The sequence below is a fragment of the Lepidochelys kempii genome, chromosome 1 (assembly GCF_965140285.1).
Source record: "Lepidochelys kempii isolate rLepKem1 chromosome 1, rLepKem1.hap1, whole genome shotgun sequence".
Classification (NCBI taxonomy): domain Eukaryota; kingdom Metazoa; phylum Chordata; order Testudines; family Cheloniidae; genus Lepidochelys; species Lepidochelys kempii.
This window is the reverse complement of record NC_136380.1, coordinates 46,005,341-46,125,157: the sequence shown is the minus strand read 5'-3', so window position 1 is coordinate 46,125,157 and position 119,817 is coordinate 46,005,341. Positions and strand designations below refer to the sequence as shown.

Below are 119,817 nucleotides of genomic sequence, written 5' to 3'. Positions count from 1 at the left end.
GTGTTAGTCTGTATTCACAAAAAGAAAAGGAGTATTTGTGGTACCTTAGAGACTAACCAATTTATTTGAACATAAGCTTTCATGAACTACAGCTCACTACATCGGATGCATAAAGTGGAAAATACAGTGAGGAGATTTATATACACACAGACAAGGGTTATTTACCCTCATCCCCACTAGTGGTTGCAACTGTGGCTTCGCTTTGCGCGTAACCCAGCACACAGGAGCAACCTGTGAACGGAAAAAAGCTAATTTTTGTTTCCAGTGCGGCCTCTAGCTAGCCACAGTTGGTAACGTAGAATGGGGTGCCTGCAAAGCGGAAAAAAATCCCTCCTTTTTATGTATCCAGCGCTCATCCTCCTACTGCTTCGCCCTGGTCTCCTCCGGGCTCCTCCCTCCCTCATTTCATCTCAAATCTAATATCGCCCATTCCCTAAATCCAGTTATTGCCAGACCCGCCTCAAACCCCCTTCCCACCACTCCCCCACTCGCTTCCCCGGCACCCCACCGCCTACCCCCGGGCTCCACACCCACCTGCCCTTTCCCTGTTAACCTCTCCCCGCTGCTGCCCCAGCCCGCCCCGCGGGGCGCGTGTGCGGCTGGAATCAGGCGAGCGGCGGGGACACCCCAGCGCCGGGCCGGTGTCGCCTCCTCAGCCGGGTCCCGCCCTGGCCCCGCTCCCATTGGCTGCGGAGCTTCCTCCGGCCCCGGGCTGGCGGCTGAGTGGCTGAGCCGCGCCGTCACTCGGGCCGCGGCGCTGCCCGGAGGAGGAGGCGGCCCGCCCAGGTGAGGCGTGCGGCGAAGTCCTTGCCCGGAGTTGGGCGCTTGTCTCTTGCCAGGACCTCGGCGGTGACAGCGGGAGGCGGAGCCGGCCCCCGGCCGCGGGATGAGCAGGACCCGGGCGCCGCGTTGAGTTGGGGCCGGAGAGGAGGAGGAGGAGGTGACGGCGTAAGCCGGTCGGGGTAAGTTCGCTGCTAGGCTGCGCGCTCTTAGTGCCGCAGCGCCGCCATGCCCTGTGCCCCGCCGCTGGGCTGCCAGTGGGCTCGGGGGCTGGCTGGTGCCTCCTGGGCTCTGTATCAGAGCTGGTGGTGACATCTCCACCCCCCTGGGCTTCTGTCAACTGGCTGCTACTTTAGCCTAATATCAGACCAGGGTAGTAAAAACCTGCGCTCAGGACCACAGATAGTGATTGTGCTTGAAATCTGAAGGCAGGGAAATAATCTCTCTCCTTTCCCCAGTTCTGTTTCTTGTGTGTGTGTGAGGGAGGCAGGTCCTCTCCTCTCTCACGGGGACAGGGTCTGTTCTGGGGGAGGATGTGTGGGTGGGTTGATGATGATGATGACTACTCACTTCTCTTCCTGGGCACGAGTCTCTCAGCCTCCACTCAGTGGCAGATGGGGGTAGGGTGTTGATAATGATATCTCCTCCTCCATCTCCCCTTGTGCTGTCTCTCTGTCTCTGGAAGACCATTATTCTTTATGTATGTTGTGGTGGCAGTGCCCTAAGGTTCTAGTCAGGTTTAGGGCCCCATTGTGCAGGGCACTCTGCAAACACATAAAATGGCACAGTACCTGCCTCAAAGGAGCTTACTGCTTTTAGGGTCCTAATCCTGAAAGTTGATCTGCTTGGGTGGACTCCTACCCCCACATAGTGCCCCATTGAGGTCACTGAGGCTTTGCTTGGGGTACAGGGGTCAGCCTGTACCCCAAGGTTTGTTCGGGGCCTAAAACACATGCAGCGAGTATGGTCAGGATAGAAGTAATGAGAACATGTATTTATATAGGATAATAATATGCATACCTCAGAAGTTCTGGATTAGTTCAAAGTTTTGTTTTATATTTGTGTAAATAAAAGTATTCGCAATCTCCACTGGTTCTCAACCTGGTCAAAGATTGGGTGGGGAGAGATACTGATTTTTCCTCCTACTCCCCATAGTTCTCTCTGAGTCCCTTCTCCATGTTAGAGATTTGTGAAGTGGGTGAGTCAGCCTCTTACTGGGAGACAAGCTGGGTGAGAAAATATCGTTTATTGCACCAACTTATGTTAGTGAGAGAGACAAGCTTCAAGCTTACACAGAGCTCTTCTTCGGGTCTTGGAAACGTACTCAGAGTGTCAAAGCTAAGTACGAGGTGAAACCGATTGTTTAGCATAAGTAGTTAACATGTATTTTGAGGCAGATTTACTGTTTCTTGAGGATATGTTGGTGGTAATTACCTCTATGCTCCTTCAAATTCTAACATACTGCATTTCCTATCACTGTAACTGGGAGATTGTGAATTCCCCCCCCCCCCCCCCATGTTTCATACCTTTCAGACAGAAGATTTGGATAAATCCTGCATTGCAAGCAGAGGCTGCCTAAATATGTCTGTTGACCGTCAGCTTGACTTTGTCTGTATATATATTCAAATTTTTATTTGAATATAAATAAGTTGTCATTACCTTTTGGGGGAAAATACAAAACAAAAACAACAAAACCCACACATCCTGAGGATAGAAAAAAGCAAAGGCAAAGTCATCGTTGCAAAAATGTAATGAGAGAAGAGGGTTTACCTTGCCCCCTGTGGCTGGCTGTTGCCATTTCTCATCTCTGTAGAGAAGAAATGGGGTTTATTCCTGGTGCCTGTGGTATTAAACACAATGAAGGAGAAAAAATGGGTATTTTCTGGATGGAACTGCACACTAGGTGTCTTCCAAGAACTACACAATTCTCTACCCAAACCTGAACTGTCATTATGTGCTAAAGACTGTACTTAATCCTAAATTGCATGTGCGCCAAAACTGATGTGTTTATGCTTTAGCTTATGTACAGAGGATTGACCATAGATGCATTTATTCTGTCAGATATTGAAATACATCTATTTTACTTTGATATTATTTTATGAAAGAGCACTAAAGTCTGAAAAGCAGTTGAATTACTGAGTGTGTTGGAGGAAGAAAGAACCGCTGTAAACAAGCCCCTATTACAGGAACTGGATTACGGTTGTGTGTTTTACAACCGTGCCAAAGAAAACCATAGACATATGTAAACTTTCCCAGAAGCATGTAGAACAGGCAGCCATTTCAGAACTTAAATGTAGACGTCTACTTTGTAAATAACAAATGCTTTTTCCTTTTTTGAGCTCTACTTTTTTTCTATCAGAAAAATAATGTAAAAGCTAGAGTGGTCTTCTGCTAAACAACTGAATTTTTCCAACGAATGCTTTAGAAATTATTCTTTATTTTGAAAAAAATATTAGTATTCAGTCAGCTAAGTGAATAACCAATTGTTTTAGATGTGGCACTGGCAAATATGACTGTCCCTTACCATATTGTTAATGAATACTATTTGATTGTTTACATCTGTAGAAATCCACTATTAAGCACTTCTGAGCTTAATTTAATTCCTTTTTTTAATTACATTATATTGTGGGTTTATTTTTTGATCTTCATACAAAATTAAAATATTTGTTACGGATTAGTTCTGGCGTACGTTTGATGATAGTCTCTGAAAATAAATTCAAAATCGTAAGTGCATTTGACCTATTCTTAAAAAGAGAAACTATTCTGAGCTAGACTCTTCATTTAATGAAATAAACAATTTGAATGGCTGATATTTATTCTCGTTCCCATTTCTTTTGGTTTGCTAATTTTTATCCTAAGTATACAAGCAGATAGCAGATCAAGGAGGCTTAGGAAGAAACATCAGATGGCTTGAAATAGTGTCCAGCTCCATATCCACTTTGAAAATAAAGATGTAGTGCCTTATGCTGCTGTGACTTTATTAAAACAAATTTCCTCAGAATGGAAACAAGGTACATAATCTAAATACAAATTGTAGAACATTAGCATGACTTAACAGAGCACTGTTAGCGTTGCTTCTGTAATTAAGCTTCTTGGAGTAGGAATCTTATCTTCCTTTGTGGTTGGTGCTACATAAAATAATACAGTGTTTTGGTGATGGAAAGTTAGACCAGGCTGAGAAGCAAATGCAAAGAGAACCACTTTGTTAGTCTAAAGTGAACTGAAATGATATATTTTAAAAAAATAACAATAACTGTTTCCTTTACTAAATCACTAAAATACATGGATAAATGTAACAATTAAAGTTTATTTTAAACTAAAATATTCTGTACTGTTTTCCTAATCTGGCTGCATCTTCATCCTGTATTAGCATTTAGTAACATCATCAACTCAGGCAGGGTGGAGAACCCTGAACTCAGGGCAAGTAAGTAAAGGAAAAATGATTTTCAAATATTGGGTTTTAAATATTTTTGCTTCTTGTGATGGAATATACGAATGGATTCTATTCTAGCAACTTTAAAAAAAAAAAAAAACCTAGTTCACTTTAAACAAAGCTATAAACCATGGATCCGGTTCTGGAAGAGAAGTGGGCACCATGTTTTTGTTCTTGTCGATTACAAGAAATATCGGCCATGGTACTGCAAGCTGCTCTGGCACCAAGGGTCTGCTCTCCCAGGAGTCTTGCTAACTCCAAGGTATTGGCGTAAGGGTCCCACCTGCACAGGGCAGTCTAAGAATCAGGGCTGTGGTGCATGTAGTGTGTCAAACCACCACGACGAAATATATCTGTGCACATATCTATGTACTTACTTGCTGACAACAAGCAAGTTTGTTAGCTTCTGGTGTAAAGTAGCCCCACCATCCCATAGAAATGTAATCTACTTCAAAAGATAAGTTAAAGTAGTTTCAAGCCCCTAAGTCTCCCTGCTCACTCATATGTTTTATAATCTCAGTTTTGTACTTTTTAAAATAAATCTTCATGTAGTTGAAATAGACAGTGCAGAGGAAAGAGTGAAATTGACAAAATTTTATGTATAATCATAACAAGAAAATGGAACAAAATAGATTTTCTTATTTTAGTCTTGCACTTATAATGATAATAGGAGGTAAAACATTTTCAGACCAATGCATTTTTTCAATTGAGAGTATCACTTTAAAATTAAAAGTGAAACGTATAAAGAGAGAGTGTTTATTAGTTATTGGATTAATCTAAATTGATTTCAGAAATCAGTAAGATGTAGTGTGTTTACTAAGTATTAAATGTTGTAACTAAAAAGAAAACTGCAGTAATTTAAAAGCAAAATGTTCTTTGTCGGAGCTGTAGAAGACAACAGAGGACATGAAATCTCAGTCAGTCGTTGATCTTCCGTATTTAAAAACTCTGTATTGACTTTTATTTGCAATGACAATTGGTTAATATCAAATCACTGACTTGCATGCTTCTTAATTGTCTTATAGTAGACCTATAGAGTTACTTGTTCAGAAAGTGTATGGCCTTCTAAAGATGAAAATTAAATCCTTTCAACTGTCATTATTTAATTATGTAATTGTTGGGTCATGGTGTCTATAGTGCAATAAAAAATAATGTTGTAATGCATGCTTTTTGTGGCCCCAATTCTGCAAACACTTATTCATGGGCTTAATTTTAAACATGAGTATTTTCATTGGAGCTAATGGGTCTACTTTTGTGTTTGACGTTAAACCTGTGCATAAGTGTTTGCAGGATCCAGGCTTAACAGGAATAAATTTGGTGGAATAAACCTAACCATCCATGCTTAATACCAAAGCACTTCATATTTTGCATGAAACCTGTAGTTTGTGTGGGTGTGTGTCAAATCCAATGGGCATGCCAGCTCCAAGATACTTTTCCAGCTCATAGCTCTGTTAGCGGTACTGTTGTCTTATTGATGACAATATGATTGCATATGTCATGACATCATATTTGCAGCATATTTTACAAAAATGTAAACGTGTCATAGTTTTTAATTGTTAAAAGAGTTTTTTGATTGTATGATTTTTATGTTGTGAACCATTATATTGCTTTAGATTTGCATTTGTGTCAATGAATATTAATTCCATAAACTGGTAGGTGTTCATTTCATGTGCCCTTTTTAGTATTTTGGATAGGGAAAAGAAAGAGATGAAATCGTGAGCTTCAAGGAAGTACATATTAATCTGGTTAAGATCATGTTTGTTCAGTACAGCAAGAATGTAAGAAAGCATGTGTTTTGAAGATCTAAGCATTTTTCTTGTTTCTAAATGTCAATGCACTCGTAATCAAGTTCTAAATATACTTTTGTAGGATAGTTTATGGATTATACTGTAAAAAGTTATGGCTGTATGTGTATAATTATGGCAGTCTTTCAGAGGAAGGGCATTTAGCTTGTGAGATTTCAAAAATTAACATAATACTTTGCATTTCTGCAACATCTTCCACCGAAAAAACTTAGCAAATTTTTCCACAATTTAATGAATGAAGCCTCACAACAGCCCTGTTAAGTAGTTTCATTCTCACTTTTTATAAAAATGTAAATAAGTTGTGAAACTGCTCTGTATCTACTGTAGCTTCTTAAAAATTGTCTGAATTTTGTTTGTACTACCATTTGGCATAGTGAAATAGGTCAAAGCAGATAATAAAGTAAAATAAAATAAATGCAATGAAGCCAGAAATGATACTGCTATTCTTATATATGGTCATTTGGATCTCTGGAGGCCCTACATTTTCTGAAATATAAACTTCATATTTCTTTCCATTACCCTAAATAACAAAAACAAATCAGATGTTTGACTTGAATGTCAGTTGAATCTGCCTATGTATGCATTTTATGGTCCCAATACTGTAAAATACTTAGGATACTTTATTAGTATGTACAGTAGGGAACCCTTCAACCAGAGGTGACACGTAACTGTGGATGGGGGTGGGGTGGGGGGAGTCACAATTGAAAGGTTCTGTGGGGGCATGTGACCACTTTGTATGTTGCCTCTGTCTCCATCCCCTGAAACTTGATATGTATGTACATAACATATAGTAGCAACTACCTCCTCCTTCTCAGTCCTGTGGCTGCCCAGCCCCTTACAGAGCTTGCAGGTATCCCTGCCTGAACTATACTCAATCAATTTAGCAAGTGTTCAAAATAAGACTAACAAAAGGAGCAACACAGTTGGGATGCACATTCCCCCATGAATCATCAGGGTGGGTGGCACCAGGGTGGGATTGTGCTTGGGGCTGGATCGTCTCAGTTAACAAGAAGTTGGAGAATTATCAGTCACTTTTTGTTGGAAGGGGGAATATGGGACTCCCAAATTGCCTTCTCCTTGATACGCATGTTGGAGGCTGCTGGAGTTTAAACGCACCCCCCTGCTGCTGGGATGGCATGGAAGCAGCAGGGTCTGCCCTTTTTTCCCCACTCTTCCCACCTCCCCCCCCCCCAGCCTGCTCCCCTCGCTCACTCCCAAGGCTCTTGGGCTGGATGGGGCTCCACCTGAGCTGCCTGGTGCTGAGCACCATGTTGCTGCTCCTCTTCCCAATCTGGAAGATGCCACTTTGACTCACCTCAGTGAGCGGTCTGCAAAGCAGACTGTGAGAAGTGCTGGGACTCCAGCAGCAGGGAAGGAGAAGCAGCCTCAGGTAGTGGGGGTTGCTCAGTCTTCAGCCAATCGCCCTGCTGCTTTCTCCCTCCCCACTCTGCACGGACACAGGCATGTGACCCCCCCCCCATGTTCCATCTGCCTTCAACCATCTTTCCCCCCCTTCACTTAAAAAGAAGAATGAAAGCCTATTAGAACTCCAGGTTTGAAATCACTCTGATAGATCTTTCATTGAAATGATACTTTTTTGTCCCTAGGTCACCATCCCAAATTTACCTGGCAAATGTTTTCTTCAAGATGCAGTTTAAAAATAAAAGTTTCTAATTCACAGAACAGAAATTGTGACAATAACTAAGTCACGGTATCCTGTTTAGACAGGAAGTTGTCTAGGATGGAAATGCTTTAGGAAATAGGCTAATGTAAGTGAGAGGATATCCAGCTTCCTGTTTGCACATTTGAATTTTGTTGTCCAGTGGATGAAGATAGACAATTAACTGTTTCCTTCCCCAATTCCTTTAGTGAAGTGAGGGTAAATTTCATTGCAGAGGTTTGGGAACATTTACTTAACTAATGGTAGTTAGAGTAGACAAATACTTATGTAAGAACTATTGGCTGTGGTGCAAAAATCATGGTGACTGCGGAGGCGCATATTCATTACATAATTAGATACCATCTTCTAAAGGTCTAAAATCTTAGGTACAAACAGTGATAGATACCCAGAAAAGAAAAAGACATTAAGGAAATGTGATGCGTAAGATGTACCTATACCTACCAATATATGTATTGGATTAAAACACAACTGAAAAGAGGTGTGTGCAGGAAGCAAGGAATCAAAAAATAGCAGTTGCAAAAAGGCAAGGGTTAGGTTTCAATTTTTCCTGTCTGGAGTGGTGTAGTTAAGTCAAATCTTCTTCTTCATGTAGCTGTTGGGGGAAATGATTGGAGTTCCCCACAGTTGTGCATCAAAGCACAGAGAGAAATATTTCCTTGAGAGCATATAAGTGATATTGAAATATCTTATAGTTTTACTAACTCTTCTAGTGATAGCCGTGAGAATATGAAACTGTAGTGCATTATCTTCCAAGAGCTTGCACAGGTCCAATGGAAATTATGTCAGGAAGTCTGTGTTTTGCATCTCTTTTTACTGCTTGATCAGAAGATGATGCTGGAATAAGAACAGTTGCTATCAGTGACTGCAATAAGGTTCAAGTCAGTATTCCTTATCTCTTCCATTTTTGCAACCTCTTTTGGTATTGCTCTGGTTGCTTCTGTACTAACATATGTAGAACACACTACTTCCTCTTGAATGCAGGATACACAACCCCAGAGCCCTTTGTTATGAACTGTATCCCCTTTAAAACTTGTGGCAGATGACTACTGCAGTCAAAAGACTCCAAATTCTATCTTTTGTGGTTTTCTTTGCTGTTTAAAAATGAATGTGAACACTAAATTATTAGGTGGTATTGAGGTGCATATGTAGCCACAGAGCTTTCCTAAGCAACAGAGGTAGATGTAAATACAGGCAAAACTATAGTTACTTTGAAAGGTGGAATGCATGGAGAATTTTTTTGATATGGAAGTGAAATATTGGTATCTAACATCTGTAGGTATATTTTGTTCTGGTCACGCTTTAGCTGCCATCCCAAAGTAATTGACATTTTCTTGTCCCAAAGTAAGTTCTCACTTGTTATGTCTACACTGCAATTAGATACCCGTGGCTGGCCTATGCCAGGTGACTTGGGCTAAGGGGCTTGGGCTAAGGGGCTGTTTGACTACAGTATAGACATTTGGGCTTAGACTGCAGCCCGAGCTCTGGGACTCTCCCACCTTGCAGGGTCCCAGAGCTTGGGCTCCAGCCCAATCCCGAACGGTTATACTGCAGTTAAATAGCCCCTTAGCCCGAGTCCCTTAGCTGTAGTCAGCTGACATGAGCCAACTGTGGGTTTTTAATTACAGTGTAGACATACCCACTGTTTTTCAGTCAAGCTTATTCATAGATACTAAGGTCAGAAGGGACCATTATGATCATCTAGTCTGACCTCCTGCACAACACAGGCCACAGAATCTCACCCACCCACTCCTGCGAAAAACCTCTCACCTATGTCTGAGCAATTGAAGTCCTCAAATCATGGTTTAAAGACTTCAAGGAGCAGAGAATCCTCCAGCAAGTGACCTGTGCCCCATGCTACAGAGGAAGGTGAAAAACCCCCAGGGCCTCTTCCAATCTGCCCTGGAGGAAAATTCCTTCCCGACCCCAAATATGGCTGTTCAGGTATGTTTTTGAATCCAGTGCAGGTGCTTCTTGCCACTTGTTTCACTTGGTGTGCAGAACAACACTTTAAAAAGCCCTTTTGTATTTTGATTTTTTTCTCCAAATAGCATACCAGGTAGTGACTTTCTCAGCCAAGAAATAGATTCTTAAAGGTGACTTCTCTGTAGTGGTAGGTTATACAGTAAATCAGATTTCAAGGAGGACATACGGGCTGTGGGTAATTGTACATGACTCATGGATAGTCAGGTTTGGCAAAACTAACTTTTTAAAAATAATTTCAACAGATAATATCAATGTTTACTTTAAAACATTTTCTTAATTTTTTATCAATTTAAATTGTCACAGTTGCGGGAAATTATGGTAGGTCAGTCAACAACTAATCACAGTAGACATTGAGTTTCAAAAAGCTAAGGCTTTATAACTTAAAATATTATGTCAACATCACATGTCAAAATATATAAAGTAAATATCCTTAAATTAAACTAAGTTCTCTAGCAGCATTCTTCTTACTTTGCCTATTACTGATGGAAATATTTTTCTGTTGGTATGTGTGTGGATGGCTAAATCAATGTTTACTGACATATACCAAAAAAAAGAATGAATCCTTCTAAACCTATGGATAATGCACTGAGAATCTACAGTATATCACTCACATAAGTAGGGACCATGTTAGGTTGTTCCTACTCAGAGAAAAATCAAAGTAACAGCTATTGAAATATGAGAACTTGTGCGGCTAGTTCTTTATGTTCATTTTGGATTTAATGCATATTTATCTACTCCCCTCTCTTCCCTGTATTTTCTTGGTATGTCTCCACAGCAATGAAAAGCCCGCATGTGGCCCATGCCAGCCGACTTGGGCTCGCAGGGCTTGGGCTGCGGGGCTCTTTCATTGCTGTGTAGACTTCTGGGCTCAGGCTAAAGCTGGAGCTCTGGGACCCAAACTGAGAAGTCTACACAGCAATGAAACAGCCCAGCGAGCCCGAGTTGACTGGCATGGGCCAGCTGCAGGTTTTTCTTTGCTGTGTAGACATACTCTCTATGACAGAATATTCCCCTGTGTTCACACCAACACATTATTGTAATAATCTTTGTATGAAGTATATCTTCTAAGTTACGTCAAAACTTATAATTTGCTGTTCAATAATACCATGGCAAAATGCACATAGCAGCATTATATGTGAAGTTATAAACATAAACTGAAATCCTGACTAAAAGTATGTTTTCTAGATAAGTCTGGGGAGTGGCCAAACCAGTCCCTCAGAGACAAAGGGTAAGATGATGTTTCAGCCAGATGTAAACAAGGCTGATGGACCATTACCTGCTAAATGGCCGTTCTTTGGCAGGAAAGGGGGCAGGGGAAAAAAATCTACATCTTAGCACAGAAATGGCATGGCATTTCCTTCCTTCCTTCCTTTCACACAGACAACCTGTCACCTTGCTCCCAGCTGGAAATGTTTTTCAAGAGAGGGACTGAAACTATAAAAAGCAGGGGCAAACACCTCAAGGCAAGGTGAACACCTCCACCCTTCCCTCCCCTCCATCACATTCACTGCACCTGAAGAGACAAAGGAAGTAGCCATTGGACTCTGGGGGAGGAGTCCTGACCTAAAGAGTTTGTTCAGTAAGACTGCTGAAAGCATGTGATGAAAAAACTTTGCTTTGAATCTAATATAGTTTGTTAGGCACCAGTAAGCATTTTATCTTTATTTTTCTTGTTGCCATTTCTGACTTTTATGCCTCATTACTTGTATTCACTTAATTTTTTTCTCTTTGTAGTTAATACATTTGTTTTATTGTATTATCTAATCTATTGTGTTCAAGTTGAAGTGTCTGGGTAACTTTATTTGTAGTAACAAGTTGTGTGTATATTATTCCTTTAAAGGAGTGACGGACATAATATATTTGCACTATCCAGGTGAGGGCTGGGCAATACAGTACATACGTTTCGGGGGTGGAGGGTGGAATCTGGGACTAGGAGTGTGTTGGGGTCACCCTGTGTTAATCTTTAAGGCTGATAGGAGCCAAGGTGTGGCTGTCTGGCTGCAACATCCACAGACATAGATGGGAGTGACTTATGTGCTGGATACTGTTTGTGAGCAGTCCTGGTTGGAAGCTACTACAGCAAGGCATTGTAAAGGACACCCCAGGTTACAGGGCAGGGGCGACACAGTTACTGATTAGTATGGATTATACCCTGGTATATCACACCTGGTATTTCCCATCATACTCATTTTTTTTCTGTTGCAAGACACTTTTTCTCCTCAAGTTACTGAGACTTTACTTATGACTAAAGCGATTGCATGTTAAATCTATATTTTTGTAACTATTGACCCTCAACTGCTCTACATATGGTTCTTTTGTATAGTGGAAAACACTTTATATAAATAAAACAATTTGAAATCGCACCTGGAGCTGCAGCTAGCCAGAGATGTCAAGAGTAACAAGAAGGGTTTCTTCAGGTATGTTGGCAACAAGAAGAAAGCCAAGGAATGTGTGGGCCCCTTACTGAATGAGGGAGGCAACCTAGTGACAGAGGATGTGGAAAAAGCTAATGTACTCAATGCTTTTTTTGCCTCTGTTTTCACTAACAAGGTCAGCTCCCAGACTGCTGCGCTGGGCATCACAAAATGCGGAAGAGATGGCCAGCCCTCTGTGGAGATAGAGGCGGTTAGGGACTATTTAGAAAAGCTGGACGTGCACAAGTCCATGGGGCCGGACGAGTTGCATCCGAGAGTGCTGAAGGAATTGGCGGCTGTGATTGCAGAGCCACTGGCCATTATCTTTGAAAACTCGTGGCGAACCGGGGAAGTCCCGGATGACTGGAAAAAGGCTAATGTAGTGCCAATCTTTAAAAAAGGGAAGAAGGAAGATCCTGGGAACTACAGGCCAGTCAGCCTCACCTCAGTCCCTGGAAAAATCATGGAGCAGGTCCTCAAAGAATCAATCCTGAAGCACTTGCATGAGAGGAAAGTGATCAGGAACAGCCAGCATGGATTCACCAAGGGAAGGTCATGCCTGACTAATCTAATCGCCTTTTATGATGAGATTACTGGTTCTGTGGATGAAGGGAAAGCAGTGTATGTATTGTTTCTTGACTTTAGCAAAGCTTTTGACACGGTCTCCCATAGTATTCTTGTCAGCAAGTTAAGGAAGTATGGGCTGGATGAATGCACTATAAGGTGGGTAGAAAGCTGGCTAAATTGTCGGGCTCAACGGGTAGTGATCAATGGCTCCATGTCTAGTTGGCAGCCGGTATCAAGTGGAGTGCCCCAAGGGTCGGTCCTGGGGCCGGTTTTATTCAATATCTTCATAAATGATCTGGAGGATGGTGTGGATTGCACTCTCAGCAAATTTGCGGATGATACTAAACTGGGAGGAGTGGTAGATACGCTGGAGGGGAGGGATAGGATACAGAAGGACCTAGACCAATTGGAAGATTGGGCCAAAAGGAATCTGATGAGGTTCAATAAGGATAAGTGCAGGGTCCTGCACTTAGGACGGAAGAACCCAATGCACAGCTACAGACTAGGGACCGAATGGCTAGGCAGCAGTTCTGCAGAAAAGGACCTAGGGGTGACAGTGGACGAGAAGCTGGATATGAGTCAGCAGTGTGCCCTTGTTGCCAAGAAGGCCAATGGCATTTTGGGATGTATAAGTAGGGGCATAGCGAGCAGATCGAGGGACGTGATCGTTCCCCTCTATTCGACATTGGTGAGGCCTCATCTGGAGTACTGTGTCCAGTTTTGGGCCCCACACTTCAAGAAGGATGTGGATAAATTGGAGAGAGTCCAGCGAAGGGCAACAAAAATGATTAGGGGACTGGAACACATGAGTTATGAGGAGAGGCTGAGGGAGCTGGGATTGTTTAGCCTGCAGAAGAGAAGAATGAGGGGGGATTTGATAGCTGCTTTCAACTACCTGAAAGGGGGTTCCAAAGAGGATGGCTCTAGACTGTTCTCAATGGTAGCAGATGACAGAACGAGGAGTAATGGTCTCAAGTTGCAGTGGGGGAGGTTTAGATTGGATATTAGGAAAAACTTTTTCACTAAGAGGGTGGTGAAACACTGGAATGCGTTACCTAGGGAGGTGGTAGAATCTCCTTCCTTAGAGGTTTTTAAGGTCAGGCTTGACAAAGCCCTGGCTGGGATGATTTAACTGGGAATTGGTCCTGCTTTGAGCAGGGGGTTGGACTAGATGACCTTCTGGGGTCCCTTCCAACCCTGATATTCTATGATTCTATGAATAAACTCAAGAACTGAACTTCTTTGTTTTAGCATCACTAATACAAAGATAAAAGTATCATTTACTAATTTATTTAGTCTGGCAAAACTAATTGCAGCAGAAGCACCTGTTATTTGCACATTGTCTCAGTATGTGCAACTCTTACACATCAGATGCAATAGAATATTCAAGTTTATGTTCTGCTTCTAAATGGAAATGAACATAGGGTGAATTAAATTTTTGCCGCATGTACTGCATTAAGTCCATCTTAGTCCCCGTGAACACTCGTAGATACAGTACTGCCTAAATCGTATTGTGATTCTACAGTTTTTTCACTTTGAAATACATTTTGGCTCATAACTGGTGAGTTATCAGGTCTGGTTCTTCTACTTGGTATTGGAGTGGGGGTTGGGGGAAGCTTTCCACTGAAGTAAAACAGGCGATACAATAGCTGTGAAAGGGAGAATCAGCAGCATAGCTTGTCTATGTATTTGACCTAGGCTGTCTTGCCATGTAAGCAGAAAAAGAGAATCTATGGGAAAATGATCACTGAAACAGATAGTGGTGCAAAAATCTTGGATTACGAGAGGGTGAAATGAAGCTGTGCACTGTAGTTTCTTCTGCATCAAGCTATATGTGCCATAAAAGCATAACTCTGACAAAGAGTGGAACTATCTGAAAAGTGTCAAGGCCAATAATATTTGTTGCAAAGTGCCATACTATCCTGAAGCAGATATTTGATGAGAAACTTTCAGGTGAAGTCTGACATCCATCAGTTTTTAGTTGTTACAAAACCTTTAGAATAAATGCAGGTTTTTTCACTGTTATAAGTCTTGTAAATTAGTCCCAGATTTATTATTGGTAGGATGTTTCAAAATATTGCTTGATGTTGTCATGGCATCCACCATGAGCTCTTTAATGTCCTGAAATTAAAAAAGAATCCTACAAAAAGTGGAAACATGGACAGATTGCTAAGGATGTGTATAAGTATGTGGGGACAAAATGAAAAAGGCTAAGGCACAAAATGAGTTACAACTAGCAAGGGACATAAAAAGCAAGAAGAAGAGGTTCATTAAATACATTAGGAGCAAGAAAAAGACGAAGGAAAGTATAGGTCCTCTACTGAGTAGGGAAGGAGAGCTAATAATGGACACCATCAAGAAGGTTGAGGTGTTGCTTCAGTCTTCACAAAAAAGCTAACTGAGATCAGATACTTAACACAACACAATATTAACAAGGGGGAAGGAATACAAGGCAAAATAGGGAAAGATTAGGCTAAAGAATATTTAGATAAGTTAGATATATTCAAGTCAGCAGGGCCTGATGGAATTCACCATAGGATACTTAATGAACAAGTTGAAGAAATCTTGGAACTGTTCGCAGTTATCTCTGAGAACTCCATGGGTATGTCTACACTGCCGTTAGCAACATGTGTCTGGCCATGATGGCTGACTCAGGCTTGTGGGGTTTGGGCTGCAGGGCTGTTTAATTATGGTGTAAACAGTCGAGCTTGAGCTCTGGGACCTTCCCAACTTGCAGCACTGGTCTTGGGACCTAGGACAGCTGGACTGCTTGGTTCCACATCCCAAAAGGGGTACCAGCATTTGATTCTGTACCCAGGAGTGTGCCTGAAAGGCCAAACTTAAAGATAATGAATCTGAGTCATGTCCAGAACATCAACCTGGTGACTATCCACAAACTCAGCCAGGGTTGTAACAACCTCTCTGCTTTCAGCTGTGAATTACCCAGAATATGGGATTCTGATGCACTACTTAGTCTTCTGGACAGAAGCAGAGTTTGGTGTTATGCAGGGACTATATAATCAGCATGGTTCAGACAAGGTGTAGGAAACAAAATGAAACTGCAAAGTGTGTGGAGGAAGCTGAGGTCACCATACAAGAGGAATCTGACTTCTGGCTCTTACAGATAAGCCAGACCAATCCAAATGTGCCAAAACATGCCTGATAGATGCCATGCTGACAGGAGTGCGTGTCTTCCAAAAACAGATACAGTTCTGAATTCAATTGTCCTGTTTTTCTGTTGAATTGTTTTGTTTTTGTCATTTTGCTGCAATGCTCTGTGACACAACTTCCTTCACAAACAGAATTTCGGTGAACATTTGAATCATGACTTCTAATTGCCAAAGAGTAGGAAGGAAGGAACTCAGGATTGTTTTATCAGCCAAGTTTCAATCTCTTTCCTATTCTGGGCTCAATTTAGGACCTTTTTTGTTTGGGGTCAGTTATATTGACTCACTAATGGAAAGCTTCTCTGAATTATTTTTTAAGTTCGTGTGTGGTTCTAGTTCATTTTTTTTATTAGATCAAGTCAAATTTCCACATTCTTTAATTCATTAAGAATTTGTCATTTCTAATTTTAAGATTTTTATATCTAGTTAACTTTATTATACAAATTTTACAGAAAGCTGGTACAAAATACTTTTGATAAACTTCACTGCTCATTAACTTATTGCTTTTGCCTGCACTTGTTTATCTTCAGGAATACCTTTTAATCTTCTAGTGCTACCACTAACTTTTCATAGTAATAAGTTTGATTGATGTATTGCCTAAACTATGAAAGCTGTGTGATCCATATCTCCATCAAAGAGATTGTTTGTTTGTTCAAGATACTCAGTTACTGTGTTTATACTCCTCAGTTGCCATAGCATTTGTTACATAAAATATAGTTGACTAGAATACTCCATATGGTTTCTGTGTATTTGTTTGCATCAAAAAAATGTAGAAAACACTAAATAGATTTGAAAATTAATATAATTCAATTAATATGTGTATATTACCCTGACTGAATCCATAATATTTTCATTGTATTAATCTTTTTCAGTTTTCATAACTTCAGAAATACAGAATGACAGACTATAAAGTGCAATTATTCAAACACCTTGCAAACACGTATGTAGACTTCTCTTTTGTTAAAGGAGAGTTTAATATTTCAGGGTAACTTTTTGCTGAATTCTTTTAGAATTCAGATGTTAAGCTGTAACCCTTTTAAGGAACAAACAGTAGTTTGCAAGGTTGCATTAATAGGGGATGGATGTTTGCCTTTCAAGTTTCCTATTCAAAAGTTAGTCAACTTTCCAATATTTGAAATAAAACTGATGTAGCCCCTTTAAATAAAGGGGCAACACTTTATTTCTGCAGATCTTAAAAACTCCAGAAGTTTCTGGTTTAAGTGTGGTTTTTGAAATCCGAGAATGGAAAAAATGGCTCTGCTTTAACAAATGGATTGGAAGAGGATTAGTATCTAACATATATTAATTATGGTTTCTTTGTTAGAGCAAAATATTTTAAACCAAGCTTTTGACTTTAAAAACTTCCTTCTTTTCCCCCCAAATGTTTTCTTTAGCATGAATGATGTATTGTGGAACAACTGTAGCTGTTAATACCATTATCTGTACATTACCATTGATTTAGCAGTTTATTAAATCTTTTATAAATAAATCCTACTCTTCTGGGTGCACATTGTCAGCCTCTGTTGCATGCTATGGGAAATGCCCCAACCTGACCAGAGTGTCATGATACAAGTTGACATAAGTTGTCATAGTAAACGTCAACTTAACTATTGTCTTCACACCTGTGGAGTAACATTATGTTCCATGCAGTGGTGTTGTAGCTATGTTGATCCCAGGATATTAGAGAGCCAAGGCAAGTGAGGTAATATCTTTTATTGAACCATTTTTTCTTGGTGAAAGAGATAAGCTTTCGAGCTTACACAGAGCTCTTCTTCAGATCTGGGAAAGGTACTCAGAGTGTCACAGCTAAAGACAAGGTAGAACAGATTGTTTAGCACAAGGAGTTAACACATGTTGTAAGAGACCACTCAAGGTGAAGTGGACACTTAACACCTCTGCGGTCATAGGACAGGGAAGAATTTGTGGGTTATAGATTTTTGTAGTAAGCCATCCATCCATCCAGTGTCTTTGAGTCCATGATTTTTAGTGTCTAACAAAGTTATGAGTTGAAGTTTCCAGGCTCGTTTTTTGAAGGCATTGTGCAGGTTTCCTTTGAGGATGAGGAGTGTGAGTTCAGATGTGGAATGATCGTTTTGTGAAAAGCGTTCACCCACAGGTTTTTGTCTTGAATGAAGGAAAAATAGTTCAGGAGCATAGTGATTTGTCTGGTTTCATCCACGTAGTTGTTGTTTGGGCAGTTAGTGCAGTGGATAAGGTAGACTACATGTTGTGATAGGCATGTGTAGGACTCATGGACCTTGAAAGGTGTGTTGTGGGAAGAGTTGATAAGATTGAAAAAAACCTGTAGACTTCTCTCCACTGCTACAGTGTTGTTCTGATAGGGTCTGGTGCCACTTTGAGTTGGTGTGGCCTGGTTTGTGAGGAGCTTGCTTCTGATGATGAGCTTGGAGAAGTTGGGGTGTTGTTTGAAGGTTCAGAAAAGAATTCTTTCAGGGTATGGTCCCTATCAAGTATGGGTTGTAATTGTTTAAAGATACCCCATATGGCTTCCAGTGTGGAGTGGTATATCACAACTAGGGGTGTGCAGTAGGAGGGTTTTTTCTTTTTTCCATATTGAATCAGATTTTCTCAGGTTATTTGGGTGGCCTGTTTCATGATGCGATCTACTTCTCCGGTGGAATGTCCTTATTTGATGAATGTCCTTATATGATGAAGGCAGTTTTAAGCGCATTAAGGTGTATATCCTGGACTTTCTCCTTGGAGTAGATTCTGTGGTGTCTAAGTGCCAGGCTGTAGGTAACAGATTTTATTGCTGGGGTGATTACTGGATCTGTGAAGGTAAGTGTGGTGATTCGGCAGTTTCTTGTATATAGTTGTCTGTAGTTTTCCATTATTGAAGCTGATCATGGTCCAGGAAGTTGATGCTGGTATGGGTGTATTCCAGAGAGAGTTTGCTGGATGCGTGGTGGTTGTTGAAGTTGTGGTGGAAACCTGAGGGAGTTTAGGTCATCTGTCCATGTAACTCAGATGTATCATTGGTTCCGTGTTGCATTTGTCCAGAAATTCTTCCTTGAGGTAACCCAAGAAGAGGCATTTTAGGGAGCCATCATAGTGCTCATCACTATTCCCATGGTTTGGACAAAATGTGTTTGTTGTTGAATGTAAAGTTGTTACGGGTGAGGATGTAATGGATGAATTTGGCGATGTGTTTGGGAAGGATATCTGTGTGTTGTCTTTTGTCTTGTAGATCTCTGAGGCAGGCAGCAATGCCACATTAGAAGGGATGTTGGTGTATGGGGAGATGACATCGAGGGTGGCAAAGATGGTGCTCTGAAGGAGGTGATTAACATTGTGGAGTTTCTGGAGGAAGTCAGTTGTGTCCTGGAGGAAGCTGGTACCTTGTGTGATGAGTATTTGGGGATGGTTGCTATGATTCCCAATATTCCTTGAATAAGAGTGCCATGGCCAGCTTTGATGAGTGTGCCTGGGCTCCCTTGTTTGTGTATCTTGGGAAGCATGTAAAATGTCCCTGGGGCAGGTTGGTGGGGGATGAGGTTGTAGAGTTTCTTCTGGAGTTGTCTGGGAAAGAATTTGATGATATCCTTAAATTGCTGGGTAAATTGTGTTGTGGGGTGGGGTCTTCTTTGAATTCTTTACAGTATATGGTGTCGGAGAAGTGTCGGTTGGCCTTGTTTGACATAGGCATCATAGTTGAAGATCAAGATAGCACTCCCTTTGTCTGTTGGTTTGATCGCTATCTGATGCTTGGATTTCAGGGACTGTATAGCTGTTTTCTTGGCAGTAGAGAGATTGTGGTGGATGTGATGTTTGTTAAGGATTTCACAGTCAATTTTTTTTCCCTGAAGCAGTCATTGTAATGATCAAGTGTGTGGTTTTGTCCGCTGTGGGATGTCCAGTCAGATGATTCTTTTTTCTTATGACTGTTAGTGGGGACGTGGTAGTTGTAGCTGGTGTCATCTTTGTTGTGAAAGAATTCTATGAGGAGTCTGCGAAAGAATTCGTCTAGTTCTCCAAATGTTAATATGGTGTCAGGTTCTATGACAGGGCAGAAGTTCAGTTCCTTGGAAAGTACAGATAATTCAGCTCCAGTTAGGGATAGCCTTGATAAGTTGATGCTGTTGAGATATCATGTAGTATCCATGTAGTGGCTCTGGTATCATGGTTTCTTTTAGAAGTGGTGTTCTGTGGGTTGTGGAGATGTAGTTGGTTCCATTTTTTGTTTTTGTTGGATGGCTGTCATCAGGGTTTTTTTTATAGTTGTTTTGGATTGCTTATATGATCTCCAGGTACGTTTCCGGATTTTTTTTTTCCTTCCAGTATGTGGAAATATGCGACAATTTCTTGTTGAAGGTGGTTCCTTCTACAATCTGTGAGGTACAGGAGATGATTCCTCAGTTTTTCTGATGTCCTTCTGCAGAGCTGTTCAGCATAAATAAATTATGCATCTCTGACATACTGCGGTCACAAGGGCTAAGGTGCACCGACTATGGGCACTTCTATGTACCCACAACTGAAATGCAGACATGGCTGGGGAGGAATGCAGCAGCTCACAAAGAGTTCAGAATAGGAAATGGCAAAGAATACCATAGCCTGTTGAAACTTCAGGGAAGAATTTAAGTTGGCAGAATGTAATCAACTTAATAAGAATTTAGAATACTGGGGTTGACATCTGGACTCCTGCAATAAGTACCAGGAGAATTAATGACGACTGATGATCAAAATCTTGCTGTTAACTGAATGTTTTTTACCTTATGTCCAGCTATAACAATCCCCCTCCCATGAGGTCCGTTCAGCAAGGTTTGAACTCCAAACTTGCAGTACTGCTTGAGGATTAGATGGCAGCAGAAGGAAGCTTTTATCCCACGGGGAGAAATGGGCTACTGGGCCTATGTGTTGGGACCGGGGGGGTAGGAGTGGTTGGGGGAAGTCAAGCCCAGCCTGACTTTGACTCCATTACAGCTGCTTTGGCAGGTCCTAGGTGTTCCCAGTACAGTGGGGGGAATTGGAGGGGGTGGAGCGTGCTGTGCTGTGGCAGTTTTGTGTGCCTGACCGTAGAATGTTCATTCTCAGTTATTTTGGCACATTGCCCAAATTCTCCTGAGTAGCACAAATGGGAGAAGAGAAATAGCAATTTTTAATAATTTTTGTTTCCACAATCCTGAATGGAATTTCAGGGGATAGTGCAAACAATGGAAGGGTTTAAAACTTTACAGAAAATGGTTGCAAGGATCTTTTATAATGGGAAATGTCTGGCAAGCTAAATATCGCAGTCACTACCAGCTTTCGCAATGTTTTTATTTAAAAAAAAAAAGTCCTTATCCCAGTGTTCTACAGCATACATATAAATTTAAATACAAAATGTAATATAACAAAGATAAGCAAATTAGACATCTCTTCTGATGACAAGCTGAAGTAACGATATCCTGTTTTTCTGGCAAAAGCCTGAGTAAACAGATGGGTTTGATGCTGTGCCTGAAGGTTAATGTACTTAATTTCCAAGCAAGTGGGGGAAGTGTAGTCCAGAGTTGAAGGCCCTCTACTGAAAACACTGCCAATAGCCACAAAAAACACAATGTGGGGCTTTCTAGCTCCAGCTCAGGTATTGCAGGGGTGCTGGAGAAGAGGGATTGTGTCAAGTAGCAAGGTCCTAAACCATGTAAGGCTTTAAAAGTCAATGTTAATACCTTGCATTGGACCCAGAAGCATATAGGAAGCCATTGCAGACTGTATGAGCCCTTGTGATGGTGGTTTATTTATTATTTGTATTACATTAACGCTTAAAGGCCCTAGGATGGGGGTCCCATTCTGCTTTGCACTGCCTCAAAAAGCTTACAGTCAAATGTACTCCTTATTAAGTGGCTGAGCTGGCACATTCTGCACCAGATGCAGCTTCTTAATGGCCTTCAAGGGTATGGCTGTATGGTGATTTCTATAGTAAGAAATGTTAATATTTTTAGCATTAATGCTGAAAAGACCTATATAGGAACAGAAACAGACAGCGATATTCTTGATTTTTCCAGGCTGTTAATATTATATTCTCATCTGTCCTCAGGCATCCCGGCTATTTTGTTTCCTCTCTAGTGGCATGAACCAGGATGTCATAATATCCAAAATCAAATGTACCAGAAAATGTAATAAATTAGAGTCAATTTAGCAGAGTAATTGAAGAATAAACAGAATTTTAAACATTAGATTGCGTTATGAATTGATTACTATGCACAAAACATGCCATCGGAATGCAGCTTCATGTGAATTTACTATTGATGGCAACATTTCTTAGGTTGCTTGTGATGATAATGAAAACGAAGTGATCTGAACTTTTAGTTCATGCCACTATGTGATTTTGTAACAGGGAACAGCAGCCAAACTGCAAATTAATTTTGAGAAGGAAAGATATCTTTTTTTAAGAAATGTAGTCATGCAGAGTGGTAATACTAAAATTTAATAAAGCATAAACATGAATACAAGTGGGGGGAAAGATTCCAAATATATAGGTTTTTTTCACTAATAAGCGGTTTTTTTATATAATTCATTTTGAACACACATCAGTGCAGGGGATTCTTTGTAGCTCTGAAAAATAAAATTTAACTCAAGAAAATTTGGCACGAGTGACTGTTAAGATGTTGTAAAATGCATTTTTAACTGTACTTCCCTTTCAACAGCACAGTCGACATTTTGCTGACATCCATTCACCAATTCTTGTGTGAATGATTTATTCATGTGCCTATGGATTATTATATCTGCTGCCTTTTACATCATTTAAAATATAGGGTCCAGTCTTCCTAAGTAAAGTGGCTAGTAAAGCTCCAACTGATTTCACTGACAGCACAACTGGACCCATAGCGCCGGGAGCCACCTGGGGAAAATAGGTTGCTTCCTTATTTTGGCAAGAGACATTTTTCAGCAGTCATTACCTGGTGGCCTACGGTTTCTCAGTGTCTGTAGTATGGACTACATCTTAATAGAAAGCTTATGCTCCAATACGTCTGTTAGTCTATAAGGTGCCACAGGACTCTTTGTATCAATTTTTAGTTTATTTTAATGCAGGCAAGCAACTAGATACAAGGAGAGTCATCACCAGTAATTTCACAATGTTGTAATGTACAGGTCCTGACCCAAAAAGAAGTTGTGGGGTAGGGGGTTGCAAGGTTATTGTAGGGGGGTTGTGATACTGCTACCCTTTCTTCTGTGTTGCTGCTGATGGCGGCGGTACCTTCAGAGCTGGGTGGCCAAAGAGCAATGGCTGCTGACCAGGAGCCCAGCTCTGAAGGCAAAGCCACCGCCAGCAGCAGCAGCAGCACAGAAGTAAGGATGGCAAGGTATGGTATTGCCACCCTTACTTCTGCGCTGCTGCCTTCAGAGCTGGGCCCTCGGTCAGCAGCCACCCCTCTCCAGCCACCCAGCTCTGAAGACAGTGCAGATGTAAGGGTGGCAATACTGCGACCCCCTAAAATAACTTTGTGACTCCCCTGCAACTCCCTTTTGGGTCAGGATCTCCAATTTGAGAAACACTGGTCTCCCCCATGAAATCTGTATAGCATAAGGTAAAAGAACTTAAAAGATGAGATTTCACAGAGGGAGACCAGATTTCACAGTCTCTTTTTGATGATTTTTTTGTGGCTGTGAATTTGGTAGGGCCCTAATCATGCTAATCTAATCTGACCTCCTGTACATTGCAAGTCACAGAACCTCACCCATCCATTCCTGAACTAGACCCATAACTTCTGGCTGAGTTACTGAAGTCCTCAAATCTTGATTTAAAGACTTCCAAGTTAAAGAGACTCCACAATTTACTGTAGTTCAAACCAGCAGCTGACCCATGCCCCACGCTGCAGAGGAAGGTAAAACCACCCCAGGGTCTCAGCCAATCAGATCTTGGGGGAAATTCCTTCCCAACCCCAATATGGTGACCAGTTAGACCAAAAGTGGGCAAACTACGGCCCGCAGGCCACATCCGGCCCACGGGACCCTCCTGCCCAGCCCCTGAGCTCCTGGCCCATGAGGCTAGCCCCTGGCCCCACCCACACAGCCTCAGCTCACTGTGTCTCCAGCACAATGCTCTGGGCAGTGGAGCTGTGAGCTCCTGGGACAGCGCAGTTGCAGAGCCCGGCCTGACCAGGCAGGCAGCGCGGTAAGGGGGCAGGACCAGGGGCGGGGGGGGGGGAGTTGGATAGAAGGAAAGGGAGTTCGGGCGTGGTGGTCAGGGGGTGGGGGAGTCAGGGGGCAGGGAATGGGGGCATTGAATGGGGGCAGGGGTCCCGGGGGGCAGTCAGGAAGGAGAGGGGGTTGGATGGGACGGCGAGGGGCAGTCAGGGAGAAGGGATGGTTGGATGGGGCAGGGGTTGGGGGGGGTGGAAGTCAGGGGTGGGGGTTCTGGGGGCGGTCAGGGGACAGGAGTCCCGGGGGTGGGGGGGAGGACGGGGGGACGAGGACGGGGGGGGCGAGGAGCAGGAGGGGGAGGAAATAAGGGGCGGGGTCTGGGCCATGCCTGGCTGTTTGGGGAGGCACAGCTTCCCCTAGCAGGCCCTCAATACAATTTCTGAAACCTGATGCAGCCCTCGGGCCAAAAAGTTTGCCCCGCCCCCAAGTTAGACCCTGGATGTGTGGGTGAGACCCACCAGCTAGACACCTGAGAAGGAGTTCCCTGTAGTAACTCAGAGCCCTCCCAATCTCGTGCCCCATCTCTGGCCATTAGAAGTATTCACTAAAAGCTTTCTGGAGTTGATTTAGTAAAGAATTTCTGTGGATTATAACTGGATACACATAGGCATCAAATGGACTCCACACAGGTGTAAGAGGTCTGCCCTTCCAGATTCTTTTCCATCATCAGAATCTAAATTCCATAGCAAAATAGGCAATGTGGGAATTAGCTTCAGTAAAACACATGGAAGGACTGCTTCCATGTGTTTTAACTTCACCGATTTTACTTCATTGAGGTTCTGTGCAGGCATAGCAGTCCATCCACATGGAGCACAATGGGAGGATCAGGGCCCTAGCTAGGGTGTGGTCTTTGTTTTTTTAAGTTTTTTGCTCTTCAGGTCCTCAATCCTGTAAACAATTAGGCACATACTTGACTTTACTATTCTGATTTTTAAAGTCCCATTGATTTTAAAGACATAACATTAACTGATTTTAATGGGACTACTCCTTGTAGTAAAACTAAGCATACTCCTAGGTGTTTGAAGGATTAAGGCCCAGGTTTTATCGGACTGGGTGTCGCAGGCAAAAGTACCATCCTGGACAAAAATAAGGTAAAGGAATATTTTAAATGAAGGGGTTTAAAATACTATAATACAGTATAATTAAATACAAATTTATTTAAAAAAAAGCCAGTTTTTAAAAGATTAATCAGAAACATAAATAAAAAACGATTTAGTCTAATTTTGAAGTAATTGTTAAACTAGATATTTTGGACTTTAATTTACTTATTTAGTAGAATTTCAGATTTCACATAGAGATTTTTTTCAACTAAGAAGCTGAATATTTAAAGTGTTCATCTATGTAAAAAAATACAAGTCAGTATTTTTACAAGTACTCCTCCTGAAGGTCGAAACAACAGACTGGACTTCTACATAGAGTGCTTCCACCGACGTGCACGGGCTGAAATTGTGGAAAAGCAGCATCACTTGCCCCATAACCTCAGCCATGCAGAACACAATGCCATCCACAGCCTCAGAAACAACTCTGACATCACAATCAAAAGGCTGACAAAGGAGGTGCTGTCATCCTCATGAATAGGTTGGAATATGAACAAGAGGCTGCTAGGCAGCTCTCCAACACCACTTTCTACAAGCCATTACCTTCTGATCCCACTGAGGGTTACCAAAAGAAACTACAGCATTTGCTCAAGAAACTCCCTGAAAAAGCACAAGAACAAATCCGCACAGACACACCCCTGGAACCCCGACCTGAGGCATTCTATCTGCTACCCAAGATCCATAAACCTGGAAATCCTGGACGCCCCATCATCTCAGGCATTGGCACCCTGACAGCAGGATTGTCTGGCTATGTAGACTCCCTCCTCAGGCCCTACGCTACGAGCACTCCCAGCTATCTTCGAGACACCACTGACTTCCTGAGGAAACTACAGTCCATCGGTGATCTTCCTGAAAACACCATCCTAGCCACTATGGATGTAGAAGCCCTCTACACCAGAATTCCACACAAAGATGGACTACAAGCCGTCAGGAACAGTATCCCCGATAATGTCACAGCAAACCTGATGGCTGAACTTTGTGACTTTGTCCTCACAAGTCCATAACTATTTCACATTTGAGGACAATGTATACCTTCAAATCAGCGGCACTGCTATGGGTACCCACATGGCCACACAGTATTCCAACATTTTTATGGCTGACTTAGAACAACGCTTCCTCAGCTCTCGTCCCCTAATGCCCCTACTTTACTTGTGCTACATTGATGACATCTTCATCATCTGGACCCATGGAAAAGAAGCCCTTGAGGAATTCCACCATGATTTCAAAAGTTTCCATCCCACCATCAACCTCAGCCTGGATCAGTCCACACAAGAGATCCACTTCCTGGACACTACGGTGCTAATAAGCGATGGTCACATAAACACCACCCTATACCGGAAACCTACTGACCGCTATTCCTACCTACATGCCTCCAGCTTTCACCCAGACCACACCACACGATCCATCGTCTACAGCCAAGCTCTACGATACAACCGCATTTGCTCCAATCCCTCAGACAGAGACAAACACCTACAAGATCTCTATCAAGCATTCTTACAACTACAATACTCACCTGCTGAAGTGAAGAAACAAATTGACAGAGCCAGAAGAGTACCCAGAAGTCACCTACTACAGGACAGGCCCAACAAAGATAATAACAGAACGCCACTAGCCATCACCTTCAGCCCCCAACTAAAACCTCTCCAACTCATCATCAAGGATCTACAACCTATCCTGAAGGATGACCCATCGCTCTCACAAATCTTGGGAGACAGGCCAGTCCTTGCCTACAGACAGCCCCCCAACCTGAAGCAAATACTCACCAGCAACCACGCACCACACAACAGAACCACTAACCCAGGAACCTATCCTTGCAACAAAGCCCGTTGCCAACTGTGTTCACATATCTATTCAGGGGACACCATCATAGGGCCTAATCACATCAGCCACACTATCAGAGGCTTGTTCACCTGCACATCTACCAATGTGATATATGCCATCATGTGCCAGCAATGCCCCTCTGCCATGTACATTGGCCAAACTGGACAGTCTCTACGTAAAAGAATAAATGGACACAAATCAGATGCCAAGAATTATAACATTCATAAACCAGTCAGAGAACACTTCAATCTCTCTGGTCACTTGATTTCAGACCTAAAGGTTGCAATATTAGAACAAAAAGACTTCAAAAACAGACTCCAATGAGAGACTGCTGAATTGGAATTAATTTGCAAACTGGATACAATTAATTTAGGCTTGAATAGAGACTGGGAGTGGATGTGTCATTACACAAAGTAAAACTATTTCCCTATGTTTATTTCCCCCAACCCCCACTGCTCCTCGGATGTTCCTGTTAACTGCTGGAAATGGCCCACCTTGATTATCACTACAAAAGGTTTTCTCGCCCCCCCCCCCCCCGCTGGTAATAGCTCGTCGTAAGTGATCACTCTCCTTACAGTGTGTATGATAACACCCACTTTTTCATGTTCTGTGTGTATATAAATCTCCTCACTGTATTTTCCACTGAACGCATCCAATGAAGTGAGCTGTAGCTCACGAAAGCTTATGCTCAAATAAATTGGTTAGTCTCTAAGGTGCCACTAGTACTCCTTTTCTTTTTGAGAATATAGACTAACACGGCTGCTACTCTGAGACAAGTCAGTCTTTGTTCATGCCTATTGTGGGAACAACAAAAGCTGACATTCAAAATAAGTATGTAAATGGTCCCTGTTATACTAGCAATCAGTATTGCTACAGAGGGTCCTTTAAGACTGTGGAGGGGAGTCTATCATATTCCGGGGCGGGGAGAGGGTGGGAGGTTCTGCAAACACAGATTTAGGAAACAACAATAGAGAGAGGAAGTGGGTGGTCCTGGAATTGCATTTTGTGATTTGAAGAAGATGTACGCAGCTAACTCTGTGGAAGCCTCACATCTGGAACCTTGAAGTGTTGGCAGGGCAATCCTCTTCTTTCTCTGGCCAGTGAGAGAGAATCCTCGGAAATGTAGCCCCAGAATTGCTGTGATTTTTTCTGGCCTTCCTATTGGGTCATGCTGGGGAAGGATATAGGAGTTAAACCACCTCCTTCCCACAGAACTGTGACTGAAGCTGCTGATATTCTTTGTACCGGACACAGTCAGAACTCTACTTGGTTAGAGTACCCCACAAACTTCTGATCTCTAGAGAGACTGAAAACTCAGCAGGAACCTTTTGGAAGAAGAAACTCTGGGGGCATTTTGTTTGTGTTTGGACTTGATTACAAGACTGTTGTTTGTTTGGGACTTTGCAACAAGACCTCTGAGGAGAGTCTTAGTTCTCTAGAAAATGCCCATCCCTAAGAAGAATTGTATTGCTTGTTTTTAAAATAGCTTGATAGACGTAACGTCTGGGTGACATTCCCTTGCAGTCTATTTAACATCCATACATAAACAAAATGGAAATGTTTCAACCAAACTATACTCCTCCATCAGGGTTTGCAGTGGCTGGATGTATCCTGGACGATGAAGTGTTAAGGTCATTTTCAGAAACTATCCCATGAGTGCAGGTATATAAGTACAGATGGACAATGTGATGTTCACAGGGAATCTATCGTGTGTACTACAAGAAGTGCTGAGAGCGTTGTTAGGACAGCATGATATCTCTGGTCAACCCTATTCATAGGTGTGGCAAATTCAAATTTTTTTGTAATTTTTGATGATATTGATTATTTTTAAGCATTTTTTCCTTATTTTTTTCTATTTAAATTTTCACAACTGTGGGAAATTGAGGGGGCAGGAACAGGACCAGACAATAATTATTTAATGACATTAGAAACTGAGATTCAAGAAGTTAAAGCTTTATAAGCATTAAAACACAAAATTGTCAACATTGCACCTCAAAACATACAAAATAAATATCCTTAAATCAAACTCTTAAGTTTTCAAGCAGCATTTTTCTTACTTTGGCTATCTATAAATTTTGATTATTGGTAGAAATATTTTTTTTAATCAGTGTGTGTGGATATGGTGAATGCAACATTTACGGACATACACAACTAAAAATTAAATCCTTCCAAGCAGGGTTGCCAACTTTCTAATGGCACAAAACCGAACACCCTGGCCCTGCCCCTTCCACAAGGCCCTGCCCCCTGCTCACTACATTCCCCCTCCCTCCCTCACTTTTACTGGGGTGGGGCAGGGGCTTGGGGTACCAGAGGGGGTGAGGGTTCCGACTGGGGGTGTCAGATCTGGGGTAGGAGGGGTGGGGCCAAGGAATTTGGCATGCGGGAGGGGTGTGGGTTGAGGCAGGGGGTTGGGGTGCAGGGGGGTGTGAGGGCTCTGGACTGGGGGACGGGCTCTGGGCTGAGACGAGGGATGAGGGGTTTGTGGTGCAGGAGGGGGCTCCAGGTTTGGGGGGGCTCAGAGCTGCAGCAGGGGCTTGGGGTGCAGGAGGGGGTACAGGCTCTGGGCTTGGGGTGCAGACTCTGGGGTGGAGCCGGGAATGAGGGCTTTGGGGTGCAGGAGGCGGTCTCCGGCTGGGGGGTCTCAGGACTGGGGCACTGGGTTGGGGCACGGGTTTGGGGCTTACCTTGTGTGGCTCCCAGTCAGCAGCACAGCAGGGCTGAGGCAGGCTGCCTGCCTGTCCTGACACCGCGTTATGCGTGCCCTGGAAGTGGCCAATAGGTCCAACACTAGTAGGCGGGGGGGCAGGAGGCTTTGCGCCCGTGGCCCCCACGCCTAGGAGCCGGACCTGCTGGCTGCTTTCGGAGTGCAGTGCTGTGCCAGGACAGGTGGGGACTAGCCTGCCTTAGTGCCGCAGCACTGCTGAGCGGACGTTTAATGGCCTGGTCGGTGGTGCTGACTGGAGCCACTGGGGTCTCTTTTTGACCGGGTGTTCCGGTCGAAAACCGGATACCTGGTCACCCGGTCACCCTACCTACCTATTGATCTGAATATTTTATTAGATTTGCTAATGATAGCATCAAAAGGTGCATGAGAGAGAGAATATAAGTGCCGTGTGATTAGTTTTGTGACAGTGCAGCCAGTGTGGTTGAAAAATCTTATTTTATGTGGTAACAAATGGCTGTTTGGTACATGGTTCAGTCTTTCTGTCAGTAAGCTCAGACAGAAGGTATGTCAGAGATTACATTACCTATATTATTTAAATTGTTTTGAAGCAACCACTTTCTGTTTGTATTTAGCAGCTGGGAAGGTGACTGTTGTTTTGTCATCCTCATAAAGTAAGGTTGAATACCTTTGGAATTTGCCTAGACGTTTGTTTGGGAGAAACCCAAGTTCATGAAAATCTCTGAAGAGTATAGACAGGATATTGACTGTTTGCCAGAAGGTAACAAATATTAATTTGAACTGGTGTGCAGAAGAATTACTTCACATATTTAAGCTGGCAATGATACTTGTTTCTGTACAGTGGAATTCACATTAAATTGCTGAAGCTATTGAAGTGTGGAAGAAGCTTGAAAAACGTTTTTGATCAGTCTTTAATATAGTCTAATTTTCTACTCACAACAGAATTTTGATTGTTCATAAACAAGCCTCAGAGTTTTACTGCTCTGCATCTTGAGGATTTTAGTAATATTAAATTTGTGGAGAATTATTTAAAATTGAGTAAATATTGCCTAGTTTTTCCATTTTGATAACTGACATTATTTTCTTCTCTTAAAAACAAAATTATAAGAAACTAATTGAGTTCATGTGCCATGAGGATAATTTGATTTTCAAACAAAATTCACTTGTTACACTGGAAAGATGAAGAATGTCATGTACATATGAAAGATAGCTGGCATTAACTGAATAGACAGTGTGGTACATGATCACTCTATGTTCATTATTGCTGTTTGGCAGGTTGCTTAAAGGAATAACAGGAGGTTACATAAAAGTAGAAGATGGAGGAAATGGAAGAGACAGGGAGAGACCAAGGCTAAAAGACCAAAGTGGACAAGTACTGGAGTGATGTAGTTTATATAGCCTTGGTAGATGATATTCATAGACTGAGATGCCTTGTAGAAACACCCAGCAGAAAAGGAATTCACCCAGGCCATTTTTCTAGTGAGGCTAGAAAATGATCAGTGTTTGAGACCTCCTGTGTCCATTCACTTAAGCAGAGTTTCTTGGAGTTCCCAATGGATAAATAATGGGGACAAGTCACGAACACAGAACAATCTGAATAATTTGGTGAGCTGCATGCAGTTAAACAGCATGTGTTTTAATATGGACAAATGCAAGGGTGTACATTTAGGAACAAGGAATGTAGGCCATAGTTACAGGATGTATCCTGGAAATCAGGGACTCTGAAAGTACTTAGGGGTCATTATAAGTAGTCAACTGAACATGAGCTTCCAGTGCAGTTCTGTGGCAAAAAGGTCTAACACACTCCTTGGATATAGAAGCAGGGGAATATTGAAGAGGAGTAGAGAGATGGTATTACTTCTGTATATGACATCGATGAGACAACTACTGGAATGCAGTGTCCAGTTCTGGTGTTAATGCTTTAAAAAGATGTTGGGGAAAGCTAGAGGAGGTTCAGAAAAGAGCTACAAAAATGATTTGTGGTCTGGAAAACCTGTTTTACAATTACAGACTTAAAGAGTTATTTCTTCCTTTTTCCAGAGAGACAGTTAAGATCTGACTTGATCAGTCAGTAAGTACCTACACAGGGAGAAGATATCTGATACCAAACTTACTTAAACTAGTAGACAAAGGCATAAGATCCAGTGGCTGGAAGTTTAAGATCGAATTGGAAACAAGATCCAACTTTTAAAAGTCTGGGTAATTTTACCACTGGAAGAGGTTACCAGAGCAAGTAGTACATTCAGCATCTCTTTATCTACATAGTCTTTAAATTCAGTGCCTTTCTGAAAGCGGTTTAGCCACAAATTATTGGGCTCAGTAGTATTCCCTTACATTCTTACAAGAATAATTTCCTCTACTTACAGGAATTACTTTTGGTTTGTGTTATGTAGAAGTTCAGTTAGTGGTCTCATCTCGCCTTAAAATGTATGGATCTGTGCAATCCTCCATTAGGCATTCGTAGCCAATGCATTTTAAACTCTTGTAAATGTTGCAAGAAATGGGCAAATAAACCATAACATTTCACAATGGGGGAAAAATTCACAATTTTAAAAAATGATTACCTTTCTTTTTGTCTTAGAAGGTTTATTGCAATGCAGTTAATACAGCTGGGTAAGTGCAGGACTCTGGATAACGGCCCACAACACAGTGAGTTAATATGAAAGAAAAGGACACAAGGACTGAGATTTTGTTAACTTTTGGTATCAGTAAACATAAATAGCAGATGCCTGTAAGTATAGATTTCACTATTAGATCAGGAATTGTTACATATAAAACATAACATGCTAATTAATTATTTTAAGTAGAGACCTAGTTTAGTAGAGACACTGCTGGAAACAGTAGTTAATGTTACCATTTGTATTTGGAAATGGCTGACCTACAGTGGATGGGCAGAGAGCTAATTATATGTAAAAATGTTTATATCATCCCAGGGTGGCTGATAGAAGAGGACAGGTGGGACCAGAGATCCCTAGGCATTCCTTTAGAAAGTGGCAGTAGATGTCCTGGCATAGCAATGGGGGGAGGGATAGCTCAGTGATTTGAGCATTGGCCTGCTAAACCCAGGGTTGTGAGTTCAATCCTTGAGGGGGCCATTTAGGGATCTGGGGAAAAAATTGGGGATTGGTCCTGCTTTGAGCAGAGGGTTGGACTAGATGACCTCCTGAGATCCCTTCCAACCCTGATAGTCTATGATTCTATGTGACTACAGTGACAAGCCACAGAGGCTTATCTTGGTATCTATGTGTCTGTAAGGAAATGCTTTTAGTCTAGTCAACAACATTTCAGTGGAGACTGTTGCGCCTGAAGTTCCCATTCAGTTTTAAATTATGCATGCCCCATAGCACGTATAAATGAATGTTTTGTATGAGGCTGTTAGAGAGGGAGATGGATGGCTTATAAATTGAGATGTTATTCTGTTTCGTGTTCGGCCAAATTGAGTTTGATAGCTGAGAGTAGGAGCACAAAGTTATTTGAGTTTTGTGAATGCAAGAAGGAATATCAATGGAAGAACCACAGTTTTTACCACAGAAAAATCCAAAGGTAGAAAAAGGAGGGATTGCCTTGATTGTATTTTGCTTTGTTTTCTTAGCTTGCTAAAGGCTGATTCTTTTCAGCTTTCATAAAGATTGCAGAAGTTGAAAGGAAGCTTTTCCCATATAAAGAAAAAGGTTGAGGAATTGTAAAATGAGTTAAATATTTCCATTTAAGATCCTACAAAGTGGCTTATATGGGATGTGTATGGTGCTCTGGAAAGGGGAAGTAGTAAAAAACAGCTACGTTCTTCCATACATTAGTGCTCCCTGTTCTGGATCCATCTTTCTTTTCTCTCCTTCTCTTTAAACCCTCTAGTGTGGCGGGATAGCCTACAGAAATTATTGCAGTGCTAGGTCACGGAGTCACCCCTGTGTACACCCCTATCGAAGGGCAGAAAAGAGTAGAAGAAAGAAAGCCCTAGCTGTCTACCTCCTCCCTTCATTTATAGCAGAGGGAGCTTTCCTGTTTCACCCTTGATACCTCAAGGGAGCTTCCACTCCCAGTTGGTTTGGAGAAGGTAAGCTCTTTGGGGAAGAGACCATGTGTGTATATATATAAGATGCACCATTGTATGTAAGACCGTCATCACTAATTGAAGGACAAAGTCTCCTTAACACCTTCCATGTCCCTTCTATTATCTTGTGGGAGTGCAGGGATGACACTCTCAGCCCAACAAGCCCTTGTATTTAACTTTGACGGCTCCAGAGCTCAGCCAGGGAGATATTGTATCTGGACCGTGTAGGTCGTTTTTACTAGCCAGGAAGGAACCAGCACCCTTGGTTATGACACACCCTCCAATGTCATTCCTATGAGCCTTTGTCAAGCTGGAAGGAAAAAGTGGAACCACTTTTGTGTTACTTTAATCATTACATGACAGCTGTTGAGAGGGAAGTACCCCCTCAGCATAGAGACCAGACTATGCTCCTGAGTGTCCCCAAAAGTCCGTAGAAGCAACCCCAAGAGGCTGAATTTGAGCCCTTTAGAACCAGAGCATATTTTCTACTGTTTGGCATTTGTTAATAAAGTGAACTAAAGAATCAGAAATAAGCATGTATCTTTAAAGGAGATAGTAAATGTCATCTTTAGAAGCCTATTGCATTTATTATACATTTTTTCTATGTACAGCACAGTGTTTATTATAATTGTGACATATTAAACTGGAAAAGAGGGAATATTGAAGTTCAAAAATGAAATATTCAGCATTATAAAAATAGTGGCTGATGTAGTAGGAGGTAATAGTTTGTAGTTAATAGCTGTGCTAATATGCAATATATCTAGTGTTAAAAATACAAAACAGACTTCTGTGAGAGAGACTGAAGCAACAAAAGCAGAGTAATTTTCAGGTGTAAGGCTGGCTTTCCATGCTGAATTCTTCCATTGTGACTAGATGTTATAACACAAATGATACTTAAGATCAAACTGTCCTGAGATATTTTCATCACCTACGCAAAGTTGTGGGAGAATTTTAATATCACTTTTGTGATTAATCTCCTGTTTTAATAATAGGGTTTGTTTTTTTTAAATAAAAAAGGGTGCAGAGAAGGAAAACAGACATTAAATGTTCTTGGACCATTATTTTGTCAGGCCAGGTATAATTGGGTCCTTGATGGACTGGATGGCCTAGTGGTTAATGCACACCCAGCCTTCGGAGCTGTGGTAAGGGAGCCTGGGCCTGCCCCCTCTAAAGGGTTGTGACCATAGGAGTATCAGCAGTGTTTGGCCTCCAAAGGGGCTCTCTGAGCTATCCTCCCTGGTCACTTCCTACTGCCGCTTTCCTCCTTCAGCTTCTGGTCCCGGATAAGGGAAAAAAAGAAAATTAAAAAGAAACCAAACCGTGAGCCCTAACTGGGCTCAGCATACAGTCCTGCTTCTTCAGGAAGGCTTCTCCGGCCCCTTTGTCAGGAGCCTTCACACTATCCTCAGACTCCCTTTCTGTGCTAGGTTGCTCCATTTTCAACCCTGTCTCCAGTTGCAGCATGTTCTGCAGGGGGGAGGGGCTACCTGGGCCCTGCAGCGGGGTGGGACTACCAGGGCCCAGTACTGTCCTTTAACCCTTTCCAGCCCAGTGTGGAGTTTGTATACTCCATCACACTAGGCTTTACGTAATATTGTTAATACAGTGGCTCAGAAATATGCTGTCCATGATTTACAGCTAATATGCATGAGGTATTATGGCACTGTTCTTGCTATCTGTGATACATACATGCTCTTGATGTGTCTTTAAAATGCTGCATATTACATATCATGATGCTATTTCATTACATGTTCATGAGAACTTGTAGGCCAAGTTTCTGCTTGAAGCTAATTTTAGCATCTGATTTATTTTTTGAAAAAAGACATATTAAATACAGATCCTTTAACCATTGGCAGGTGCCACTCTAGTTTAGTGGAACTCTAGCTATTGAGGCTGGACTAGCATCATACAGCGTTATGAGATCAGATGTGTTTACTTGCTTTAAATAAATCAAAGCCTGTGTTACACTCCAGTAGTTACAGAGGGGGCTGGTCCTATTTTAATTACCCACTGGTGTATTCACTTATACCAGCATGCTGACAACCTTTTCCCTTGAAGTTCACTGTCGTCATGTGATATCCTCTTTCTCCATTGGGAACAACAATGTATGTTCTTCTTTTCCTTCATATTGTGCAGGTATGTTTATACTTCTGTCAAAATTCTGAAATGAAAGGGTAAAAATATGTGACTAAAAAAGATTAAGGAAGGGTACTGGCATGCTTTATGTTCACAGGTTTTGCAATACATCCTCTCTGCTGTCTGCCTCTCTGTCTGCAGAGGATTTGTAAGAAATCCTACCTGGGTGTTTCCTATGTTCTGTTCTGCATTTTTGAAGAAATTGTGCTTCAGAGGTTGGACTTACAATTAGATAATCTATGTTAGAACCAGTGATGTGCCTGACAAACAAGAATTACAGGAAATATTTTCAAATGCTGCATGTTTCAAATGCACAAAATATTCAGACAAGATGTAACATCTACACAAATCTGATCTGTCTCAAATTAGCTGTTTTATGCCCTTTTATTTCATTTTGAAAAAATATGTACTTTTGAAGATGCCTTCCTAAATTATTAGGTTCTGCATGTTGTTGTATTTTACAGGATAATCTTGCTGGACAGTTTGGTCAGTAATCTGAATTTAGATTCTAAGAACAGGAGACCGTTTTGGTAATTTTCACAAGATATATTTTTAAGATCAGAGAATTCTAGCCACTCTGGTTTGAAAAATCCAAGTTTCTTTAAAAAAACTGTGTGTGTGTGTGTGTGTATATATATATATATAATATAATTTAGGAAGCCAAAAAGAGATTTCTAGCACCTTGTAGTAAGAAAAGAGTGGGGGACACAGGGAGGGAAGGACGGTAATATGCAATAGGAAACTATGCTTATAATAAGCCATAAGTGAAGGTTAACATACATTCTGGCCCAAAATAAAAAGTCAACTTTCTCCTTTGTCAAGGCTACTTGTTTTATTTATAGATCCATGTGATTTGTATTAGGACTTGGGTAGGGAATTAAGTCTTTAAACATAAGATCGCTTTGGTCTCCTAGGATACATACAGTAATAGCTATATAGTTATCCATAAGGTTTCACGGTAGCCAGCATAGAAATATTGTTAAACTTTAATTTAGTAATTTGAGCTACTTTATGAAGAAAGGTTTTGATTTCATTTGTTTTCTGTCCATTGCAAAATAAATACAAAAATTTGATGTGAAGAATCACCTCCTAAAAACTTCACTCAAAATGATGCACTACTAAATTAAAAAGAAAAGTAAATCAAGACATTTTGAAACAAAGCTGCATTCCTCTATTATTTAGTTTTCTTTTTTTCTAATTCTGTTCATCTTACAGAACTTCCTGCTAGTAAAAATTACCCAATCAATATCTCCTAGCTTTGTATTTTGAAGCAATCATATTTGATATTTTCAAATGGAGATCCTTGCAGAAGATAATACTGTTATTCCTTTTGATGCAAGCAGCCAAAATTTGGAGTTTTATCACAAAACTTTTGTGGGTTATTTCTGTTAAGCAGAGAACTTGATGATGGAGTCAGGTATTTCTTTGATGCAATCCTGTTTTATTTACAAATAAAACAAAGTACTGTTTTCCTGGACAAAGTGGAAATCAAACTGCATACAGTTTCTTTGCTCCCAGTTCCAAACTTCTGTCCAGATAGCACTCTTCTCCAAAGCTCTCTTAGCTTTTTCTCAGGGACATGCTGCAAGTGCTCCTCTGAGGCTTCCTTATTGCCTTCTCTGTCTCATTCTGAGGTAAAAAGAAAAGGAGTACTTGTGGCACCCTAGAGACTAACCAATTTATTTGAGTATAAGCTTTCGTGAGCTACAGCTCACTTCATCGGCTGCTACTCTGAAACCTGTCATTCTGAGGTGTTTCTGGTGCTTCTGTGTCACACACACCTGTGATCCAATCAATCCCTTGCCCCTGCGTTTATCAGACCTGTGGGAAACCCCTTGGCCCCTGCAACTGCCCAGGCTTGCGTTCAGTCTAGTCCTTGTTCAATGGTTTTCCATTGTTTTAACTATCACTAAACTAAGGAGCATTTTGACATGGAAGAAACTACAGAAAAATAAAATGGCCAAGAGTGTGTCTGGGAGCTTTACAATTAGCATCATTTGTTTATTAAACTTAATGTGATGCAACAATAATCGTATTAATAATTCATGTGGAACAATACTTTATAGTGAAATCATCACATTTATGGTCTCCAAAAGATAGCCCAAGTGAAATGTATTTGAGCCATCATGTTAATTCTCTATCCTGTTGCCTTTTCCATACAAAACTCCCATTTGAAGTCCAGGAGTCCCAACACAGAAAAACTATGAGATCAGGCCTTGAACTGTAACAATCTCACAGATCATATCATACTCAAATTAAGAATGAAAAAAATACTGACTCTATTAATTAGTCTACATGAGAAAGTTGCACTTGTTTAACTTAGATCATTTTTAAAAAAAGCTTTAGTGAAACCAATGCAAAATCGTGTATAGACAATTATATTTTAATAATGCTTTATTTCCTTTTATCTTAAGTCAGAAAGGAATTGACTTAAGCTAAACTGAGATGAAATTCTTCAAAACAAGTGTCTACACAGGATTTTGCAGTGGTTTAAAATCACGCCCTTTAGTTAAACTGGTCTGTGTAGACAGCCCGCAAGTCTGTGTGTTTCCGATGTCCTCAGTTTTGAAGCTCCCAAATGGAAGTGGCTTGGCTAGAAGGGGCTTTTTAGTACAGTACGCTATTCTTCTGTTGTAGAGTGTTTCTAGTCTGTAGACAAGACCCAAGATCATTCAACTAAAGTCCTTTTCAGAATCCCTGGATTTTTTTTCCTAACCACAGGTGGAATAAGTTCTGTTCACGCTGCCTTAGCTGAATAGTCATTAGAGAGAGGGCTGGTTCTCTGACCCTTTTTTTTTAATTAAATGTCTTCTAATATACTACAAGTGAGAGTAAGGTATTCTACCACAAAGTGTTCTTAGTTATGTTACTGATTAAATGAAATTGTGTATTCTTGATGGACAAAGGTGGGTTTTACATCTCTAGTTCTTAGATGGTTAATTTTAAAGTGCAATGTTAATTTTTGGTTTCCAGAGCTACTAAAATTCAGGGTTTTTTGTTTTTTACTTTTAAAAGTGTGGCAATCCTTTAAGAACATTTTCCAAAAGGTTAGTGTTATTTCTGCTGAACCTTAACTCTGGGTTAACAAAGTTCGACCTGCAAATTAATTATCATAAAGCTGATGACTGACAGCCTATGAGACTGAAGTTCTCTGTCTCTTCACAGAACAGGAACAGTTTGGGCAGCAGCAATGCAGATTTCCTCATACTGCCTGCCAACATGCCTTAAATCTGACCAGGAAGAGGCCACCTAGAAGGGTGAGAATTGAAAGTAGTTAATTTTCCATAATCAGTTACTATGTGGCTTTTTTTTTTTTTTTTTTTTTGCTAGCGAGGCTGTCATTTGTGGGTGAATTGTGTGGAAAGACTCCACTTGTCCTTTGGGGACTGGAGTGAGACTCATGTCACACAAGGTACTGAGTTTCTGTGAGATGGTGGCAGCCCTGAGTCACTACCAGATCTGGATTTTTGAAAAAGTAATCTACCGCTGAAAAGCTCCATTCCCATTTCTAATCTGCACTGCATTCACACTGAGATCTTGATAGACATGCAAAATATTACTTTGTGTAGGTATCTTATTTGTTACAAAAAGATTTTGGAACATTTAGCTTGGGATGGGGAGAAAATTCTATAGACTTTAGAAAGAAGTATGAGTTAGAATTTTATCTTTATGCCAACCTACCCTGTCAAGAAAAGTTTGAATTTCCAACCCTGTGTGTCTTACGTGCACATAGGCAGGTTATTTCCAATGATAGAATGTAATTTCTTAAAGAACTGCTTTCAGAAGTATTGCATCCTGTAGTACCATGCTTCAAGACCATAATCATGAGTACCCAAAGTAGGTCTGGAAGTTGTGACATAGCCCTTAGGAACTGGGCAAATAGCATAGGGGGAGTATAGTCCAAAGTATCCTTGTTAGAATCTGCAGTGCCAAATTTAAGAATGCCTAGAAGACTATAGGAGGAAGGAGGAAAGGGCTGACTGCTTCCCCATATTATTGACTGTCTTCACGCATTCTCTCTCTGTCATTGGAGCATTGACCAAGAATTTCAAATATGCATGCATGAAGTTAGGCTTTTTAAATAAGTGGCCTGATTTTTCAAGTGCTGAGGAGCCAGCAGTTCCCAGTGAAGTAAAAGGGAGCTGCAGGGACCTTGGCACTTCTGAAAATCCAGCAGTTTATTTAGGATCTTAAACATGGTTTCAGGCTCCTAACCGTAGGCATCCATTTTTTAACATCTTGGCTTCTGTCTTTTTTGGCTGACATTCAATGTAAATGTTATCATAGCATGATACATCCCTCATTTGCTAACTCTGCAGCTGTAATCCAAATTAGAGCCCCTTGATTTTTCCCAGTTAGATTTTTTTTCCATATTTAGTTGTGGGATGAAGTACTTGTCCATATCTGTTGCGTGCATGAACCAGGGTGGGTGAGGTAATATTTTTTTATTGGACCAACTTCTGCTGGTGAAAGAGACAGGCTTTTGAGCTACACAGAGCTCTTCTTCAGGTTTGGAGAAGAACTCTATGTAGCTGAAAAGCTTGTCTCTCTCACCAACAGAAGTTGGTCCAATAACAGATATTACCTCATCCACCTGGACTCTCTAATATCCTAAGAACCGACACGGCTACAACAACACCACTTTTATGAACCAGTAATTAGGTGAAATTATTTTAGTGTTTTGCATTAGTACTTATTACTCATTTTTGTAATTCACTTTTTTCTCTGGTTTTCCTAAAACTTGTTATGGCTTTTGTACATCTGTATGAAATGAAGTCTGACTACTATTTAATTACAAAGTAGTAATTTTCACTTTCATGCTCATGTTCTATTGTGTCTTTAAGTTTTAACCACAAAAAAAGAGCTAGACTTCCAAGAAAAGTGAACAGAGATGTTGCTGGCATGTAGGACTGATTATTCTTTCCTTCTGTGTCCAGTGTTTTGAAAATTGGGCTTTCCTTCCATGTGATCAAGTGGAAACAAGTTATTTAACATCTGGCTCCAGACTGCCATGCAAGTTTAAGAGTAAACCTAGAATGTGTATCAGAATCTGTTCTGTTAAGTTGCTGTATTATGGTAACACTGTACATCTTTGCTCACAGTTACACTTGAACCCTCTACTGCAGTGGTTTTCAAACTGCAGGTCGTGACCCAGTACAAGGTCACGGATTGGAAGGGATTGGGTCACGGCAGCTCTGATCCGCACGGCTGACTGGGCCGTTAAAAGTCCCATCTGCGGTGCTGCCCAGCTAAGGCAGGCTAGTTCCTACCTGTTCTGACACCATGCTGTGCCCCGGAAGCAGCCAGCAGCAGGTCCAGCTACTAGGCGGGAGGGGCCCCATGGGGCTCCATGCACTGCCCCCACCCCAAGCACCGGCTCTGCACTCCCATTGGCTGGGAACCAGCCAATGGGAGCTGGGGGGCTCAGGGCCTGTGGGCGAGAGCTGCGCAGAGCCACTTGCGTGCCTCCACCTAGGAGCTGGACCTGCTGCTGGCCACTTCTGGGGTACAGTGCGGTCACGGTGCCAGGACACGCAGGAAGCCTGCCTTAGCTGCGCCGCTGCCTGGGAGTTGCCTGAGGTAAGCCCACACCCCAACCCCACGCCCCAATCCCCTGCCCCAGCCCTGACCCCCCCCCCAAACCCGGAGCCCCCTCCTGCACTCCAAACCCCTCATCCCTGGCCCCAGCCCAGAGCCCCCCTCCATACCCTGAACCACTCATTGCCAGCCCCACCCCAGAGCCTGCTCCCCCAGCCCAGAGCCCCCCTCCCACACCCTGAACCACTCATTGCCAGCCCCACCCCGCAGCCCTCACCCCTTCATCCCCAGCTCCGTTGGGTCATAGGCATTAACAATTTTCTTCAACTGGGTCACAAGAAAAAAAGTTTGAAAACCACTGCTCTACTGTATTTCAATAACCTCTTGCTGAAATACAGAAATACTTTGTTCCCAAGAACACTCTTGTAGGATACAAGGGATGTACTGTACTGGACAAACTTCCCAGTCCAGTGTATGTACTGTTTAACTTACTACATACCATGGAGAGAACCTTGCTGTTCTGTGGATCCTGATGACCCCAGGATTACTATTTATTTTAATTGCAACCGGCCAAGATGGTGACTGGAATAGGATTTTAAGGGTGTAGAACTAAAAAGCTTTAAGACATAGAATGGATATGGAAATGGATTTAAGAAAAACAGTTTTATCCAACAAATGCTCCTTAAAAGTCTCTCTAATTCCACGGCCATGAAATGTGCTTACAAAGACTGGAGTAAGAAAGTGTATTATGCCCAGTTTTTGACTGATACAAATGCAATGTTATCTTAATTTGTATATTCTTTGTCTCTTTTGGATATATCCACACAGAGATTTAATTTCTGTGTGAATTCTATTCTTAAAATCCTGGATGGGGTAGGGGTGTTTGTGTGTAAATATATATATATATATATATATATATATATATATATATATATATATATATATATATATATATGTAAAGAGCTGTTTATCTTTCTAAACACAACATTTAATTAAAAGAAAGTTTTATGGGTGTCTCATAATATTCACTAAATGTAGCAAGTTGTGGGGAAGGGATAACTCAGTGGTTTGAGCATTGTCCTGCTAAACCCAGGAGTTGTGAGTTCAATCCTTGAGGGGGCCATTTGGGAGCTGGGGCAAAAATTGGGGATTGGTCCTGCTTTGAGCAGGGGGTTGGACTAGATGACCTCCTGAGGTCCCTTCCAACCCTGGTATTCTATGATTCTAAGTTACTACTGAGTAGATTGGATAGATTTATATCAGATATGTGTTAGACCTTAGTTCCTCCTGTGATGCTGACACATTGGGCAGTCCAGTTCCTTCACTGATTACAGTCGCTTGTTAATTGTAGTAGTTCTTCCCAGGTGATGCCACCGCATTCAATATTCTCTGTCACTGTTTTCTGCCAGTTCTTCCTTGGCCTTGCTCATTTTCTCTGTTCTTTCTCGGGTACCCAGTTCAATGCTTACTTAGCATGTCTCCCATCTTCCATACAGTGTACATGTCCCAACCATCTGAGCCTTCTTTCACAAGTTGCAAGTTATTACTGTATAGATTTGTATCACATAAGTATCTGTTTATTTTAAGTGTTGTATTTTTGTCCTTAGAATTTCTTTTGCATGCAATAAAGATTTTTACTTAAAACTAGGTGGTATAAGAATGTCCAGTTACTCATAACCAGGGCATCCAGTGTTTTCCATGGCATTCTGGATTTAAATTTTGCAGAAAGGTCTGTAGTTTCTGTAGCATACCAACTGCTAAAACCTGTGACATTCTGAAACTTCTGTGGTGCTTTGAAGTGAATGGAAAATCATTCAGAAGAACTAAAAACCAAGGAAAACCAGAGGCTGCATTGTGAATTCCTCATGAGTGGACCCCAGCTCTTGTGCAGAGCCCTGTTGACTTTAGTGAGGCTCTGTGCAGGAGACATCCATCCGGTGCAGGTTTGGGACCTAAAGTGGGGCCAGTCCTGCTCCCATTGAAACCAATGACAAACCTTGCATTGACTTTAGAGGTGCTGGGTTGGGCCATTGTCAGGGGATGTCTTGATACAGATTTCTAATTTATTTTTCCTCTCTTGTCTGTTCATGCACTATTTTACTATATGAACTTGGTTATATTACAGCAACACCCATTTGGTATGTCTTCACTGCAGTTAACTCGCTTGATCTGCACCTGGGTCTGAGCACTTCAGTTGATCTAACTCAGGTGTGACCAACCACCATCTAGAGGTTTGTCTTTATTGCAGTGTTAACTCAGATGTTACCCCAACTTAAATCCCATCCACACATTAAAACCTCATAACTTCAGTGTGTTGGTAGTTTTTAACTTGAGTTGACTGATCCACCAGGGCATGTAGCACAACTCATTAGCTCTAATACAATCACACTGTGCTGCAGACTAGATGGAATAACTCTGCAGTTAATACAGTCATTCTGTGCAACTCAAATGCTAATTTTCAGCTCTTACTTGACGTAGGCTAATTAGAGTATAGATAAGTCTGCCATGAAAACATAAGAAGGTAAATTTATTTTTTAAGAGCTGCCTCCATCCTGGTAATATTTACCGTGCCCTGGGAATAAGTAAATAGTCTCCAGATCTCTGGAGAAGCATTCCTTTGTTATGACTGTAGGCCAGTTTAAGTGCTTGCTAGTGATGGCCTTTAGCCAGTTGATGCAAGTGACTGAAGCTTCAAGTCCCCCAGGATGCCTTTTGTTCCCTTTCTATAACCCCTCACACTTCTCCCTCATAGCATAAAGTGCCTTACGCTTTGCGGTTGGAAGTATTTCCTGCACTTCTCTGAGAATGTTTGGTAACCTATGATATATTGATTCCCCCTGCCTGTTGACGGAGAGCTATGGCCTTCCTTTTCCCTGCCAAGGGCTGAGCCATTTGTAAAAACTATCTCCTTGCTTTATCTCAAGAGTCCATCCTTCACACCAAGAAGAGTGGGCAGAACCAAGAGTTCCCACCTGTCCGGTTTAGATCTCCTTAGAAATTCTCCATTTTAGATAAGTGTTCTTTTACATTTGATCATATATTTTACCCAGTTTCCTTATCCTTTTACTGAGCCAAAGAGCTTGTTACTGAGCATAATCTGCCTCACAAAATAATTTCAACTCCCACTGCCATCCAGACTTTGACTGACTGGCAGAGAAGGGGAAGCCAAAAAGGAGGTAGGTGTCTGTCATGGAAGGTGGTGTAAGTTTGTCTGAAGGGTCAGGTTTCCTGTTTCTGCCTACAGACACCCTAAAAACTCTTACTCTGGAATCTACTTCCACTGGGGGAACTTGCAGGTAGCAATTGATTCTTTCTTTCCCCCCCACCCTCCCTTTATTTTCTGCCTGTTTTGGGTTCACCTCTTGTGGCTGCTGAGACCTTGACCCTCTCTCCAGGGTAGCTCCAAGATAGTTATCTCCTTGGGGATGTCTTCATTTAGACCCTTAGGATACTGATGTGATGGGGGCTTGCTCTCCAATTAAGACACCTCTCAAGCAAGATGAAAAGGGAATATAGCCACACTTCACTTTTTATTTCTTTCACCTGCCTCTGACTTTTAAAAATCTATATAATTTAATCAAATCATGTCTTTTGTATGTTACATTCTGGGTAGCCAGGAGCCCATTATGTTTAATGTAGTTAAAGTTGTTCTGCTTTTCTGTGGAAGCTGTCATTTGGGAACAGGATACATGGGAATGGGCTTTATAGAAGGTTTAGCTTCTTGATTGATGGCTTTCTGCTGTTTTAATCTCTCCAAACAGAAAGGGCAACCCAAATGTGAAAAGCTGTTAGATAGATTGTCTTGTAGAAAATAAATGCATGGATAAGCAACATTTTCACTCTCTGCCTCCCTCTGCAATTCAGTCAATCAGTAGGAAAGAAGCGGTCTGGCTAATTATCCCCTTGCTGTTAATTTCTTGACTGCAGGCATACTAATTTTTTTTTCTCAGACATAAAATCCTACCGCTTACAGTGATGTTAATCAAAGGTTGTGTTGGTGCTTTTCTATACTTTGGAGAAAAGCCATGTTTAGCTGAATTACTTAAGCTTGGGGAAATTGTTTTTTCAACTAAGAGAGCAATCAGGTTATTTAAATTTTGCAGTCTTGTACCAAAAAAAAAAAAAAAAAGCTTTGTTTTTAAAACAAACAATTTTTGGTCTCAGACTTGGTGAACGTATAATCCTGAATCATTTTTTTTCCTTATTAGATGAAATTGAGTCTGTTATTTCAAAAGTAATGTACTTTACTCTTCTTCCTGATAGAACACAGCACAGTGCTGAAGAGAGGGGAAAAAATCACCTACTAGTTTCATCTGTCTGAAGTATAATGGTGACACATCCATAGGTCCCTCTGGTATACACTCTGTGTTTATGGCAAGTTTGTGTGTTATTTTCATGGTATAATAGAAGCCATGGGTAAGGTCTGTAAAGTTCTGCATATTTATTTTGGCATTATGGCATATGATTATTATGGCCACAGAATAGCCAGCTTGGCTTTTGATATCCTGACTATTACACTGTAATGTGGGTTTTGAACCTGGGAGTCATAAGCAAGGGTTCACAACCATTTCCCTTTCTTCCTGGTTAATGGGAGGGAGCTCCCATAATTTTTTTGTGTTGTAGCATGGGGTCTCAATACAGGTATGAAAAAGATAGAAACCCATTGCTCCTTGAATGTTTACGGTCTTAGTTTGAACTCTTACATCCTTGTTTTGATGTGATTTTTTTTAATGTAAAGAATTTTTAAACTCTTGTGGATCCTGAATATATGTCCAACTATGACTACTGGTATGTAGAACATCTCTTGGGGTTCTGTACTTCTCTCTAGTTCTTTATGCATTTTCAGAATATTCTGCCATTATTTAAAGGCTTTGAGATAATATTTCACTGTTATGCAGATGACACCAAAATATATTTGTATTTTATGTCTGATTCTGGTATGCAGGTTTGCTTTGCTTTTTAAGTTGATCTACTGAAATTCAATATTTGACAGCAACAGATGGTCATTGTCTTTAATATAGTTCAGGTCATTCTGCTGTTAATTTGGTCCAAAGCACTAGTGTAAAGTACCTTGGGCCTGCTTTTCTAGAAAACTTTGATATTTTAGACTGAACTTTTACTCTATACAACTACAATATTTTGTTTTGAGTTTTCAATAACAGAGCCTGGATAGAGCATTTGTTTTCTATAAATGGCGTAAAAACTTGTTCATGCTTTAAGTACAAATGTGCTGACTGTTTTTTATTTATAAAGTACTGTATGTTGGCCTTCTTCTTGTTTCTGTACGTATTTTCTCCAGTGTGTCCAGAATGCAGCTATTAGGTTTCTTGTGTGAGTCAAATTTGCTTCTCATATTACCCCTGTGCCAGAATCCCTATATTATGTCCTTGCTCGGCAATGAGTTAGTTTTAAATTTCTAAGAAGTCCTGCATGTGTTAGAACAATTTTGTCTGAGTTTCTTGCTCCCTGCCTCAGTCAGGAGTGGGTGAAGTAGGTTCTGAAAGGGAGGAGAGAGAACACATAATTTTGGTGATTGTCACTAAGTGGGGTTTGGTGTTTTTGCATCAAATAGACAAAGTGTTAAAAAAAATAACTTGGTGTTCCCTGCTTTCACACCATTGTTTATTCTACTGTACATCTTGGTTTCTCTTTTCCTCCAACTTTTTGAGGGTCTCTTGCTCGGTCTAAATTTTCCACATCTAATAAATATATAAATATATGTGTGTGTGTGTGTGTCTTAAATTAAAGATTTATCTTCTTTGATCTCTCCTTTTCTTTGAGTCGGAGACTTATCTGATGTAGTCTCTGTATGTGTTATAAGGAGCTTGGCGTTTCATTGAAGAGTCCTATGAGGTACCAGTCCTCATCTCTCCTGTTTCCATTCAGATTTGTTTGACTAGAGTAAGTCTACTGCAAGCTCCTGAGCCAAAAATGAGTGTTCCCACTAAATGGGTTGTGGAAGGTGGCCACTTGATGATTTTTGCACACTTTGAACAAATACTTCTGGCTAAATATTTGGTCTTTTGTAGTTGCTGCCCGGTTTAATAGGGTTCCTTTCTGGCACCTTCCAAGCTACTTTCATGTAGAGCAGGAGGGGCAAACTTTTTGGCCTGAGGGCAGCATCTGGGTATGGAAATTGTATGGTGGGCCATGAATGCTCATGAAATTGGGGGTTGGGGTGTGGCAGGGGGGTTGAGGTGGGGGGGGTGAGGGCTCCGGCTGGAGGTACAGGCTCTGGTATGGGGCCAGGGATGAAGGGTTTGGGGTGCAGGAGGTAGCTGCGGGCTGGAGATGGAACAGAGGGGTTCAGAGTATGGGAGTGGTCTCCAGGCTGTGAGTCAGGGTATTGGGGTGTGGGAGGGGGTACAAGCTCTGGGCTGGGGGTGCAGGTTCCAGGGTAGAGCCAGAAATGAGGGGTTCAGGGTATGGAAGGGGTTCCAGACTGGGGCAGGGGGTGAGTCATGGGAGGAGGTTGGGGTGCAGACTCTAGGTAGCACTTACCTAAAGCAGCTCCTGGAAGCAGCAGCACGTCCCCCTTCTGGCTCTTACGCAGAGGCGCAGTGCCAGCCAGGCCGCTCTGCACAGTGTCCCATCCACAGGCACCACCCCTGCAGCTCCCATTGGCCACAGTTCCTGGCCAATGGGAGCTGCAGGGCCTGCGGACGGGGCAGCGCGCAGAGCCGCGTGGCTGCCCCTGTGTGTAGGAGCTGGAGGGGGACGTGTCGCTGCTTCCAGAAGCCACATGGAGCCACAGCACGCGCGGAGTGGGGCAAGCCCCAGACCCCACTCCCTGGCTAGAGCCCAGAGCAGGGCAAGCCCCTGACCCTGCTCCCCGGCGGGAGCTCGAAGGTCGGATTAAAAGGTCTGACAGGCTGGATGCAGCCCGCGGGCCATAGTTTGCCCACCCCTGATTTAGAGTGTACCTGCTTCTCCTTCCCGTGCATCTTTTCCTTTAGTTGATAGGATCACTACTTGGATCCTATCAGTCTAGACAAGTGGATCACAGAATGTAAAGTTACAATGATATTGCATTGATCCAATTATTCCAGAGTCTTAGCTTTTTATAAGAAAACATACAGCAGGTGTCCTTGCAAGAGACCTCTGTTTAAAGGAGCTGCTGTAATTAAAGCCTGTAGCTCTTTGTTACTATGGAAACGTAGCACACCACAAATATGAAATGCAAGTTTCCGTAGTGTTGACTCTTCCATAATCTGCATTCACCAGATTTAGGTGATCCTTCATTTGTTACCCAGTAAAACTGCCTTCCTGCTGAAGTAGCTAAAAGTACTTTTCCTAGAGATGTGACTTATTTAAAAACCTTAAAACTGAATTCCTGAAGCATAAAAACAAAAGCATTGTCTGCAGTATGTTCCTGAAATTTTCTGAAGTCGATGCACTGTCCAAATGCAGTCTACTATGAGCACAGATTTAATTGTAAAGTATAATTATTATATGGGCATTGTTTTTATGGAAAGTAGATACTTAGAGTAGGTGGAAAAGACAATGTAAATCGATGACAGTAGTTTGAGCCCAGCATTGTTTGGTTCTGGTATAATTCTGGCCATATACAAAACTTACCATTGGGATGTAATTTTATTTGCTTGAATACAAAAGGCCTGCTTATTCTTGTGAACTTAATATTTTAATTTTCCTGGATACGATAGGGCTGAACGTCAGTCTGAAAATGTGCATGTTGGATAAAAAGACCTTTAACAGAAATCTGCCAGGGCTTTGGTCAGCACTTCTGCCTCTCCAGCAAAGTTATTGATTTTTGACTTACCAGACACCTTCCTGTGGCATCATAGCATTTTAATAGTTTATATCCTACAAAAAATTTGACAATGGTTAAGCTGCTGGTGTGCTGAGACCACAACCTATCATGCTGACCAATATTGTCCCATTGTTTCCTTATACTGCCCAGTCACTTTATCTGTATCCATTTGTTGTATATTTTCTTATACTTACTCTTTGGGGGCAGGGACTGTCTTTTTCTTCTGTGATTGTACTGCACCTAGCACAATGGGGTCCTGGGCCATGACTGGGGCTCCTATGCTCCATACAAATAATAATAATTAGTAATAATAAATACCCAAAGTTAGAATTGGGATAAACTTTTAGTATTTTCAGAGTAAAATCTTACAGGATTACTTTAAAATTACTTTTAAAATCTGTTTTCCTGCATATGAATATAATGAAGCCCCAGATATCTGAATCATTAATACAGCCCTTATAAAGCCATCAGAGTATTGTTTCTAGTTCTGCTTCATTTACATGGGTATTTTTACTGTATATTTTCAATAATTAAAACAGAAGCTGTACCTGCTGAGTCGGCTGACAGGCAATGTAGGCAGTGGGAATTGACATGGAGCACTGCTCTTATTCTATAGCACCTATCAAGGTTCCTTCCCCACTCTGAACTCTAGGGTACAGATGTGGGGGCCTCCATGAAAACCTCCTAAGCTTACTTTTACCAGCTTAGGTTAAAACTTCCCCAAGGTACAAACTATTTTACCTTTTGCCCTTGGACTTTCGCTGCCACCACCAAACGTCTGACCAGGTTTATTATTGGGAAAAAGTCGTTTGGAAACGTCTTTCCCCCAAAAATCCTCACCAAAACCTTGCACCCCCCTTCCTGGCAAAGGTTTGATAAAAATCCTCACCAATTTGCATAGGTGACCACAGACCCAAACCCTGGGATCTTAAGAACAATGAAAAAAGCATTCAGTTTCTTACAAGAAGAATTTTAATAGAAGAAAAAGTAAAAAGAATCACCTCTGTAAAATCAGGATGGTAAATACCTTACAGGGTAATTAGATTCAAAACATAGAGAATCCCTCTAGGCAAAACCTTAAGTTACAAAAAGACACAAAGACAGGAATATCCATTCCATTCAGCACAGCTTATTTTCTCAGCCATTTAAAGAAACCCTAATCTAACGCATATCTAGCTAGATTACTTACTAAATTCTAAGACTCCATTCCTGTTCTGTCCCCGGCAAAAGCATCACACAGACAGACCCAGAAGCTTTGTTTCTCCCCCGCTCCAGCTTTGAAAGTATCTTGTCTCCTCATTGGTCATTTTGGTCAGGTGCCAGCGAGATTATCCTAGCTTCTTAACCCTTTCTTTACAGGTGAAAGGGCTTTTCCTCTGGACAGGAGGGATTTTAAAGGTGTTTACCCTTCCCTTTATATTTATGACAGCACCAGATGTTTGTCATGAAAAATATGATGAGATTAAATATGGAAGCGTTTCTGCCATCTCTAATTATCTAGTCATACTATTGCCTACTTGAAACAGCTATCAGAGTCACCAAATTAGTTACTGTATTTACTGGTAAGCATGATATTGGACTGAACATTGCACTGGGAACTAGGTGTGACAGATAATGCAATCCCATGCAATATACGTGTGGACCATATTGTCTTTAGTTTATAAATGATTTGTGTGTCACTGTGGGCCAGGTATTGTATGCAACTCTGGGCGGAGGACTACTGCAGCTTCTCTAGAAATCAAAAACAATGGCAGATGATTAAGATGAATAATTCAGGATTGTAAATATCTCCAGAGAGGTACCACACACTCAGGAGGCTCACATATACTGGTTCAAACTGGGTTTTCCAGAGACGAACAAAGAGAAAGGAGTTTTGATATCAAAAGGCTGTGTTTAAACTGACTCAGGGCCTTCTGTCCAAGGGGGGCCCCAACCCTTGCAGAAGGATTGGAAGGACTTTGGCCTACTGTAGCCCTATAAGACTAATGGTGACCTCTGGTAAGCTTTTAGTGTGCTTTGATTTTTTTTTAAATGTTTTCTCTGTAATGCTTTTACCATAAGAATAAAGGCGTTTGCCTAGAAAGAGCTGTGCAGTAACTTGTAACTGCTGGCAGTACACTGTTCACAGCCCTTGGAGATAAAGCAAAGGACAGGTGCTGGTGTAACACCGACGGACCCCGGTTGTCGGTGAGCAGGATCGAACCTGGGACGCCTGGAGCTAAATGCATGAGCCTCTACTGCATGAGATAAAAGCTATACTTCTGTTAGCTAAGGCTGTAGAGCAGACTCATTAATATCTCTCTAATTGGTCTCAGTGCCCCTAGATGGGACAGAGCACCACACGCAGGAGGTGTGTGGGTGACATTGGTCTTTAGGCAGACCAGCTTGCTGGTGGTATCACAGTGTAAGGCAGGGACCTTTGCAGCCTGTAAAGCCCCCAGTCAAAAGGGAGTGGGACAAGAGTGCCTGCCCAGAGACAGATGATGGCTGGAGACCTGATTGGGCACTCCGGGAGTGGACTCACTGAGTAGGGGGATACAGGTGTGGTTACCCTGAAACTATGACACCAGGAATTTCTAATTTTTAATCTTGGCTCTGCTGTAGTTTGGGGCAAGTGATTAAACCTCTCCCTGTTTCGTCATCTACACAATACAGGGGTGGTGCATACCTTTTGGGTGGTATGAAGGTTATTTTATATTTGTATGAAGGTTTGAAAATGTAAAATCATATGTAATTATGGAGAATAAATATAATAACAGCTACCTCGTGCTCAGCTAGCATGGTGATGGGTGCAGTACAAGAACCAGAACAGAAGAGGATTCAGAAATCTTTAAAGACTCTTATAACATATATTGTCCTTAGTCAACATATCCTGTGACCCAACATGTTGATGAATGAGGCGTTGTGATTTGTTCATGTAGTTATTATTTCATCTAGCTATCTCTTGGGCTGTGTTAGAGCAGCTATGCATCACCCTGCCAGAATAGATTTCCTCTATCTGGTTGCATTAGGATGCCCTATATTTAGGCACTGCTGGTTGAGTAAAGCCTCCATAGTAACTCCTACACCTTCCCTACCCAGAGCTGCTGGGGAAAGAGGGCATCTCTATGCCTCAGAAAGTAGAGTAGCACCTTAGGGCTGTTGGTAGCCAGCCCAATTTAGAGAAGCCCTGAGGCTGGGGGAACAGGCCAGCATAGAACAGCCCTGGAACAAGGGGGAACAGAGCTGGTTATTTTTTTACTATCAGTTTGGTTTCATAGCTTTCAATTGGATATCGTTTGATTGGTTTTATATACATGATATTTAATGAGCAAATGTCCATACCAAAATAAATTGTTATATCAGTTAGTTATATAGCAATGAAAGCTGGATCGTTTCAGTCTTGGAGAGAAGCTGATGCCATGCAGGGAGGCCACTGAGTACAGCAAAGGAGTAATGGTGGCAGTCATTGAGAGGGTACTCATTGGTCTTTCCTTTTGTTGAAAGAAAAGGTGCAGAGTAGCACATGTAACTGGAAAAACTCTGGGATGTGAAACTTTTAAGAGGAACTGAGAATGTAAAACAGTTAGTTTTAAAAATTTTTGTATTTTGGGATCAGGGAAAAATCTGTTGTACAGTTTTAAAAATGATAAATAATTATTAAGAACTAATCCTCCAATTTCTTAATGTGAAATTTTGAACCGGGCTAGTTTAAATTCTTCCAGGCATTCATTCAGAAATACATAGTCGTCTTTAAATTGTGAAATAATAGAGTCTGTTCTTTGTCATGCATGAAGGGGACAGTACACTAATGTGAGGGAGGGCACAGCTGTTGTTTGTACTATTAATGTTTTATAGTATTGTTCCAGAAAAAAAGGTGAAAATCATGGCATTTGAATCTAGTTCCCCCCCAGAAAAACCCGAAACAGACAACATTTCAAGCCACTTCAGGAATTTGAGATGATTGACTGAGAATTGTAGTTATATCAGTAAATCAGAACCAAAAGACCCATAAATAAGACCAATTTTAGACAAAAAAGAACTTGCTAAATATTTTTTGCACGGTTGGATATCCAGTCACAGGCAGTTGCCTAAGGGACAAGGCATTTTATTATAGCAACAAGGGTACCACCTGCGCTATTCTGCTGTCTCACAAAAATCCCAGGAGACTTATTTTCTGGTGAATTATATGTGTTGAAAGACAAAGTCAGAACACTTTTCCTTTTTTTTCCCCCCTACAGCTTTTTTTCCACTTGTTTGCAGTTTTCTTTAGCTAATACTATAATTCTAGGAGACATTTCAGCAGTTGTACATAGTCATGCTGGCTACAGGATACTGAATAATGGCTTTCACTAGCCATGGAGGGAATGGATCCTTTCAAGACTGGGAAACGGTCTGTCTGGGTCTGTCACACTACGTTTTCTAGAACATTTATTTTTTTACTGATTTTATGTGTAGAGAGCAGTCCTTAGGAAAGTCCCACACCTTCTATATTATTTTAATGACCAGTGTGGACGTAAAGTTAAGGGAATTAGATTCTGTATAGAGAGAGGCCCTAGACACAAGGTTCCTTGTCAAATTTTTTGTCAGATTTCTTGCGTAATATATTGAAGGCTGGTTTCCATGTCATCTAGTTCTGCATTCACTGTCACTAGTAACAAAAAACTGTTATCCTATTCCCTCATGAAATCCTTTGCCAAAGGTGCACATTATCTACTACAAGATAGGGCAATGAGGAGCATCAATTTCCACAGCAGTATAGAATCCTGGATTACAAATTGCTATTGAATCCTTTTTGCATCAAAGAATATCATAATCCTTGCAAAATGTGCCCTAAGTCTTGTGTTCCGCTGTGTGAGGTTAGAATGTGCAGTCTAGCAAAAAGGAAAAAAAAGTTTTTGCAATGCAGGAAAATCTTGAAGGACTAACAGCTGTTTAGAGAAATAAAAAGCCTAAAATACATTAGATTTGTTTTATAAATAAAAATGTTTATAGTCACAAAGCTACTTGGAGGCAGAAGTAATTATTATTTATTTTTTTTGTAAAGGGAGAGAAAATTGGAATAAGAATTGGTGAGGAGCCCAATCAGTATTTGTATGAACTTTAGGTCTACTGTAGAACTGAAACTTCTGTGATAGGGTGACTAGGCTGTGTAGTTCCCTGGCCATGTATATCTCATTATTTATTAATAAAGTTAACATGCTTAAGGTTTGGAAAATAAATCTCATAATAAGCAAGGACTAAATATTGACTTTGACTGACATTTGAGTATCCTAGTTAGGTGTAAATTCTTTCTATGTGAGTGTGCTATGTTTAACTTCATTAGATGTAAAAGCAAACATATTGATTGTGTGGTGTCAATAGTTATGCACAATTTATGATCAGTTTACACCATACCTTTTTCCCGGCCTTTTACTACATTTTGAATCAAATGTATAATATTGGGTAGAATTAGTTACCCTCAATGTGCAGTAATCCACTAATTAAGAACGTATAGGCACAATGTGGCATGTGAACAGTATTTTGTTAATGGGATGCCACAGACTGAGCAGCTATTGAGGTTGCTGAAGAAATTCCTTTCTTCATGTTTTAGAGTATACATTTGATTAATTGGCCTCATAACCTCAGTTCACAGTGGAATATATTTGTGTTAGTTAGTAAAACTAATTGTTTTGTTTTAATCTAAAATAATATAATATAGTATCCTTGCTGTTAACCCACAATCCTCTTGGAGGCAAAAGCTACACAATAATTGGAATTGTATTACATTACAGCTGTTACGTAGCAATAAAATGTTTCTATTGTAATACAAAATTAGTGTTATGGGTTTGTTTCATTGTAACCCTTTTATGATGGATTTCTGGAAAGAAAAATAAAATTTATATCCATTAATCTAATTGGGGCATTTTTAATAAATATTTTGATAAACTGGAACAATTTAAACTGTTCTAAACAGTATTTTCATATTGCTCATTTGTAGCACAGCGTGAATAACTTTAATTTTCTTGTATGTTGCAGAAAAATGAACTTTCATTAACGAGCATAAGAATAAGTCACCTTACTGTAAAAAATCAAGACTACACAACAAGTCTAACTGATGAAGAAACAAAACCTGCACCATATGTTGTACAATGGGTACTACAAATGATGAGATGGTTTCAGTAGAGCAGACTTCCTCCTTGAACCCTCTGTGTTTTGAATGTGGCCAGCAACATTGGACAAGGGAGAATCATTTGTACAACTATCAGAATGAAGTGGATGATGACTTGGTCTGCCATATTTGCCTTCAGCCTTTGTTGCAGCCGTTAGACACCCCTTGTGGACACACATTCTGCTACAAGTGCCTAAGGAACTTTTTGCAGGAGAAGGATTTCTGTCCATTGGATCGAAAAAGGCTCCATTTTAAACTCTGCAAAAAATCCAGTATTCTCGTTCATAAACTGTTAGATAAATTGTTTGTTTTGTGTCCCTTTTCTTCAGTATGTCAGGAGGTAATGCAACGATGTGAGCTGGAAGCACATCTCAAAAACAGGTGAGCAATGGAGGGGATTGTCTAGTACAGCTTTTTGTATTGTTAGGATAGTTTTAGTAGCAGTCTAAATTGTGTGGATTTTATACAGTAAAATTTTGTCAAATATTCAGTATAGAAGATGTTTATTGAGAAATCTGTTCCTGGAACAGGTCAGTCACTCATTGCTTAACTGTGTTTGGTTTTGTTTAATTTTATTTTATTTTTTTTTTGTGGGGTAGCAGACGCACTTATAAGGTGTTTGATTTTTTTTTTTTGCAAGTTTCATCCTGTGAGTTTTGGAGCACCGTCAGCTCCCAATGAATGGGAATAAGACACTTAGCACTTTGCAGGATTGGGTCCCATATGAGCAGACAGGGTGGATTGTGCTATATAACTTGGGAGGTGTAAATTCTGGAGTATCTTCCTTGTTTTTGCTCTGTGGTCTGTCTCCAGACCTGAAAGGAACTGAGCTGCAGTGCACTGTGCTATGATGTGGTTATAGGGCAGGGGTGCGCAAACTTTTTAGCCCGAGGGCCACCTTGGCATTACAAACTGTATGGAGGGCCGGTAGGGAAGGCTGTGCCTCCCCAAACAGCCTGACACCCGCCTCCTATTCGCCCTCTCCCACTTCCTGCCCCCCTCAGAACCGCCGACACATCCAACAGTCCTTGTCCCCTGACCGCCCCCTCCCGGGACCCCTGCCCCTAATCGCCCACTGGGACTCCACCACCTATCCAACCCCACTTGCTCCCTCTCCCTTGACTGCCCTGATCCCTATCCACACCCACGCCCCTGACTGCCCCATGGGACCTCACTCCCTATCCAACCCCCCCTGCTCCCTGTCCCCTGACTGCCCCGCCCCCAAACCTCCGCCCCATCCAACCTGCCTCCGGGACCCCCTGCCCCGTATCCAACCCCCCCCCCACCCCACCCCCTTACCATGCTGCTCAGAGCTGCAGGAGCTCACAGCTCCGCCACCCACACTGCCCAGGAGGAGCAGCGGGACAGAGCGCTGATGGTATGGCGTGCTGAGGCTGCGGGGGAGGGGGACAGCGGAGGGGGGGCTAGGGGCTAGCCTCCCAGCCGGGAGCTCAAGGGCTGGGCAGGATGGTCCCGTGGGCCGTAGTTTGCCCACCTCTGTTATAGGGTGAGGAGTAGAAATGGCTGCTATAGAGCAACTGACAGGGATTATTTCTGAGGGCTTGGTGGCTCATAAAGGATGGCGGTGTAAACCTTAAAACTCCACCAGACTGCCTGAATATATACTGTACTTGCTACCCTGGTGAAGTGATGGCCTCTGAGATTTCTTTGTAAGATATTACTCAAAGGTTTAGGGCCTTCTGCTACACAAATTAAAATAAACCTGGTAATTTTATATTTCTTTTCCCTCTTACTCCCCAATATCTTGAAATATTGAAAGGAGAGCAAGATAAAGGGAAAAAGAAATACAAACAACCAAATTAGAGGTTTCAGAGTAGCAGCCATGTTAGTCTGTATTCACAAAAAGAAAAGGAGTACTTGTGGCACCTTAGAGACTAACCAATTTATTTGAGCATAAGCTTTCGTGAGCTACAGCTCACTTCATCGCATGCATTCAGTGGAAAATACAGTGACTCACTGTATTTTCCACTGAATGCATGCGATGAAGTGAGCTGTAGCTCACGAAAGCTTATGCTCAAATAAATTGGTTAGTCTCTAAGGTGCCACAAGTACTCCTTGTCTTTTAACCAAATTAGAGAAGATGAAGTTATGTAACTTGGCCCCCCCAATGTCTGCTATATGCACAATTGAGGAAAGTACTATCTAGTAGTACAGTTGTGTTGTGTTGTCTAGGCAGTATTTCACTCTTAAATGTAAACTGTCATTTTTTTGTAATAAGAATGTTAACATTCTTTGTTTCATTGAGCGGCATTTCATTGCTTTTGTTTTCTAAACAATATTTCAGGATATTTTCAGTAAATATTTAGAGGGTTTTATTATTACTCTTATTTCATGAACTGAAATGGGGCCAAGCTGAGTCAAATTTGCATCATCGACAAAAATGTGAGCATCCCATCACATTTGGTGTGAGGAACTGAAGTATGACAGTGATAGCGAGTTAGTGTGTTGAAAAGCATTGTGAATATGTAGCCCCTAATAAGTGTCACATTTTAAAGGATTTGGTGGTCTTAAAATTAAAATAGGAGAGGAATATGGTCAAGCATTAAATGAAAAGAGGGAGGTGATGGATAAAAGTGAAATATGGAATCCATAGAATCATAGAATATCAGGGTTGGAAGGGACCTCAGGAGGTCATCTGATGCCAGAAATTTTTTTCCACCCGTAGATGTTATTTCATTCAAGCCTCTTTACACGTGCATTGCGTTTTACATTTTAAACAATGTATTACATACACTATTGAAGGCGGAGGTTTCCATAAAGTTCTATCTCTGCCTTTCTCTGGAAAAAGGTCCAATCCCCTCCCCCAGTGAAATAACTATTTTTAATTTGCATTCAGCTTTCTGTCAGCAACTTTCACTGTTTTTCTTCATTCAGGACAGGATCACATCTAACCTACATGATGGTGAAAAAAAATCTGATTTGGCTAACCGTATAACCCTAATATATTAAATCATTTTTTTAAAAAAACAGAGATGCATCCCGAACATTACATTCAAATGATATTTCACTACTGTTGCCCCCTTCCTAGCCCTCTTCCATTATTTGCCATTTCTTTCTCAATTGAGTCAAATTTAGATTGTAAGCTCCTCATGGCAGGGACTTGTCACTTTGGTGTAAAATACAATGCATACACACTTCAGCACTTTATAAAATCATTGTGTGTCTAATGCACAAGTCATATAATGAGGTCTAATTTAAACTGAATCATTATTTATTCCCATCAATCAGTCTGTAACAACATTTCAGTTGCTGTGCACCATGTATATGGAATTCCCTTTCTGTTGACTTGTGCTACTGATAACCTTCATGCATTTTATATATGTGGTAAAGTTGTTTTTCAATATAGCTTATTTGTAAACATTGGAATACCTTTATGTAAAGTACCTCTGCTGGCATAAAAGGTGCAATAAATGCATAGCTTGAATTAGATTTGATATGGATTGGTGAATCCAATAAAATACTACTACTGATTATTACATGTTAGATAAATGTACAATTCAGTACTGTTGTAATCTTTGTCTTAGATATTACAAACCAGCTTCAGCGAGCACTCGGATGAACATGCCTGCTTTTCTAAGAAATGAAATATGCTAGTCTCACTGTTAAAAACATTCAGACTCAGAACTAAAATTTCCAGTGAAATAATAATTGGCTTAATTTAAGCAGAAAGGCTGCAAGAAATTTTATAATATCCACCAGTCAACTCCAGAGTGTGTGGTAAATGCAGACCACTCTATCAGGGAAATTAGAAGCAGGAGGCACAAATTTGATGATTTCATGGGCAATAATCACCCCCAAGTTTTCAGTGCTTAATTAGAATCTCCTTGATTTATCAGTTTTTCAGGTTCATCAAATTTGCTTGGGAACCACAGACCCTTAGAGTCAGCCCTTGTAAGGGTCTCTTGTACTTTATTTCCTTAGCATGTGGTATTTTGAAAGCTTGTTAATGTTTAATAACTAACAATGGTGTTGGTATCTACTTTATCAAAGATCATTTACTTGACACAGGTCCAAGAAAACCTTAGTGAACTTCTGCAATATTTGATTTAAATTCAACTTACTGAGTCTTCAGATCTAATCAAATTCCATTTTAGAAAGGTACAGTTTTTGTCCAGCACAATGCAGTTTTGGTTCACATGAAGATTTAGGCCCCGTCTTAGTGGTTTTTTATTATTATTTTTATTTAAGCTGAGCCACAATTTGCCATCCAGTATTAAAAAGTATAGCCACTTCAGAAGGTACCACAACACTCCTCCATATCCCCCATTACTGAACATTTAGTGCTTCCTTTAAAAGGAATTTTTTGTGGAAAGTTAAATTTAAACCTTCTATAAAAGCCTCTTTTGAGTTGCTCAGTGGTTGGAAACCAGCATATTTAATGTGTAGATTCATACATGACTATAGCAAGATTTACAGAAAAAAGCATTACAATAAATGCAAAACCTACTATTCAAAAGTAAGGAAAAACCAAAGGATTGGAGTTCGAACGTTCCTTGCTTAACACCTATTCTCACCTAGGTTACAAGCTGTGTTCCCATCAACAAGATGCCCTGGTGAAAGCCTAGCTCGTTGCCACACTCAGTTGCTGGGAAGGAGGAAAGTGCTGGGATTCCTACCAGGATGCTGTCCCTGGCCCCTGTTTTGGGTGCTCATCTTTCATATCTGTCTTTAGATACTAAGTGTCTGATGCATATGAAGCTTTTCTAGCCTTCCAAAACTTCTCCAATTGCTGGAAGGGTGAAGGAGCTTTCTGTGGTTTTTCCCACTCTTCACCCTTCTGGCTACTGAGAGAAGGGGTCCTCATCACTGCTCTTACCCCTCCTCCAGCTTCTGAATTTGCACAAGAAAGGGTGGAGGGAAAAGAGATCTCCACAATGGAACCCCTCCTCATGGAGGTTTTTTAGGTCCTCCCCCACACTCCCAAAGCGAATAGATAGCACCAATGCATGGGTTTACTGCTGACCTGCTGCTCCTAGTCCTGGTAGGCCATGATACATTAGCTCTGACACATATGGCGCCCTGATCTAAGGAAAATCTATTTTACATCATTTTGGAGATTTTTAAAAACGCTAATACCACCTCTTCTATTATTCATAAGTAAGATGACCTGATTTTACAGATAGAATAACATGAAAAATAGTGCCAGTAAAATGCATTTTACATTCTGAAGTTCTGATCATGTAGCTTGTTGTGTGAAGATCGATCTCTGTGCCCTCACAGAGACCCACTGACTTCAGCAGGGCTCTGCCTGAGGACAGCGAGCTACCCATATACAACAAATTTCAAGATTGGGGCCCAAAAATAGCTTTTCTCCAAAATATTTGAAATAAACAAAATAGGTCAAGGTGTTTGGTATGGTCTGGAATTTGTATTGGCCACTTGTTTGGAATGGGTGGCTTCAATATTTGAATAATGCACACATACTGTGCATGATAAACCCCTTTATCTAGATAATAAGATTCCAGGAATGTCACTCTGAAGCCTAAAGTGTCTGTGCTAGTGAGAAATGATGGAAGTAGCTACAAGTATGGTTAAGAACTCTTTTTGTTCAGAATATCACCAGTAGAATCATCACTAGGGTTCATGGTCTATTGCCTTCCAATGTTTAAGTTTTCAGCCATTTGACTTTACTAATCACACTATGAAGTGTGCAGCTGCAGTATTATCATGACATGTATCTATGCCATGCCTAGAGTCCTAGACCATTGTAAGATCAGGTAACTCAACCAATCATTGCTTTCTACTCTATAGCTAATTTGCTTGCCACATTTGCATTGGTTGTATGAGGGAGACTGCACAGATGGGAGGTTATTTGGCCTTGGTGCTATACCCAACTGCCACCTGCACAAATCCACACAACTCTCCTAGCACAGAACACACAAATCAACATAATCACCCAAACAGAGCACGCAATAACCCCAAACATTACCCTTTAGCCTAAAGTGTCTGTTGAGTCAGTGTGAAGTGAGGGGGAAAGCTATAAACATAGCTGAGAATTCGTTTTATTTGGACTATCACTAGGTTCAATTGTCATTGTGATCTGTAATCTGTTACCATCCAATTTTTAAGTTCTCAGCCATTTTTGGTATTTTACACACACAACTTTATGAATTACACCTGTGCAATAGCACAGACTTTCAGCTATTTGTATAGTAATCAGAATCTATATACTGCTATAGGATAGATAGATATTCTAGGTCTATAGTCAAGGTCAAGGACTAGCTTGCACAAGAAAGGGTGGAGGGAAGAGAGATCTCTGCAACTCAACCCCTCCTCTGATCTGAAGGATTATTTGGGTCCTCCCACCCAATGTTGACTGGCATTTCATCATCCATTCTAGCTCATTCATGAGGCTCTTCTTACAAGCATTTGTTATCTGTAAATTGGATTAATTATGTTTTAATAGGTTAGTCACATAGAATACTGCATGAAAAGTACACTGGGATCACTGGACATACTTATCATGTTATCAAAATTTCCTCATTTTAACTTCAGTTTATAAAGTTCCTATTTAGGAAAATAATACCAAAAACTTATTTTTTGTGAAGACTTTAGTCATCTGCCAAATACATATGAGAAATACACCCTGTGGAAGAATTGACACCAGGTTGTAAAGCTGGTTGTAGTTTTGACAGAGACAGGACTCTTCAAAAATATTTCTAAAAAAAAGTCTTCTCTAACAGTATCAAAATAAAATTCTAGATTACCCAGCATCCATATCCCCTAAACTGTGATGTCTATAGATCTCATGAGCTAGATTGATAGTTAGAACAGATCAATATTTTAATGAGACTTATAGGGATCCTTCTACAGGCAGTAATCTTCGTGCTTCAGTAAGTGGAACTCGATTCCTTTGGTGTAGATACTGAACCCCAGTGTGGTGCTAGGGGGAACTGTGCTGCTGGAAATTTTTCAGTATTACCAACTCAAGCATTTAAAACTACGAGTCAGATCCTGAAATATCATATTGACTTAAAAATCATGAAATTTTAAATAATAAATTTGTTTTGTCTTCTGGTGTTTGAGCCTTTTGGGACTCACATTTTCAATCTTTGCTCTGCAGCCATGAGGGCTAGAAACGTATTCTTAAAAAAACAAAACTGAGATTCTCATGACTCCAAGAGCTGGGGCTTTAAGAAAAACACTTCAAATCATGAGTCTCATGATCAAATCATGAGTCTCATGATCAAATCATGAGTCTCATGATCAAATCATGAGCGTTGGCAACACTCCATCTTACGGATGAGACAGAAGACCCAGGTCCAGACCTGATCACCAATGTACATGAAAGGCATTATGTAAATGTAAGACCATTATATAAATGAAAGATCACCATAACATTGTATAGTCCCTTTGAGCTTACAGTTGTCGCCGCATATAAATAACATATAGGAAACTCACAAACAAAAAACACTAAGTAGATGGGGAACAGCTTAACTAGGGGCTCATTAAAGCAGTTATGAAGAGGAGGTAGTGGAATTCTGAGGGAAGGACCAAGTGGGGGGAAAAGGAAAAATGTGTATTTCCAACCCATCCATAGGTCAGGAAGCAAGAGGAGCTGGGAAAATAAAAGGCTTTATACTAATTAAAAGGAAACTTTGTAAATTAAGGACTGTGCATTTTTTATTTTCCTGCCTGAAATTATCTGTTGGTTGCTGTCTTTTTAACCATAATGAAGAAAGCCCTGGTTCTGGCTCCCTGTATACTAGCCTGGGGTAGAGAAATGCTCTGTTCAGAAAACTTATGAATGCACAGGTGAGAGCAGGATGTAGAGTTTTTTTCTTCCCTTACCACCCCCACTTTATTTGTTATTTTTGGCTACAGCCTTGGCCATGCTCATATAGAGCTGACTCAGAAGCAGGCTTTAAATTGTTAAGCAATACAAATTGATATGCTATCTATTCGAGGCATGGATTGGTGTGATGGGAGGGGAAGTGTGTGTGACATTGCACTCTATATAATTCTATAAAATATGCTAATGAGTGTGACTATAATGTAACTGGAATATGCTTCATGCAAAAGGTCTCTTGTAAGGTATCATTACAAAGATTATAATCTACTGAGTGTGGTCACCCTATTTGTATAAATGTATCATTCTTGTATCTGAAACTGGAAATATGAAATATAACTCTAAGGTCCTATTGTAGTTATGCAAAATGTGGGCCATTAATGGTGGTTTGGAATCTTAATGGCTCCCATTAACCAGGACAATTAACTGTAAATGGCTCTGTTTTACTTGTAAGTCTTCCTCTATACATGTGGCCTGGCAAGTGGGTAATGAAGTCTTACAGTAACATGTGATCATGTCACCTGAACTGAAATCCATCTTTAACCTGGTGCTTTTCCATTGAGAAGGAGGGGTGGGAACCCAGAGGGACAAAGGATTCCTGCCTTATGCAAAAGATATATAAGTGGGTGGAACAGAACAAAGGGGGTGGCAATCATGAGAAATCCCCTAGCTACCACCTGAGCTGGAAAACGGGCTGTACCAGGGGAAAGGATTATGCCCAGACTAGGAAGGCTTCCAGTCTGAAAGAAACTTATTGAAACATCTCTGAGGGTGAGATTTTATCTGTATTCAGTTTTATTACTGTACTAGACTTGGACTTGTGTGTTTTATTTTATTTTGCTTGATAATTCACTTTGTTCTGTCTGTTACTACTTGGAACCACTTAAATCCTACTTTCTGTATTTAATAAAATCACTTTTTATTTATTAATTAACCCAGAGAATGTATTTATACCTGGGGGGCAAACAGCTGTGCATATCTCTCTATCAGTGTTATAGAGGGCAAACAATTTATGAGTTTATCCTGTACAAGCTTTATGCCGGGAAGAATGGATTTATTTGGGGTTTGGACCCCACTGGGAGTTGGGCATCTGAGTGTTAAAGACAGAAACACTTCTTAAGCTGCTTTCAGTTAAGTCTGCAGCTTTGGGGCATACGGTTCAGACCCTGGGTCTGTGTTAGAGCAGACTGGCCTGTCTGGCTCAACAAGACAGGGTGCTGGAGTCCCAAGCTGGCAGGGAAAGCAGGGGCAGAAGTGGTCTTGGCACATGAGTTGACAGCCCCAAGGGGGTTTCTGTGATCCAACCCATCACAGTGCAGAGGGAAGTTGAATAGGGGGCATACAAGGGGGCAGGGCTTGGACTCAGAGTAAGGGATTGGGTATCATGGAACTGTGATACCTGTTCTTGGAAATGAGGAAGGGGGCATTCTATGGACAGCAAACGAAAGGATGCCTGGAAGGGGAGCAAGAGACTGGTAGGACGTAGACTGGAAGGCATGCTGGTGACTGGGGAACATGGAAGCAGTGGGTGCTGTGGACTTGGAGAGCCATGGAAGTGGGTTACATGAAATTTGGGACAGGAATGTTCAAGCGTTTTGTGCTGTGTAATATGACCACTTTTGATATATATTTGAAAGTAACATGACAGTCCATCTCTAGGTGTCCTGGAGCTTCCCATCGAAGGGTTGTACTGGAGAAAAGGAAGTCTAGCAAACTGCAGACGGAAGCTGAGAATGAAAATGGGCCAAGTGTGATAGATCACCCAGGCACATTATCTCCAGATACAGACCATGCTGGGCCGGGACCTGTGCCAGTGGATCAGAACTTTACACCAACTACTCTTCCTGCGTGGACAGATGAGCCTGGCCTTGACAACCCTGCCTTTGAAGAGAGCACAGTAGCAGACGGTATGTCATGTTTGTCTTTTAATTCTCTGTTTGATCTGTCTAAATCAAACTTAGAAACTTAAAGTGACATAATTGTAAGTTTATCTCCTGCAAACAAATAACAAACCCTACATCTCCAACTGCTGTGCTTGTCGTATAGTGATTCTTATTGGAAAGTTAAACTCCCCAAAAAGTTCTCTACTTAAAAATGTAGCACTTGAATGAAAACACAATTAGTTGGGAAAGATCTATCTGTTGTGTTTACTGCAATAGTATCATACTGGTATAACACAAAGCTATCCAGTAGTGTAGAGCATGTCAATGTCTGCGTTCTGTTAATGGTCTGATAGCTACATTGAGGCAATGTGTTTTCTATAGAATTGCTGAAGCTGGTTTCTAAGATGAGATTTTTTTTCCCCTGGATCAACAGGCTTCCCACCTATGGAATACTGTCCTGTTCGAACGAAAAGGCAACTGAGTAACTCCTGCATCCATCTGCATCGAACTAACAGTAACACCTCTAGCATCTGCGATATTAGAGAGGAAACACTGAGCCTTACCACAGAGGAAGGTGGTCTTTCCCCTTCCTTTTCCTGTTTGTAGGCTGTGTACTCACCATTCATTAGCATCCTCCTCTTCTATTGTAGCTGTCTGTGTTTGTGTTTGGAGGGGTGCTTGCTTCTTGCCTTGACCTTGTAAATCAGTGACAGCTGTTGCTGTCGTGCGGAACTGGTTAAGGAAGGAGTGACAAATATGTAATTCTAACTTCTTAGATTTGGACTCACAATGTTATGTTTCTTTTCTATTATTATCTTTTATAAACGGAACTTTAGATAAACTGAAACATTTGAAAGAGCTAATTGAAAAAGAAAATGTATGAAAAAGAAGATAATTATTTTTAAATAATAATAATGGGGGGGGGGATAGCTCAGTGGTTTGAGCATTGGTCTGCTAAACCCAGGGTTGTGAGTTCAATCCTTGAGGGGGCCATTTAGGGATCTGGGGAAAAAATTGGGGATTGGTCCTGCTTTGAGCAGGGGGTTGGACTAGATGACCTCCTGAGGTCCCTTCCAACCCTGATATTCTATGATTCTATGATTAAAGGTTAGGTCCCAAAGGGTTCAGAATATCCTCTTTTTAAAGTAATACCTATCTTTTTCTCTTAGTGCATGGATACTGATCACTTACTCTAGGTCTTTATCTTTTTGTTAACCAAGGTATTTCAGCAAACAGTGGAGCCAATCCAATTTGTTTTATTTGCATTATACCATTGTCGTCTGGTGTGCTTATATTGTCCTCCAATAATTTTCAATGTTGAAAATGTACTGGGTTATAAAATATATTAACCTTTCTTTATTTGTTTCTTTAAACTTGTCAGCAACCCACCAGCCACCTACCTTGCCCGAAGGAGAAATCACTACAATTGAAATTCACCGGTCCAATCCTTATATTGAGTTAGGAATTAGCATAGTGGGTGGCAATGAAACTCCTTTGATCAACATTGTTATTCAAGAGGTTTATCGAGATGGGATCATTGCCAGAGATGGAAGACTCCTTGCTGGAGACCAAATACTTCAAGTATGGAATCTAATTAAATTGTCTATCTAGTTGCATGCATTCAGTCATTGATGTACAGTATGTTATGAGATGGTGGTAGTTCTCTTGCCAATCTGTGTTGTGTAAATGTTAGCTTTGCAATATTAGTTTAAAAACAAATTATTATTCAGACTGAGCAGAGTCTGTTATTCCACTACTGATACCAATGATTTACATAGTTCATGGGGCTTGGCTTCCTATAATTATTTCTGTTCAATAGCTTTTAAAACGGATAAGAAAGGCTGAGTGTATTATTTTCTATTTTTAATGGTCTGAGGCTCTCCTCCTCCTCTTTTGAGGTATAGGCACCCCCTCCGAAGAAAGCAAAGGTTATTTTTGGTTAGGAAGTTTAATTTAATTTGCCTTTTGCAATTTCATTTGTGAGTTACTGGATTGATTTTTGCCCTGTTTGTTATGCTAACTAGGCTGCAATGTTCCCTTCCAGCTGCAGCTGCCCTGCCATTCTTTATTACTTGAAATCAACAATTATGTTTAAAAACAAAAATTTTGTGGTGAAGTCCTTCACTCATGTGATTTGAAATGTTCTGTTATGAATATTAGGGTTATATTTCGTATTTAAAATTAACAGATAAAATAACTTTGGTTATTATTTTTATAATTATATAATAAATCTAGAAGAATGAGGAAATAGCAGAAGAAAGTATTAAAAGCTTTGGTTCTGTTTTATTTCAAATGAGTTCTTTAATTTTATTTTCAGGTATTTTAAGTATTACTGTCCTTAGGATCCGACATACCATAGTAAATGCCCCCTCCTCGCCAAATCTGGACAATTCCACCTCATTGTAGATTGTCCATATGCTGGATTTTTTTTTTGTATTTTATACACACACACACACACACACACACAAAATCCAGCAGGTAGACATGGTTGGGAAATTTTAGTATCCTTTAAATAAAATTAGTATGGACTTCAGAAAATAAAACCTTCCTTTCCTGACGTTAGAGAAACCAGCCCTTTTACTATCACAGAGTATTATGACAGAGGTTGGCAAAAAGTAACCCAAGATATGTTCAAAACCAGGCAGTTGCAGGTGTTGTTTGGATGCTATATCCAGTCACTAACCCCAGCAGCCAATGAGAGCCTTTCAGTAATCAAGGGTTGCATCGTGAGCTGCCAGAATGATGAGCCTGTTGAAGCTGTAGAAATTCTTGTTGAGCAGCTGGCAGTTATGGTTCCAAAAGCTATAAGTATTTGTAAAGTGCCTCTAGATGGGAAAAAATTGGAACTGCAGTGTAAAAACCCTATAGACTTGATAACACTGAGGCTCTGCAAACTCTGTAAGCAAGTTCAATAGAATCTCCTTGCCATTGTAAGAAGGGCGTGTAGAAGCAGGGTGTGGAGAGGTGCAGATGACACAAACCAAACTCTATGGAAGACCTAAGGGCTTCCTTGCTCAGAGTTGGCCTGTGTTGATGCTAAGATGGCTCATGAAATTTACTAGGCATGGCCTTTGCAGACCAAAACTAGGTATTGTGTTGCATGCAGTTATATGTTCATGCTTCAGTTGTGGACATCTGAAGATCTCTTCAGAGAGTGTTATCTGAGAAATTTAGACAAGCTTAATATGACTGTAAGATGAACTTTAGCTCTTCTTGCCCACCCAAATGGAGAAGTATTTTTTTTTTCAGGTAACCTTTAATACTTGACTGAGGGCACAAGGTTTAATACTATTATATAAAATTATAAAGTATATTTCATATCAACAGGGTTTTAAAAAAATCTGATTAATTCATTGTTTGCCTAACATTATAAATATCTATCTTAATATTATTTAATGTATGTAATTTTATGTAAACATTAAGAAAGTCAAACAATTTAAATTGCACAATTAAAAAATAGTCTAGATTAATCACAGTTTTAATCACATTGTTAAACAATAATAGAATACCATTTATTTAACATTTGGATGTTTTCTACATTTTTAAATATATTGATTTCAATTACAACACAGAATACAAAGTGTGCAGTGCTTGCTTTATATTTATTTTTTTTACAAATATTTGCACTGTAAAAAAGATAAAATAAATAGTATTCTTCAATTCACTTCATACAAGTACTGTAGTGCAATCTCTTTATTGAGAATGTGCAACTTAAAAGTGTAGAATTATTATTATTTTTTTACACAACTGCACTCAAAAATAAAATAATTCAAAACTTTAGAGCCTACCAGTCCACTCTTGTTCAGCCAATTACTAAAACAAACAAGTTTGTTTACATTTATGGCAGATAATGCTGCTCGCTTCTTATTTACAATGCTACCTGAAAATGAGAACAGGTGTTCGCAAGGCTCTGTTATAGCCAGCGTATTGTGTACCAAATATACTACACATTCGTGTGTCCCTTTATGCTTCGACCACCATTGCAGAGGACATGATTCCATGCTGATGACGGGTTCTGCTAAGTAACAAACCAAAGCAGTGCAGACTGATGCAGGTTCATTTTCATCATCTGAGTCAGATGCCACCAATAGAAGGTTAATTTTCGTTTTTAGTGGTTCGGGTTCTGTAGTTTCCGCATCGGAGTGTTGCTCTTTTAAGACTTCTGACAGCGTGTTCCACACCTCGTCCCTCTCAGATTACAGTGTTGCATAGTGGTGTTATGGACTTTTTGATGCACTATTATGTTACGAATCACATGATGTTATAACACACAGTTGAGGGAGGTCTTTATTTTGGCAGAGAAGGGTAAAGAGAAATATGTCTTTGTTCAGGGACATCTTACTTTGAGCTACTATAGTGTTATCTGCTAAACGCTAAAAAGAAGGTATTTGGCACTTTTTCCACATACTTTTTCCACTGTGTTTCACTTAGAAGGTCTGTGTGGAAGAAATAGATGTTTTGCTTTCACACCCAGCTTGCTTTAATATGTTTTAGAATTAACACAGTAGTGTGTAAGAAGTAGACTGTTGATTCCTTCTAAAACAAGGACGACTAGGGCTTAAAAATATTACTCAGTGGATGAAAAACATCATTGTTTGTGGTTGGTTTGTTTGTTTTTAAATTGAACTTGTATTTCATTTCAGGTTTCTCTTTCATGGCACATTTTTGGAAGAGACCAGAAAAAATACACTTCCTTTAACATATTTCCCATATAAACTCTACTTTCGTAGGCCTATATGACATTGGAGGTCATTTCACTTACGTCAAGAAATGTCATCTATCAACCAAAAGAAGTTAGTTACCAATTGTAATACAGATTAATAACTGAAACATCTTAGATATTTATCAAAAGAGATCCTGGAATAAAATCTCTCTCAGAGATTCCATTATAAATTCCTGTTTTCAGGGATTTGATACCAGGTTATATTTGTCCATTTCTCTCATGAAACTTACAGATTGAAATGACTAAGGTAAATAATAATATGCCCATTATGGACTATTTTGTACCAGCACTCATTTACTAAAATGATACATTTATTAAGGGTGTTTTTTCTCAAAACTTTTTCCTTCATTTTCTTCTTTGTACCTAAGTGTTGGAACACATGTACTGATAATATGGTAAAATCACCGAATGTTTGTAGACCCTTACAACATCATCCTTAACTCATCCCATTGTGCCTTGAAGTTTCAACCTTAACTATGAATTTCCCTTACTTCTTGTGGATTTGGCTCAGATACTTAATGTTTAAATTCATTGTTACAGGCAGATGTTTTTGATTTTTTTTCTACTGTTTTTTCCCTATCAAATCTCATTGCAGATGTATTTATTGTTTTAGGGACTGCAGGAAATGACTGTACTGAATTGAAACATTTCTGCCACAAAGAGAAATACTCTATATTCCTACAGTCGTAGAATCGTAGGACTGGAAGGGACCTTGAGAGGTCATCTAGTCTTAAAAATCTCTAATGATGGAGATTCCACAACCTCCCTAGGCAATTTATTCCAGTGCTTAACTACATTGACAGTTACAACGTTTCTCCTAATGCCCAACCTACACCACCCTTGCTGCAATTTAAGGCCATTGCTTCTTGTCCGAAACTCTAAGGATAACAAGAACTATTTATCTCCCCTTTCCTTGTAAAAACCTGTTATATATTTGAAAACTGTTACCATGTCCCCTTTGAGTCTTCTCTTCTCCAGACTAAACAAATCCAGTTTTTTCCATCTCCCCTCACAGGTCATATTTTATAGAACTTTAATCTTCTTTTTTTTTGTACTCTTCTCTGGACTCTCTCCAGCTTGTCCACATCTTTCCTGAAATGTGGTGCACAGTACTGGACCCAGTAGTTCAGTGTGCAACTGTTTGTTCCTGTCTAAGTGGAGTATTTTGCTTTTGTCCTTATTGAATTTCATCCTGTTTACTTCAGACCATTTCTCCAGTTTGTCCAGATAATTTTGAATTTTAATCCTATCCTCTAAAGCACTTGCAACCCCTCCCAGCTTAGTATCGCCTGCAAACTTTATAAGTGTATTCTCCATGCCATTATCTACATCCATTGATGAAGATATTGAACAGAACTGGACCCAGAACCAATCCCTGAGGGACCCCACTTGACATGCCCTTCCAGCTTGACTGTGAACCACTGATAACTTCTCTCTGGGAACGGTTTTCCAACCAGTTATGTACCCTCATTATAGTAGCTCCATCTTGGTTGTATTTCCCTAGTTTATGAGAAGATCATATGAGACAGTATCAAAAGCCTAACTGAAGTCAAGATACACTACTGCTTCCCCCATATCCACAGGGCTTGTTACCCTATCAAAGAAAGCTATTAGGTTGGTCTGACAGGATTTGTTCTTGACAAATCCATGCTGACTGTTATTTATCACCTTATTATCTTTTAGGTGTTTGCAAATTGATTGCTTTGATTATTTGCTCCATTATCTTTCCGGGTACTGAAGTTAAGTTGATTGGTCTGTAACTCCCTGGGTTGTCCTTATTTTCCTTTTTATGGTTTGGCACTATATTTGCCCTTTTCCAGTCCTCTGGAATCTCTCCTGTCTTCCATGACTTTTTGAAGAGAATCATTAATGGCTCAGATATCTCAGCTATTGTATTAGTGCATATCAGAGTAGTGAGTCAACAGGTCTGGCAGTTTATATACTGTAGGGTTTGGTTTGGTTTTTATATTAACAATACAGGCTGTAAGGGCAAAACCTGAGCCCATTTATATCAACAGGAGTTTGCTATTAACTTAAATGGGAACAGGGTTTCACCCTAACACTTCTGCATTTTAACTGTTGATTTTTTTTGAAGATATTGCACTTTTTACCTTGTGATTAATCATAATCAGAAAGAAACCTTTTCACAGAAGTATATTGGTTTTGATGAAACTTCAGTCAGGAGAGGTTTCTTAGGTCCAGGTCAAAATTCCTGGTCAAAACCCAGAGACACAAAGAATAGCTAGTAGCCCAGTGGGTAGGGTACTCACGTGGGCTGTGGGGAAGCCAGTTTCAAGTCCCTGCTCTGCCTGACTTAGTTCAGGAACTTAAACCTAAGTCACTTACATCCCAGGTAAGTGCCCTTCCCACTAGGATAGTCTGTTTTGTCCCTGTTTTTGTTTGTTTGTTTGTTTTGTTTTTGTGAAAAGCTTCAAGAAGTCCCATCCCAACGTACAATGGGAAGCATTTCTGAAATCTCAAATTTTTACAGGACTGGAAAAATGTTTCCTTCCCAGCTCTAGCTTACAGTTTACGGGCCTGAAAGTATTTATACCAGCTGCCCAAAGTTTCTGTACCACTGATGGGTGTTGAATTACAGAATTTTAAAGTGAAGGTGTCATCTGATTTAACCTTTATAGTTCCAAAATTTTTGCTGCGTAAAACTTAAGGCCAAGGGTTTCAAAACTTTAATTTGTAAAGTTAAGCACTCATTTCTGGAAATCTTGGCATTAGCTTCAGAGCTCTTTAAGAACATGTTAGTGAATATTTGTACCTCCTCAATGTTTCCCTCTTCCAGAGACGTCTGCGTCTCATGTTGTTGCTAGCGTAAACAGCTTGTTTCCACATTCAAGAAGAGCTACAATGGTCCAATTATATTGAAAAAATGTTGACTTTATGCTTTTTTCCCCCTAAATCTAATATTTTCCTCCACTTAATTGTGCTGTGGTCATTCTGAATGTGGAAACAGGGAGCTGCTCAAGATGGCAGCAGTAGCATGAAACTCCAAGGTGCTCTCATTTTCCTAGGAGAGGAAGAAAATTAATAACTTTGGTAATACACAACACAAAAGTCAATTTATTCAGACTTTCCATCTCTCTTCCCCTCCCATTCCTACTATTTTAGCAGCCAATATTCTAGAATTCTTAAGAGTTAAAAATTAATGTTTTCAAAGCATTAGCTGAAATTCCAAGCTTTCAGACCACTTCCAGCATTGAATCTAGCTCTAATAGTTCTCAGATAGAAGTCAGTAAAATCAGATCAGATTTGAGGTGGAGTTAATTAAAAAAAAGTATGATAATAGGAATGATAGACATAATTCTAATATTCTGCATCTTGCACACTTTTGAATTATTTGATTGTAGCTCAGATGTTGGTATTTCAGCCCAGCAGTGCTAATTTCTTTATGTTTGTTATGGTACAGGAGGTGCATGACTTAATATAGTTTTGAACTTGCATCCAAGATGGCATCTGTCTCTGCTTCCTTATGTAATTATGTGGTATCTCATTTACATTTTTGTTCCTGAGCTCTAGGCCTGCAAGATGAACTGTGAAATGAACATCCTATAATTCAGATACTATCCTTTAGGGAAACATATAAGTGTAATATAAAGTATGCTGAAATACATGGAAAAAAAATAAATATTTTCTTCACACTCTAAACATGAATTAGAATTGTACAGTAGTCAAAAACAGTTTATTCTACAACATATTGTACTATAGGCCAATTTTATAGATTTATCAGTGTTCTGATAATCTGACTGGCTGAATATCTAAGCACTTATCCCAATTGGAGATGATCTACTGTTGAAATATTTGGTACTTTTCTGATACAAAACACCTGCTTTTACTGCAATCCCATTCACAGAAACACTACTTTTTGTAAAATATGTAAGATTATAAACCAATCCTTAAAATTCCTTTCTTTAAAAAGAACATGTGTAAAATTCTTTAAAGCTACTCATATTTAAAGTGACAATAATGTGTTTGGCCCTATAAAGGCATGAGTAGAACAAACAGCCCCTGCCTTGAGGAGCATACATAGTGAAAGACCCAGGATGATCAGTCACAAATGCACTGGGAGACAGAGAGGATGGCAGTAATTTAGAATGTGGTGGAAGTTAGTGTTAATTGCAGTAATGATGGCATAATGTTGATGTGGGTTAGCTTTGCAGGCTCAGCTTAGGAAGTGTTTATTTAGGAGAGAATTGAATAAAGAGAGGAAGGAGCAGAGAGGGGTAAGTAGATAATTCCAGGTATAGGCTATTAGAGGTTTGTAACAGGGTCTCTGAACTTGGCAAGGATTTTGATACATCTTGAAACAACTAAACAGTTATGAATATTGTTTTACTTCTTGTTTTCCAGGTCAATAACTTTGACATCAGTAACGTGTCCCATAACCATGCTCGAGCTGTTCTTTCCCAGCCCTGCATGGTGCTGCATCTCACGGTGCTCCGAGAGAGACGATTTGGAAGCCGGACACACAACCATGCTGACAGCACTTCCCTGCGAGAAGATGGTTTTCAGGTGATGCTGCATAAACGAGATTCTAGTGAACAGCTTGGCATTAAATTAGTGCGCAGAACAGATGAGCCAGGAGTTTTTATCCTCGACCTTTTGGAAGGGGGATTGGCTGCTCAAGATGGCAGACTCTGCAGCAATGACCGGGTACTCGCAATCAATGGACATGACCTGAAACATGGGACACCGGAACTTGCTGCTCAGATTATCCAGGTAAACTCTAATGGGGTACTTTATTCAGTCTGAAATTTAAAATGTATTATATGTCAAGACACTTATTGTATGTATCGCCAAATTTCACCCAAAAATGGCATTATACAGTACTGAACAACTTGTGTATTGCCCCTAAACTGTGTAGTGTTTTTGGCCGATGTTACTCATTACTAGTAGCTGAAAGTCTGTGCTGTCGCTCAGGTCATTTTATAAAATTGTGTGCTTTTAAAAACAAACAAACAAAACAGTTGAGAACTTAAAAATTGGATGGAAACAGACTGTGAATCCCAGTGATGATTGAACCTAGTGATATTCCAAACAAAAAGAGTTCCCAGCCACGATTTTAGCTAATTTCATTTCCTTCCCGCTGACTCAACACACTTTCTAGGCTTCAGAGTGATGTTTGGGATTATTGTATGAGGGTGGTGTGACCGATTCCCCCCAGGGTGCCACTTGGAACTGGGGTACCACTGGACCGGCCTGACCCACCAGCCTGTGCTCCCTTTCACACTGTGGTGCTGTGATAAATTGCTAAACTCTCCACGCTTGCTCTTTCCGCAGCCTACACACAGGTAGGGACACACCCAGCTGCAGCTTCACCCACATGCTGAGATCAGCTCTGCATGGGAAGGCTCAGCTAAGGCACCTTCCAGTTGCTAAGACACACAACCCCCTCTGGAGTGTAAATCCAAAATTATACCGTCTTGCGCTGCACAGGGAACTGTACAGCGTAAGCTCCTAAAAGTCACCCCTCCCTCAATGTGGAGAGAGAGATGGAACAACTTTCTGCCCCAAGTTATAATTTTTACACACTGGTTTTAGACAAAACAAAATCAAGTTTATTAATTACAAGGATTTTAAGTGATAGCAAACAGATCAAAGCAGATTATCTAGTAAATAAACAAAACCTCAGGCTGATCTTAACATACTAGCTAGGTAGGATATGAATTAGCAAATTCTCACCCTGAGTGATAAAGAGGCTGGCAGATTCTTAAGGCACAAGGTGCCTTGGCTTTCCCAGGTTTTCATACACAGGCTAAAAATCCCTCTAGCCTGGGACCATCACTTCCCACAGTTCAGTCCTTGCCCCTCAGGTGTTTTCAGGTGTGTTGTTGCAGGGAGAGTAAAGTCCCACCATGATATCACTGTTCCCCTTTTATAGCTAATTCCCACTTGCTGGAAAGCTCTTTTGCTGTGACCTGGGTCAAACAGTTCCCATTGTGTGGTGCTATCTCTGAGAGGTTTCTATTGTACACAGTTCCTGGAGTAATCCTTGTGCTTGTGTGCATTTCTTGAATAAGCCATTAACATTGTTTGGCTTTTTTACTGTTGTACCTGAAAGGCTGCTTGTGGGTGTTTTTCAACCTCGCATGTTTAAGTAACGCATACGTAGCCAAACTTCGTAATTTCACATATGACGGTAGCACATACAATCCAATGAGATATTAATGTCTAGCAGATCAAGACTTTTAGAATTATACCTCACAAGGCATGCTTTGTACAAAACATATCCTAATTACATGACAATGGTGAATATTGGGGTGCCAGGGTGTCACAGGTGGTTGCGTTGATTTGTGTGTGGGTTGTGTTGTGCTGGGAGAGTTGTGTGGGTGGCAAATGAGGGGTGGGTACTGCATTGAGTGGCTTTGGATATTGTGTGGTGGTGGTGATTTGTATGCTGGTTGTGCAGGGGGGTGGTTGTGTTGATTTGTGGGAGGGTTATGCTTGGAGATTTGTGTTAGTTTGTGCAGGTGGCAGTTGGCTGTGTGACAGCTGGGCCAAGTAGCTGTGCAGTCTCCCTCATACAGCCAATGAAATTGTTGCATGCAAATTACCCGGGGAATAATGATGGTGACTGGTTGTGTTACCTCTGTTGTTGCAATGGTCTGGGACTCTTGGCATGGCATAGCTACGTGCCTTACTGGTGTAATTTGTGAAGTCAAAATGGCTGAGAACTTAAAAATTGGATGGTAACAGACTGCAAAATCCAGTGAAGATGCAACCTGCTGATATTCTGTACAAAAGAAGCTCCAGCCATGCCTGTAGCTGATTCTATCACTTCACCCTGACTTTACAACCATTTTAGGCTTCAGAGTAACACAGAGCAACATTCCAGGAATCTTATAATATAGTTTTATAGAGTTGTCACATTCTGGGGTGAAATCCAGACTAGTAAGAGGTTGTGTCACTGCCTGCCCTGTAACCCTGGGTGCCTCACAATGCTTTACTATTGTAGTTCCCAAACTGAGCCACTCACAAACAGGCAAACAGCATGCAGGCCACACCCTGAGTGTCTGTGTTTAACTACAGCTCTGACCCCAGCTGCCTGTCAGCAACACTCCAGTCACACTCTGGCTTCCACCAGCCTCGGTTACTCCTTGCAGGGTGGCCCCAACACATCCCAATCCCAGATTTTCTCCCAAAAGATGTGTTCCGCACTGTCCATCCCTCTCCTGGGCAGCTCAGATATTAGAGGTCCATTGCCCTGTAAGGGATCAATATTCAACAATTTGCTACGTGAACTGGAGTTACCCAAACAGTTAAGTTTAAACACAACACTGGATTAGTTTTGATTAAAAAATAAAATATATTTATTTAACTACAAAGAGAGAGATTGTGAGTACAAGTAAAAGGCATTCAAGTCAGAAATGGTTACAAGAGAAATAAAGATAAAATGCGCTCTAGTAGCTAAACTTAACAAGCTAGACTTGGCTCAAAGTAAAATTCTTACCACAGGTTTCCAGCGACATTGCTGACTAAATTCACAGGTTAGGATCCTCCCTTTTGTCACAGGGCTGGCTCCTTTGTCGACTTAAGTGAGTGAGAGAGATGCCTTGGGGTGTTTTTGCCCCTCACTTTTATAGTCCAGTCACCCTTTGAAGTGGATTCTTCTGAGGATTACCCCTCAAAGCAAAGTTTACTCAAACAGTAAAGAAGACGATGTGGAAGCTGATGGTGAAAGTGGCTCCATGCTCTTTCTTCCCCATGTGTGCTGAAATGCCGATTTGCCTGGTCTCATGCCATTTCCCCCTCATGCTGTCTCAAGGACCCTGTTTACTACTTATATGTAAATTGAGGTAAACACACATTCCTTTGCCTAGGATAGACCCATTTAACACCTTTTGCCTAGTCAGGCCTGTGTGAGTTTGAACATGTGCTAACATCATCATACAGGGGAAAATCATAACTTCACATATAATGTTGCTACATGTATTTCACCATGATATTATTGACCGGCAAGTTATTAGTTTTCAAATGATACCTCACAAGGAATATTTTGTATAATGGTTATTACAATGGTGTATGGGTGTGAATACAGTGGGTGCTTTCAGTCACAATAGTGCAACATGCACTGCAGACACCCACCCCCTTTTGGGCCTCAGATGAAACCTAGGAATTGAACTCATGTGGCCAGAAGTGAAAAGTGTGTTGGCCTCGTCCAGCGTGTGCCATAGCTTACTGAAGGTTATAAGACTATTCATGTGTATGAGGTGATCTCAGTGTAGTCTGGAGTCTAATAGAAGAAATCTAGGAAGATCATGATCCTGTGTACTTATAACTCTCTTTATCTCTAGATCTCAAAAAGCTTTATGAAACTAAGTATCATTGTGCCTCAGTTTCCCTATCTTTAAAATGGGGATTAAAAAGGAGGTAACTTGCCCAAGGGTCACATAACCATTCAATGGCAAAGCTTGGGGGATGGGGACGGGGATCTGATTCAAAGCCATGTACTCATCCAGTAAACCACCTTACCTAAACACTAGGACTATGTAGAATACTGTTGTTTATTATTTGATTAACTCCCTGCTCCAACAGCAGTTGGAGACTTGTGATACTGGTGGGGGTTATTTGCTTGTATAATTTAAATTTCGTCTCTTGTAATTAGGGGGAAATTCTTATAATCTTGTGTTATTTTTATGTCAGTTTTTCAATTTATTGAGATTTTGAAGAGGTCAGTTTTCTATTTGGAGATTTTGGTGTTGGGATTTTGGAACATTAGGGTAGCCATTGAGTTTTTGGACAGTCCCCAAAACTGCAGTTTGGTGATCTGACTATATATTCTCTCCAACTACTTCAACAAATTCTCTGACTCTGCTTACAAAGTTACTTATTCCAGGTAAATAATTTGTTTTTAAATATCAATTAAGATTTGAAGCATTGAGTAGTTTTGAAAATTATGAAATCATAATTTGTCAGTGTACTTAGTCCATTTTCTTGTTATTTATTTCTTGTATTACAGAAGTGCCTGGAGACCTACCTGAAACTGGGGGCTACACTGTGCTAGTTGTTGTATGTACACATAGAGACAGACCCTGTCACAGATTTTACAGTCTGAACAGACAAGAGAAAGGGAGAGAAAAGAAAGTATTAAAATCTCCATTTTATAGATGGGAAACTGAGTCAGGAAAAAATAAATGACTTGCCCAGCATCAGACAGGAAGTCTGAGGCAGTTCCAGGAATCGAACCCAGATCTCTTGAGTCCCAGCCCAGTACCTTAGCCACAAGATCGTCCCTCGTCTCCTAATTAATAATAATACAGTGTGAACTTTATTATTATTTTCATTTTCATTTTGCATGTATATCCCTCAGGCTAGTGGGGAAAGGGTGAATTTAACAATCTCCAGACCAGTGAAATCGCAGACAGTCGCTATTCTCCGAGAAGCAGGGACTCATAACAGCAGCCAGCACCAGGCGCAGCAGCTGTTCAACAGCAGACACAGTTCGCATAAGGTTAGTGTTTCTCTCTTTCTCCATTTGAAAAGAAAATGTAATAGCAATTGATGGTATTCAGATTTGCTGGCTACAGCGACATATACAAGTCTTGTGAATGAGATAAAATTGTAGTTCTGGAGTCATGTGTGGGAAAGTGGGTAATGTGTTACCACCATGTGGAAGGATTGCCATTCAGGAGCAGCCTTTGGACTTCTGCTGTGCAAGCCATTGAACTGCAAGACCCCAGGAGCTGGAGCATATCCACTAGCCATATAATATTCCTGGGAGCATTCTGCGACAAAAAATGAAAAATTCTGCAAATTTTATTTGTCATAATAACACTACATAATCACGCCAGTTTCAATTATTTTGGTAATTTATTTCAAAATACCTGTCAGCAGGCATGTCTGTAACAATACAGACACACACAAAAATTCCCCCAGGAGTAGAGAGTTAAAGAAACCTCTACAACAACCCAATTCCTGTTTCTCTGCCCCCTTCTCCTCTCCCCACCCCCCCAGAGCCCAGCCAGGGGGCCAGACACCCACAACCCCTCTGCCCCAGAGCCCAGCCATGGGGGCCCCCCTGGCCCAGATACCCACACCCTAGAGCCCTGCTGCACAGCCCAGGAATCCAGAAGGAGAAACAGACTGATGCTCGGTCCCAGGTTTGAACAGAGTTTCCTGCGCACCGCCCTCTCCTTCCCTCAGGGCATGCTGGGAACTGCAGCTGCCAGGAACACTCTAGCTCCCTCTCCCTCCCTCCAGCAGTGTCTTCCATGTGCAAGCTGGGCTCTGCTGAGTCCAGTGGCAGGTAGCAGCACTGCAGCCCATTTCTTTAGGGGAAAGGAAATTCTGCGCACAAGTTAATTTCTGCAAAATTCTGCATTGTGCAGTGGCGCAGAATTCCCCCAGGAGTTATATGACCAGATTGTCATTGCCTGTGGCGGAAAATGTCATGTTTTCCCTTCCCTGAATCAAAGGAAAGAGAGCTGTGGCTACTGCATGGGTACTGGGTGGCTTATATTTTATATGATAGGGTGAAGCAGGATGAAGAGACTCCATGAATCTAGTGTGGCATTATGCAGAAGACCTACTACAAAAATAAAATACTATTCAGAGCTTATGCTTCAGACATTTTGGTAGTTCCAAAAATATGAGTTCTGGCCCTTCAAATTCAATGAATCATATAATCATCTAAAGTGTCAGGCTTTTAATAGACCTCCTTTATATCCTTTTTCAACAAATGGTGTTGATAACCAAATTCAATATCAGTCACTTAAGTTGTAAGCACTTTAGATTTTTTGCCAGGATTTTCTTCCAAACATTTGGGAGATTTCAGAAAAAGTCCCAGGGGGGTTCATCATATAGTTCACCTGCACTCCTTTCTCATCTAAGGATAAGCCAGAGTTGTTTTTGAAGTTTGTTGTCTTAAAGAATGTTGTATACATAATTGTACAGCACCAGCAAGTAAATGGCCACAAAACCTGATGGAATTAAAAATAAACTGCCTTTAATATGTATACAGTGGTATGTGTCTGCCACTCTAATACTAAACTACTTCTGACATGTACTGGGAATATAAAAGGGTACTGTTTTTTTCATGTGCGGTGAAGAGATGATATAACTGCCACTGGAAGATTAACTGGTGTAATTTCTTATTTCTGTATTTCTACCTCTAAACCTTCTGTAGATTTGAGATGATCAGTGGAGGTAAATGTGGAATGCTTTAAATATATCAGCAAGTACATGAGGATGAAGGCATTTAAGCAAATAAAATACATTTGGGCTTGTCTACATAGGCAAATTAATTTGGATTAAGGTGAATTTAAATTGGAATAGCTATTATAGAATAACTCCCTGTGGGGACACTCTTATTCCGGAACAAGAGTGTTTTATGCTAAATTAGTCTAACCTACTTCCAAAATGGATTAAACTAATTGGGAATAAGGCAATCTTATTCCCGAAAAAGTGTCCCCACATGGAGTTAATTTGGATAACTATTGCAGAATAACTCCCTGTGTAGACAAGCCCTTAGTTCAGGTTTAAACCCTCCTGATGGTGTGAAGCCAAACATAGGTAAGCCTGATTCTGGAGACAAGCTGCAAAAGAAAAAAAAATTGCATAAATAAAAACAAACTGTTTAAAAGGTGTTTCGACATGTGACCCTTAAAGTACACATGCTTTTTCAGTTCACATTGAGTCTGTAGAGTTTGGTCCATATGATACTTACAAAAATGATGCACTTAGTAAGTGTGACATCCACCTAAACATCAAAGTCCTGTGTCTCTCAGTGCCATGACGCTAGCCATATGAACATATGGATTTTGTACAGCAGCACCAAAACTTGGCATTGCAGATCTTCAGTGTCCAGTGCAGTGATATCCTCTCTAAGCATATTGTAAGTAAATTAGAAGTGAGATTTAAAAAATGGATGCTTAAAGTTAGACTCCTAATCCATATTTAGGAACCTAAATAAATGGATTGATTTTTCGAAAGTGCTGATCACCTGCAGTCAATCAGGGCTGCAGGCAGGGCCATCCCTAGGGGGTTTGGGGTCCAGGAGAACCCGGCCCAGGCCCCACCCCCACTCCACCTCTTCCCCCAAGCTTCCGCCCCATCTCTTCTGGCTCCTGCCCTGCCTCTTTCCAGCTTCCGCCCCCTCCCCCAAGTGACACCGGGAGCCAGCGGAGCGGGCTGGGGTTGCTGCTGCTGCTTCCCACCGGTGAGTGCGGGCCCGACCCGCACTGTCAATGCCAGGCCATCTACTAACCCCCTGGGCTAGCCTGGCCCTCTGCAACCTAACCCCACCCTCCTTGCACCGGCCTAACGCCCCCCGCACAACACGCACACAGAGTTGTCCCTAGGGTATGACAATTCGGGGCGGCCGCCACTGGGCCTCCAAAGCGCGGGGCCTGGGACAGCTGCCCCAATTCACCATACCCTAGGGACGGCTCTGGCTGCAGGTTCTCTGTACCTTTGAAAATCAGGCTGCTATCATGAGCTACCTAAATATAGATTAGGAGCCTACGAAGCATCAATTTTGAATTTTTTTAAATAAAGGGTCTTTTGTTGTCTTCTTGCAGATTCTTTCCCAGTGTGTTACATGCCAAGAAAAGCACATTACGGTGAAAAAAGAGCCACATGAATCCCTTGGAATGACAGTAGCGGGAGGCAGAGGCAGCAAAAGTGGTGAACTACCAATCTTTGTTACTAGCGTGCAGCCTCATGGCTGTCTTGCAAGAGATGGCAGGATCAAACGAGGTAGGCTTTGACTCAAATGGCAGCGTGTGCGTCTTTCAGTTATTCTGTTGATGAGTTTGTTTTGCAAGGTATCATAAGGTTTCTCAGGAGATGTAGGGTAACAGTGATAAATGCTTCTCTCAAATATTCCACTCTTGGAAATTCAATGTACAATGCCACACTTTCCCCTGGCTTGGGAAAGGGCTGTGTAAAGTTGACTGTAATACCCCTGTGAGTTAAGGGTCTTGTCTGGTGTTTTTCACTTCAGCACACACATCCTGTTTTTGGTTTTGATCTCATGGGTTGGGTCCTGTAGCTGTCTCAGAAACCACCTCTTTCCTTGTGTAATATCTTCAGTACCTCAGCTAAACTGATCTGTTCTGATGACAGGCACCTGGTTTAACTGTGCTAATAGCAGGGCATTTTCAGCAAGTGACCCTCCTTTCTGTAGTTCACTTTCCCCATCCTTGGTCTGACCTAAACTGAGCTTGCTGATCTTCAGGACAGGGCATCTGTTATCCCCAGCTTTTGAGAAAGAAATTGGGTGGGGTGGGGTGGATGATATTGGTAATACTGATGTAATAATGCTTAAGGTACAGCCTGACATTTTCCTGATCTATTTTTTGTAAAATGTGTTGTACATACGCCTAAATCACATAAATACATAATGCAACCCCATGCAGTACTGCACAGACTTAGAAATCCTATGGGCCCATACTGACATAAGGGCAAAGTTTAGACAGTAACTGAAGTGTGCAAATTTAAAATGAGGTAATGGAGGATATTTTTCATGACCATGTAAGGTAGGAACATTAAATGCAGTATACAAATGTGCACAGTATCTTTTTCTAAACATTATTTAAAAATCCATTTGTCGAAGCAACAATTGTGACTTTCTTCCTTATGTGATGTTAAAGCCGAAACTACAAAAGGAATTAGCCTTCCCTGCTATGCAAGTTTCTGGAAAGTGATTGATTCTCATATCTTGTGTAACTGAGTCCTGGATGTTGCTGATTTGTTCTGCACTGCAGCAGGAACACTGTAACCACTCAGACAATAAGAGACACTCTCCTTCTTTTAAAATATTCTCAAGGAAAATTGTTTTCAGCAATCTTTGTATTTTAGACTCCTTCCAGATCATTATAATCTTTTTACAGATGCTCTTGCTTCCTCAGAGCTGATTTTTCTTTCTTAATCTTTCCTGTGATCCCTGTTTTGTGTTTCCTGATTGGCAAAGCACAGACACGCAGTAGGATTGAAGTGTGCATGTGAGGATTGCTGTGCTACCTTCTGCAAGACTTCCCCTCTCTCTCATGGCTACATTACACCTTTTGCCATTCTTTTTCCCCCTTCCCTTTAAACCCTGAGGGACGATTATGAGGAATGGGATACATTAAGAAAAGGAACACAAAGCTGGAAAAGTCAGGGAAAAAATCCATAATGGTGAGAATAGTTTCCAGTGGCAGAGGTAAAAGCTCCAGTGTTCAAGTCATTTAAATGTGGACTGAACAGAGCACTGGAGGATATACCATAGGGGTCATTCTATTCTGATGCAGGAGTGGTGCCTGACCTAATAGATCATTTCCACCTCTGACTTGTATGATAGCAGAGCATGCTAGCCAAGCACAGCGTTTCTGTTTCTGCTGAAATATGCAGCTGTGAAATAGTTTACGCATTATGTTTAAATTGTCCGTATGAGGCTGCAGAGTTAATACACTGCAGTTCACACCTCTGAAAGTTACTGTTTCTGTCTGTCTAGGCCCAGGGAGATAACACATTGACATGAACAGGTATTGGGTAATGTGTTGTAAGTACAGGCCAGGTATTAGCACAGGAAGACCAATAGGCCACATGACTTACACTCTTATTTGTGCCTTTTAAACAGGTGATGTGTTGCTGAATATTAATGGTATTGACCTGACCAATCTAAGTCATAGTGAGGCAGTGGCTATGCTCAAAGCCAGTGCTACCTCTTCAGTGGTGGCACTCAAAACACTGGAGATCCAGATTGCTGAAGAACATACCCAGAGTAATGAGGAACAACCAAGCACAATCAGCGAAAATGAATATGATGCTAGCTGGTCACCCTCCTGGGTCATGTGGCTGGGGCTTCCAAGGTACTAGTTAATGAATGATCTGTTTAAACTCATGTTTACACTGCTGTTATAATATTAACTCCTGCATTTGGCTGTGTCACTCTCCTGACATTTTTCAGTTTGCTATAAAATATTTGTGTGACGTACATAGGGCTGAAGCAACATGCTGAAGGGTTTCTTTCTTATACATGCGTTCAGATACAATAACAGTTAATTTTTAGTGGGGTTTTACTTTGTGCTGCTGCAGCAGTTTTAATTAATATAATATTATTTAAACTCTAAAGCAGAGAACAGCTTAGTTACAGCACCTGCTTCACCCTATTGCTGCCTATCTATTGCAGCCACATTCAATTTACAATCCACTTACAAAGGATTGTACAGCAAAAGTATCCTGTTAGCCAGCCGGAAGATAGAAAACACTGATTATCCCTTCAGAAACCTTGGGAAAAGTCTAACACTAACCAATTCAATTCCCCCGATGAATGTAAACTGTCCTTTTGCTCCCTAAGTTAAGCCTGAGTTTTAAACAGGAAACATAGAGCACTTACCCAAATTACCCTATATTAATATACAAAACGAAGTTTAGAAAGGCAAATGAATAGCTTCATAGAATGAAGGATATAACCTTCACTGATCATTGACTTTTATCACACAGGTTTTAGGCACACATGCAGAAAGAAGTTAGAACAGACCAATCTGCATTCACAAATCTCATATAGGTAACTCAGAAAACCAGCCACCAACTCCACTGAGCACAAATACACCCGCTGCAAACCCATTTCCTTTTCCTAACTTTTGGCCTGACTGATATCACCAGATTTCACTTATCATCCCATTTTTCACTCTCTGGTAGCTATATCGACAAACTGTGGGCCTAATTCTGGGAAACACTTATTATCAAGGATAGTGTTTATTACTGTGCATAGTCCTGTTAACTTCAATCACACTGTGCACCACACTAAGCCCTATCCTTAATAGAAAGAGTTTCCAGGTTTACACCCACGGTTTGCAGATGTAACCACAGAGAGCATGTAGAATGTGATGGTAACAGAATGAAATCCTGAAGTCATTATCATAGCTTATTACTCCAAAACCACAGCCAAGATTTGTTGTTGTCATTTATCTCGAGTAGTTCCTCTGGAGTAAGGGATGTTGACGGGGCACTGTGGCAGCGTTCAAGTGTTTTGCCTAGGCTCTCCACATTCACGTCTGGGGTCGTTCGTCAGCTTCCACTTGGTCATATTGTCACCAGTCTTTGCCACCCAGCTGTCACTCAATTTAGAGTACACCATTGTTTTCATCTGAGGTCAGCAGCTGGAGAGAGTTGTTCTGAAAGAACTAGGTTCTCCAAGATCATTGGTGTTTCCCCCCCATTTTGTTACTCTGTAGCCTTCCACAGTGGTATTTTGGGGTAAGGGACTTACAAAGGCAAAGCTGTTTCTGGACTTCAGACTCTTGGGTGGTGGAATGTGTCCATTCAGTGGCTGTCTTGAAACATGCACCTGTTTTTGTGTCTCCTTTTTACTGAAGGCATCCCGCCTCACTGATGGTGATGCAATCCCCGCGAGGCAGTATAGCGACAATGTGGGAGTCGCTCTCAGAGTCCCTCTGATGATCCTACAGGATTGATTTGAGTTCAGTATCAGTTTTGTGTGCATGGCTCGAGCATGACCATACATGGGGTCATGTCAGATACATTCACATCATGTCCCATGTTAATCTCCCATTGCAACTAACCATGGGAGAAACCAAATCTGACAGTCAGCATTGAGACCATAATATAAATCTGAAGTTATTATAACTACACACAGTAACAAGCCACTTCCCTTGGTAAAAAGGTCTTTCAGGATCAGGCCCTCATTGATTTCCTTTAGGTTTTTCTGTACAAGATGTCTGTATGTAACTTCCTGTAAAACAGTCATAATGTCTTGTGAGTTATACAGTTACAGTAAACTTCTTTCAAGTCTGATAAATAACTCTGCTTAACAATAGCTGGCAATCATTTATTGCTCACATACTACAAACAACTAAATTTTGCCGCTTAATTATGCCTTATATGCTACAATGCATGGCACAACATGATTAATGTAGAGAAGCAACAGTTAGGCCTACCTCAACATTTTCTGCTTCTCTGGATTTGCATAAAGATTTTCTATGAAAAGAAAAATGTTCTTTAATTCAACACTTTTGGATATGCATTACCACTTTTGAAAGTGTGGTTATGGTCAGGAAAGTGACTCATACATATATATATAATATGTTAGGGCTATCGATTAATTGCAGTTAACTCATGCGACTAACTCAAAAAAATTATTCGCTGTTTTAATCACACTATTAAACAATAGAATACCAATTGAAATTTATTCAATATTTTGGATAGTTTTCTACATTTTCAAATATATTGATTTCAGCAACACAGAATACAAAGTGGACAGCGCTTACTTTGTTATTATTTTTTTATTACACATATTTGCACTGTGAAAATGATAAACAAAAGAAAAAGTATTTTTCAGGTTTCAGAGTGGTAGCCGTGTTAGTCTGTATCAGAAAAAACAATGAGGAGTCCTTGTGGCACCTTAGAGACTAACAAATGTATTTGGGCATAAGCTTTCGTGGGCTAGAACCCACTTCATCAGATGCATGGAGTGGAAAATACAGTAGCAGGTATATATATACATAGTACATGAAAAGATGGGAGTTGCCTTACCAACTGGGGGGTCAGTCTAACGAGACAATTCAATTAACAATAGAATATCAAAGGAGGAAAAATCACTTCTGTAGTGGTAATGAGAGTGGCTCATTTCAAACAGTTGACAAGAAGGTGTGAGAAACAGTAGGGGGAAATTAGTATGGTGAAATTAGGTTTTGTAATGACCCATCCACTCCCAGTCTTTATTCAGGCCTAATTTGATGGTGCCCAGTTTGCAAATTAATTCCAGTTCGCCTCATACAAATACTGTAGTGCAATCTCTTTATTGTGCAACTTACAAATGTAAATTTTTTTTGTTATATAACTGTACTCAAAAACAAAACAATATAAAACTTTAGAGCCTACAAGTCCATTCAGTCCTACTTCTTGTTCAGCCAATTGCTAAGACAAACAAGTTTGTTTACATTTATGGGAGATAATGCTGCCCACTTCTTATTTACAGTGTCACCTGAAAGTGGAACAGGCATACGCATGGCACTTTTGTAGCTGGCATTGCAAGGTATTTACGTGCCAGATATGCTAAGCAAACAGATATGCTCCTTCATGCTTCGGCCACCATTCCAGAGGACATGCTTCCATGCTGGTTATGCTCATTAAAAAATGTGTTGATTAAATTTGTGACTGAAATCCTTGGGGGACAGTTGTAAGTCTCCTGCTCTGTTTTACCCGCATTCTGCCATATATTTCCTGTTCTAGCAGTCTCGGATGATGACCCAGCACGTTTTTCATTTTAAGAACACTCACTGCAGATTTCACAAAATGCAAAGAACGTACCAGTGTGAGATTTCTAAAGGTAGCTACAGCACTCGACCCAAGATTTAAGAATCTGAAGTGCCTTCCAAAATCTGAGAGGGACGAGGTGTGGAGCATGATTTCAGAAGTCTTAAAAGAGCAACACTCAGATGTGGAAACTATAGAACCTGAACCACCAAAAAAGAAAATCAACCTTCTGCTGGTGGCATCTGACTCAGATGATGAAAATGAACATGCGTCAGTCTACACTGCTTTGGATCGTTATCAAGCAGAATCCGTCATCAGCATGGACACACGTCCTCTGGAATGGTGGTTGAAGCAGGAAGGGACATATGAATCTTTAGAGCATCTGGCACATAAATATCTTGCAACACCAGCTACAACAGTGCCATGCGAATACCTGTTCTCACTTTCAGGTGACACTGTAAATAAGAAGCGGGCATCATTACCTCCTGCAAATGTAAACAAATTTGTTCATCTGAGCGATTGGCTGAACAAGAAATAGGATGAGTGGACTTGTAGGCTCTAAAGTTTTACATTGTTTTATTTTTGAATACAGGTTGTTGATTGTTTTTTTGTTTGTTTTGGGGTTTTTTTTACGTAATTCTACATTTGTAAGTTGAACTTTCATATAAAGAGATTGCACTACAGTATTTTTTATGGGGGAATTGCAAAATGCTATTTCTTTTGTTTTTTATACTGCAAATATTTGTAATAAAAATAAACATAAAGTGAGCCCTGTACACTTTGTATTCTGTGTTGTAACTGAAATCAATACATTTGAAAATGTAGAAGACATCCAAAAATATTTTAATAAATGATATTCTATTATGATTAATCGCAATTAATTTTTTTCATCACTTGACAGCCCTAAGATATATAAATAAAATAATATGGCACATTTTTACCCAACAGATTTTCTCTTTGTGCATTTTTCAGTCATTTCTCCTTGTTTTATTACTACTTGTTTCCCTACTGTAGGTATTTCAAAGCCAATACAGCTACTCGAATGCAATCTGGTTTATTTATACTCTGCCTTTTGCGTCATCCAAAAACCTGTCATCTGATTGCAAAATTTTCATTACTGGTAGTGATGAACCAGGAAGAGGCAGAAAGAAAACAGATGGGTTTTCAGGTCCTAAATTCAAGATGGAAAATACTAAACTGACAGAAAAATCATCTTTCATTTTGCAAATGAAACACACTGGATATGAAAGCTGGTGGGGGGGAGGATAAATATAAACCCCCACATCATCATTTAGAAGTGTCACTTTCTAGATGTAACTGTATTTAACCAATAATTCCAACAATTCATTCTTTATGTTTAATACATTTTTACCTCCAGAGTTTTTTTGTAATTTTAAGCACGCGGTAGTCAAGATGGTTAAATATTACAAGATGATTCATCCTGGGAACACTTAATTACCATCCTTTACCCACCATTACCCCTTCTCTTTCACGCTTATTGCGGTGATGCAATAGAGCAAGTGTTGCACATAACATGAAAATATTTACATGGCATGTGTTTTTTCTCCTTCCACACTATAATCTCACCCCACAGCGGCCTACATAGCTGCCATGATGTAGTGCTACGGAGGAGCAATTTAGGAAGTTGGGGCTTTAGCATCGTTGGTGGATATGAGGAGAATCACACAAACCAACCTTTCTTCATTAAAACGATTGTTCTAGGAACTCCAGCATACTTTGACGGAAGGTTAAAGTAAGTGCTACTGCATTCTTTTTAAATGGTATTAGAAATTGGATGGACAAAGTGATGATAAGGCATATTGCATGAAGTGATTCATTACATTACATATAATCCTTGGAAAACTGACTAATATCCAGGTGTTTTTTGGGAGCTGGCCAACTCCCTAAAGCAGCTTGGCAAGTCTACTAGGTGCAGTGCTGAGAAGTCAGAAGGATTTTTGGCTGGGAGAAGTGGGATCAGTCAGAACTTGTGGGAGCATCTAGTCCCAGTCATTCTTCCTTCCCCCACCTTTCTTTGGAAACACGTTCCACCATCAGCCAGTGGTGCTGATCTGACCCATCTCCACCATCACCTCTACTGATTCCTTGACTCCTCCATTAGGCCAAGACCCAGCATAGGGGGGAAATGTCTTGCCCAGGATTTGGAGCCTAGAGTAGGGAAGTGAACATGTTGTATAATGCTCTCTGCCTACTTCGAGGAGGATTACAAAAGCTAGAGGACTTCATTTTATAATAGAGAAGTGGGGAAGCAAGTGGAGGAGAGGCTAAAGCAGTATCTAGTCAAGATCACTGTGAGAGGCAATCAACATGCAGGTTCCAATTTTCAAATCTGGCACTTTAAGAGGATCTGCAAATCGTGTTCATTTTGGCTGAATTTAGGGTCCCTCCAGATGCAGGATTTGAAATGCCTGTTAAAGCTTCCCTTGTTTGTAAATTGGACATTACAAAGGTTTGATAACATGAGTAGAAGATGGTACCATATTTGTTTTACATACAGGGTAGATATGAATCATGTGATGACTACAAAATGAGGAAGGCTTAATTTATTTTCAGAACAGCTTAATGCATGTTTCCAATGACATGGCGGTGACTAGAGGCCATCTTATGACTCAAATCATAGCAATAGCTAAGCTACTAAGAGTGACGCTGTGTGGTTTTCGGAGCTCTGTATGATTCTTGGAGGTTTACTATGCAATAATCTCTCTATTTCTATTTTGTTACAAATTAGCTTAAGAAGAAAATTCATTTTATCATTCTGCATGCCTTATTCCTGAGAATAGGGTTTCCGTGCTCATATGCGTTAAGACTGTATACCAGTATCCTAACAAGTTTTAAAGGCCCTTAAATATCAAATAAAATAACATTCTCAGGCTCTTAAGCATACAGTATTTTTGTTATATGATACTATAAGTTGCTATTTTTATTTTAATATACAATTACATTAAAAACAACTATATTAAAAGAGCATTGAGTTCTTGACTTTGCAACCTTAAAAGTTAGGAATTGTTCTCCCCCCTCGCTCTGCTCCTCACCACTCTGAGTCAGGCTGCTTTCTCCTACCCTGCCTATACAGGAGCAAAAGGAATATTGAGAATAAAGGACAGAGAATTCTGGTGTCCCCAGTATTCAGGAGAAACAATTGCAGGGAAATTACTGCTCATCCCCTGCAACGCAGTGCTGGAGCATGCTCAGTAGCCCTGTGGAAATAGAACATATACTGTCAAGTCACAGATGGGAGCAGTGTGGGGATAGAGGCCTGTAACCTAGCCCAGCTGTCCAGGGTTCAAGCCCTAGGGCTTCGGCCCCGGGCGGTGGAGCTCGTGCTTTGACTTTGGCTCCAGGCCTCAGCAACTCTAAGCCATCCCTGAGGTTGGCTTTTTAATTGGGTCCCAACCCACTTTGGGGTCCCAACCCACAGTTTGCAAACCACTTAGATAGAGCATGCTGAGTGCAGAAAGAATCTAAAGAGACTGTAGCTGGTAAACTCAAACAAGTCTCTACCAAGCATGTACAAACTGAGATTTTTCAGATGTTGATAACTTGACCAAATTCGGGCAAATTTTCACATGGATGGCAAAAGGTGCTTTCTCTGCCTAATTTTAAATCCCCGCTCCAAAGAGTGGGGACAGTAGACCTTCTCAACGAAATGGTTGTAGGAATTTTTTTAACATGGGCAAAACAATGTATTTTCCCTTAACCTCATTTTTGGAAATAGTTGAACCATTTTAGTTGAAACTTTCCTATATATACACTTTACCAGACTTAACCATTCAAGCTAAAGTTTCCCATGCCAGGTGTCTGCCTCAGAGAGAGAGAGAGTGTGTGTGTGTGTAACTTTACAAAACTTAGCCATTCAGGCTACACACACACACACCCCGAGGCAGACACCTGGCATGGGAAACTTTAGCTTGAATGGTTAAGTTAGGTAAAGTTATAAGCAACGGAAAACAGGGTCTTATGTTGGAAAGTGTTGAGCAATCTTCAGTATAGGTATCACTGCTTTTTCCAGCTACAATAAATACAAATCATATGTAAATGTGTGTTAACCCTATAAACATGTATATATATTTTTATCATATAAACATTTATATTATAAATCTGCATATATATAATTTTTTTATTATTATCCCCTACTTAGCCCCGGTAAATGATTACTTTTTCTCTCTCCCTCTCCCACTCTTGCATCAATCCTGGTAACTTTCTACAAGCAAACTCTTAAAGCTAGTGTTGGAATTACGCCAGAGCTGAACCCCAGGGGTTCAAGAATTCCCCATACTACTTAACAATGGGCGGTCAGACTTCATTTTTTTAATTGAATGCTTTTAGCTCTTGCAGCTGAACTTCAAGTCCAACAGAAACCTGAGGCCCTAACTATGAAATGCCATCTGTTACTCATTGTTGTGTTAGTTGTTGTGCACTATCATTGTTCATCAGCTGCTTTCCATTTTGTTTCCTTTTTTAGGTGTGGTGACATGATTGTCGCTGTAAATGGACTATCCACAGTGGGCATGAGCCATTCCTCACTAGTTCCTATGCTGAAGGAGCAGAGGAACAAAGTAACTTTGACTGTTGTTTGCTGGCCTGGAAGCCTCATATAGATTTGTAAAACAGCTTTGGTTCGAGCAGCTGATTTTCTACATGGCTGGAACAAAGCCTCCATTTTTTTTTTCTACTGATACAGCTGGTAATAAGCAGGGCCAAAAACTGCCACGTTCATTTTTTTAAAGGGGGGCATTCTCAACCTCTTTACTGTACCTATGTTGCCATCTTGAAACAGCCATATCTATCAAGTTTATTGTGCTCATTGTTTAAGAGCTGGCATATGCACATTAAGGTGTTATTGTCATTAAGCCTTCCCAGACAGTAATATTCTGACAGTAAGCAGAAGAATTCTGTGGTATTTCTGGTTTCTCCTAGTATTTTTTCCAAATTGAAACATAAAATGGTAAACTATGTACTCTCTCCTTGACAGAAGGTTCATGTCAGTAATGCAATTAAAGTCCTACCCGTTGCTGCTGTGAATCAAAATTGGTGTAAAAAGGAATGCATTTTTCATTGTTTGTAAATATTTTCAGTTTGTTCCAGTATGTTAAAACCATTCAAGGACTTGTCTTACTCAGAAGAAAGGGTTTGGTCCCATGGTTTTTGTTGCAGGTCATCAGTGTTCACAAAAGAGTAGGACAAAAGCCTGATGTTACTGGAATTTTTATAAAGTGCAATAATCGGACTCTTTGCTAGAAAACGATTTAATATATTACAAAGTTTGTATCCTATAATGCAAAGGAATATGGAAGTAATCAGTCAGAATGCTGGCAACAATAAAAATGCCTGGGTCACCTCTGATCGAACGGCCTGCTGTATTAGAGTTTACTTTCCAAATGAATGTTTTCCTATGTCAGAAAATTTTGATGAACATTTTTACTAAAACCATTTCTACAGTTTATATTGTGATTGTCAGTAGCTCTTTTTATTCTTGTGTAGAAACATTATTGTGACTCAACCTGTAAATCAGAGAGGTATTTAAAAAAAAAGAAGAAAGCTGTTTATGACCGTATACATTACCGTTTAAAAGCAAGGAGGTGTGGGACTCCAAGTGCAAAAGGAGCTGCAAAGTTTTACTTATTCTATTACTTGCTGACAAATGTCTTGGTATAAAATGCTGAAAAGATCTGTCTTGTATTTGAGAAATCATTTTTCTTTGGCAAATACTTGCCACTCAATTGTTGACAACTATAATATTTTATATCTTTTAATTATGTTTAGCATTTTTAAAGCAAACCTATCACTTGCAGGTTTTGCTTTGTTTGCAGGATAAGCGTCCTTTTGTAAAAGCACACCAACTAATGTGCTGATCTGGAGCAAAATCTGTACATTGTTAATGTTCTGCGTACTTGAAAAAGCGTTCCATTTAGAAACCAAGTTCAGAATCTGAACTAATTTATGAATGACCTCTCTATTGTAATAATGATGGTATTAATTATCAGCGAATGTATTTCATAATCACTGCATATTTCAATTGTGAAGCATGAACTTTATTTTCAGATTTAGCGGCTATACTATTGGGGCATATTATCGCATGTCACTGATTCCAGTAGCTTTGTTTAAAAAATAAAGCTACCATCTCTTGCAAAAAATGTAAAAGCTCTTATGACTGAAGTAGTTTTATTCCTCTCTGTGGTGTATGATGTTTGTTTGCTTTCACACTATCAGGACACAACTCAGTCGCCCATGCAGTATATTACTGTATAGAGAATATTTGTTTTTGAAGCAGTCAGAGGCTACATTTCTTTGATATCCCTAGCTGAGATGAGAACAAGTTTTGCCAACTACGTCTTTGCATAGCATTTAGGAAATATATTGACCAGTGTGTTGAATTTAAAATATTTCATTTGAAGTGACATCCTATTCAAAATCTGAGCAAAAATCACACTTTTACCCTTTTTTTTCTTTTGTATCATGAAAGCGTGGTTAAGCTTATGTTGTGCTATATGTTTTGTTCCACTGGGCAATAGCTTTTGATCACAATGTCTTGAGACAGAAACTTGTTCCGAAGGGGCCCCAATGTTTTTAGTGGGAGGGGGGGTTCTCTTATGATCTTGTGGTTAGTTTATCGGGTTTATTCTTCTGTGCCTTCTGTTTTAAATTATTTCAAGATTTTTTTTCAGATGTTGCTATCTAATTGTGTGGTATTCTTGAAGAATGAATGAAAATAAAAGTCCATTCTACCCATTTTAACTAAGTATTGTGTCTCTTTACAAAGAATGTATGTAAATTAATTCATCACCTTCAATTTAGGGATATATTTCTCTCTCTAGTTAATCACAAGTTACAGTTATAGAACTTTACAGAAAAATCTCAGAGCACATGCATAAGAAAATAGGAACATGAGACTCATCAGACTGGAACACCTCAGTTATCTGTCCCACTCGCATTCCAGCAGTGGGTAATGTCAAAAACCTTCAGAAGATGATGGAAAACCCACACATTCTAGTACTCTACCACCAGGGCAATTTCTTTCTGATACCAGCTAGTGCTGATCATCAGGAGGACCCTGCCATGAGCCAGGTTTGGCACAGGGAAACACTACCAACCTTGCTGAAAAGGCAGCTTTATTCCCTCAAGCAGGAGTCATTCTTTGTAAGGAAGGTGAAGAGCAACCTTTTAAAGATCTGGTTAAGCCCTCACTAGATGTGCTGGGCCAGATCCTAGATTGTGGTTCTTGATAGGACATGGCCCAGTAGATAGAATGTTAAGGAAGCCTTACACTGGATAAAAGATTACCTGAAAAAAGAAAAAGATCTGCAGAATTTGCCAATACATCAACTCTGGTGCATCTGTCTAGCGTGAAAGTGAAAGGGTAAGGATACTGATGTAGCTGCTGCATCTGAACACACACGCATCCATTCCATTAGGTCCTAGACCTAGTAATCTGTATACTTTGTCTTCCCATAAGTAACAGCCTAAGCAATCATATGGATCTTTAGCTAAGATTATAAAGCAGTTTATTTTGCCTTCTGGCATACTAGTGAAGCAAAATCTGCAGGTTCATGATTTCACTGGATCAACTTCTGTTTGAATCAAGAACAACTGAGGGAAAAATTCAATATCGCAAAACTGAAAGTTCTTGTAAAATGCATGCAAATGCAATGAAAATCTAAACCCACTTTCCAGATTTGTTGTGTCGCAAACAATATTGTAAACAAGGTAAGTTTCACCACAGTGGTCTTCACTTGAGTCTAGTTAAATACTGAGGATATTTTTCTCTTCATATTCATATTATGTGCCTGGGCCTCTGTCAAGTTCTGGGAAGCAATTCCAGACCAGTGAGGGGTTGTGTCACCCTTGCCCTGCATCCATAGGTGCCTTACAATGCCTCACTGCTGTAGCTCCCAACCTGGGATGCTCACAACCAGCCTACAAGCATGCAGATCACACCTGTGTGTCAGAGGGGTCAATAGCTCTGTCCCCAGCAGCCTGTTTACAGCCCCACTCTGACTTCCACCAGCCTCGGTTACTACTTGCAGGGTGGCCCCAACACACTCCCAATCCCCGGACAGTTTAGAGAAATAATCTGGTTCATTTGGTCCTCTACAGACACAGGAACACATCACAGTTTATTAACTTAACTGGTCTGAACACACCCTACCTTTTAAACACAGCACCAAGCTGGTTTTAAACTAACTAAATTTGTTAACAAAATATACAGTGGCTATAGTGAATTCAAGTATAAGGAATAAAGTTAAAACAGGTTACAAACAAATAAATGAAAACACTCATCTAAAAGTCTAAAACTTAATTTAGCAAGGTACAGGCCTTGTTCAAGATGGATTCTCTGACCAATGCTTCCTCCCAGCCATGGCTGACTTTCAGTCAAAACCTTCCACAAAAGTACAAAGTGCTGGCTTCCCTTGTCTCCTTAGGCTAAAGATTTTTACCTAAGCATGTTTCTCATCTATATTTACTTCCAAAGACTTAATCCTCTCTTCCCCCACTTGGTGGAAGGACCCATCTTTCTCAGCTTACAAGAGCTCTGGCCTCTTGTGTCTGTCTAGTGATGAATGCCAAAGATGGCTTCTGTCCTTGCTTATATCTTCCAAAGTTCAATTTCTTTATTTCAAAAGGCAGGATGACCTCATGCTGTTCTTCCCTTCCTATGGGTTTCCTGCCCTGTATGATTTCAATGTAAATGGGGCTTATATTGTTTCTGATTCCACCATGCTTAATTTACATAGGAGACAGGTAGATGGCTGTGACATTCCCTTGTATCTGGGCAGACTGTACAGCCTAATATCAGTGAATATCCACAACTCTTACATTGTGTTAATACCATACATTTCACAGTGATATTAATCACCAGTGTATCATTTTCTTTCAGAAAAAAACACACACTATACACTCTTATAATACCATAATATTGTACACAATCAGTTGATTCAGTTGCTTATCATAGAATATTAGGATTGGAAGGGACCTCAGGAGGTCATCTAGTCCATCCCCCTGCTCAAAGCAGGACCAATCCCCAACTAAATCATCCCACCCAGGGCTTTGTCAAGCCTGACCTTAAAAACCTCAAAGGAAGGAGATTCCACCACCTCCCTAGGTAACACATTCCAGTGCTTCACCACCCTCCTAGTGAAAAAGTTTTTCCTAATATCCAACCTAAACCTCCCACACTACAACTTGAGACCATTACTCCTCGTTCCATCATCTGCTACTACTGAGAACAGTCTAGATCCATCCTCTTTGGAACCCCCTTTCAGGTAGTTGAAAGCAGCTATCAAATTCCCCCTCATTCTTCTCTTCCGCAAACTAAACAATCCCAGTTCCCTCAGCCTCTCCTCATAAGTCATGTGTTCCAGTCCCCTAATCATTTTCGTTGCCCTCCATTGGACACTTTCTAATTTTTCCACATCCTTCTTGTAGTGTGGGGCCCAGAACTGGACACAGTACTCCAGATGAGGCCTCACCAATGTCAAAGACAGGGGAACGATCATGTCCCTCGATCTGCTGGCAGTGCCCCTACATATACAGCCCAAAATGCTGTTAGCCTTCTTGGCAAAAAGGGCACACTGCTGACTCATATACAGCTTCTCATCCAATGTAACCCCTAGGTCCTTTTCTGCAGAACTGCTGCCTAGCCATTCAGTCCCTAGTCTGTAGCAGTGCATGGAATTCTTCCATCCTAAGTGCAGGGCTCTGCACTTGTCTTTGTTGAACCTCATTAGATTTCTTTTGGCCCAATCTTCCAATTTGTCTAGGGCCCTCTGTATCCTATCCCTACCCTCCAGCGTATCTACCTCTCTTCCCAGTTTAGTGTCATCTGCAAACTTGCTGAGGGTGCAGTCCACGCCATACTCCAGATCATCAATGAAGATATTGAACAAAACCGGCCCCAGGACCAACCCTTGGGGCACTCCGCTTGATACCGGCTGCCAACTAGACATGGAGCCATTGATCACTAGCCACTGAGCCTGACGATCTAGCCAGCTTTCTATCTACCTTATAGTCCATTCATCCAGCCCATACTTCTTTAACTTACTGGCAAGAATACTATGGGAGACCGTGTCAAAAGCTTTGCTAAAGTCAAGGAATAACATGTCCACTGCTTTCCCCTCATCCACAGAGCCAGTTATCTCGTCATAGAAGGCAATTAGATTAGTCAGGCATGACTTGCCCTTGGTGAATCCATGCTGACTGTTCCTGATCACTTTCCTCTCCTCCAAGTGCTTCAGAATTGATTCCTTGAGGACCTGCTCCATGATTTTTCCAGGGACTGAGGTGAGGCTGACTGGCCTGCAGTTCCCTGGATCCTCCTCCTTCCCTTTTTTAAAGATGGGCACTACATTAGCCTTTTTTTCAGTCGTCCGGGACTTCCCCCGATCGCCATGAGTTTTCAAAGATAATGGCCAATGGCTGTGCAATCACATCCGCCAACTCCTTTAGCACTCTCGGATGCAGCGCATCCGGCCCCATTGATTTGTGCACGTCCAGCTTTTCTAAATAGTCCCGAACCACTTCTTTCTCCACAGACGGCTGATCACCTCCTCCCCATGCTGTGCTGCCCAATGCAGTAGTCTGGGAGCTGACCTTGTTTGTGAAGACAGAGGCAAAAAAAGCATTGAGGACATTAGTTTTTGCCACATCCTCTGTCACTAGGTTGCCTCCCTCATTGAGTAAGGGGCCTACACTTTCCTTGACTTTCTTCTTGTTGGTAACATACCTGAAGAAACCCTTCTTGTTACTCTTAATATCTCTTGCTAGCTGCAACTCCAAGTGTGATTTTGGCCTTCCTGATTTCACTCCTGCATGCCTGAGCAATATTTTTATACTCCTCCCTGGTTATTTGTCCAATCTTCCACTTCTTGTAAGCTTCTTTTTTGTGTTTAAGATCCAAAAGGATTTCCCTGTTAAGCCAAGCTGGTCGCCTGCCATATTTACTATTCTTTCTACACATCGGGATGGTTTGTTCCTGTAACCCCAATAAGGATTCTTTAAAATACAGCCAGCTCTCCTGGACTCCTTTCCTCCTCCTGTTATTCTCCCAGGGGATCCTGCTCATCAGTTCCCTGAGGGAGTCAAAGTCTGCTTTTCTGAAGTCCAGCATCCATATTCTGATGCTCTCCTTTCTTCCTTGTGTCAGGTTCCTGAACTCGACCATCTCATGGTCACTGCCTCCCAGGTTCCCATCCACTTTTGCTTCCCCTACTAATTCTTCCCGGTTTGTGAGCAGCAGGTCAAGAAGAGCTCTGCCCCTAGTTGGTTCCTCCAGCACTTGCACCAGGAAATTGTCACCTAAACTTTACAAAAACTTCTTGGATTGTCTGTGCACCGCTGTATTGCTTTCCCAGCAGATATCAGGGTGATTGAAGTCTCCCATGAGAACCAGGGCCTGCTATCTAGTAACTTCTGTTAGTTGCTGGAAGAAAGCCTCATCCACCTCATCCCCCTGGTCTGGTGGTCTATAGCACACTCCCACCACAACATCACCCTTGTTGCTCATACTTCTAAACTTAACCCAGAGACTCTCAGGTTTTTCTGCAGTTTCATATCGGAGCTCTGAGCAGTCATACTGCTCTCTTACATATAATGCAACTCTCACATCTTTTCTGCCCTGCCTGTCCTTCCCGAACAGTTTATATACATCCATGACAGTACTCCAGCCATGTGAGTTATCCCACCAAGTCTCTGTTGTTCCAATTACATCATAATTCCTTGACTGTGCCAGGACTTCCAGTTCTCCCTGCTTGTTTCACAGGCTTCTTGCATTTGTGTATAGGCACTTGCTGATCATCCTGCTTTCTCACTATGAGGCAGGAGCTCTCCCCTCTTGCGCTCTCCTGCTCGTGCTTCCTCCCGGTATCCCACTTCCCCACTTACCTCAGGGCTTTGGTCTCCTTCCCCTGGTGAACCTAGTTTAAAGCCCTCCTCACTAGGTTAGCCAGCCTGCTCGCGAAGATGCTCTTCCCTCTCTTCATTAGGTGGTGCCCGTCTCTGCCTAGCACTCCTCCTTCTTGGAACACCATTCCATGGTCAAAAAATCCAAAGCCTTCTCTCCAACACCATCTGTGTAGCCATTTGTTGACTTCCACAATTCGATGGTCTCTGCATTTCCTACCACAGGAATATTTGCATTTCCTACCACAGGGAGGATGGACAAGAACACCACTTGAGCCTCAAACTCCTTTATCCTTATTCCCAGAGCCACGTAGTCTGCAGTGATCCACTCAAGGTCATTCTTGGCAGTATCATTGGTGCCCACGTGGAGAAGTAGGAAGGGGTAGCAATCCGAGGGCTTGATGAGTCTCGGCAGTGTCTCTGTCACATCGTGAATCCTAGCTCCTGGAAAGCAGCAGACTTCTCGGTTTTCCCGGTCAGGGCAGCAGATAGATGACTCAGTCCCCCTGAGGAGGGAGTCCCCGACCACCACCACCTGCCTCCTTCTCTTGGGAGTGGTGGTCATGGAACTCCCTTCCCTAAGACAGTGCATCTCATGCCTTCCAATCGACGGAGTCTCTTTCTGCTCCCTTCCCTCAGATGTATCATCTAGTCCACACTCCTCATTAGTACCTGTGGAGAGAACATGAAAACAGTTGCTTACCTGTATCTGCATTGCTGGTACATGGATGCTCCCCTTTCTTCTTCTGGGGGTCACATGCTGCCAAATTTCTTCACCGTCCTTCTGTCCCCCCTGCACAGCCTGCTCTGAATCTTCAGAATGTTGTGCCCGTAGAAGCATATCCTGACGTCTGTCTAGGAAATCTTCAGTTTCTTTTATGCAACGCAGGGTTGATACTTGTTTCTCCAGACCCTGAACCTTCTCTTCCAATATGGAGACCACCTTGCACTTTGTACAGACAAAGTTGCTTCTGTCCTGTGGAAGAAAGACAAACACAGCACATCCTGTGCAGGTAACAACAGTTGAACTCTCACTATCCATATTACCTTCCTTCTAAGAGCTTCCTCAGGTGTTGTGGTAACTACTCAGAGAAGTCTGCAAGATGAAAGCCTCAGTGGGCTCTCCCCAGGTGAACTGCCAGGCAAACTCCCCCTGTTAGCCTCTCTGCTGTTCGCAGCTGACTGCTTTTTTATAACAGTCAGGCCTACTCAAGGCTCATCTGGAACAAAGCACTCCCAATTCACACTTTTCAAACAATCAAGCATCACTTGAGGTTCAGCCCCCCTGTCTTTATAGATCAGTAAACCTTCGTAATAGATTCTTCTGATTGTTATCCCCCAAAGTGAACTTTATTCAAGCTACGAGGACGGCAACATGAAGTCTGGTGGTGAAGGAAGCTCCATGCTCTTTTTTCCTCCACTTGAGTTGGCAGGAAACAGAACAATTTGCATTTCAGCAATCTCCCCTGCTGTCTCGATGGTCTTGTTTTTGCTTGAGATGGAAATATGGACCTTCATTTTCTTTGCCTGAATATCAGGCTGGTCAGAGAATCAAATCTACATTACTTTGCCAAAGATGGACCTGTTTAACAACTCCCTCTGATATACCTGGTTTACACATACTTCAGTCATAATTCCAGCATTATACACATCACCCAAGATATTAATGATCAGTGAGTTATTAGTTTTCAAATGATACCTCCCAAGGCATATTTTGTACAAAGATTATTACAATAACACATAGGGTGTGAGTACAGAATTGCTTAGTGCCCCAGCCTCTCAAGACTAAGAATTAGGATAGTACCTATACCAGCGGTCGACAACCTTTGGCACATGGCCCACCAGGGTAATCTGCTGGCAGACCGCGAGACACTTTGTTTATGTTGACTGTCCACAGGCACGGCCCCCTGCAGCTCCCAGGAGCCGCAGTTCACCGTTCCCGGCCAATGGGAGCTTCAGGAAGCAGCAGCCAGCATGTCCCTGCCATGAGGCATTTGGATACCATGAAAGTGAATGTGGTGTAAAACCTGCAATACTTCAAAAGGTATATTTTGGTGAAATACGGTTTTCTTGAGTACCTGAGTTCAAAGATCATGAAAGAGGAATGTAGTTCGACCAAAAGTGGGTCATACGCATCTTTTTATCTGCAAACTCTTGTCTATAGGTGGAATACTGGGCAATTTTTCTCCCTCCTCCTTGTAACAATCTTTTATGCACTTGATAACTGTTATGTCCCCTCTGTCTTCTCTTCTCCAGACTAAACAAACCCACTTTTTTCAATCTTCCTTCATAGGTCATGTTTTCTAGACCTTTAATCATTTTTGTTGCTCTTCTCTCGACTTTGTCCAATTTGTCCACATCTTTCTTGAAATGTGGTGCCTAGAACTGGACACAATACTCCAGCTGAGGCCTAATCAGCGTGGAGTAGAGTGAAAGAATTACTTCTTGTGTCTTGCTCACAACACTCCTGCTAATACATCCCAGAATGATGTTTGCTTTTTTTGCAACAGCGTTACACTGTTGACTCATATTAAACTTGTGATCCACTATGACCCCCGGATCCCTTTCCGCAGTACTCCTACCTAGACAGTCATTTCCCATTTTGTATGTGTGCAACTGATTGTTTCTTCCTAAGTGGAGTACTTTGCATTTGTCCTTATTGAATTTCATCTTATTTACTTCAGACCATTTCTCCAGTTTGTCCAGATCATTTTGAATTTTAATCCTATCCTCCAAATCACTTGCAACCCCACCCAGCTTGGCATCATCTGCAAACACTATAAGTGTACTCTCTATGCCATTATCTAAATATTAATGAAGATAATGAACAGAACCGATCCCTGTGGGACCCCATTCGATATGCCCTTCCAGCATGACTGTGAACCACTGATAACTACTCTCTGGGAACAATTTTCCAACCAATTATGCACCCACTTTATAGTAGCTCCATCTAGGTTGTATTTCCCTAGTTTGTTTATGAGAAGGTCATGCGAGACAGTATCAAAAGCCTTACTAAAGTCAAGATATACCACATCTACTGCTTCCCCCCTATCCACAAGGCTAGTTACCCTGTCAAAGAAAGCTATCGGGTTGGTTTGACATAATTTGTTCTTGACAAATCCATGCTGACTGTTACTTATCATCTCATTATCTTCGAGGTGTTTGCAAATTGATTGCTTTAATTATTTGCTCCATTATCTTTCCGGGTACAGAAGTTAAGTTGACTGGTCTGTAATTCCCCGGGTTGTCCTTGTTTCCCTTTTTATAGATGGGCACCATATTTGTCCTTTTCCAGTCTGCTGTAATGTCTCCCGTCTTCCATGACCTCTCAAAGATAATTGCTAATGACTCAGATATCTCCTCAGTCAACTCCTTGAGTATTCTAGGATGCATTTCATTAGGCCCTGGTGATTTGAAGATGTCTAACTTGTCTAAGTAATTTTTGACTTATTCTTTCCCTATTTTAGACTCTGATTCTACCTCATTTTCACTGGCATTCACTATGTTACACATCCAATTGCCACCAACCTTCTTGGTGAAAACTGAAACAAAGAAGTCATTAAGCATCTCTGCCATTTTCACATTTTCTGTTATTTGTCTTTCCCCCCTCATTGAGTAACTGGCCTACTCTGTCCTTGGTCTTCCTCTTGCTTCTAATGTATTTGTAGAATGTTTTCTTGTTACCCTTTATGTCCCTAGCTAGTTTGATCTTGTTTTGTGCCTTGGCGTTTCTAATTTTGTCCCTACATACTTGTGTTATTTGTTTACATTCAGCCTTTGTAATTTTACTGAGTTTCCACTTTTTGTAGGACTCTTTTTTGAGTTTTAGATCATTGAAGATCTTCTGCTTAAGCCAGTGTGGTGTCTTGCCCTACTTCCTATCTTTCCTACACAGTGAGATAGTTTGCTCTTGCACCCTTAATAATGTCTCTTTGAAAAATGGCCAACTGTCTTCAATTGTTTTTCCCCTTAGACTTGCTTCCCATGGGATTTTAGAATCAGGAATTGTAATATCTGTACAATTCCAACCAGGATTTTGCATTTGCCAATACTTGCCAGTCAAAATGTTAGAAAACTTGCACCAAGACTGAAGAAATGGGTGCTTCAAAGGCTCCAAAGCCGCTCTAGACCAGCATTTCTCAAATGCGGCCACCATGGCCGCATGCGGCCACCAGTGACTTTTCTTGCAGCCACAGCCCCCTGGGATGTGTTGGGGGGTAGGGGGGAAGGGAAGCAGCGGCCCCTCCCCTTCCCTGTTGTTCCTGGATGCACCGCCTTGGTATTGGCTGCTGGGGCTGCAAGCAGGGGTTGGGCCCTGTCCCTCCTCTGGAGACAGATGGGGCACAGTGCTGGAGGAGGAGGCAGTTGGTGAGTTCCCCAGGGGCTTTGGTCTTCACTCTTGGGGTGGTACACTCTGGCCACAGGGCTTCAGGCTCTGGCTCCACAGGAGCTGGCCCTGGGCTCTGGCCATGCACCTTCAGGCTCCATCCCCATCCCCCAGTCTCAGGGCTTCAGGCTCTGGCCCCCCACTGTCTCCTCCAGCCCCCCCAACCCCATCATTCCTGGCCCCTGCTGCCTACCCCCAACCCCAGATCCAGGTCTTAATTTGTCCCCAGGCTTGCCGGGGCTGAGTAAGTCTGCTGTGAAAAGTGATACTTGTATGTTTGTTTACTGCTAGCTAGTAAGTCTGCTGTGAAAAGTGATCTTAACAAACATACAAGTATCACTTTTCACAGCAGACTTCCTATCTAGCAATAAATACAGGACAATGATTTGGACATGTAAATGTGCATATTTATTTGTTTTTCCTAAAGCTAATTAAGTATTTTAGGAAAAAGTGTGAGAGTGGCCACTAGCAAGAGTTGGTGGCCGCACTCTGAGGCACCAAACAGTTTGTCCTGAGGACCCCTGCGTTAGGCACATCTAACCAAGTGGCCTGACTTCCCAAAGGGCCAGGTAGCTCCCACTGGCAATCAGCACTTCTGAAAAATCAAGCCACTTATTTATGTGCCTTATTCATAGATTTAGGAGTTTGACACTATGTACCCAGGTTTGAAAATCTTGTTTCCTACCTGTATTGGAACTAACAAATATCCTCCATCCTCACTTGTAAATTCTCTGGCTTTTTTTATTCTTCCTGCTCCCCATGAGAAAGCTAACATGAAAAGCAAGATACTCAAGTACAATGCTAAATAACTAAATGTATTTAGCTGTCCAGAGTCCTGCCCTCCACCTCCTTTTCCTTTTTAAGTAATATTTTGGGAGCGGGGACATAGCGTCGGTCCCAAGAAGAGCCGTCACTGAGGGACATTGGAATGTCACTAGTGCAGAGCAACATAAGGACTTCAACCACTTGCTCAAATATGATTTCCCTTTGAGAGCTCCCAAGCCTGCTCTGAGCCTTGGGGGCAGGGCCATGTAGTCACCATTTAATTTCGTGAAGACTAATAACCAGATCCCTTTGGACAGGGACTGGCACGGACAAAGAGCAGCAGCAAAGCCAGAAGATTATCTGGGGAGCCTCAGCAAGGCCACCTGTAGTGCAGGCAGATGTGCTGCTCCTCTCCTGGGGCTCATGCCTCCCACCACACACCACAGGCCAGTGTCTCCAAGAGCTCTCGAGTAATAGCTGAGGCTATGATGGCGTCCTCACCCCTTTCGCTAGATTCCTTTTGCCTGTGAGAGTCCCAGCTACAGCTCTGCTCTCTCCTTCCTCTCTCTCAGGTGATCGCCTGCTGCAGCTGCTCCCCAAAGGGTCCCACCTGAGCACTATACACATGGCTAATGCCTTAACGATCTCAACCCTAGAGGGAACGACAGGAGCCCATCCTTCCTCAGGGATTGGCCGATGGAAAAGTCCCACCCAGTTGTTGCTTCCGTAAATAAGATGCTGCCGACTGCATGGGCCACTCTTCCATCACTAGAAGGCAGTGTGGCCTGGGAGAGGGTGGATGTCCTCGTCCCCACTGAGAATACCCTGCTGTGCCCCAGTTTCTGGTCCTCTGCCTCTCGGGTATTCACATGCTGCACAGCTGCTGTTCCAGCCCCACACGGCACGGACTGGTTTATAAACAAAACCGTATTCATCCTTCACCCTCACACCAGGCTTCACAAGGTCTTTCTGGACCTTTTCCCTGGGCTTCATAGCACCTCCCTTGCAAAGTCTCCCACAGACCTTGCTCCTGGGCACCTGCCACAGCCCCCTCCTCACAGGGATGTCTGTTGGTCCATCTGGAGTTTTGACTGCTGCTCTTCCCTAGGTGGGCTGACTTCTGCTAATCTCTGTGGAGCACGGCCTGCCAGTTCTGTCCCAGGCCTGGTCTCGCACACGGAGCGAAAAACTTTGCACTATCTACCTGACAGATAGTCACATGATACTTGGCATATCTACACTACAATGTAAGCCTGGGGTTAGTGGGACTCGCATCAGCTGATGCTCATTAGAGAACCCAGGGCTTGAGCGTCTACACTGATTCTTAACCTTATGTTAAGAATTTTCTAGCCCAGGCTCAAATCTGGGGTTCTGGCACCCACACTGCAGCACGTAGACCTGAGTCAAACCAACCATATCTCAGACTCCCTAGCACCCTCCCGAAACATGGCTGCTCTCATCCTTTGAAGGTAGTGCTCTGTGAGAGACCCTTGCTGCCCTCCCTCCATGTTACACGCCCAGCCGCCAAACTAGCCTGCTGAGCAACCTGGAGGAGGCCCCTTTTGAAGAAGGTCTCTTGCTTGCGCTTTCACTCCTGTGTCAGGAAATGGGCAGAGCTTCCCTGAGGCACTGGTGGATGTTACAGCAGCATTTTCCAACCCACCAAAGGCACCTGAGAGCACTTTGGATGGAGCAGGAGGAAGCAGCAGAGGAGGAGATGTACCCAGGCATGGCCGACTTGCACTGGCTGATCTGCTCAGTACACAGTTTAGCCACTGATGCCCCTTCCATAGACCTGCGCATTTGGTGCAGGGCCACAAGCATAGTCTGGTGGAATCACATGGTCCTGCAGACCTGAGATGACCAGCAGTGGGTCCAGAACTTTTGCATGAAGAAAGGCACGTTTCTGGAGCTTTGTGAGCAGCTTGCCCTTCTCAAGGAGCATATGAGTACATAAACTGCTAAGGGTACTACTCCAGTGTTATGCAGACCTTCATGGATTACAGAGGGTGATTTATGAACAGCAACGTGAACTGCACTCAGAAAGTTCATGGTGTCAGGGCTTTTCGTTGATAGGGAGTCTATATTCATGGGCACTATTCCCACCAAATGACATTGTCATAAATGGAGTTACTGTCCCCACTGTTATTCTGGGCCACATGTACTCCTTTTTTGCCTTGACTTAAGAAACTGTACCTAGATTTTAGAGGCCCTGGCAAAAGACAGTTTAATTACACTCTCATCAAGGTGGTTGCTGCATGTGCTTTTGGTAGAAGAAAATCCTGTCGGAGGTGTATTTGTATTGCACTGTCATCAATGCTGTCCTCATTACTGTGGCTTGTTGCACTCTTCACTATCTTTATGATGCGAGAGATGAGCCATTTCCCCCTGAATGGACCTATGAAATCAAGGGACACTGAATCAGCACCCTCAGCCAGAAAGCGCATCCTCCACTGCTGGACTTGGATGCACCAGAACAACAGAAGTCAGGGGTGCTTCATGCTCCTGCATTGGGACTTGCCTGGCCCAGTGGAAGAGGGGAAATAATACCTCTATGAATGTGCTTGAGGGTGGGGGGAATGGAGCTAATTGATTTGGATGGGGTTAAGTGCTTGAGGAAGGTGGGGGCTTGATTATGAATGACGTGACAACTTATGAAATGCGGGTGGGGTGAGCGATGATGCACACTATGGCTTCATATAAGGAAGTTATTGATGTGTGAATTGCTGTACCTAACTGTCTAGAGGAATAATGGTTGCTTAGTAATTCCCAATTGTTCCTGAACATAGGTTTAGCTTTATTATTCCAAATCATGATTGTCTGATGAGCTACACTGATAGCAATATACTTTCTTGATGATATAAAATGCTTTACTTGTAAACATGTCATAACAGTACAACAGTCACCCATGTCTAGCTGCCATTACTAACCCAAACACCAGCTACAAAAGAGCATTTTCAAAGCAAAACAAAAACATGTCTCAAAAAGTGCAGACGTGGCAGAAACCCCCTACTGGTGCTATCACCTGGCCCTGTGTTCTCCTTACCCTTCTTTCCCCGTTTTCTGTGCACTTGATGTCAGGGGATGAGGGTGGAGGCATCTATAGGAGAGAGGGACTAGATGGAGGGCTGCAGGGGGTTTAGTTGCCCTGCTTAGCTACTCATGGGGCCCAATTGCATGGGCCACCCCATCATGGAGTTTTCCAAGCTGTCCCCAGCACATTTCTGGACAAAAATTCAAACTCCAGTCATACTTGGGGCAAATTATGTTGTCAGCTAGGGACTGCATAGATTGCCTCTCACTGAACTGTGCTAGATTTGGAAATGGAACCCATTCCCTCCCTCCACCCGCCCCCACACACATATACAGTGCTTACCGTTTCTAAGCAGCTCCATAGGCCATTGAGCGATTACAGAGTGGCAAGCAAAAAGCATGGGAATGTAATGTTATTATTTTTAAGAAACACAAATGGACCAAGCAAAAATCAGAGCCTTTCCAGTAACAATACTCTTTAAAGGTGTTCTTTACGGTTTGCATTTCCCCATCACCCTTCTGAACTCCATGTGGTGGGGGGGGGGATGGCGAGGGGCAATGCCAATGTTCTGGGATACAATCTACCATTAGTGGATATGCTGCTAGCCTGGGCTTCTCAGAACTTTTGCATTGGCTCAAAAAGCAGAAATCCCTCCCATTACTGTAGTAATAAACATTAAAATGGAGCCAGAAAAACACTGGGTTCAGGGGAGTGTCTGTCCTTTCCTCATCTTCTGCAGGCTCAGCAGCGGGCTGTTCCTCGGGGAGTGCATCAAACAGCTTCTCCGCATATTGACCCAGAATTTGTTGCTGATCCTGTTCCAAAGCGTGCTCTGGGACCAGTTTCAGTAAGAGAGTGACTTCATAGTCCTCACTCTGTACCTGTGGGTGGCTCCCATCGGTCCCCATGCTGGATTCTGGGGCCAGCAGGGCACCATTCCAGCTGACCAGGTCATCACGCACAGCGGTTGGCCCTGTACTGGGTGCAGTGCCCAGCATCCAGTCAAACTCCTCATAGAAAGAGCACAATGTTGATGTGTTGCCTGAGATGCTGTTCTGGTCCCTGATTTTTCAGTACTCACGCTTGGGCTGCTTAATCCACTCCCTGCACTGGTCACCAGTCCGGTAAGTTTATGACCATGAAGCAGCTCGCTTTGCAAAAGGCTAGTTCTGGTCATTCTCCATTGCAAACCCAGGAGGCGCGCTGATGGTGTGTTTGCAGCTCACTGGTCAGAAGACAATGGAAGGGTTAATGCTGAATCACTGAGCTGCTGCTGTACGGCAAAGGGGATTGGTTTTAGGGTGAGCAGATGTCCCAATTTTATAGGGACAGTCCCGATTTGTGGGTCTTTTTCTTATATAGGCTCCTATTACCCCGCATCCCTGTCCCAATTTTTCACACTTGCTGTCTGGTCACCCTAGTTGGTTTCCGTTTTCAATTTAGTCAACTGGAGATTGTTGGGACATAGAGGACAACGGAAGTTGGCCCATGGGATTGTGGGATACTGTTGGCAGACTCCCAGGACCTGAGTCAAGGGGGGCTGTGTCTACATTGCAAAGCAATAGGGCTCGAACCCTTGGTCACAGCTTCACCCTGGCTCGGACCCTCCTCACCTACAGGGTCCTAGGACCCAAGTTTGAGCCCGAGTCTGAGAGATTTGTGTGTAGATGGAAGTGGGGGTTGGGCTCAAGCCTGAGTCTGAGCCCAGACTTACACTGTAGTTTACACGTACCCTCAGGCACATTACCCCAGTCTGTCATATGCTCCTCCTGGAGCCTACACTCCCAAACCCTGCCCTTAAAGGGTGTATCTACTCAGCCTGCTGCTCCGAGCCTGCGTTGACTGACTTGGGCTTGCAGGGCTCATGCTACCATGCTTAAAAAACTGTGCAAACAGTGCTTTCATATTGCGGCTTGGACTCTGAAGCCCACTCTTCTGTCTAGGCTTTAGAATCTGAGCTCCAGGCCAAGTATCCACACAGCTAGTTTTAACACTGTCGTGCAAGCCCAAGGCTGCTGACCCAGGCTGTGTAGAAGTTCCTCCTCATGACAGCTGAGCTGGGGCTGTGCACATGCTCACAGGAGCCGCGCCCTGTAACAGAATACTAGGATTGGTCAAATATTTTCCATCCAAACTTTTCAGATTAAATGTTTCCTTCCAAATATTTTGGGCTCTTTTGACAAAAACAAGGCAAAACAAAAAAATACCAAAATGAGCCAAATTTCCTGGGTTTTCCTCTCCCTTTCCTCGTGTTCTTGGAAAAGGGGAAGGAGAAAAGAGGGAAGAAAAAGGAGAAACTCCAGATCTGCGCAGTTTTTAATAGTGTGGGTTTTGTTGAAAACTCTAAATTATTTTGCTGGAAATTCTGGGAAACCGGTTTTTGACATTTCTTTCTGGGGCGCAGCGGGTGGAATGGATAGCCAGGCCGACAGACTTCCTTTTTCATAGAATCATAGAATCATAGAATATCAGGGTTGGAAGGGACCTCAGGAGGTCATCTAGTCCAACCCTCTGCTCAAAGCAGGACCAATCCCCAATTAAATCATCCCAGCCAGGGCTTTGTCAAGCCTGACCTTAAAAACTTCTAAGGAAGGAGATTCTACCACCTCCCTAGGTAACACATTCCAGTGTTTCACCACCCTCCTAGTGAAAAAGTTTTTCCTAATATCCAACCTAAACCTCCCCCACTGCAACTTGAGACCATTACTCCTTGTCCTGTCCTGTCCTCTTCTACCACTGAGAACCATCCTCTCTGGAACCACCTCTCAGGTAGTTGAAAGCAGCTATCAAATCCCCCCTCATTCTTCTCTTCTGCAGACTAAACAATCCCAGTTCCCTCAGCCTCTCCTCATAAGTCATGTGTTCCAGACCCCTAATCATTTTTACAGGTTTCAGAGTAACAGCCGTGTTAGTCTGTATTCGCAAAAAGAAAAGGAGTACTTGTGGCACCTTAGAGACTAACCAATTTATTTGAGCATGAGCTTTCGTGAGCTACAGCTCACTTCATCGGATGCATACTGTGGAAAGTGTAGAAGATGCATCCGATGAAGTGAGCTGTAGCTCACGAAAGCTCATGCTCAAATAAATTGGTTAGTCTCTAAGGTGCCACAAGTACTCCTTTTCTTTTTGCTAATCACTTTTGTTGCCCTTCGCTGGACTCTCTCCAATTTATCCCCATCCTTCTTGTAGTGTGGAGCCCAAAACTGGACACAGTATTCCAGATGAGGCCTCACCTATGTCGAATAGAGGGGAATGATCACGTCCCTCGATCTGCTCACTATGCCCGTACTTATACATCCCAAAATGCCATTGGCCTTCTTGGCAACAAGGGCACACTGCTTACTCATATCCAGCTTCTCGTCCACTGTCACCCCTAGGTCCTCTTCCGCAGAACTGCTGCCTAGCCATTCGGTCCCTAGTCTGTAGCTGTGCATTGGGTTCTTCCGTCCTAAGTGCAGGACCCTGCACTTATCCTTATTGAACCTCATCAGATTTCTTTTGGCCCAATCCTCCAATTTGTCTAGGTCCCTCTGTAGCCTATCCCTGCCCTCCAGCGTATCTACCACTCCTCCCAGTTTAGTATCATCCGCAAATTTGCTGAGAGTGCAATCCACACCATCCTCCAGATCATTTATGAAGATATTGAAGAAAACCGGCCCCAGGACCGACCCCTGGGGCACTCTACTTGACACCGGCTGCCAAATTGACATGGAGCCATTGATCACTACCCGTTGAGCCCGACAATCTAGCTAACTTTCTACCCACCTTATAGTGCATTCATCCAGCCCATACTTCTTAACTTGCTGACAAGAATACTGTGGGAATTCAGTGACTCCGAGCCTGCAGTATTTGCCTGTAGCAAGTCCTCTTCTCCCACTAGGAAGAGAATGTCAGTTACGTGGCTTAAGACACTTGACTGGATTCAATCCCCAGATCAGCAATAAATTTGATTTTTGGCCACATGCCACTTAATATGCCTCTTTTCCCATCTGTGAAATGGACACAAATCCTTTCTCCCAGCCTTTGCCTCTATTTAGACTGTAAGTTTTCTGGCGTAGGGACTGTCACATATTATCTTTGCTGGGTATCTGGCTGGTGAATCTTGCCCATATGCTCAGGGTTCAGCTGATCGCCGTGTTTGGGGTCGGGAAGGAATTTTTCTACAAAGCAGATTGGAAGAGGCCCTGGAGATTTTTCGCCTTCCTCTGTAGCATAGGGCACGGGGTCACTTGCTGGAGGATTCTCTGCTCCTTGTCTTTAAACCACGATTTGAGGACTTCAATAGCTCAGACATAGGTGAGAGGTTTTTTTACAGGAGTGGGTGGGTAGAGATTCTGTGGCCTGCGTTGTGCAGGAGGTCAGACTACATGATCATAATGGTCCCTTCTGACCTTAATATCTATGAATCTATGAATTATGTGTATGTACAATGCCTAGTGCAATGGGGCTCTGATGTAAGCTGGGGCCCCCAGGTACTAGTGTAAGATAAATAATTAATACAAGGCACGTATGCCCACCATGATTGCCTTGACGAGAAGATGTAAAAACGTTGAGCTGGTAGCCTCTCAGCTGGGAACCGCATTTTATGCTTTCTTGTGTCTCCAGAGCACTCCCATAGCATTCTAGGTATTTAGATACATGTTAACCCAGTGCAGGCACCCAGTGTCTAGGCATCCTTGAAAATTATTTAAAATACACACCCAGAAAGACAAACAAACCAGCAGCAACTGGCCTGCTCTTCCCGCAGTGTGAGGCAGTAATTAGCCAAACGTTACCGTTAGAGCTGGTTGAAACATTTTCCACTGAAGAATTGTCCACCGGAACATGCAGGTTTGTTGAAATCAAAATGTCTTTCAGCACTGTGTCGATTTTACTTTCTCGTCTAGCTTCGATAACATGTTGAAACATGTTGATGAGGTGAAAAGTTAAACGTTTCCCCTTTTGACAGTGTTCTGATTCATTTAGTTTAGACTTTTATGTTCTATGAAATATTAATGGTATCATTACATTGCATATATAATGTTGTATGTTGTATGTTGACAGTTCCAAATAAAAAAAATTTCATTCCATGGGAAATTCCTGGTCAAATGAAGCTGACAGCACTTGCTTTTAAAGGACCCAGTCTCTTCAGGGATGTTGAATTTATGAATGAAAGAAGCCTTCCCTGGGACTTCTTCCCAGCATAGGTGAGTGTGTCAGGGGGCCGCTTCCTTCAGAGCCTCTTCCAGATCTAATTTCTCAAACTGAGAGTGCCCCCAGCCAGCAAAACCAGTCTGGGCCCGCCATGGTAATGTTTCCTTTCAAAGATTCCTCCCCGCCTCCTTCCTCAGCACCAGCAAGCCCAGCACTTCTTCTAGTCAGACTCTGCCTTCCCTCCCTACCGCTGCTGAAGGAGTGAGGGTTGTGGGTTTTCTCTGGCGAAGGGCTTTAATTGTACAGCACAACTGGGGCCTGCTGGTTAGAAGGGAGGGATTTTCAGAACTCTCCTTTCCCCCAGCCACCCTCTGCTCCTGGAGCTTTCCCATCGTGCCGGCCGGAGGGACCAGACAACAATTGCTCCTCTGGACTCTGGAAGTCGTTGTGGTTAAAAATAGATGACTCCGAGCTGTTGTTCATCATAGCAGAACCCCAGGGCCTAAACTAAAAATGGCTGAACCAATATGTGAGGTGAGAGAAGTCCAAAGTGGAGATCCTGAGGCCCATCAGTCCAGGGGACTATGTAGCCGTGGCTTTTTCAAGGATACCTTATTTGCATGTCCCAATCCCCCGGCGTCAAAAGTGCCTCCTGTGGTTTGCCGCTCCCCCTCCTGTATCTTCAGCTTTGCTCTCTACCCATTCAGTCTGTCCACTGCCCACTCACTCCAGCACAGCACAACTTCTACCTGGGGAAGCACTAATCAGAGACTCAGGATCAATACACAAGCCTGACATCTGAAGAAGGGATTACCCATTGGTGGTGAAGAGTGGAGTTACCTGGCCACAGAAAGGAATTAGTAGGTTAGAAATTCTCCTCTGTGTATTTCCAGCCATGTGAGATTTATTAGCAATCTTGCGCTTATATTCCTTTACTGGATGACACTTTAATGGAGCGGTATATAGTGATCTGATTTAATATATGCAAATATCATTGTTTTAGGATGATTTAATATATTTTATTGCCTTTAGACAACCCATAACTGTATTTTGTCTGTCTTGCTGTTTGCTTTAGCTCAGGGGTTCTCAGACTTTTGAACTAGTGACCCCTTTCACATACCAAGCCTCTGAGTGCGACCCCCCCTTATACATTAAAAGCATTTTTAATATATTATAAATGCTGGAGGCAAAGCAGGGTTTGGGGTGGATGCTGGCAGCTCACGACCCCCCATGTAATAACCTCGCGACCGCCTGAGGGGTCCCGACCCCCAGTTTGAGAACCCCTGCTTTAGCTCACCCTTTCCAAACTGTACGTTAACCTCAAGGATTTCTTTTTCCTTTCTTCAGTCCAAAGCGCTCATTTGTACAAGAAACCAGGCCTTGGAGGGTTTGCTGCAGCACACTCAAAACCCAGTGTCCTTCAGCAGAGCAGGTAGCTTGGAATGGTTCTCCCCCTCCCTCCCTGGCCCCAGACAGCTTTGCTGTTTATTTGGGAGACCTTTTATTCAGGAACCTCCTCAGGGCTCTTGTTGACTTGGGGTGACTACATGGCTCAGGCCACATTCACAGCCTCTGCAACAGTGCTGCCAACAAACAGTATACGGTAGCACCCTCCCGTGGCTGGTTATGGAGCAACGTTTACCCTCCCTGAAGAACCCTTGCTTCTTCTGCAGCCCAAACAGTGGTGGATAATGATAGTACTAGGTGGAAAGTAATGTAAGCAGTGTCAGGATGGGCTCCACCCTGACATCTGGTGGTGAGGTGTGGCAAGTTGTGGAAAAGAACTTCAGGGGCCGATCTCATTTGCATAGGCACACCCACCCCACCTAGAATGAGGCCATAGCTGCCCAAATGGTCACTTTGGCTGCTGTGGGGATCCCCAGTGTCTCTGTTATTGGGGCAGGAAGAATAAATTGTTATTACCCTGATTATGGGAACTGTGCTTGGAACTGTACTTGGCCTTTTGTTATGATGGAGGGATTCACCATCAACTAAGTAGCACTCGCTAGGCAAGGGTCATGGGTTTTAAAACTCTGTGAATGGAGAGAGGTTGGGGACAAGTATTAATACTTGGTGGCATGGGCCCCTTGGTGAGGGCCTTACATGCTGATTGCACCTCCTCCTCTCTCCACTGTGGAATATCAGAGCTAATTTTGATTCCATTAGGAGTCTAGTTACAGGCTGCTGAGCTCACTTTGGGCTGACAGTGCACCAGCACTGAGGCTCCCCTACTACAAGCTGGATTCACCTAAGAGCTGAAATCACTGAGTGTTGTGTTAAGTAGTGGGGGAGCCTGAAGATATGTTGTGGAGCAGTTTGCGGGACGGCTGGAGTGCCTTGTGGGCAGGCTGGTGGAGCAGTGCGTAGGACGGCGGGAGCTGCTGGTGAGACGCGGAGCAGTTTGTGGGATGGCGGGAGCTGCTTGTGGGCTGCGGAGTGAAGGAGTTTGTGGGGCGGCTGGCGGAGTGGAGTGGAGCGGAGCGAAGGCCCATGGAGCTGTGGGGCGGTCAGCTTCAGATCATGTAAGGTGCCTCTTACCCCCGTCCCATTTCCACCCAGGTTGGGAGGTAAAGCTCCACAGATAAACTTTCGAACTCTGGGGCTGCCCTGACCAGGGACAGAGACTTTTGGGGCATTGGACTTTTGGGACTTTGGGTGATTTGGGGTTGCCGGACTCAAGAACCAAAGGGAAAAGGGCATGCCCCAATTTGCTTGGGGTGGGGTTGTTTTTGCTCATGGGTTGTGTTATGAATCCGGTTGGTGGTGTTTCCCCAACATAATGCCACATTGTTTCTCTCTGTTATTAAAAGGCTTTTTGCTACACTCAGACTATGTGCTTGCGAGAGGGGAAGTATTGCCTCTTGGAGGCACCCAGCGGGGGTGGTATATATTTGTCCTAGGTCACTGGGTGGGGGCTCGAGCTGGTTTGCATTGTGTTATTGGAATGGATCCCCTAGATATTGAACCCGGCCCTTGTTGCTGCCAACTCTGACGGGCAGAAGGGTTACAGTAAGAAAGCTCAACGAATGTGGGAGTAACAGGACCCAGCAGGAAGGAATGGGTGAAAGCATTAGGATGGCCTGTAAGCCCAGGTAAATCTCTCCACTAGTAATTACCTCGGGGTGGTGCATTTACCAGGCCTGCTGAGGTTATGTGCTAATAATCTTCTGGAGACCGCTTCATCCCAAAACAGAACACAGCCGTATTTCTGAATGTTGCAGATCATGTGGTATGTAATTGTATGTGTGTGTGGGTGGATGGGTGGGTAAGAGAACCATTTGGTTACAGCATAGGAAGTTTAGGTCATACCGAGTGCAGCTCTTTGACTATCTTTGTTATTGAGGCTTTCATAATTACTCACCTTATGAAGATGTTAAATGTAATTCTGATCAGACCCTTCTAAAAATGCCTCAGATTAAAAACTTTTGCAGGCTCTTTAGGCTATGGGCCTGCAATTACAGAAAATGAACCACATTTTAGCTTTCCATTGAAATTAATAACAGCAGTTCTCCAGTTGATTCTGTGAGTAGTTAATGGAACAAACTGGATACATTGCCACAATATGGGTTTTAAAGCCATTTGAGAGAGATTCTGTGTTTCAAATAGGAAAATAATTCACACAATGCAACCCCTTTTTGTGTGTATTTCCTAAAATGCTGGATGTATCTAGTTTTAACATGTAATGGTTTAACAAATCATTAACTATTTCAACAAGATTTTCCCTTCCCACCTGTAGTTTGAGGGTAGGAGACCTACAGAGAAAGTGACACTGAAAAAGAAAACTAAACTAGAGTATTAAGTGATGCAGAGAAAAATAGCTGGAATCTGACCTGAGAGGCACAAATGGATTTCACTGTAGATCTTGAAAAATCCAGCAAGTTAATGTGTGAGCAAAAGAGATATTTCAAGAGACTTGGTGGTGTCCAATTCCTGTATCTCCAGTGAAACTCAAACTCCGTAGACAGCAAATTTTCTTTTTCTTGGTGTTCTGCAACTTGTTTATCTCTAATTGGAAAATGCAATGCAAGGGAAAGGAATGCAAGATTGTTGAGGACTGTAACACTCACCATGTAGCTTGCAGCCTTATTACTTTGGGATGTTATCTGGCCAGATAGTGCATGTTAAACAGGATTGCGTCTGCCTGGCCAGTACTTTCAGGGGAGCTTTCCAAGGAAAATGTTTTGGTGCTGAAGGAAGAAGCCTTGATTCAATAGGTAGCATTTTCCCCACTCTCAGTTCTGAGACAGTTTTCCAGCTGGTCTGTGGCAGGGTAGCAGATTTCCCATGGGACATTAAATTGAGATGCTTTTAAAAAAAATAAGAAAAATATCATCATCAGGACAAAGATAGATACAAAATAAAATGAAAAAAAAACAACCCAAAGACCATTCAGGATGCAATGAAAATGTTCATATTGAAAAAACTTGCCCCAAGACAGAACAATACTGTACACCCTCAGGACTGATCGTTACCCAGAAATTAGCTGAGCTCCTAAAGGAGAAGAATATGACGTACTAAAGCTAACTAAGATTAACCCTTGTGACGAGTTGTTCATCCCCCACACTGGGGAACAAGGGGTTAAGGAGCAGCTCTGGTCACAGGAGGCTCTGCCCAGCTCTGCCTGCTGGGCATGCTCTCAATGGGGCATAAAAGAGCGCAGCACAGCTCAGTAAGCGCAGTCAGTGCCATGGAGCAGACCTGCACTGGTAGCTCCTGCTGGAATATAGTAGGAGTCCCATGCTGCCACAAAGCAGACCTCAGCTCAGAGCCACAAGCCACCACAGAAGAGACAGCAGAGCATTGCTCTGATTTTTGCCCCCTTTTCAGCACTGAATTTTTTGGCCAAAACTTTTTTGCCAAAAATTGTAGATTTGGGTCGACTGAAAAAAAATTGCCAATGTGTGTTTGATTTCAGCAAACTGTTTCAGTGGAAAGTTTTTTTAAAATTGGGAAATGTCCAAATGAAACATTTCACTTTTTCAGGCTACATTCACAAGGGATGCTAGGGACCATTTACCAAATGGAGGAGGAGGAGGCAGTGGTGGTGCCCCCTTACACTCAGTAGCCCAGTGATTAGAGCATCCACCTCGTTAAGACACTCACCTGGCAGGGGGGAGACCTGAGTTCCAGTCCCTGCCCAAGAGCAAGAATTTGAACATAGGTCTTCCACATCCCAGGAAGACTGCCCAAACTGCTGGGCTATTGGGTATAGAGGAGCAGCACTATCCACCAACCTCTCCTCTTGCTTTTCCCTTTACTTTTATGAAAAATGCCTGAAATCTGAACAAAACTTTTCATTTGACCTGAAATGAAATGTTTTCAATTTGCTGAAAATTCCAAAAAATGTTGGTTTACGTTGACTTTACCCAAACTCTTTTGTTGATTTTTCAGATCTGCCAATGAACCAAAACACTGGCTCCTCTCTAGAATTCCTTTGCATGTAATGTCCCTTTCCTACCTCTATGCATTTCTAAGATACAGCCTTCCTGATCCACCCGTGGAGCTGTAACTCTCATCCAGGCGCTCATCATTTGCAACATCCTCTATTCTAATCCCATCTTGCTTCACTCGTATCCATCCAAAATGGATCCGTTTCCTAGCTCATTGCTTTGAGCAAACCAAGTCTTGCTTTCCATCCCTCCACTGATTCCCATCTCGCTTTGCATCCCTCCATTGGTTCCCGCTTCTCCATCGCATCAAACAGAAGTAACTTCTCTTCACTGTCTAGGCCCTTCTCAGCCTATCCCCATCCTACCTAACATCTCTCACTCATTATCAAGCTGTCAACCCTTGCCTCTGACCATCCTCCATCGCCCACTGGTTACATTTTCAAACAAGCACCTTTTGTGGTTTCTCTCATGCTGCCCTTCATGCTTAGGAAGAGCTCCCTGTGAATATCCACAGAGCTGCCTCATTATCCTCCTTCAAATCCTCCTTTGCTGTGATGTCTACAAAAAAATGGACAAAAGTTAAGCAGTTGGTGTGCTGAGGCTACTGCCTAGTGTACTGACCACGGTTGTCCCATTCTTTCCATGTGCTCCCTTGTTGGTCTGTCTGTATCCATCTGTCGTCTTCTGCCTCATTCTTAGACTCTCAGCTCTTTGGGCTCTGAGTTTGTACAGCGCCTAGCACTGTAGAGTCCTGGTCCATGACTGGGGCTCCGAGGTGCTACAGTAATACAGATGAATAATAATTTATGCCCCCTTACTAGGGCCAGTTGAAAATTTCTGCCTGAGTGGGAGTCAGTGTGGGAAGGCTCAGGAACTTTGAGAGGGGCCTGCATTTTGATAATTTTCCGTTTATTTTGCAAAACTGCTGAAGGCTGTAAACAGTTTCCATCAGACAGTTTCTCAAGAATCAGCAAGCTCAGTTGCTACCCACATACAACTAGGTCTTGTTTTCAGCAATTCTCAGTGTTATCGTGATGTGTGGCTGAACTCTTGCTTTCATCAGTAAGAATTGCAGCTCAAGGCTGAACAAGAGACAAAAAGAACAAACAACTTTTTCTGGTCCCTCTCCCAAGAGTAAAGCCAGGGGAAACTTTAACAGAGGCACATAGGTGGACGTGGCCTACTGATCCAGTGTGAGGAGCCTGGAGCAAATCCATACTTTCTGGAGCACCGATGGGTTTCAGTTCTATCTTTCCATTTAATTGGATTTATGTGTTTATTTGGAATAGAATACGTTTAGAAATGAGACAGAACAGCAGCAAAAACTTCGGAGTGTCTATCTAAGATGTTACTGTATTCCAGCT

General features: G+C 41.8%; 1 protein-coding gene across 5 annotated transcripts; it reads left to right on the top strand.

Annotated features, from left to right (window-relative positions):
- Positions 1-770: 770 nt before the first annotated feature.
- LNX2 (ligand of numb-protein X 2) lies at positions 771-94,584 on the top strand. 5 transcript variants are annotated; one of them, XM_073340637.1, is made up of 12 exons: positions 771-962; positions 38,926-39,017; positions 55,067-55,580; positions 64,669-64,916; positions 65,326-65,466; positions 66,274-66,473; positions 73,978-74,346; positions 78,938-79,078; positions 82,146-82,323; positions 84,188-84,419; positions 85,929-86,032; positions 89,423-89,508. In XM_073340637.1, exons 3-11 carry the CDS (start codon positions 55,180-55,182, stop codon positions 86,008-86,010), a joined length of 1,992 nt encoding a protein of 663 aa, XP_073196738.1. In that variant the 5' UTR covers positions 771-962; positions 38,926-39,017; positions 55,067-55,179; the 3' UTR covers positions 86,011-86,032; positions 89,423-89,508. The 5 variants fall into 5 exon arrangements, with proteins under 5 accessions (XP_073196738.1, XP_073196708.1, XP_073196698.1 ...); XM_073340607.2 differs by lacking the exon at positions 85,929-86,032 and adding an exon at positions 92,312-94,584 and having other exon boundaries at positions 773-962; positions 38,931-39,017; positions 89,423-89,581; XM_073340597.2 differs by lacking the exon at positions 85,929-86,032 and adding an exon at positions 92,312-94,584 and having other exon boundaries at positions 773-962; positions 89,423-89,581.
- The last annotated feature ends 25,233 nt before the right edge of the window (positions 94,585-119,817 follow it).

Coding starts and splice junctions, on each gene's coding strand:
- LNX2 (XM_073340617.2), top strand. CDS start 55,180: ATGGGTACTACAAATGATGAGATGGTTTCAGTAGAGCAGACTTCCTCC. Junction 65,467..66,273: donor GAGCCTTACCACAGAGGAAG/GTGGTCTTTCCC, acceptor TAAACTTGTCAG/CAACCCACCAGCCACCTACC. Junction 79,079..82,145: donor GCAGACACAGTTCGCATAAG/GTTAGTGTTTCT, acceptor GTCTTCTTGCAG/ATTCTTTCCCAGTGTGTTAC.